At 45.0% G+C, this 144,179-nt stretch overlaps 1 protein-coding gene and 1 non-coding gene across 3 annotated transcripts; both read left to right on the top strand.

Moving 5' to 3' along the window:
- The first annotated feature begins 37,847 nt into the window (after window positions 1-37,847).
- Window positions 37,848-118,279, top strand: Mfhas1 (malignant fibrous histiocytoma amplified sequence 1). 2 transcript variants are annotated; one of them, XR_005976281.1, is made up of 4 exons: window positions 37,848-40,839; window positions 103,015-103,141; window positions 110,320-110,429; window positions 115,637-118,279. XR_005976281.1 is itself a non-coding variant. In XM_041673598.1 (3 exons), the coding sequence occupies exons 1-3, from the start codon at window positions 37,854-37,856 to the stop codon at window positions 115,668-115,670; spliced, it is 3,147 nt and encodes a 1,048-aa protein (XP_041529532.1). In that variant the 5' UTR covers window positions 37,848-37,853; the 3' UTR covers window positions 115,671-118,279. The 2 variants fall into 2 exon arrangements, 1 of the variants encoding a protein (XP_041529532.1); XM_041673598.1 differs by lacking the exon at window positions 110,320-110,429.
- An 11,727-nt stretch (window positions 118,280-130,006) lies between these two features.
- On the top strand, window positions 130,007-130,188 carry LOC121462465. Its single transcript, XR_005976325.1, has one exon. It is a non-coding gene; the product is annotated as a U2 spliceosomal RNA (small nuclear RNA).
- Window positions 130,189-144,179: the final 13,991 nt, after the last annotated feature.

Raw genomic sequence — 144,179 nt, 5'->3', positions numbered from 1 at the left:
GTCAGGTCTTTATTGTCTCGTTAAACTTCCTCACTTGATCCCCAAATTTCTAATCCCCCGTTGAAGCATGGGACTAGGACATATGAGTGCGCTGATCCAGAAACATAATCCCCAAACAAGGATGAGGCACTTAGGCCTAATTTAACCTTTTTTTCTTACCTTATGATATTACTTAACGTAATTGGCTACTAGACCTTTTAGTAAGTCATTAGGAAGAGTTAAGCTATTAGCTAGGATCAGAGTAGACACAAAGGTGATTAGACTCAATCCTTAAATGGAGAGACATTTTCAGTGAAGAAACAATGTGTTATTTTAGTGAATAAAGCAAGTGGGGAAAAGCACCCAATCAGAACTGCCACTTTAGCCCTTAACAAAACAAACCCCACCCTCTTTCAGAGTGACGGCCTTGAAAGAATGTGAGAGCCAAACCGAATGAATAGGACAGCCGAGAGGCCACCGTACAATTATGAGGTGGGGTTTAGAAAGGGATCAGGTATTGTGTTCTTCTAAACAGCAACCGAAGACCCAACCTAAGCATGTCCAAACAATAGAAAGGCCTTTGAGGAGAGTCAGAGCGAAGGATCAAGGCAAGAAAGTGAATTAGTCAGGCAACCGCAGACTTTGAGTGATAATACAGTAGAAACTGACTTCTTCATGCAACCGATGAGTTCATCTTCCTGCTTAAATAATGGTCCTGGGAAGATAACTTTCCCGTGGGTTCCTTCCGTGTGGCCCTATCTGGTTTGCTCCTTGGAATCTCCACCATTCAGCAAGCAGATACAGAAACAAACCGGAAGGCCCCTCAGGGGACAGACTTGTGTGGCCAGGCAACACTTTGGCTTCTGTCCTGTTGACTAGATCTCAGACTGCAGGAGTTGCTTTCTCTTGGGTGTAAGAAAATAGGTGGCAGATGTGAAAAAGAAGAAGTTTCTTGTTTTGATAGGATCGCACTTTCAGACTGGGTCCAGTTCCTTATGATTAGGATGGCATAGGAGCTGGAGCAGGGGCCAGCCAATCAGATCGAGTCTGCCGTCAGGAAGCAAAGAGAGGAGAATGTTGGTGCCCATTTGGTTTTCTCATCAAGTCCGTGAGATGGTGTTGCCATGTTCAGAGTGGGTCTCCTCAGTTAAATCTCTCTACAACACTCTCAGGCATGCCCTAAAGCATGTCTCACTGATGCCCTGTTGTTTATTAATCCAATCAATTGAAATCCCCTCCCTTACCTTAAACACAAACACATCACTTTAAACTGCACTGTTCTACCTCTGACTTCTAGGTCATGACCATCTTATAATGCAAAATGCATCCATTCGAATTTCAACAGTCCCCGAAATCTTATATTCTCAACACTATTCGATAGTTAGAGTTCAGGTTGGGTGTAGTGGTGCATGCCTCTAACGGCAACACTCAGGAGGCAGAAGCAGGCAGGTCTCTGTGAGTTCAAGGCCAACCTGGTCTGCACAGGGGGTTTCAAGACAGCCAGAGTTACATAGTAAGACCCTGTCTCAAATGAAAAAAAAAATGTTAGCGTTCAAAGTCTCTTTTGAGACTCAGAACAAACTATTACCTATAAGCTACCATAACACAAAGGAAAAAGCACACATTTCTAAGCTTCGGTGGCATAGAAGAAACAATCCCATTTCAAAAGGAAGGAGTGGGGAACTGGTGGGGAATGCCTGGACCAAAACAAGACTAAAACACAGCAGGGGAAACGTCAAACCTTCCTGCTCAGTATGCAGCATGCTGGCATCAGCTGTGCTCCAGGGGGCTTGGGTAGTCCCACTCTTCAAGTTCTGCTACTTGCGACACACATCGCTGTCTCTTGGGTCACCTCCTCTTAGTGCCGACAGCTTTCCTCTGCAAATAACTGAGAGTTCTGCTTAGGTCCAGGATCCCGGAGCCTCCACGGCAACTCAGGCATCGCCTTCACAGCCTTTTACAATGGCATCTAGATGAGGATAGGGGTTCTCAAGAAAAACAAAACTGATAGAATGAACCTCTATCTATCTATCCATCCATCCGTCTATTGCCTATCTATATGAGAGTGGCTTACAGGCTGTGGTCTGGCTAGTTCAGCAATGCTGCCTCTTGGTGGAGAGTCTAAGAATCCAGTAGTTGTTCAGTTCATGAGGCTGGATGTCTCGGCTGGTTCTTCAGTATATTTAGAATCCCGAAGAAGCAGGCTCTAACCCCAGTGAAGGAATGCCTCCGTAGCAGACTTGATGAACTTGCCAATAAGAGTGAGGGCAAGCAGGTAAAAAGCTAACTCTTCTTCCTTCCATGTCCTCTTACTTAGGCTGGTACCAAAGATGTGGCCAGATTTAAGATGGGGCTCCCCATCTCGAATGAGCCAATCAAGAAAAGTTCCTCACAGGTATGCCGTGCTGCTAGGGGTTTAGTTTGCCCCCTCCTTCTATCATAGTTTTCATGGCCTCCGTGCTCATGGTAGGTGAACCTGGGAAACCCTTCTCTAATTCATTGTACTTTAGCAGCATTCTTCGTTCAGCTTTTCTGTTCTTAAATGAGCTTGTACTTTTATAAATTAGAGCCTTCATTGCATGGAGCTTTTCTCCTGGAGTACATATCCAATTGTTCTATTGTTCTCTCTTTCTCTGTCTTTCTCTCGATCTGACTACAAACGGTAGGCAGTAACCACACTACAACCTGGAGAGTATATTGTTTGGAACTTTCCTCTGTCAAACAAATTAGTTCACTACTTTGGAATTCAGCTACACCTGAGGTTTCAGGACTCGAACCCAATGCAGTGAGATTGTTTGCCAGGCTGTAGCATAAGTGTCCTTTCATTCAGATCCCAGTTAAGTCTTTGATCCTCCTTGGAACTTCCTGAGCATATCTTTGCAGTATTAAGGTCTTCTATAGTCTCACCCATAACGAGCCATTAAGTTCTTCTCATCGTATCCCAAGTCAAGCCTACGGTTTCCAGCTCTCCCCCACTCTTCTTGCAAACCACCCCCAAAGGTCCAAGCACACTCCAGGGTCACATTTGTCACACTGCCTCTCTTTGGGACAAACTTCTGGTACCTTTCTCATTACTGAGATAAATACCCAAAAGAAAGAATTTAAAGGACAGGTTTGCTTGGTTTTGTTGGGCCGGGGGTAGAGGAGTTTGGTTTGAATGAAGAGCGTCATAATTTGAGCATCCAGTCGTTAGCATAATTGTCAGAGCATGAAGCGGGCAGTCACATTGTATTTACAGCCAGGAAACAGAGAGAGATGAATGCTGACGTCTATCAGGCATCATTTTTCCTCTTCAGTCCAAGAGGCCACCCCATGGGATGGTGCCATCTACATTCAGGGTGAGTAGCTCAGTGGTATATTGCTTATATAATATGCATGAGACCCTGGGCTCAGTGTTCAGTACTACACATAAAAATTATACACATATGTGTACATAGATTCCTTGATTTTTGTGAAATGTTTATTCAATTAATATCCTTTGTTTTTGAAGATTGCAAAAACTTAATGTACTCCAGATCCTCAGATTGCTATTATCAATCACACTTCATGTTTGCAACTGGGCTCCCATTAGCCCGGGGAAAGAATGTTCAAGAAACTTGCCATGTGAAATTGAAATTGTGAAATCTAGACCATGTTCCCAACCCACCATCTTGTGTTCTGGCCAAACCTGTTTAGTGATGTTTTCTACCCTTTGCTAACAGCCTGGCTGGGTGATGATAGCAGAGAGGAAGCAGGGAGGGGGTGGTGGGTGGGGGAGGTGGGGGGGGGAGGGCTGGAGATAAACAGAAGAGGGGGCATCCAGGAGTGGGAATAGAATGGTGTGCTTTGTTCTCTCCTCCTACCACCTCAGGCCATCTTAACCCTGTTAAATCTGGAAACACAAAGCTCATGACAATGCAGCAATTCAATAGGCATTTGTTTTTTTAGGCTTAGCATGTTCTGGTTGCTGTGCAAAGCATACTCCACCCAACCAGAGTGTTGAGCCGTGGAAGCCATTGAAGTATCATTTAGTAATCAAAGCCATTGAAGTATCATTTAGTAATCAATATATAACGAATATTGGAACAACTATTGATTAGCTTTAAAATGAGAATCCTATCTCACACACACACACACACACACACCACACACCTGAGAAAGAGTTCACAGGACAGTGTGCATGTACACAGCATAGCATAATATGACCCCTAGCTTTGACTACCTGTGTGTGGTGTGTATGTGTATGGTATGTGTAAATAGGTGTGAAAGTCAGTGTTTGATATCAAGAGTCTTCCTTAATTAGTTACTTAATTAATTACTTTTAATTAGTTCGTTGAGAGTTATACAATGTGTTTTTCTTCACTTTTTTTTTTTTTGAGACAGTGTCTCTCACTGGTTGTACATCTTGAGAACTCAGCTTGACTGGCTAGTTAGCAGGCTCCAGGGACCTCCTGTCTCACCCTCCCTAATGACAGAATTAGTCCTGGAATTACAGACACGTGGATGCCTGCCCAGCTTTTGAGTGCCAGTGATCAAATTCAAGTTCCCTATGCTTGTGTGGCAAGCACTCTACCAAGTGAGCCATCTCTCAAGCCCCGTTTGATTATTTATAAGCCACAAATAACAATAAAAAATAGATACACAGATGCACAAAGGAGTTAGCAAGGGTTAGAGCCCAGGAAATTCTAACTCACACAGGACTGTGCCAAAACTCTGAACTTAATTTTTTTTATATATAAAAAAGACTCCCAAACACTTTGGTAGAAAACCTGAAACATTCCCTATTAAATGCATGACTTGAATAATTTATTGGTATGGCATGTGATGAGCATATTTTTCTACCACACTCACAGAAGCCCTGTGTGGTGATCTTTTCCCACATCAACGATCCCTGCCAATCTTGGGTTTTCTATACCTTATCCCCTAGTGATGTTCTCTATATTCCATTAGTCTCCATGTTGTTTAACCTTTGTCTTCAACTTGATTAGATTGGGAAAGACCTTATCAGCCGGGCAGTTGTGGCACACACCTTTATTTCCAGCTCTCAGGAGGCAGAGGCAGGCGCATCTCTGAGTTTGTAACCAGCTTGGTCTACAAAGCAAGTTCCAAGACAGCCAGGACGATTACAAAGAAAAACCCTGTCTTGAAAAAAACAAAATCAAAAGACTATCCATGAGACGCCCTTTGGATAGGTCTATGAGGACATTTTCAGAGAGCATTAGCTGGAGGAAGACTGGCTCTGAATGCAGACAGCACCATTCCACAGACGGGATCTCAGACTTGAATAAAAAGCAGAAAGCTAGAGCCAGTGTTTTCCATTCTCTGGTTTCTTTTCTGCCCAGATGTGAGCAAGCAGCCTGTGCTCCTGTCTCCATGCCATCCATGTCTGGATGGACTCAATGCTCAAACCATTAGTCCAGAAATGTCTTTTCTCACTCCACTTGGTCCTGGTCAGATATTGGTTACAACCCTGAGAAAGATGCTAGTTTCTCTGCTGTCTCCACCCCTCTCTTTCTATTCATTTTCCAGTAAAAGGTTAGAGACCAAGATAGTACAGACACTTGTTTTTAGAGCAGAGTTTGTCTTTCTCCTTCTTCATCTCTTTCTCCTAGGCCTGTCTAGTTTCAGGTTCTTGGCCACTTAGCAGTTTCAGGTACAGGTTTGATCTCATGGAGTGGGCTTTAAATCCAATCAAAACATGGTTTGGTTATTCCCATAATTTTTGTGCCACTGTTGCTCTAGGATATCTTGAAGGTAGATTGCCACTGCAGGACACAGCATTTGTAGTTGAGTGATATTGAAGATTACTTTTCTCCTCTGGAAGAAAGTCTGTCCTCCAGTGCCAGGAATGTTAGCCAATGGGGGTAAAACTTCAACTGGACAACGTCAAGAGAGTGAGAGACTTTGATGCACTCAGTCCTCATCAAACCCCCTTCACGCAGGGCTCAGGGATCTATGTGACAGAGGAGGTAGAAAGATTGTATGAGCCGGAGGTGATGGATGACTTCAAGGGAACTGTCTTCCAGTATTAATGTACATGTGAATTCATAGAGACTGTGACAACATGAACAGGACAGGCACAAGTTCAAGCCAGATGGGTTCCCAGCACCAAGAGGGGGCTCTCCACTAGAGTGTCACTGGTATATCAGCCACCATCTAGGGCAAGCCCTATGACAAAGCATGATTGGTCAACACAAAATGAACTCTAATATTTTTTTCAGACTTTTCAATTTTGCTTTGTTTGGATTTTTTATCTTATTGATCTTTTTGCCTATTGGAGTTTCATTTTTGTTAGTTTTTTTCTTTTGATCATTGCTTGCTTATTTTTTTTTTTTTTTTTTTTTTTTTTGGATTTTTCGAGACAGGGTTTCTCCGTAGCTTTTGGTTCCTGTCCTGGAACTAGCTCTTGTAGACCAGGCTGGCCTCAAACTCACAGAGGTCCACCTGCCTCTGCCTCCCAAGTGCTGGGATTAAAGGCGTGCGCCACCACCGCCCGGCTGCTTATTTGTTTTTTGTCTTTTTTTTCTGTTTTGAAAGAGAGAGAGAGACAAAGAATATAAAATTTATTGGGTAAGGAGATTGTTGGCATCTGGGAAGATGAGGTCTGCCGAACGTTCAGTATTTGGCAGGGGTGGGGGATCAAGTGATATTTTTATAAAGATGTAGCACTATAAGAAACAGTCAGAGAGCCACCACTGCTTCCTATCTGAATTACGTCACTGTTCCGAGATCAGGAGAACTCGTGCCAGACTCACGTGCCTGTCTAACTGCAGAGCTGAATGATTGACAGCAGAACAAAGCACACAGCCCGTCCAAAGAGTTATTTCTATTCGTGCTGAAAAATAAGGAAAATTCATATTCCAGCTTCTAATACTTCCAAGATCTCTCAATGAAATGTTAGAGTAAAATCTATTAAATGGTGTGTGTTTTCTTTTTAAATCAGTTATACAGTGTTTAAAAAGGAACTGAATGTACTTCTAAAGATGCAGGGGGAAAAGAGATAAAATGAAACTAAGAGCAGAAGATTAGAAAAATGATGGGTGAAGATATGCAAATTATAGACGTGGAAGCAGACGTATGTTCTGGGTCACTCTGTCAGCATGCCCTATAGAGAAAGCAGAGCTCAGACTCCATTGACTCTGCTGCAAGCAGGCCTCCTGCCTCCCAAACACTGCTTCCTTCTACCATGGCAGTCCTCTCCATTCTAAAGGGTCAGCCAACTCTCAAGAATATCGGTCTGCTACTTCTGCACTATTCTCTGTTAGTTGCTGTGGTTTGGATGCTGAACGGCCCCGAAAGACCCAAGCATGAAAGGGTTGGCATGGTGGTACTCTTGGGAAGTGATGGCCGCTTTGAGAGGCAGGTAAACCTTGGTGACGAGCACTTGGAGGGGACTGTGGGACTCCAGAATCTTCCTCTCCCTTTTGCTCTCTGGCTATTAGAGGAGGATTTTATTCATGATAGGCCACCTTGCTACAGACCCAAAGCAAAAAAGTCTGATTACAGACTCGAACCTCCAAATCCATGGGGCCAAACTACACTTTTGTTTATAAGTTCCTTATCTTGTATATTTAGTTATAGCAATGAGAAGCTAGCACAGTTAATTTGCCAGGTAGAAGGTCACTGGATGGCTCAACCACGGCATTAATTCACTGAGTACTGATTTGTTTCATTCTTTCAAGTACGTATCACGAGACTCTGCGAAAGGAAGAGAGAAGACAAATGAACCCAGATCTTACAGAAACAGACGGCTGTTATTTTAGCAAGAGCAGGCAGATGATGAGTATATATGAGTATGAACTATAATTGTGGTAAGTGATACTAAGAAAATAAACACAGTGCACTGATAGGAAAGAATGATAGGTGGCGGTGCCCGCCTTTAATCCCAGCACTGGAGAGGTGGAGCAGCTGGGTCTCTGAATTCAAGGCCAGCGTGGTCCACAGAGCAAGTTCCAGGCAAGTTAGAGCGCAATGAAGTCCTGTCTTAGACAGAGACAGAGAGACAGACACAGAGAAAGGTGATATTTTGTTTATGTTAACAAATCAAGCTTGCCTGAGGATCAGAGTGCAGAGCTAAGATACTAGAAGCCAGCACACACTTTTAATCCCAGCACTTGGGAGACAGAGGCAGCTGGATCTCTCTGAGTTCAAGGCCACGCTGGGCTGCAGTAGATTAATTCAGTCTCAAGAGAAACAGACCCAGGCGGTGCTGGCTCACACCTTTAATCTCAGCACTTGGGAGGTGGAGGTGGGAAATGATACAGCCCGTGGAGAGAGGAATATAAAAGTCTGAGGAGACAGGAGCTCATGGCCGTCTGAGCTTGCAGTCTGAGGATTCAGGAGAGGTAAAAGGTCTCTCTAATGCCTGATTGCACTGCATCTCTGATATTTTAACTTTCACCCCCTAATATTGACTCCAGGTTTTTATTATTAAGGCCAATTAAAATTTGTGCTACAAGAGGGAATGACAATGAGGGAGAGGTTTACATCTAACGTGCTGGATTACAGTTAATAAAGAGCTATTTTTCACAGATGCAGCTTTATTTAAAAATGTCTTGCCTTGCTTGAATTACCCAGAACTATCATTCAGTCAGAAGAGCTGTAGCAAGGAGCAGCTCCAAAGCCTAGCCTGGAGCCGCCATTTCCCTCTATCAACGACACGCTCCAGCACCCTCTGTGTCCTACCTGTCTCTTTCTTCTCCCCACAGCAGTATTCAGTAAAATCTGGCTGCTCTTCCTACTGTCTTTATGAGCCGCCACAGTATACACATCAGTATTCTGACTGATGATGTCAACAGCCCCAACCTTGGAGAGAAGAGAGTCGAGAACCAAGTCTCTATGAATCCATGCTCCAAGGTCAGCCTTGCCCAGTAGGTGCAGGTGATGCTGATGTGCAGTTATGTTGGCAAATTTGAAATTGCTGGTGACCACAGAGCTGGGAATTGTACAGCAAATCGCCCAGGCAGGTGAGACAATGGTGGAATAGTCAGATTTGATGTGCAAATCAAAGATGTGAAAAGTGAAGAGTATTCTGCTCCCATTTTTAGTTCAGTTTTCTTGCTCTGGTGGCTTTGGCTGATGTCACCAACTAGGAGAAGTAGGATAAAGAAATACACAAGAGAAAAAAATTGGATTATTTTTCTAGAGGCATAATATTTATATGTACACACATATATACATGCAACAACATGTTCCAAAGACAGATAGATAGATAGATGATAGATAGATAGATAGATAGATAGATAGATAATACATTGAGTTCCCCGAATCATTGGAAAATCTATAAAAAGTTATGTGCCTGGGTCCTTTCTCTAGAAATTAAATGGTTTTTGATAGTCTCAAGCATGAATCTGGTTTTAAAGTCTCTAGGTGATTCCAATGGTTATAGAGATAGAAGATCATCAAAGCAACACTGTCAAACTTGGCCACATACCAAAATTACCCTGAGGGATTTGCCATGGTTCCACTGACTAGCTTCCATTTTATTTCACCCCTGACTTTGCCCCTTATGGAGTGGCCAGGCTGCCTCCCCAAACTCATTTAAAGCTCTGGGTTTTGTTATCTTTGAGTTTTATACTTTGGTTCCTCTTTCCCAAACATTAGCTGGGAACATTGTTAAAAATGCAGGTTCTGGGTGTATATCAGAGACTAGGGACGGGAGGGAGGGTGGAGAGTTGCACAACAGGCATCAAGTTTCCATTTCTGAATGGTAAAAAAGAATCCTGGAAAGGGGCTACATTATTACGTGAGCACACTGGATCTACTTATCTGTATACTAAAACATAGCTATTATGGATAGATTCTAGATTGTATGCATTTTATTATGATCTTTTCAAAGTGTAGATTCAGTAGGTCTGGGCATAGCCCAGGATTCTGCATTTCTTTTAAATAGCCAGGTGATTCTGATGCTGTTGTCCAGGGGACCACTTTGGAAGCCAGGATGGTCAAGAAGTGCATGAACATTCTCCATCACCATCTTCTGGAACCCTGATATTAAAAGGTGAGATTGGGTCCAGCCAGGAGTGAGTGAGTCCTCTAAATTCTCTGAGAGCAAACTTTTCTGTTTACTTTAATTCCAAAGGTGATGCAGGTAGATGGATCATTTACAGATGTGTACCACTGCTCCTGAAATTTCACTTCTTGTCCAAGGTTCAAAGTTTTTGTGTGCTCTGCAGCTCTGTCTACTAGGACTAGAAAAGATCTCTGTTGGAAGAGTGGGTGGGCTCCAGGATCTAATCAACCAGGGCTCATTTTGACAGACTATGGGTTCATGATTGGAGCAGCTGTGATACTATCTACCTCACTAGACCAGGATTCTACAGTCTACATATCTTACCATACACTTCCCAAGCCCCCTGTCCTGTGACCAAACCATCCCTCATCTTGCTCAGGTCAGAACAGCAGCCAGCCAATCCATGTTTATTCATGGTAAGTCTTTGGAGTCCCAGAGTAGCCCAAAGACACACTAGACTTTAGATCTTACATCTTGAAAATTTACTGTTATGTTTGCCCTTTTATGGGTGGAAAAACAGAAGTTTGGCAGAACTGAGTGACTTCCTGAAAGACAGAATAGAGCCTATTGATGACAGAGCCAGAATTTGAAAAACTAGCTTTGTCTGGGAAGGTTGTCCAGGATCTTCTCACTATGGAGACAATGTTCCAATGGGCTCAGAACCAGGGCCAGCAGTGGACCACTGCCCAGGAGCACAGATTAGCATTTAAATTGTGTCAATGATGCCTTCATTCAAAGCACGATTCTTCAGTGCCCACTGTCCCTAGTAAGTCATTCTGCAGAAGGAGTCACATAAAGAATAACTTGTACTAAGGTGTAAATGAGGCCTAGACTGTCTAAGAAGTAATAGGATTTGCTTAAGAGCAATTCGTTAACTTAAATGAGTTCATGGTTGCTAGAAAGTATAAGAGCGGACCAGCGAGATGACTCGGAGGGTAAGGGCTCTTGTCTCCAAACCTAATCATCTGAGGTCAATTTTCAGGTCCCATGTGGTGGAAGGAGAGAAACAAGAAGAGGAAATAGGATATGCTGTCCCCTGACTTCTACACACGTGAGCACCTCCTCCCTCATACAACATAAGTCAATTCAATTTAAAAACAATATGAGAAGAAAGGAAGTATGAGAAAAATTCACGGGCTTTGTTATGAGTGGGGACATTTCTTTTTCCTGAAGAATTTTTCTTTTAGATTCATTTAGACCCTTGGAAGGGAAAGGGATCTTAGACCACCTGGTCTCCTTTTCCTTGTTTCCAGATTATTGCTTCTCAACTTTGAGTCATGAGCCCTCCATGAGTCATAACAGTAGCAAAATGACAGTTATGAAGTGGCAACAAAAATAATTCTATGGTTGGGGGTCACCACAACATGGGGAACTGTATTAAGGAGATGTAACATTAAGAAGGTTGAGAACCACTGCTCTAGATGAATTTCCATCAAGCAACTTTAAGTACAAGCATGGTTGGATATAAGTTTCCACAAAGGCTTTATACATCCTTTTATCATTTACCTTCCTCACTTACCTTGTACTAAAGAGGAATTGGTGATGTGATTATTAGCACATACTAGTATCTATATCTATCTATTTATTCAGTGTATATCGAAACACTTATTTACTAAATTCTGACTGAATGCTGGAGTCCCAGAGTAGTGAATGAAGTGTGAATAAAGTTAGTGAGTAGGTGTGGTGGGAGGTTATTGCTTATTTGCTCCTTCTGAAATAGTTTTGTCTTTTCTGAAAGTGCTGATAGGGACACTCAGGGGTTAATTCAACTCATAGTCCTGTGCTGATAGTGACCCTCGGGGGGGTTAATTTAACTTGCATCCTGCTGTGTCCTCATCTCTTTCTCAGCATTAATTCACTGCACTGCCCTCTCCGCTTCCTCTCAGAACTTCCAAGGTTGCTGCCTCAGCATCCAGAGGAGGCTCCTCAGGCTTCCTGATAGCTTCCCTGGACCACGAGGTCAGGGTGGTCTGATTGCTGTTCTCCCACCCTGAAGAGGGTATGATGGGATTCACAGCCTGCTTTTTTTTTTTTTAACTGTTAATGTGTGAAGAATGGGGAATCTCCTTCCACCCAACCGCCAGCAACCACTCATCCTCACCATCCACACCGAGGTGTTATGATAGCATAACATAATGACTGGACTTGGAAGTTCTTTGCCCTGAGAGTTTTACTCAGAGGTAAATTCTCTCAGTCATGTATCCTCCAGTGCCTTACATGGAGGAGAAGGGCCTTTGTTCTCTATGGAGCCAGTATGAAATCTGGAGAAAGACTTTGGACTCCACTTAAGGCCAACATGAGTTAAGTAAATTGGGTTAGGTCTGGTCATTCAGCTGCTTTGTCGCAAAGTTGAACTGGTAAGTCAAATCTTAACTGGGCTTTTCTGTTGTCTGTACTTCCTGCCTTGAAAATGATCTTAATTTGTTTTATATATGCTGACTTGTTAACACCACCGCAATTAGAATTAGCTTCTTAATTCATCTGAATTATGGCCTATCATCATTAACTAGTTGTTTGGGTAAGCTAAGAAGACATTCATCATTTAAACAAGAATGTCTCAATTCTATTTAGAACAATTTATTGCACTTCCAGGAATTCATCTAGAGGAAGCATTTCAAAAGGGAAAAAAATGCTAGTCATGCAGAAATGTTTATAAATAGCTGTATTTAGAGAGCAGAAAGCAAGAATGAAGAACAATTTGGCAGTGATTAAACAGGTCTCAATTCAAATAGAATAATACACAATCACTCCAAAAATACACGAGGAGACATTCAAGAAGCAAGCAAGTGAATATTATGCTTCCTAATTGTATGCTATAGAGCCTGGGAATTGTTTTTATGTTACATTATCTCACTTGTTTTCACAACAGCCCTGCAAAATTAAAGCACCTTTCTCCACTTACTGTGTGTCTCGGGTCATTCATGCAATATTCATCACATTGACCACAGTGATTTGAACCACAGGCAAAGTAATCATGGTTGGAAATATAAGTTCCAAGATAGCTGTTCCATTAAAACAAGTGTTTGGCTCTATGTGTACATACATATGCCAGTGTGTGTGTTTTTTTTCTTGTCAAATTTCTTTAATCCCTGAGTATTTCCAAGATAAGTTATCTTAATCATAGAAGCTATGTCCTTTAACTAAATACTTATTAAGAATTAAATATCAGAATCTTGGGATTATCTATGGCATGGGTTCACTTTGAATTAAATATCAGAATGCTATGATCATCGACGACATGGGTTCACTTTGCTTTGTATAGGCTCACAGGCATCATATTAGGGTCTGCATTCCTCTGTGGAGAAGACTACTAGAGGCAGCCAAATAAGTGATTTTGTCATCTGCTCTCCCCACCATGTTGCCAGTCCCAGCAATGTCTCAGACCCAAAGGATCCCACCCTTACTCCTCTTAGGTAGCCATTAAAGAGTTCCTCTCTGAAAAGCAAGGCCATGAGTCTCTTCAGGTCAGAGTTTTAGGAGGATTTCAGGACAGTCTCCTGTAGTAGTCAGAGTGATCCAATAGGTAGGTGTAATTAGATTCTGAACCTGTCCTCAAAGTCATGTGACAAAGCAGCCATCCTCGATATTTTGTCGTTTCTTATTGTTCTATTTGAACCTCAATGTCTTTTCTAGAATAAAAGCATTCTGCTGTCGGAATGCTGTTTCCAATTTGAATATCTCTAATGCTGGGACCACTGGAGCATAAAGCAGGATCATGTGTCGCCTTGTCAACATAGATGTCTGTGCTCATGAATGCCGTGCCTCCCCTTTTGCAGCACAAGCAGCTTCTGCTCAGAGCTGATCTGAAAAGGAATGCCTCCTGGCTGCAACTACGAACAGAGAGGCTGACAGCTGGAAATAATATTCATATATGACTGGATGCCTGAAGATACAGTGTGTGTGTGTGTGCGCGCGTGCGTGCGTATGTCTTAGCCAGCCAAGTGTGATGGTGCACACTTATAATCCTAGCACTCAGAAAGCTGAGGCAGAAAGATTTTGAGTTTAGACCAAGCTACAAAACAAGGCCCTGTCTCACAAAATAAAAAACAATACACACGGCGGGGGGGGGGGAGGGGCAGGGAGAGTGGGGTCAGGGGGTGAGGGGGAGACTATCTCAGGACTTATAGATGGAGAAAACTTTCAAGAATCCCTGTTTAACATTGTTCCAAATCAGCTCTCTGTGCTCCAACCCTTTCTTGACTGAGCAAGCTTTATTGGAAAAATAAAAACCAAATAATAAAAAAAAAAACCTCCTTTTTTTTTTTCTTTGAGGAATTATGGCATTGGCTCCTCTGGACAACTCATGCCACTACACAAGAACTGGCCTTCCAGCAGCTCCTTTTGAGACTAAAGAGGAAGCAGGCCAAGGCTAAAAACACTGTTGTACAGCCTTCTGTGCTCTCCTGATTCAGCGTGGAGTTCCTCCTGCAGCCTCTCACTGCTGACATTTTCATGCGCTCACTCTGGAGAAAGCCTCAGTTAAGGATGGGAATCACCAATAAATACCCCAAATATCCCTTCTTCAAGTGGACCAACTCACTCTTCACCTCCTGACATTTCCCCAGCTGTCCATAAGGAAAACTTGCTTGGTAATCCCTAGCCCCCCTTCCTTGGTTTCTCTACTCTCTTTTGCTCTCAGTTGCTGTAGCCAAATAAACAGTTTGTTTCAACTCAACCTATCAGGGTGTAATTTTAAAGGGTGCTAAAAGGAAACACTGAGTTCCTCCCCTGAGAACGAGTCCTGAAAGTTCCTAAAGCAGGGCTACTGGCTGCACACAACCAGGAGGCAAAGTTGGTAGATGAAGCAGCTCAGTGAAACCTGAGGCCCGACCTGTAGGAACCATCACAACAGACAGCTCTAATGGGCATGGGAAAGTGGAAACAGACATCTGGTCTACCACACTACTAGCCTAGACTGCTGAAAGGCATTGCAACATGCCCACAGGATATTTGGGGCCTCAATGAATTTCTTGATTTTTCTATAATTTATACATTTGATTTTCAACCAGAAAAAAAATTAGACGTATATTTACATATATAAAATGTAGGAATTATGCTTTTAAATAAAATGGTTCTTTTTTCATGTAGTATATTTTGTTCAAAATTTCCCCCTCCTCAAACTCCGCCCTAGATCCTCCCCACCTCCTCACACCAACTCTACACCCTTTCTTTCTCTCTTTCTTTAAAAAACTAACAGAAACAATAAGAAAAAAATTAAGAAACACACACAACCCTCAACCCCACAGAAACACAGAAACCAAAATGTATAAACAAAAGATCATTGTGGTATTTTGAATGTAATTGGCCCCCATAATCTTAGAGGGAGTGGTATTATTAGGATGGGTAGCTTTGTTGGAGTGGGTAAGGCCTTGTTTGAGGAAATGTGTTAATGTGAAGGTGGGCTTTGAGGTTTCCTTTGCTCAAGATATTGCCCAGTGTCTCAGTCAACTTCCTGTTTCCTGCAAGCCAAGATGTAACCCCACACCACATCTGCCTGCCCCACCATGCTCCAGCCATGATGGCGAAAACGGTAAAAGAGCCACCCCAATTGTCTCCTCACAGCAACGAAAACCCTAACTAAGACAATCATTAAGATAAAAAAAAAAATTACCCAAACAAAACAAAGTGAGAGACCAGGTCTACAAAAATACCATTGAATTAGTTTTGTGTTTTACTGTGCCTGGGGCCTACCCTGAAGTATGGTTAATTTGCCTAGTGAGATTCTGTTGGAGAAAACGAATTTTTCTTTTGGAAGTAGCTATCAATTGGAGATATTCTGTTGAGGGGTAGGAGTCTATACCCACTTCATCCTTTCAGGGTTAGGACCCTGTCTATCTTGAACTTTTTTTTTTTTTTTTTTGATTTTCAAAACAGGGTTTCTCTGTGGCTTTCGAGCCTGTCCTGGAACTAGCTCTTGTAGACCAGACTGGCCTCGAACTCACAGAGATCCGCCAGCCTCTGCCTCCTGAGTGCTGGGATTAAATGCATGCACCACCACCGCTGGGTCCTAACTTGAACTCCTGCAAGCCCTGCGATTGCTGCTACAGTCTCTGTGTGTTCATATGTGCATCAGTCTTGACGTGTCGGTGTACTGTGTTGCATAGGTAGGTTGGAAAAGAATGTTATCCCAAGATGAATTTTAGGCTACCTGGCAGCAGGGAGGAATGGTTTCTATAAACTGAAACTCAAATAGCCTTGTAAAGGCAAATTTTTGATTGTTACACAAAAGTTGTTGTTTAGATACCAAAGCCTTGATCTAATCTGTATATTTTCTGAAGGAAATCATCATGCCCCACCACTTTAGGCGTTATTGTGTATTATGTATGCAGCACACAGTTCAAGATGTCCAGGTGTGCCACAATAGTCTTGTGACCAAGGTCAGGCAAAGATGGTAAAACGCCTTTAGAAAAACTCTAAAGATAACAAAACAGCCACTGTTTCCCACAATAATGTCTTCAAGTCTCAGTACTTCTAGAAACAACTATATCATTCTAATGTTTACCTTAGATTGCAGGCTCCCCAGTAAACGACACAGACACATATTATTAATTATGAATGCTTAGATGACAGCTTAGGCTTGTGATGTGGGATTCCCCTCTATATGGCACGAATACCATTGGTTAATAAAGAATCTGCTTTGGGCCTATTGCAGTGCAGAATAGGATAAGGTGGGAATTCCAAGAAGATGGAGGAGGAGAGAGCAGGTGGAGTCAATGAGAAGCCTTGTAGCCACTGCAGGACAGAGACCTGATGGAACATTACCCAGTAAGCCACAGCCACATGGTGATACACAGATGAATAGAAATGGGTTAATTTAAGATATGAGAGTTATCCAGAAATACGCCTAAGCTAATAAGCCAAGCAGTATTGTAATTAATACAGCTTCTGTGATTATTTCGGGTCTGGGTGGCTAGGAATAAACAAGCAGCCTTTGCCCACAGGCTTGCTACTAACTAGCTCTTACAATTTAAATTAACCCATATATATATTAATTTATGCATTGCCATGTGGCTCATGGTTTGTTACCTCATCTTCTACATGTTCTGCTTCTTCTACATCTGGCTGGCAGCTCCACCCTTCTTCTTCCCAGCATTCTCTCAGTCTGGTTCTCTCACCTAAACTCTTCCTGCCTAGCTATTGGCCAGTTAGCTCCTTATTAAACCAACGAGAACAACACATCTTCACAGTGTGCAAAAGAATTAGTCCATAGCACTAGAAACAATGATTCTATTATTTTTTTCCTCTACACGGTTGTGTCTGGAAGACACTGTCTCTTTGGAGTCATTGATTACCTCTGGCTCTTCTAATATTTTTGTCTCCTCGGCTGCATAAACCATTGAGGGAAGGGGTTTCATAAAGACATCCCATTTAGGACTGAATGTTCCAAAGTCTCCCACTGTCTGCAAATTGTTCAGCTGTGAGTCTGTTTTAGTTCCCATCTACTGCAAGAAGAAACTTCTCTAATGATGGCTGAGTGAGGCTCTGATCTAAGAGGCTTGCTTATGGCTCAATCTTATGAAGTATCTTCTCAACGGAGGCACCTTCCTCTCTCATGACCCTAGCTTGTGTAAAGGTGTGCTGCGTTTGTTTATGCTACATTTGTTTAATTACGTAAAGGTGTATTGCTATTTGATTTTCCCTGCCTAAGGATTGGTCTAATAAAAAGCTGAACAGCCAATAAAAAGCTAGGCAGTAGAGAAATAGGTGGGGATGGTAGGCAGAGAGAATAAATAGGAGGAGAAATCTAGGCTCCAGGGAAGAGAGAAGAGAGAATGAGGGAGATAAAGAGGGAGACTCTCAGGACCAACTAGCCGGCTAGGCATGGAGTAAGCAGGGAAGTAGGACATACAGAATGAAAGAAAGGAAAAGAAAGATAAAAAGTCCCAAGGCAAAAAATGTAGACGAAAAGAAACAGGTTAAGTTAACGTATAAGACCTAGCAAGAAACAAGCATGAGCTGAACATTCATAAATAAGAAGTCTCTGGGTCATGATTCGAGAGTTGGTTGGTGGCTCAAAAGAAAGCCTGCTACATGTTTTATAGAAACTGAGCTAAAATTATAAACAAGCACACTGTATTTTTCTCTTCCAAGTCTTTCAGTGCAGTGCATGCTGGGTGGAGAACACCGACTCTCCTTTCTTATCTCGCCTTCTCCATGGGTAACAGAATTACCCAGCGATACTTGGCTGTACCAGGGCTTTTCTTTTAGGCCACCAACAAGCTCCCAAATCCTGAGACAGAGATTTATTATTAGTTTTGAGTGCTTGCCTTAGTTTAGGAACATTTCCGACTATCTCTTTTAACTTATTGTTTTTCTTCTTCTATGTTTTGCCTATGGGATTTTTACCTTTTTTCTTTCTTTCTATCTTATTTTCACTGCTTCTCTATGTCTAGAGGGCAGGCATCTGCCTGAATTCTTGTCTTGTCCCTCATTCTCTCCTCTTTCTCTCATTCTTTTCTTCTCTCTTCTTCTCTTGAGCCTAGGTTTCTCCTCCTATTTATTCTCTGTCTGCCAGCCCCTTTCTCTGCCAGCTATGGGTCATTCCGTTCTTTATTAGACCAATCAGGTGCCTTAGGCAGGCAAGATGAAACAAACACAACACATTTCCATAATTAAACAAATGAAGCATAAACAAAAGAAACATCTTTACAGTTAAAAGTAATATTCTGCATCATAAACAAATGTAACGTATCTTTGCCTTGCTAAAATAATAATCTACAAGCCGGGCGGTGGTGGCGCACGCCTTTAATCCCAGCACTCGGGAGGCAGAGGCAGGCGGATCTCTGTGAGTTCGAGACCAGCCTGGTCTACAAGAGCTAGTTCCAGGACAGGCTCCAAAACCACAGAGAAACCCTGTCTCGAAAAACCAAAAAAAATAAAAATAAAAAATAAAAAAATAAAATAAAATAATAATCTACAATACCTCGCTTACACCATACAGAATCATGTTTTTGAGAAACTATGGAATAACTGCAGTTGATAAATCTGCCTTCCACCCATTAACAATAATTTTCACGTTGTTAGCATAAGTCCTAGAATTTACCACTTAAATAAACGGATAGTGGAGGGTGAGAGTCAGGTGTCTCATTGGGAATGAGGGAAAGAACCTAGCATGGTGGAGGTAGACATGGAAGAATGGGCCACATGTCTATGAATGTATGCTGGCTTAATATAAATGTGAAAAGCTACAGATAGAAATACTATTTGAGATGTGTATGTTTTTGTGAACACAGTGTTCCTTTTCCATTTTGCTCCAAGGCAAGGACACTCAGCATCATCATCCATAGTTAGCAACCAGACTTAACTTCTAGGACTCCCCTCAGGAAGGGACAGGGGATCCTAGGAGAAATGGCTGGTTCTAGAACTAGGGTAGCTAATATATGTGAAGAGGTTGGACGAAGCATCATATGGAAGGAGAGACAAAAGAAGGCTGCCCCTGCTTTCCAACTCTGGGGACATAAGAAAGTTTGTTAAAAAACCAAAAGAATTAAAAGACTGTAAACTGAAGAAGTGATGGATTACAATTCAATGTATTAAAAATAAACTTTGAGTCCATACTACTATAAGTAAATGACTAATAAATAAGTAGGAATTTTATATAATTTATATAAATGCCCTGCCTCAAGGAGGCATGCATAGCTCCTTGCAACTTAAGTATGGGCTATAAAGTGACTTCCCTCCCAATTGTGCAGAATAGAAATTGTGGGGACAGAAATTTGACAAGCACTCCCTCAGCCAAGTGACCAGAGGTCATTGAACAGTGACTGGTCCTGTGGATGCTAGGTAACATTGGTAAGATGTGAAAACAATGGCATCTTGCCTCTGGAGGCTTTCTTACAGGAATACCAAGTAAATGAAGTCTAACGAGAGAAACACTAGGCAAATCCCTCGGAGGGACTTTCTTTAAAATGCCTTAAAATGGTTAACTCCCTCAAAAAGAGACCAAGCCTAAAGCTAGACATGGTGGCAATGCCTGTAACTCTAACTCCTGATGATTGGGTCTGAAGGAGTATTGGTTCAACGCAGCCTGGGCTCCAATGTGATGTTCTTTATAAAGGACAAGAAAAGAAAAAGAAAGAAAGAAAGAAAGAAAGAAAGAAAGAAGTATCTGTCACAGTTGGAAGGATCCCAAGGAGACACGGTGACTATATGTGTCTGCAATGGTATTGCTGCATGCATTGTTGGGGACAAAGAAGCTTTAGAAAGAAAGGGTTTGCTTCCGTTCAGTTTGAGGTACAGCCAATCATAGTGGGAGAGTTACGTCAGCAGGAGTTACATCAGCTGGAGCATAGACAGCTCATCCATTTCCTGGCAGTCAGGAAGCAGAGAAAGATGAGTACTGGGCTCAGCTCACTCTCTCTTTTGTATGTAGTTCAAGACCTCACCCAGGGAGTGGTGCTGTATTTAGGGTTGGGTCTTCTCACCCTAGTTAACCCAGCCTAGAAACTCCCTCACACAGATGCCTAGAGATTTGTTTCCATGATGATTCTAAGTCTCATCAAATTGACAATCAAGATTACTCTCACCCCCGAAGGGATTCCAGAACAGATAAAATCCAGTAAGCACAATGAACTTTGCTAATCACTGTGCATGGTGATTGATGTAGTATCTCGTCATTCTGCTCACTATAGTGTAGGCACCATGCTGAGGTAAGATACTAACAATAGCAGAAATTGGATATGGGATATATGGAGACTTCTTATTGTACTTGTGATTTTCTGTAAAAGTAAAATAACTATAAATAAGCTTTGATTTTTATTTTTCATTATTATTAATTATTATTGATTATTGGTGGTAGTGGTAGTGTGTGTGTGCAGGGGGGTCACAGCACAGCTTTCAACAGTTGGTTTTTTTTCCTTTCAACATGGTAGCTGCGGCTTGAACTTGGACTATCAGGCCATGAAGGAAGCAAGCATTCCTACCCTAAGTCACTTCACTGCCCCACCTCAAACAAGCTTTAGTTTTTAAAGCTAGACTGTAGCAAGCTTTCTTGTTGGGCTATCTTTGGATTGCCAGCCCCCAAATATCAGCACAGAGACCTCTTATTAATTATGAGAGCTTGACTATTAGCTTAGGCTTATTCCACTAGTTCTTATAACTTAAATTAATCTGTTTTATTAATCTACATTCTGCCATGTGGCTTGGTTACCTGTCCTCAATATGGCATGTCTACTCTGTACAGTCCTGGGTCTACTGGCAAAATATGTAAGCCTAGATTCCTCCTCCTCTTCCTCTCTCTCTCTCCTCAGAAATACCATCTGTCCTCTCCTGCCTAGCTATTGGCCATTCAGCTTTATTATTATGCACTATTACACACAGTGTAAACAAGTATTCCACAACACTAAACGTGTGAACCATGTCTGGCACACTGAAAATATTCCCTCCATGAGTGACAATGACCTGAAGTTCTGTGTCTTTGGTGTAATTCCCCAGTTTCAGACAACAAAGGACTTTCACTACCCTGGGTGTCTACACAGTGGGCTAGCATTTTGGAAACCTTTTCAAATTCCCCTGTTGTGTGACTTTCACTCTTGAGAGAGAACATAGAATATGTTTGTAGTAAGAAAGCAAATGGAATTTTATACAACAGTCTCCACTCGGGAAAGTATATAGGTGAAGACATCAGAGAGTGGGATGGACAGAAGCACAAAGTTAAAGTGGAGACTCGCTTCCCAGATAACAATAATTCCTGGCTGACTGTTTAGTCACACGTCTTCTCTAATGGTGATTGCAAAAGCCAAACTGTCTTTATGGGCAACACCCAACCAGCCAGACTAAACAGGAGGAATTGAGGGGGTGCTTAAATGGGGGTGCTGAGTGATGACACCAGTCTGGTGGCTTCTGAGAACCTACATCAAATACAAGCCCACAGCCTGCAGCCAAGCAGGTGAAAGGCGCCCCAAAATGACTTAAGCAATCTAGTGGCAAGAAAGGAGGAAGATCCATAGCCAGAAAGACAGTGGGGACCGGAGAGTCCAAGAGGATCAATGGTTGAGTCATTGGGTATGGCGGTTTTTAGCCTTAACTCTTAGAGAAGTGGCTTCATATGCTTCCTCTTTCTTTAGTATTTGTTTGTGTATTTATGGTGTGTGTGTGTGTGTGTGTATGTGCATACACACATGTGGAAGTCACACGACAACTTGCGGGCCTTGGTTGTCTTCTGCCGTGGTGGTTTCATTTGTGGATTCTCTGAATTCCCTGGGGGCAAAGATACAGGCAAAGCCTGTGGTACGATGCTGTCCAAGAGCCAAAGAGATGTGCAAGCCCAGATCCCAGCACTGAAACTCAGCTCTTTGTAATATGTTGAACAGAAGCGCTGTGACAGTCACTGCTCTTTCTTCTTGTTTGTTTGTTTGTCTCTGGCAATGGGAGCCACACATTCTAAGCAAACACTGTGTTGCTGAGCCACGGCCTCAATCCACTTCTGTTTCTTTTGACCTCTTGGCCTTCTTGACTTCATTTTTATTTATTTTGCGTCAGTCTTCCTAAATTGCTCAGGCAACCAGCCTTGAACTGACTCTGTAGTCCAGCAGGGTTTGAGTCTGTGCTCCTCCTGCCTCAACCTCCCTAGCAGATGTTTTTATCAGCCTGTGACACCAACCTTGCCTTAAGATATACCACGTAAAAGTTGTTTATTTTAACTGCATGAATGTTCTGCCTTCCTGGGCATGCCTAGTGCCCTTGGAGGCTAGAGTGGGCATTGGAGCCCCTGGGGCTGGAATTACACATAGGTGTGAGCCATCACATGGGTGCTGAGAACCACTCCTCGGTCCCCTGGAATAGCATCCTGTGCTCCCACACACTGAACCCTCTCTCCAGCCCAGCATGGACCACTTTAAAACACAGTTGCAGGGCTAGGCTGTTTGGTTTTGTGGGTGTGGTATCTCTCTCTCTCTCTCTTGTACCTCGTGGCCGAGAATCCAGCAGGAGAGGGACAGTCTCTTGCTCATCAAGGCTGGCCAGGAAACAGGAGCCAACACACTGACTCAGTTGCTAGGCACAGACAGTGTCTGAGTATGCGCTCCCAGGCATCATTTCTCAATCAATCTTAGTCATCACCTAAAGCAGCTCCATGCTGTGTGCTCACACTAGCGAGTCCTTCCTGTCGTCCTCTCTTGAAAGCATCTTACAGGTACATGTCTGGCAGGTGGGCGTAAATAGGTATTTTGCATAATTGATATTAAGCAGGCAGGGGTAATCTGACCACTCAAAATGCATTACGGTCAGGTAACTTACTTACTGAGAGGCTTGCATCTTAGAAGTATGCTTTCTCTGACTCCTCCCGCATCTTTCCAGTCTACTCTTTGGTTTGTTTGAGACTAGGTTTGTCTATGTCTCCCTGACTGGCCTAGAACTTGCTGTGTAGACTAGGCTGTCCTTTGCCTCCTGAGTGCTAGGATGACAGACATTTGCCATCATGCCTACCTCTGGTCTACTTTAAAAAATAACGGACCAAGATCAGCATCAGAATATTATGCTGACAACACAAAATATAGTTATCTAATTCAGTGGTTCTCAACCTGTGGCTCACAATCCCTTTGAGGGTTGCATATAAAATAGCCTACATATCAGATTCACAGCAAAATTACAGTTATAAAACAGCAACAAAATGATTTTATCATTGGCGGAGTGAGCACAACACGAGGAACTGTACTAAAGGGTTGAATTTGAAGCATTGGGAAGGTCGACAACCACTAGTCCAATTATTTTTAAAATGTACTGTGTATGATGGGCGCCGGTGGCACACTCCTTTAATTCCAGTACTCAGGAGGCAGAGGCAGGCAGATTTCTTGGAGTTTGTAGCCATTCTGGTCTACAAAGTGAGTTCCAGGACAGCCAGAGCTGTTACAAAGAGAAACTCTGTCTCAAAAACCAAAACAAAACAAACAAAGAACCAAAAAGTATTAAATACAAAATTCAAATGTGATTAATTTCACACTATTGCAAAATTCCTTTCACTGACATATAAGTGGTCTATTTCAGTAATTTGGTTTTTTTTTTTTTTCTGGCTGCTGTGAGTGCAGATCCAGAAACCACTTTCACAGAAGGCCCTTGGAGTTGCAGAAGGAAACATAGCTTTTACGTCACCCTGGAGTCCAGCCAGCTGTACCCTCCTGACATTTTTACAAACCCCAAACATGGTATAGAATAAAATTCTCTAATCAGGTAAAAATGGCATTCAAAATGTGCAAGCGTGGAGCATCATGCAACGGTGATGTCAGATGGGATTTAAAGGTTGAGGAATTCCATGATCCTCGTCTCTTGGGTTTGTAAATGGAGAAGCCAATTAAAGCCCTGGATCTTTTCCCTCCAAATATGGTGTGTCATTCTGCTTTGTTTTTTCTGTCCATGTGTCCTCTGACGCGCACTGTTAGGCTTCAGGTTAAGAATCTGATGTCAGGAGATGTTCGCCAAAGGACACATGCTCACAGCTAGGTAGGATTGATGAACAGGAGACGAGAGCTGCACAGCATGCTTACCCACAATGCAGTGCACTCTCGCCACAGAAATGAGAATTATGAGAGGTAATCGGCACCATCTAACCCTCCTACCAAGTCTATGCATTTCAAGATATCGTCCTGGCCATGATAAGTACATGTAATTTTATGGTTAAGCTTTAAAAGAAAATCAATTGATTTTTAAACAGATGCAGATGTCATTTAACTCCTTCCTTTACCGCGGTTGGAACTGGGAGGCATGGCGTCTGGAGGATGGCGTGCTAGAGTAAGGTGGGGTGGAGAGTTCACCACAGGACAAAGTAATCGTTAATATCAGTTATGAAACTTCTCCTGTGTATTAGTGGGGTTATTTTTGTTGCCGTTTTTAAATTATTGGGGCCGACTCCAGGACCTCACACGTGTAAGACAAGAACTGTCCCATCTGCTCTCTGTTCCTTACCCTGGTTATGAAACTTCTTTTTTTTTATTTTTTTTTATTTTTTTATTTTTCGAGACAGGGTTTCTCCGTAGCTTTTGGTTCCTGTCCTGTAACTAGCTCTTGTAGACCAGGCTGGCCTCGAACTCACAGAGATCCGCCTGCCTCTGCCTCCCGAGTGCTGGGATTAAAGGCGTGCGCCACCACCGCCCGGCTTGAAACTTCTAACCAGATTTCACTTAACTTTGGTGGATTGATGAGAGAGGCCCCCTCCACCCAGATGTGCCCTGCCACTCCGCTTCAGACAGAGCCTCATATGCTCACATACAGGGTCCTTTGCTAACATGTGTCTAGTAACTTCGGCAAGCCTTTAAGCACTGTGTTCTGTTCAAACACCAGACACAGGTATGATGGAGTATGCTGTGGGCCCCTAGCCCCGAACCCAGGCCTCCCTACCTGCTGTGACACTGGACCACAATGCCTGCCCACTGCTCCAAGACACAGCTCAACAGAGCACCAAGGAGATGCTGGAGAGACCTGGAATCTCTTAAATAGCCTTGCTGAAGCAGACTTTTGGCCAAAGCGTCTGGCAGGATTAACATTAAGCAAAGGCAGTATTTGGAGGACTTCATCATCTGTTTCCTCTTTTTCTCCCCCCCCCCCCCCTTCCAGCTAAAGTTCTGGAAATGTTTTGTATTATAATCCTTAGCAACTGGATTCCTGACATTGTTGAAATGTATTTTACCCCCCCCCCCAATTTTATGAGTCCCAGCAATTAGCTTGGATAAACTGCACATGCTGGTGAAGGGCCATGTTAAGGCCAAGGAGGAAGGAAGCTTCGATTGATATTCCAGGAAGAGAGAGATTTCTCTGTGAACACATTTGCTCTCCAACAACTGCAAATACAGAAATGTATCATCACACGGAACAAGAGATTTTAGCAACTACCGAACACATATGTGTTACTGCACATATTTCTTAAAAATTAAAAAAAAATCGTATTTTATGTGCATGAGTGTTTAGCCTGCATGTATGTCTGTGCACCACATGCATGAAGTTCCTGCAGGAAGCTAGGAGAAGGCATCTGATATGCCCTAGAACTGGTGTGATACAGTTGTGAGCTGCCAACAGGGTGCTAAGAATTGAACCCAGGTGACCTGGAGAAGCAGTCACTGCCCTTAACCACTGAGCCATCTCTCCAGACTCATATGCGTTTCTTTTAGGACATAAATTATTCTGATGATGAAGACAGTGCCTAGTACAGAAATTATAAAGTACAGGAGGAAGGGAAGAAATAAAATTGACAGAATTCCAATAAGTAGAAATGAAAGTGGCATTTGATGCATGCATTTCCAGGCTTCTTTCTCTGACTACTCATATATAATATCATTGCCCATGTTCCCATTTTAGATAAAATATGGTCATGTGTTATATGGAAACTGCATCTTGATATTTTCAACACATGTTACAGGATAGATATTTTTAAAGTTATTGAATTTTCCTAGAAATCCTTTGTGTTTTTAATGTGATGCTGGGAACAAAACACAGGGCTTTATGCCTGCTAGGCTTGTGTTCTCTACTGGCGGATTCTACAGAGGAGCCCTCTGCAAAACAGCTCTATCACGGTTGTACGCTGATGTTTATTTCCCCCTTCCTCTGCTGTTAGCAGTTGGGGTGTCTTCATTTTTCTCCAACGAATGCTGTTGTGCATAGGTCCTTGGATACATCTCTCTTTTTAAGATTCTTTTCAGTTTTTGCCATCTATTACTAATATTTTCTATGTGGCTATGTTAACTTGTACTCCCATGTACAATATATGAATGTGCCCCCCTTGCCTATTCTCTTATGAACACATTGGGTGCTTGAAAATTGATGGCAATTTTAGTAGACTGAATATGGCTTCTGCTAGGGTTTGATATGTTCCCAATAGGATTCTGTGACAAGAGCTATCCTGTAATGAATTTGAGTTTCATTGTGGCCATAATAAGGCTTGATGGATCTTTAGGAGCTTGATCTCATGTGAGGTCACCATCATTATCATATATGTATCAGTGTTTTGTCTGTATATATGTTGGTGTACCATGTGTGCAGTGCCTGCTAGTGTTAGAAGAGCATGTCAGATCCCCTAAAACTGGAGCTGTCATGTGGTTTTTAGTGGCAACTCTAATGAAGATTTATAATGACAAAGAGCAAGCTGAGCAATAAAATACAAAATGGAAATTTTGAGAAGAAAAGAGCATCAGGTTGTGGAATAGAGCTATTTTCTGTGTTCAAGGAGACAAAGAGATTAAGAAATCAAATATAGGGAGTGGTGACCTCAGAGCAAGATCCCACCCAGCTAAGTTTCCAACATGTGGAAAGGTGATAAAGGGAAGTTTAGAGCCAGTTGTGGTGGGGCACACCAGAACTTTTAAGGCAGAGGCTGACAGATCTCTGAGTTTGAGGCCAGTTTGGTCTACAGAGCAGATTTTAGGACAGCCAAGCTTAGGCAGTGAAGGACAGAAAGCTGGTGAAGATGTGATTGAATAAGGGGCCATGTTCCAGCCCCAGTAAGCAGCAGAAGTTGGCAGCTTCGGCCACATGGTTCTGGCTTTAGGGTTAAGGATGGAAGAAATAGGTTATGGAATTTGCTTCCCTACCTAAATAAGGCTGCGGAGGCCAAACATGTGTCAAGGGTGTCCCTGAATGAAGACCTATTAGGCCATTACGTGAAGCTGTGAAGTTGAAGCCTAGATTGCCTTGGAGAACTCAACATGTTAAAGATGCCAGAGCTGGGATACCTGCCAAGGAGAGCTGCTAACAGGGAGTGGAACCAGTCCAAGAGAAAGACGTATGTTTCAGTCAACAGACTTGAACAAAGTTGGAACTCTGAAGAGCATTTTGACATCAGACATGGAACTGTAGAGTTTGGAGTTTGCCCAGTTTTCAGTCTTACTTTGGTTCAGTATTTCCTCGTTATGTTCCCCTCCCTGTGTTTTGGAATGGCAATGTATATACTGTGCTACTATATGTTGGAGGTATGTGGCTTGCTTTCTTCTTTTGATTTTTACAGGGGGATTGCAGTTAAAATATTACCGTGCATCTCAGAAGAATCTTTGGACTTTGAAACAAGTTTGAAACTGTAAACTATGGGGACTTCTGAAATCAGACTGAATAATTTTTTTCATTGATAAGTCTATAAGCCTTTGAGGGTCAGGGAGTGGAATGTGGTGGTTTGAAAAAAAAATGGCCGCCAAAGGGAGTGGCACCATTAGGAGGTGTGGCCTTGTTGGAGAAAGTATGTCATCGTGGGGGTGAACTTTGATGTCTCCTTTTGCTCACGCTTGCCTCAGTGTGACTGCCAGTTAACATCCTGTTGCCTGCAAGATGTAGCCCTCTCAGCTCCAGCACCATGTCTGCCTGCAAGCCACCATGCCCCTTGCCATGATGATAATGGACTGAACCTCTGAAAACTGTAAGCCATCCACCCTCGATTCAACGTTTTCTTTATAAGAGTTGCCACGGTCACAGTTCTATCAGCTCTGCTTCTCTAGAGAATCTTGACAAATACAAGTGTGTACTACCCTACAAGAGGCCAGAGTTACAGTCCCAGTACCCACTTCAGCTATGTCACAAGCCACCCGTAGCTTTTAGTAGGTGATCAGATGCTCTCTTCTAGCCTCTGCAGGTACCTTCAGCCATGTGTGCACTCACCAACACACACGCACGCACACACACACACGCATGCACTCACACAATTAAAATAAGTCTGCTTTTTCTTTTCTTTTTTTTTCCTTTTGGTTTTTCAAGACAGGGTTTCTCTGTGTAACAGTCCTGGCTGTCCTGGAACTCACTCTATAGGCCAGGCTGGCCTTGAATCTACTGAGATCCACCTGCCTCTGCCTCCCAAGTGCTGGGATTAAAGGCATGCGCCATCACCAGCCAGCTAAAATAAGTCTTAAAAATTAGAATAGCAAGGTTCAAAAAGGAGGGCTTACTATTACAAATGTGAGATCCATTTATAAGTTAGGTATGTTACTCTTTTTTGGGATATGTTTGGAAAAACTGTACCTGTTGAAGTAACATCTTAAAGCATCCATCTGACTCACTGTCAGCAAATCTCATACAATTTCAGACATGTCACTAAATCCGTAAGAGAGCTGTGTAGGGTTCTTGTGCCATGCACATACCACTCTCGGAGTAAGTGGAAGCTAAAGCCAGACTGGCTTCTCTGGCTGGAGAAGCAATGTGAGGTCCGCCGAGAGTCATGCTCACCATGGGGACAGAGGGGCGCCTGTATAAAGCCTGCTGTGAGAATTCCCCATCCCACTTTTAGCCCCTGGCACAAAGCAGGCTCAGCACTTCTCCTGCACTATTTCCATCCCCCCTCCTCCACATACTTCACCGAAAAGTGCCAAGTGAACGATAGCCAGCCTTGTTTGCCACAACTACTCCACGAGTGTTCTCCGTTCATTCTTTTATGGGCCAATTTGCCTTCCTTTTCTCACGAAGAGGATACCCGTGGCAGGCCTGGGACTGGAACTGGTGGGTAGCCAGTAAATGTGGTGGTGATGAGGAGATACCCTTACACAGCCCCAGAGAAAGTTCTGGAATTTCAGGTGACAATGTGATAAATCCTCTGGCCTCCAGGAAAATCAGCTAGCCCCTGCCAAATATCCTTAGCTGAAGGTACTGTCAACAGACGCCAAAAGTACATCGTTGTTTATTTTCTCCGTGGGGAGCCTCTGTGTTCCCTCTTGACCAGAAAACAAAAAGAAAGCCGATGTTCAGTCTAATGCTGCCCATTCCAAGATAAATTTGTTTTCTGTATACCCAGGGAAAGAACAAACAGTAGACATATTGGCGCAATTTGCCTTTGCCCTCTGGAGAAGCTGGCATCTCGAACGCATTGTTTATGCTCCCTGTTTACAGACAGGTGATGAGGCTCAGGCTACTTCCCCGGTGCCGATGGGAACTGGCTCGCATTTAAACCAGATGGCACGTCCAAGGCAGATTGATTACGTTTGGAGAGAAGAAAGGGTGAGATTTAAAACACACACACACACACACACACACACACACACACACACACACACACAAAGATGTCTGATCTTTGCTTTAATCTTGGCTTGATCAGTTAGTGCTTGAAAAATATCCTTAGCAAAATATGGAACAGGAACTGCCTTTTAATTGAGATGCATGTTCTACAGACACTCGTCTGTGTAAAACAAATCAAATAACAGCTAGCAGAGACCGCATATTCTTTTCTTCCCATAATGGTACCGAATGCCAAGCTCTGACCTGGGGCTTGGGGAAACTTTTGGTTTAAGGGATTTCTGCCTGCCCAGAGTGATGTTCTTCTAAGTTATCTGTAAGAGCCCAGTACAATGGCCCCTGGAACCAATGCTAGCTCTCCTCTGCCCCTAGTCTTACGACTCATTGACTTCAAACAGAGCAACAGCTCTCAGGGACTCAGATTGGTCACATCCATCTTCCCAAACCCTCAACCAAAGGGACCAGCTATGTGAGTGTTGCACTCCATCCTCCTTTGAGCCTTGATTCTTCCGTTTCATTCTTTGCTTTCATTTCTGGGGTAATATGAAGAGCTACTACTCAGAGAGGTTGTGAGAATTAGATAAAATATAGCGTGAAAAGCACATAGCACCATGCCTTGCAGACATTTAAATGTGTGTGTATGTGTATACAATTGCATTCACATACCCATATAGGGCAAGAATGGTAGAAAAACATTAATGGTTTGAGGACATTGAAATTCTTAATATACCTCAGCTCCTATAACTGGCAGTTACTCTGGGATGTTGCAGTTATTGGGGCTCGATGACGTGATTCAACCAACTTTGCCTTCATTTGTAGCTATGAAATGAGGACCACAGTGTTGGTGGAGACTGCTCGTTTGTTCCCGGATGCTCATACCCTAAACTATACTAATTACAACACTGTTTCTCCAGTAGTTCAGGCTTATTCCTGGCTAACTCTTACATCATAAATCAACTCATTTCTATTAATCAGTAATCACCATGAGGCTATGGCCTACTGGGAAGGTTCTATCTGGTGGCTGGTGTCTTTCTTCTCTGGCAGCCACATGGTGTCTCCTTGACTCTGCCCACTCTCTCTCTCTATTTTTTCCAGCCTGGCTATATTCTGTTAAGCCATTGGCTGAAGCAGCTTCTTTAATAGCCAATGGTATTTACAGCATACAGAGGGGAATTCCACACCACCACAGTGGACATTTCTACTCAAGCTGTCTGTCGTACCTTGAAGACTCCTGGCTTCACCAGGGACAGCGGGCCAGGGCCCCATGCTTCTCCTCTCTTGTGATTTTAGACATAGCCAGCATTTTGTAACACTGCTCCTTCCTATCTGGCTTAAGATAGCACAGATACAATCACCTCCATGATTTTGAATAGACCATCTCCTTTTAAATCTGGCTTTACAGAAATGGAGGCCATCCAAGGGAGAAGGAACAGGTAAAGGGCCATCATTCTAAAAGGTCCTACGCTTGCTCCAAAGAGACACAGTAGTCAACCTTTCAGACTCTGAGGGAGAGTTATGATATGGGAGATCCTTCTTTGTTGCTTTTATTGATTGATGAATAAAGCTGCTTCAGCCAATGACAGCAGAGTATATCCAGGCGGGAAATTTGAGCACACAGAGAGAAAGAAGACCGAGTCAGGAAGATGCCATGTAGCTACTGAAGAAGGACATCACAACCTCATGGTGATACACAAATGAATAGAAATGGGTTAATTTAAGTTGTAAGAGCTAGCTAGAAATACACCTAAGCCACCAGCCAAACAGTGTTGTAATTAATATAGTTCCTGTGTGATTGTTTGGGTCTGGGTGGCTGGGAAACAAACGTGCAACCTCTGTTTAAGGAGCTCAAGTTCACCTTCCTGTGAAGTGTAGTAACCCAGCCCTGATTGACATTAGCTCTTCTGGGTCCATTGATTACTGAATTTCCTTAAAGACCAGACAGGTCCTTCCTATACTCTAACATTAGTCAGAACCAGAGCTAGTCACAACCTCTGGCCACGAGGATTTTTACTTTGAAGCTCCAAAGCTGCCGGGTGAATGAAATCAGCACTATTTTGAGAGCCTAACGCCGCTGGATGAAGAGAAGGAGCTGAGTTTCTGGGACACAGTGTTTTCTGGAACTCTGAAAGCATAAAAGAAGAGCAAAAGGGACAAAAAAGCTCCCTTTAAAGAGCCAGTAGGTGAAGAAGCGGTACTCAGTTCCCAGGGCTGCCTGGTTCTGAGCCCAGACTGTCTCTCATTGTGGGAACCCCATAGCATTGTGTGAACTGGAACATTAGGTCACTGCAACAAAAAGGTGAATTGCTACTGACAAAATTAAAATTCCATGGCAGAGTATGCTTAATGGATCTTTAGAATCATGCCTCTTAATCCAGATAAAATAATGTAAACAGAAAAAGGTCAGGTGGCAAGTTCTCTCCTAAAAAAAACTGTCATTAAATCAGGGAATCCCGGTCAGTTGTACCTGTATTTTCAGTCCTTCGGTAGCATGTACCCCAATTGCAAACTTAATCCCTGGGAGGAAATAATTAATGCTGATAGGGTTCTTTTCTTCTTTCTTTTAAAGAAACCCAAACTGTAATACAACACCAAACACCCTACAGACCAAGGAAGAAGCCAGTGTCCAAAGGAAGTTTCCCATGTCAACAATGGGTCTTCGCAGGAAAGGACAGGGTGACGTGACCTTTGAGAGAAAGAGCAAGCCTGATGACATGCTGGAGATGGGGCTAGTGGAGAGGACCAAGTCGACAAGGATGGCAATGAGACTACAGTCTGGGTGTGAGTCCCACCAAGAGGGAAATCTGTCAAGACGGAGGAGAGTTAACTATGCTGAAGATGGACCAAAGCTCAAAGATGAGAACGCTCAACTGGAGTTTGTGAGTGGTCTTAGTTAGGGATAAAAAACATGCTACGTAAATGGAGACCTTTGCCTGGGATACCCAGGATGTTCCTGGCACCTTAGGCACATTTAGACAGCCTAGCTCAAGACATTGCCTTACACACACACACACACACACACACACACACTTACCAACATTGCCTTACACACACACACACACACACACACACACACTCCACCCTTGAGAAAACTGGATGCTCCAAACTCTAGGCCAAGGCTCCATGCACGGGATGTCATTGTACTCACAGGGCAGTTGCTCCAGGGCTAACAGTGTCAGAGGCAGAGAGACAGTTAAATAAAAAGGCCTATACTTGGAAGGTTTTAGACCATTCATGAATTGGATCCATGATGTCAAACATCCAAGGCAAGAGAACTTCTGAGTCTTCCTTTGTCAAGCAGACGTTTGCGTTAGGAAAAGGGAGCAAGAAGAGGTTTGCCATTGCAGGATGTGGAGGTAGCTCTATAGGTCCATATCCATGTGCTACTCCATGCTAGCAGATGTGGCTCCTTCTTGCCCTAACCTGGGCTCCATCCACCAGTGGGCACACATGGTGTGAGCACACAGCTGGTGATGCTCCATGTACACACATCCCCATAGGCCTCAGGGTGAGCTCATGGTGGATCTCTTTAGAAGGAGCACAAAGCACTGCCTCGTCTAATGTGTGCTAGTCAGCTTTCAGTTATTATCACTGATTGCTGCTATGATCAACTTACAAAAGGCGAAACTTTATTCTGGTTCATTCTAAGAACGGTGGGCACTGCTGGATTTTGTGCTCACTTCAGGACAGGACATCAGAGAGGGGAGCACGTGGCAGGAGGGTGCTTGCTTCATGGAACCTGGAGAGAGAGAGAGAGAGAGATTGAGAGGGATTTTCTTTGAGGGCACAGTCCTAAGGACCCAGCTTCCTCTAATAAGGTGTCATTTCAAAATGTTTCGGCCACCCCTCAATAGTGCCAGGCTAGAAACTAAACCGTTAGTATGGGGGCCTTTGGGGACATCCAAGACCCAAACTACAGCACCCCCATTTATGTTGGAGGCTGTCAACACCTGACATTTAAGTTCTTTCATACCTAAAATGTTCTAGAAGCTTGGCACATCAGAAAATTAACCACTCGGAATTGGAGCATGGACTCAGTAGACCAGGGTGGGTGTCCATGCAGAGGTTATATATAACAGAGTTCCCCCTCCCTTCATCCCTCAGTCCCTCTCTTTTCCTTTCCTCCCTCTCTGCTTTCCTTCTGTTATCTAAAATATTCTTTCTCTGGATTTACCATTTTAGTTTTCAGTAGACTGGCTTTCAAAGAATTCCATTCTCTTCTTTATTTGAAACACCTTTGTAGCCAAAATTGGCTTCACACTTTGAATCGTCTTGGCCCTTAGGCTTCTGGAGCGACAGGCTTGCACTACCGCACATAGCTTCAGGGAACTCAGGAACAGACTTCTCCCAAACTTCCTCAGTATTGACTTTGCTCCAGGAAGATACTTTGTCTCACATGCCTGACAGACACTCTGGGCTCCTACTCTCATAGTGGTGGGGCGGGGTTAGGGGCGGTGGGGGAGCCTTTTTAGCCAAGGGGATCTTGAAACACTTTGCAAGCAGAGAACAGTTCCTTGCAGGCAGACTCACTCAGCTCATTTATACCAGGCTTGGGAGGGGCACAAAGGCTGACTGGCTAGATCCCCACTCAGTTCCCTCTATGAGCTAAACAGATTATCTAATGACTAAGGGAGAAGAGTTTTCTGAAGATACTTCTATTGGAAGGGTACTATTTTTTTTTTTTTTTTTGGTTTTTCGAGACAGGGTTTCTCTGTGGTTTTTGGATCCTGTCCTGGAACTAGCTCTGTAGACCAGGCTGGTCTCGAACTCACAGAGATCCGCCTGCCTCTGCCTCCCGAGTGCTGGGATTAAAGGCGTGCGCCACCACCGCCCGGCTATTTTTTTTATTGAAAGAAAAAAAAACAGAAATTCCCACCTCCTCCTAGCCTCCCATTTCCCTCCCCCTCCTCCCCCCACTCCTCTCCTCCTCCCTCTCCAGTCCAAAGAGCAGTCAGGGTTCCCTGCCCTGTGGAAAGTCCAAGGTCCGTCCCCCCCCCTCCATCCAGGTCTAGGAAGGTGAACATCCATACTGGCTAGGCTCCCACAAAGCCAGAACATGAAGTAGGATCAAAACCTAGTGCCATTGTCTTTGGCTTCTCATCAGCCCTCATTGTCCTCCATGTTCAAAGAGTCCGGTTTTATCCCATGCTTTTTCAGTCACAGTCCAGCGGGCCTTGGTGAGCTCCCAATAGATCAGCCCCACTGTCTCAGTGGGTGGGTGCATGCCTCGTGGTCCTGACTTCCTTGCTCATGTTCTCCCTCCTTCTGCTCTTCATTGGGACCTTGGGAGCTCAGTCCGATGCTCCAGTGTGGGTCTCTGTCTCTATCTCCATCCATCGCCAGATGAAGGGTCTATGGTGATATGCAAGATATTCATCAGTATGGCTATAGGATAGGGTCATTTCAGGTTCCCTATCCTCAGCTGCCCAAGAAAAGTAAGAAGGGGAGAATGGGGGGAACTTGGGGAAACGGGATGATTGGGAGAAAGGAAGGTTGGATAGAGGAGCAGGGAATCACATAACTTAATTAAGGGAGCCATCTTAGGGTTGACAAGAGACTTGAACCTAGAGGGGCTCCCAGGTGCCCAGGGCGATGTCTCCAGTTAGCTCCTTGGGAAGGGTACTATTTTTTTTTTTATCACAGCTGTTTAGTAAGGGCTTTCTAGATGCAATCTAAAGCACTTTAGGACCAAGGTGGAGCTATTCAAGATGCAGTAGGGCACCGAGGTCTTGCCTGGGTTTCCTCCTCAGGCAGAACTTCAGCTTATTCCATTTGTTAAAAGTGGAAGATTCAGCTGACACTCAAGAACAGTGTAGGCCAGGGTATGCTCAACCACCCCACCCTTGGAGTCAGCAAACCTCCCAATATTTACTGACGGATTAGAGATTGCTTAATGTCTTCGAAGCCCTTCCTACCTCCGTGAAAAACCAAGGAGTCAGCCTCCATGATTTAGAACACACACACACACACACACACACACACCACCTCCAAGAGAATACTGGAGTCCTTGAGTGTTTAATTTCTCAGGAAGTCCTTCAGGGTGAATGCAAATAAATATGGACAGCTAAATTACTGATTTTGCCTGAGGTATCCAAGACTAACCCTGGGAGCGTTCTTACTACAGGATGCTCCCCGAGGACTTGTAGTCATCAGTGGGGTTTCTCTCTTTGAAGAAACAAATGCACTGAACATGGATGGCCCTTGAATGTCTACAAGTGTGCAGTAAAGCTAGAGTATGGTAAGCAGTGAATTTAATCAGTTTAATTTGAATCCCAGAGGGTGAGAACTATTTGATTACTTAAAAACTCCCTTGTATTTATTCGTCGAGAATTTTATACATGGATACAATGAGTATTAATCATAGCTAGTTTTCCCATTCAACTCCCTCTACCCGCCACCCCCCCCCCCCCCCATTTCCCTCCTAACTTCATGTTTTTCCTTTCTTCTCTCGCTCTTCCTCTCTTTGCGTTCTTGCTTTCTGGAATCTTTATTGACTCTAAATAGCTGCCCTTATTTCAAGGTGTGGGGCCAACTGCTAGAGCCTTAGTGGCTTATCAGTGTCTGCGTCCTCAGTGAAAGTGACTGTCCATTTCAACCAGCCATTAATCGCCAATGGTTCCTTAGATAAGCCAACTGTGAGCAGGGTTTCAAGGCTTCGATAAATTCGGAGGAGATTTTTTTTAGTATGGATATGCTATTAGACCAACTCCTTTCAATGGGAATAAACCCAAGCTGAACACAATCATTCTCTTGACTCTCCAGAGCAACAAGAATGTCGGATTTAAGATGTAGCATGTTTCATGAGGTTGTGACGCTAAATGGGATAGCCCCGATAAGACACTACAGAGGTGCTGGCTCAAACGAGGGGAGCTGGAAACTAGGCTTTAGTTGACTTAGTACACATGAGCCCCAATAACTACTTATCAAATGGATTAGAGGTTGTCTACTCTCACCTATCTGCCTTTGGTTTAACCACAGTCTCGTTCTAAGCTCCTTTGACACAGGGTCCTTGCATTCTGCCTGTTCCGCAATGGTGTGGATGAAGGGTGCAGGGAAGGGAAAGTGAGTAAGAATGAGTAAGGAAGCCGGCTAACTCCTACGCTTTAGGAATGAATAAGAAATCCTTAGAGACCCACAGCCAACAAAGAAACCGATGCAGTGGAACCCAACCCAGAGACCCCAGAGTCCCACACAGCCTTGAGGGTCGCGTACGGTGAGCCTCACAGAGGGACAAGGTCCACACCACTAACCCCATCAAGCCCGGCGCCCCCAAGCCTCTCAGTCTGCGCTCCCTTTGCAACTCCCGCCCCCGGGGCGGTGCCGGGAACCAGCAGCGCCTCCGTCGGTCACGTGGGGGCCGCTCCACCGGGCGGCGCTGTAGCTTTCCAATCGCGCCCTCCCAGCGCCGGGGACGCGGCGCTCGCGCTCCCGCCCGAGCCACGGGGAAACGGAGACAAGGAGACGCCGCTGCCCCCGGCGCGCCCCGGCCCTGCGCCCGCAGCATGCCGGCAGCGGAGCCGAGCGCTGCCCTCCTCCTGCTGCTAGCGGAGGCGACGCCGCCGGCCTCCGGACCGCCGCTGCGAGGGTAGCGGGGCTGGAGTCGGCTACCCAGACACAGCGAAGCGGCCGGAGCTGGAAGAGGAGCAGGCATCCTCCGCGGCGCGGCGGGCGGGCGGCGGCCCTGCTGTCCGGCGCGCCCATGGCCCGGGAGCACGGAGAATGCGAGCCGCGCTACGCGGCCGCAGCCCAGCTCCGAGCCGCTTGCCCGGAGCCCCCCAGAGCTGCCAGCGTCGCCGCCGCCCCCCAGCTGCGGGCACCCGATTGCTGGCTGCACTAGGACCCACGGCCGCCGGCCGCGCAGGGGTGGTGGCTCGGGAGCAGCGGGAGCGCGAGGGCCCGGGGGCCGGCTGGGGTGCAGCGCGGCATGCAGCTGCGGGCTCCGGTGCCGGCGTGAGGGTTGTCGGCGCGGGGCCCCGCCATGGCTGGCAAGGACAGTGGCAACCTGAAGACGGTGAGACTGTGGCGGGACGCCGCCCTGCGCGCCAGGAAGCTGCGGAGCAACCTGCGCCAGCTCACGCTCAGCTGCCCGGGGGCCGGAGGCGACGCACTCGACTCCCCAGACGCCCCCCAGCTGGTGCTGCCGGCCAACATCGGGGACATTGAGGTGCTGAACCTGGGGAACAACGGCCTGGAGGATGTGCCTGAAGGTCTGGGGTCAGCTCTGGGCAGCCTTCGCGTCTTGGTGTTGCGCAGGAACCGCTTTGCCCGGCTGCCCCCTGCGGTGGCGGAGCTAGGCCATCACCTTACGGAGCTGGACGTGAGCCACAACCGGCTGACAGTCCTGGGTGCCGAGGTGGTGAGCGCCCTAAGGGAGCTGCGCAAGCTCAACTTGAGCCACAACCAGCTGCCAGCTCTGCCTGCCCAGCTGGGTGCCCTCGCCAACCTGGAGGAGCTGGATGTCAGCTTCAACCGGCTAGCACATCTGCCAGATTCCTTCTCCTGCCTCAACCACCTGCGCACCCTCGACGTGGACCATAACCAACTCACCGCCTTTCCCAGGCAGCTGTTGCAGCTGACTGCCCTGGAGGAGCTGGACGTATCCAGTAACCGGCTGCGAGGCCTACCTGAGGATATCAGTGCTCTGCGTGCCCTCAAGATTCTCTGGCTTAGTGGGGCCGAGCTTGGCACCCTGCCCAGCGGCTTCTGCGAGCTGGCCAGTTTAGAAAGCCTCATGTTAGACAACAACGGGCTGCAGGCTCTGCCCCCCGAATTCAGCCGCCTGCAAAGACTCAAGATGCTCAACCTCTCTTCCAATCTCTTTGAGGACTTTCCTGCTGCGCTGCTGCCCCTGGCTGGTCTGGAGGAGCTCTATCTTAGTCGCAACCAGCTCACCTCAGTGCCATCCCTTATCGCCGGGCTGGGCCGGCTTCTCACCCTGTGGCTGGATAATAACCGCATCCGCTACTTGCCAGACTCCATTGTGGAGCTGACCGGCTTGGAGGAGCTGGTGCTTCAGGGCAACCAGATCGCTGTTCTGCCCGACAACTTTGGCCAGCTCTCCCGGGTAGGCTTGTGGAAAATCAAGGACAACCCATTGATTCAACCCCCTTACGAAGTCTGCATGAAGGGGATCCCTTACATCGCAGCCTACCAGAAGGAATTGGCTCATTCCCAGCCAGCTGTGCAGCCCCGCCTCAAGCTGCTCCTAATGGGCCATAAGGCTGCAGGGAAGACCCTGCTCCGCCACTGCCTCACCGAGGACAAAGTGGAGGGAGATCAAGGAGGAGGGGACAAGGAGAAGAGCTACCTACTCTTCCCTCCCCTTGGGAGCAAGGGCATCGAGGTGACCAGCTGGACTGCGGATGCTTCCCGGGGCCTGCGGTTCATTGTGTATGACTTAGCCGGTGATGAAAGCTATGAGGTGATACAGCCCTTCTTCCTCTCCCCAGGAGCCCTGTATGTGCTGGTGGTCAACTTGGCCACCTATGAACCTCGCTGCTTTCCTACTGCTGTGGGCACCTTCTTGCATCGGGTGGGGGCCCGGGTGCCTCACGCTGTGGTGTGCATTGTGGGCACCCACGCGGACCTGTGTGGGGAGCGGGAGCTTGAGGAAAAGTGTCTGGACATTCACCGCCAGATCGCTCTGCAGGAGAAGCACGATGCAGAGGGCCTAAGCCATCTAGCCAAGGTGGTGGACGAGGCCCTGGCTCGGGATTTCGAGCTGCGCTCTGCCAGCCCCCATGCAGCCTACTACGGTGTTTCAGACAAGAACCTTCGAAGGCGCAAGGCCCATTTTCAGTACCTGCTTAACCACCGGCTGCAGATCCTCTCCCCCGTGTTGCCTGTTAGCTGCAGGGACCCCCACCAATTGCAACGCCTTCGCGACAAGCTGCTCTCTGTCGCTGAGCACCGAGAGATCTTCCCCAACTTACACAGAGTCCTGCCTCGATCCTGGCAGGTGCTCGAGGAGCTGCACTTCCAGCCACCTCAGGCACAGCGACTGTGGCTAAGCTGGTGGGACTCGGCCCGCCTGGGTCTGCAAGCAGGTCTGACAGAGGACCGGCTGCAGAGTGCCCTTTCCTACCTGCACGAGAGCGGCAAGCTACTCTATTTCGAGGATAGTCCGGCCCTCAAGGAGCATGTCTTCCACAACCTCACCCGCCTCATAGACATCCTCAATGTCTTTTTCCAGAGGGATGCTTCTTTGCTGCTGCATAAACTGCTCCTAGGGACCAGTGGAGAGGGCGAGGGGGAGGGGGAGAGTTTCCCCACCATGGCAGTGCCCACCTCGGGTCAGGACCCACTCCGGGCCACCCAGCTTCATCATTATGTGGAAGGCTTTCTGCTGCATGGGCTCCTGCCAGCCCATGTCATCCGGTTGCTGCTTAAGCCTCATGTCCAGGCCCAGCAGGACTTGCAGCTCCTCCTGGAGCTGTTGGAGAAGATGGGACTATGTTACTGCCTCAATAAACCCAAAGGCAAGCCTTTGAACGGCTCCACAGCTTGGTACAAGTTCCCATGCTACGTGCAGAACGAGGTGCCCCACGCAGAGGCCTGGATCAATGGGACCAACCTAGCTGGGCAGTCTTTTGTGGCCGAACAGTTGCAGATCGAATATAGTTTCCCCTTTACCTTTCCACCTGGATTGTTTGCACGCTACAGTGTCCAGATCAACAGCCATGTGGTGCACAGGTCGGATGGGAAGTTTCAGATCTTTGCATATCGAGGGAAAGTCCCTGTGGTGGTGAGCTACAGACCCGCCAAGGGGGTCCTACAGCCGGACACCCTGTCCATTGCTAGCCACGCATCATTACCAAATATATGGACCGCATGGCAAGCCATCACCCCTCTGGTAGAGGAACTGAATGTCCTACTTCAGGAATGGCCTGGACTGCACTACACTGTGCACATCCTCTGTTCTAAGTGCCTTAAGAGAGGGTCCCCTAATCCACACGCTTTCCCAGGTAGGTGGAGGGGGTGTTGGGGTTCACTGGTGGTTCGCGTTACATTGCGGGTTTGGAGACATTTGTTTCTCGTGTGTGGGGGTGCTTCTGTTGCCTCCTAGGCTCTCCCAGGTGGATCCAGAGTGGTTATGACAATCGCCAAAGCAACATGAAACGCAACGGCAAGAGTCATTTTCTTCTAACAGGGAGACGCATACCGCCCAACTTAAAACATCTCCAAAGTCTCTTTTATTATTCTTTGAAAGTCAGCCACAGTTTGTAGCGGGAAATCCCAGGTGACTGGCACAGAAGCTGGGATGAGGGTGGCATTAGCCCTGTGCTGAGCCTGGGTTCTCACAGCCATTAGACACATGCTGTTGCAGGGAGGAGCCTGAGTCTGTGTCGGTGGTCATAGTCTTTTGTTTAAAGTCCCAATGTAACCTAGCAAGTCAGAGTGAGGGCATGCGTTTCTTGAGACATCCGAAGAATGTTCTGTAACCGTGGTGATTGATGGCTGTGTCGTCTAGATGGCTTGCCTCTAGAGAGTACAGACTTGACCAGCTCAGGACAGAGCGGGCTCACTCTGAGGGGGATTTCCTCCACTATTTCCTGGTGATATTTGAGTTTCATTGACATTGTCAGATATGTTCCTCTGGTGAATGGGACTTTCCAATGGTGGTTCATAAGTAATGAAAGGGAAAACGAGAAAACCCATGGGTCTCCTAGGGGGTGTTTCCCAAGTCATTTTTTTTTTTGTTTCTGTCTTTTGTCTTTTTCTTTTGTAAGCAGTTATAGGCAAGTGAGCAAATTTGAGGACTGCTTGTTTGAGATTTAAAAGAAAAAAAAAATCCTCATTTTTGAAAGTGCAGCTTTAAAGGTGCAGCAGCACTGAGCAGAGGGTATGGATTGTGTCCACCTGCTCCTCCCTCACATATGCATAGCCTCCTGGTCCTCATTCATCATCCTCTGCGCAGGAGCAGTCCAGTCCTCCATCCCTCCACCCACTGGAACGAATCCTCGTCTGGGTATTTATTCCTGTGGGTTTGGGCAAATCTGTCATGAATGACACATGCCCATCATGGTCGTGTTATCCAGGGTAGGTTCCTGGGCGACTGTCCTGGAAACTCCTGGTCTTTTTCTGCTTTGCCTGGGATCTTTCTTTTCCTGATTAATGTGGCTCAAGTCTTTAGCTAGGAACTGTTTCCTCATCGTTTGTAGTTCTGTGACAGCCGATTTGGTCGATAGTGTCCCAAGCATCCTTAGCACAGATCCTGTGACAATAGAACCACTCAGCCTTTCTCACCTTGGTCCCCACCCCTGGGGGTAGGCCGAGGGGTGACTGAATGCCACTCTGATCTTTGTCTTGGCAAGAGTGCCAACAAGAACGCGGCTGGCAATAGTATCAGGGAGGCACGGGACACCAATATTTCCGAAGGGAAAGCCTTTCCGTTGCCCTAGATCTAGGTTTAATTCTTCAGCTTGAAAAAAAGCCACCATATCGGGTTACCAGGCACGGGAGCCAGCCATTCTGTATGATTATCTGGCCTCTTGTCACAGGCCCCGACTCGGTGGATGCCTCGGCTGTATCGTATATTTGCCATTGTCTTTTATTCATGGAAGCCAAACACTTTTCATTTTCATGTTGCTGCGTTGCACAGAGTGGTTGGGCACACTACTCACAGCCTACTCCACTGAAGGAGCACTCTGGGACTAGTTCCTGCTCCACGCAGAGGCCGGGTGTGAATTAAACTGACGTCATGCACGACAAAGGGAAGGACATAGTTGAACACGGACCAATCTGGGCTGAGGAATTCTGTCAGTGAAACAGTGAGGCTAGCAGGATTTTTTTTTTTTTTACCCTCACTTCTGCTCTTAAATTTTCACCTTCATCTATTGCATAAAGGAGCTGGCAGTGAGATGGGAAAACAATAAGCAGGGGGCGGGGCTTGTGTCTCCATTTGCCTTTCAAATGAGGCACACCTCCTTGGCAATCCGGGTTATAACAATTTTTCAAGTTGAGAAAGGAAAAGAGAAAAATTGTAAGAACACACATCTATATTGAGAAACATGGCATTAGTTATTTTTTATAACACGTATGGAATATTTCTGACAGAAATGTTATTTTTTTTAAATTAGTTTTCGCTTGTATTTTTCCCCCCAAAAGTAGCAAAGAGACCAGAATATTGGGAAAATGGACAATATTGTTTTTCTTTACATTATGGCAGTAGCAGCAACAACAATAACAAAAGAACAGGAGTTTTTTCCTGTCATATTTTTTTCTGTGATTCCCAACATTAATTAGTAGTTGCCATAATTTTTAAAGATCTGGTAAGAACCAAAAATAATGAAATCTAGAATGTCACATGGGAGAAATGACAACATTTGATGTTCAGTTATTAAAGGACACGCCTATAGGCGATGGGAACATATTTTAGCTTAGGAGAAGCTTTGAATCTGCGTGTAGCTTTCTGTCTTTCTATAAAGTCTATTTATGTCTTTCATTTCCTTTTGGGGGACAGGAAATTGGTGACTTCATTTTACACTTAAAGTATCAAGTTTTCTTGTAAATTCACAATTTTACATACAATGGTTTAAAAACTGATTTTTTTTAAAGGTTTTTTTTGCTTTTGTCTATTCTGGGACATCAAGTGCCAATTCCTGTGTTGCTTGGGACCATTCAACAGAAGCAGTCCCAACAGAAAGCATTAGTACCTTTTAAAATGCTCTTAAATGCTCTTATACGGAAAACTTTCCTCGCCCTGCCCAGTTGCATTTTCTGATGAGAGCTACTTAGCTGGCTAGATGATGCGGGACTGGATTCCTCTGGCTTTAATTTTGGAGATCCTTAGCCAGCAACCATGAGTTTAAAATTTCTCACAGAGAAGATCAATCACACTGTCAAAGGGATGACAAGTGTGTTTCATTGAAGACAGTCAAGTCGACGTAGAGGTGTTTGTTTAAGTAAAGGTTTATGTACTTTATCTGTGGATGTTTAGTCTGCATGTATGTCTGCATAAAGGAGAGGAGTTACAGACAGTTGTTAGCTGCCATGTGGTGCTGGGAATTGAACCCCTGTACTCCAGTGCTTTTAACTGCCCTCCAGGGTTCTTCCAGAAATGAAAGACAGGTCTGTAAGATGCTTAAATGTCACAGTGGTTCAGCAGGTAAAGGCACTTGTCTAGCAATCTCAGGGACCTGAAACTGGCCTCCACGTATGTACTGAATCGTGTGCGCACACGTAAATGCAATAGTTTTCCAGAATATCACTGTGAGAATCTAATGCTTTCTCGGGGTGCCGACTCCTGCCTGTCCCACCACTCTCTTCCGTTTCTGCCCCGTAGTTGGTTCCATATTCTCGTTCCCAGAGTGCACTGCTCTTTCTATGGGGTGTTTGTTCATGTTTCATTCTCTTCGCTTGGCCGACCTGATGGACTGAGTGGCTAGAACTCTGGCCTGCAGCAGATTGATAGCATTGAACGCCCGCGGTGTGCTTTTAAGTTGGAAGAGTATGTCTTTGTCTAACTGATTTTGAATATAAGTTTTCACTTCTATTCAATTATTCACCCTCCAAGTTATGAAGTGTAATTTTTTTTTTTCTTTGAGACAGGGTTGCTCTGTAACTTTGAAGCCTGTCCTGGAACTAGCTCTTGTGGATCAGGCTGGCTTCTAACTTACAGAGATCCGCCTGCTTCTGCCTCCCGAGTGCTGGGATTAAAGGCGTGCGCCACCACTGCCCGACTTGAAGTGTAATTTTTAACAATAAGGAGAAAGCAATCCAGGAAACTTAATTGTGTGGTTTTCTTTAATTTTGGCTACATTCATTCACACAGAGCCTGTCCATATCTCACAAGTGTCCTTTGCTTCATTTTCTATACCTAGTGTAAACCTGTCTGACTGTGTGCCCATATGACAGTGTGTGTCCGTATGACAGTGTGTGCCCATGTGACTGTGTGTACCCGTATGACAGTGTGTGCCCATATGACAGTGTGTGCCTATCCTAAAGTGCCCATAGGATGTTGTCTGTCTGATAGTGTGTGCCCATCTGACAGTGTCTGTTTGTCTGGCTCCATGTACCTGTCTGACCACCTGAGCCTGTCTGATTGTTGTATGTACTCATCTGTGTGTGCCAGTCTAACAGATCTGTTTGTCTGACTGTGTGTGGGTCTGAGTGTATCTGCCTGTCTGATGGTACATGCCTGAGGATGGTGCACGCCTGTTGTCTGCCGCTTAGCGTAAGTTCTCCTGTCCCAGGAGCGGCTGTGTACACCATAATAAGCCTTTGATTAGATTGTTCACTTGCTTCCTCTATGTGGAGACCTGCCCCAGGCTTTGTGGTCTCCGGAAGCCTCTCAGGTGTCCCTCAATGACTGGGGCTTTAGAAGAAGAATCTCTTTGTTGCGATGTCAAGTTCCCAGGTTGTACCGGATGGCGAGTCTGCCCTGCCCTGTCCCACCCCCCCCACACACACACCCACTCAGCTGTCTCAGCTCTCCTGCTGGGTTTGGACTGCAGCGCTTGTCCCTGAATGGGCCCTTCATTGTGACTACTGGAGCGAAGCTAAGTTCTTGCCTTATTATATCTAACTCTTACAATGACTGGAATCTGAGCATGACCTAGTTGCTTGGATTGAATTAATCATTGTTTTGTAACTTCACGAAGGTTCTTCAATATCTTTTTAGTTTAACTTTATTAATAATTGATGCCCCTAGGTCTTTATTTTCCTAAACAGGCCTCTTTGAACTCAGTAGGACTTTGCTCCAAATAAAAAGAAAGACTGGAGAGGTTTTAGTAGGGCTCAAATTATTGTAAGATTTAGGTGTTTCAGTTCTAGGGTGGACTCTCAAGGCTACTTGAGAACTTCCCAGAGAGAGACTCTTTGTTTGTAACACAGTTTTCTTTCTAGTTTGTCGCACACTGCCTCCTGTTCTCCTTGCTCCCTTGAACCTGGCCTGGTTCAGCGCTTCCTTAAGTCACTTCATCTCATATCGAATACACTGATGGGGTACTCAGGGATGTTTGGGGGGCCTAAAGGAGGATCTAGAATAATAGTGCTCTCCCTGCGGTTGGGAAGAAGTGCCAGTGTTTGCCCATTATGGGGAGGGCCAATTCTGGAGTGGATGTTGCTGGAGGTTTTCCCCATCTTGCTCCTCAGCTCTCTTCCCTCCACTGCTGCGCCTTTCCCAGAGACCCAGCAGCCATCCTTAGCTTTCATTTGAGATGAAAAACCAGAGCAAGGGCTGGTCCAGTCTTTGTTCTCTCCTGTCACTTGTGGCTCCCATGCCCTCATACCTGGTCTCTGTGGCACAACACCAGGATGGTCTGTTTTGGGCAGGCGCCCTCAGCCAGGTCTCAGGTCTCTCCGACTCTGTCTTCCTGATGTAAAACCAGTTGCTTGGTGTCAGTTTGTCTTTCTCTGGGAGTTGATGGCCTTTCCCTCAGAGGACATGTATTCTCTAGTCTGTTCTGGCATTAATGAAACTGGCCTTCTTGTTCTCAGAATGATTGATAGGGACCTCAGATACCCGCAGAATGCATGCAACCAACTCATAGACCTAGAGACACCCACCCCCTTCTGAAGAATGGTACTGCGTCCCAGAGACTTTTCTCTTTTTTGCCTTCTGATGTTTTGTGTATTGGCAGTCATCTGGGCAGTACTGGAATGACGGAGCAGATGGGAGGGTCTCCACGGACCTGGTTTCTGAGAGCTCAAGATATGATGTTATCTCAATGATTCCAGCAAGTGGGGTTTGGGTTGTTCGTGGTGTTCTTTATCTGCAAGTGTATACGTTGAGGTTTTCCGCTTGATTTTTCTAGTGTGTTTGTGTGTTTTTAATCTTTGTGTATAAACTCTACACTTCCAGAAATGGGTGCATGGATAAGGAGTAGATGATTAGGATACCCAGTTCAGTAGGATGTGGGAGCCAGCCGCCGAAAGCCACATTTATTCTCCTTTAATCACTGGTTACCCCAAATAAAGCAGATGGTCTCACAGGTTTTCCTCCTCCGATCGACTCATACCTTCCCCTTAACCTTGACTTCTATCAGGAGGAAGGGATGGATGCTGAGGAACACGAAGGCTTGACTGGTGGGGTGGAATGGCTACAGGAAGGCAGTGTTCTTCAGCTGCTTTACCCCGACCCAGGTGATGCTGCCCCGAATTCAGCCTCCTGACTGGAGACCAGGGAAGCCCCTGGAGGAGTGACTGGCTGCGGTCTAGACAACACCCTGCGCACTGCATTCTTGGCAGCCACATCCATAACAATTCCCAGATACCCTTGCCAACAGGGCTGACTTATTTGTAGAGAATAAGAAGGAAAATTTTGGAGTTATTTTTGTTTTGGGCAGTAAGTGCTCAAAAACATGTCTTACTTATTTTTTTTTATTTTTAATTTTTTTTTCTTCAGTGTAATATCCTAGATAGAAATACTGGGTTTTGTTATTTTTCCACAAAAGGTAGAGAATACAAATACTGCAGTGGGGTGCAGTGTTCAGGGTGGTCAGAGCAGCCAGGCAGCTTTGTTGGATGCTAAGAGTCTGGAGACTCTCCTTGCTTGCTTCTGAAAAGTTCCTGCTGCTCCAAACCTTAGCCTTGGGCACCCAAGCTATTCCAGCTGTCTCTTTTTCTCATACAATTTGTACAGAGGCACTTGGTAGCAGAGCATGTTTTGGGGTGGGGTGGTTTCGTGAGTCACATGCTTGGTGTGGCTGCCTTTGCTGTTATTTCCTTTGTGTGCCTTCTCCCTTCTGTCCTCCTTCTCTCCCTCCTCCTCTCTCTCCTTCTCCTCCTCTCTCCTCCTCCTGTCTCTCCTCCTCCACTCCCTCTTTCTCCCTTCCCTCCTCCTCCCCTCCCTTCTCCTCCTCTCCCTCCTCTCCTTCCTTCTCTCCCTCCTCCTTTCCTTCCTCCTCTCTCTCCTTCTCTCCTTCCTCCTCTCCCTCCTCCTCTTCCTCCTCCTCTCCTTCCTCCTCCTCTCCCTCCTCCCCCATCTCCTCTTCCTCCTACCCTCTTTTCCCCATCTCCTCTCTTCCCTTTCTTCCTTCTCCTCTTCCTCCTTTCCCCCTCCTTTTTCCTCCCCTCCTCTTCTCTCCTCTTTCTCCCTCCCCACTTCCCTTTTCTTCCTCTCTTCTCCCTCCTCCTCACCTTTTTTCTTCCTCTCAAGGTTAAATTTATCAAATGTAAGATCAACCATTTTAAATTTGAATAATCCCCTGGTATTTCCTACCTTCACAGAGCTTTGGAAGCATGACCTCTGAGCCAAGTGCTTGCGTAGACAAGGAGCACTGAGGCAGGACTTGGTATCCTTCCTGGGATGAAATGTCTGGGAATTCTTCCGCCTGGCTCCAGGTGATACCTCTTTGCAGGGCATGGCTTAGAGTAAGGGTTTGGGTGTTTCCCGCGGTTCCCCATTGACTGGACATCTCTCACATGACCATGTTGGGAGCCTCTTTTTAGGATTGGTGAAGCTGTCTAGTCCCTTGGGTCTGTCTGTGGTAGGTAGTCTTTACTGTGTATGTGTGTGTGTTTGGTAATTTTTAAGCGATAGATACCCGGAGTGCTTGGTCCTTAGGTCATAGGTAGATAAGCAGGTAAGGGCTAGGAATATCTCAATATTAGGATATTACATACAAGACAAGTCATTAGCTTGATTTGGCCATCGATCACTTTTGAATGCCTGCTGTATACAGACATTTGAGCTGAACCGGGAGTTTTAGGAGAATAAAATACGATGCATGACCGTGGCCATAGAGAGCTGGGGTGGGATCTTAACATGATGGTTGAGCCTTTGGCGATAGAATCTGACCATACAGAGAAGAAATCATTGTGTGCTTGTGAGATGGCTTTTTGGTTTTTTTAGGAAAAAAATCCGTTCATTTAGAATGAAGCCAACTCCCAGTTTGAATTTCCCTGGGGGAGAAGAGTGGACAGAGAGGAATGCCCACATCTCTCATTTTAATTGACTTGGATTTTAAATCATTTGTTGTGGTAACTCTGAGGCAGAGCCTGAGAGGATGCTGAAACCAGCGTCATCACCGAGTCTTTCTAAAACTTTCCAGAGCGATTTTCTTGGTTATCTTTTAGCTCCTGGTTTGGAAGGGTCAAGGCCATCGGTCATTTCCGAGGGCCTAAGACCATGAATGCTGACTCTGAAGACAGCACACATTAAAGTGGGTGTGGTCGCATCCCTGACTGCTGCTTACAGGTTTCTTTGTTGAGGGAGGCTTTGGTGAGCTGTCTTCCTGTTATTAACCTATTAAATGTTGAGGGAATCAAAGAGTTAAACATCTCAGATCCTCCCTGCTCCCAAGGTGAGTCATGTGCCGATGACATGGTGTTGGAACCACGTGCTGATGAGGTGGCTCAGTGGGTAGCATGTGGACCTGGCTTAGGGTCGCTGGGACCCATGTAAAAAGCTGCTTGTCTTGGCATGCAGCTGCAATCCCAGCATGCAGAGGTAGAGACAAGAGGGTCCCTGGGATTTGATTGCCTGCTGGTCTTGCTGAATTGACCTCTGGCCTCCACATACACATAAATACACTCTCTCTCTCTCTCTCTCTCTCTAAAAGTTTTTTAAAGGTAACGGGGAGTGACAGTGTCAAACCAGAAGGATACTTTGAGTTCTCAGCTGGGTTGTTGTTGTTTTAATGGTCTCAGCTTCCGTGCCATGCAGGTGATCTATTGTGTGTGTCATTGTGACTGTATAAAGGGGATGGCTGGGGGACACTATGAGACTGAGTGTGTGCTGACTTTACAGCCTGCTCAGAGACTTCAACTAGCCGAGCTCACTCAGATCCCTGGAAACCTTATGAGATAGGGACCATTGTTGCCCTCCTTTTCCACTGGAGATGAGTTTGAGTAGGGGGTGAATTCCTGGTAAGAGCATTTTGGCTTTGCACCAGCCTTCTGTTTACCCCTCAGAGAGGTTTAGTTCCTTAGCAGGCGGCTTGTAGTGAATGTCTTTCATATCGCTAATAGCTGGGCCTGCAGGTAGTGCGGGTCAGCAGAGGTCATGGTCAGGGGTGTGAGCCACAGGAAAAGCATGCCATTGTGGTGCCTGCAAGACTGCTCTGCAACTGAGTGTTAAAGAGAGTTTCCAGGTGACCATGGGAGGAAGATAGTGGGTCTCAGTATGTGAAGAGCACTGATAGGGTAAGTGGGTATGGCATGGAGTGTGTGCCCTACGTGTTTGGTGTTGAGTTATGATGAGAAGGGAACTTTATTTAAATGACATTTCTGGACCCATCAGCTTTGGGAGCGACCCATGCTGGCCCTTGAATGAGAGCTTTAAAGCACTGTCCAGCATAGCCTTTGCCATGGGCAGAGAGAGCTCTGCTGTGTCCTGGAAGAATTTGCATCTGGGACCCTAGGAAGATAGGTAGCCTCAGATGACCTTTATGGGACGCTATCTAAGTGTGACACTGGCCACTTTCTCCAGGTCAGAGTACAGGGAAGAAAGAGCCTTTGATTTTTCTCACAGTGGATAACTGCATGCCTTGGTAATCCATAGGACAGTATGTGAGAACATTGATTTTCCTCGCTGTAAATCTTACCATAGCAGTCCCTGAGAAAGGTAAATTTGGATCTAACACATCTTCGCTCACTTTATATGTTGCTTATGAAAATACTACTTTAATTAACCTTGCTTCCCAAAGCCCTTTTTGATGCCTACTGTTCACTTGGATATAACTGATTTCAGGAAGACAGGCTTTCTTGCATTGATCTCTCTGTCATTGTTTGAGTTTGTCCTTACCTCTGAGTTCATCCAAATGAACTGTATTGCTCTTTGACTGAAGTGTGTGGAAGCGCAAGATGTTTAAAAATATTCTTTGTATTTTTTTTTCTGCTTTGACTTGGAACAAAGAATGTATGTTGCTTTTTTAAAATTGAAGCATTCTGAGCTGTTAAGATGGCTTAGTGGTGGAGGCGCTTGCCATGCAAGCCAGATGACCTGAGTTCAATCCCTGGAACCCAATCGAAGGCGAAAGGAGAGAGTAAACCCCACAAGGTCATCCTCTGATCTTTCTATTTGTGCTTTTGCACCTTATATATGCTATACATGTACTATACACACTATACATACTATATACATCTACTATACATGTGTGCATGCACAAACATGCGTAACATGCATGCCATAATAATAAAATTTTATTAATTTAAAAGGGAAAGTTTTTTTAAGAGAATAAAATTAAAGCATGCTAATACAGTGGTTGGAGGTGGAAGGCTGGACTCTCTTCTATTTCTGCACCTATCAGAGTTGTGACTTTGGGAGTCACGGTAGTTTTTGTCCTGTGGACTGGTCCCAAGGGGGTGAGATAATGCATGTATGTTGCTCAGAGAGCTGTCTCACACATGACCAGGACATCAGGGATTTCAACTACTACTACTACTGCCATTTCTCCAGAAGATCCCGAACTTTCAGATGTGCCTTTGAAAATTGGATAAGCCTGTGGGTAAAATCCTTCTTTTTTCATAGTGCGGTCTTTTACAAGCTGACTTGCCCCATACTGTAACATATAAATCTGGAGGGTGAAGGGAAAAGATATCACTCATAACTGAAAGGTACCACCATCACTCCACTAGTTTCTCCCAGGCCTTCCTTTAAGCTTAGGTTCTTAAAATATGTACTTAGCTCATACATATTATACAATTGTGCATAAATGATTCAAGTGGGATCTCACCAAGGCCAGCTGGCCTAGGTCTGAAAAAGCATGGGATAAATCCGGACTAGCTGAACATAGCGGACAATGAGGAATACTGAGAATTCAAGAACAATTGCAGTGGGTTTTTGATCCTACTGCACGTACTGGCTTTGTGGGAGCCTAGGCAGTTTGAATGCTCACCTTACGAGACCTGGATAGAGATGGGCAGTCCTTGGGCTTCCCACAGGTCAGGGAACCCTGATTGCTCTTCGAGCAGATGAGGGGGGGGGACTAGATCGGGGGAGGGGGAGGGAAATGGGAAGCGGTTGTGGGGACGAGGCAGAAATCCTTAATAAATAAATAAATTAAAAAAAAAACAGGAAACAAAACTAATGTCTATTATATTTCCAGGGATTTCTGCTTGCGCAATAATTGTGAGCTCTTACATAATAGCGAGCAAGGCGATTTTAGCTGTTTATTTCGTCGTGTTGCCTTGGCTCAGCCATTTGGACTCCTGCGTTTTGTTGTTATAATTCTGTGTAGACCTCTTCCCTCTTTTTATTCCTTTTCTGATTTCATTTGTTTGTTGAGATTTGATTTTTTTTTTTTTTGCCTAGGATGGTCTCAAATTTGTAGCAACCCCCCTGCCTCAGCCTTCTGAGGATTACAGCCATGAGGTACCACACCTTGTTTGGTGTATTTCTTTCTGAAACTTGTTTTTGTTTTCATTTTTTGGGTTTTTTTTTTCTATTTGGGCCATGAACTTTTATTATCATTCATTGGCTTTACAGATAAAAGAACCTAACAGAAGGGTGTGAAAACTGAATCTGTGGTTGTGGTTGTCCCTGTATTTACACACAGGGTCAACACTGTCCCCACATAGGGGGCAGCAGCTACCAGATGCCCTTTGCAGACAGCCCTGGGCACACTTGGAGCTGCAGCATTCCTGCAGGAGGGCACCTGGTCTTTGCAGCTGCAGAAGCTGGAGCAGGACCAGGAACTGCCAGTGGTGTGTGCTAGAGCAGCTGGGGTCTATTTGCAGTGAGAGCAAATCAAGGTCCAACGGAACCAGCAAAAATCGGCCATGCTTTTGGAAGGTATGCTACGAGAGATTTGCATTGGGATGGCCTTTTCCAGAGGAGGATCATTGAGTGGTTGGCAGGGAATTTCATGGTCTCAGAACACGTTTACACTGCTTTCCTGCTACCTGCCAGAGCCCTTCGCCGGGCTTCCTCTCAACTGTCCATCACCTTCATGATGCACTGAGATTTAATGGAAAGCAGCTCCTCAAGATGACTTAGTTCTGATTAGTGAGGATGTTCCCTCACTAATTATGGTGCTACTTTTCTGAGTTTTCAGATAATATCTTTTGGCATCATCTTACTGCCTTTCAGCTTTAAAGAAATTATCACACACCGTGTTTTATCAGTTTAGATGAACTCTTCATGTAGTTTGGCTGTCATTAAGTTTTCTTTTCTTTTTGCCTTTTTAATTATCTAAAGTTTTTTGTTTTAACTTTACATCCCCCCCCGCCCCTCCACAATTCACTTCTTAGAGAACTTAAAAAAAAAATCCATAACATCATAGCGGAGAGAGAACAGAAGAAATCATACAATGGTTCAAACAATAAGAAAGTAATAGCTGCTTATAGAAAGTAAAGTCAATGGTAGAAGCCCCACCCCATCATCAGCCTCTCTTCTTTTCTTATCTGTAGATATTCTTTCAGGATAACCTGACAGAGGTTATGCATTCTCGCTTTGCACCTTGCATTTAGTCATAATGTACATTTTAGGGGCTGGAGAAAAAAAAATATGTACCACTCTCCCAGAAGCCCGGAGTTCAACTCCTAGTACCCACATTAAATGGCTTACAATCATGTATAACTCCAACTCTGGGTGGGTCTGACATCTCTGGTTCTTGGGGCACCTGAGCTCAAGTACACATACCAACATGCATACTCTGTTAAACTATGTATTTTGGCAATGCTTGCCATCATGGCAGTGTGAAAACAGGCACACACGGATACACATTGCATATGTCTACGACACATTGCATATTCTGGCCCCTTCTGTCTGTGCTGTGCAGACAGCGCATAATGACAGACCTATGATCTCTTCCGAGCTGTTTTCTAGGTTTTTAAGCTAGGAAGTTTTCTCCCTTTCAGAGGTTTAACAATGAGCTTCTTTTAAAAAAAGCTTTCGAGTTTATCAGACACCTTTTGTGCTCAGGACACTCTGGAGATGCACTTAGAATGGTGGGGCGGGAAAGAGGCTTGGGAATGAGGAGAGCTCAGCATTGAGATTTCAAAGGAGGTGACGTTTCTAGCTGGCTTTGTGTGGCATGCTGGGATGCTGTTGCTTTGAGCGTAATTATGCTTTTCACAGCTTAATTCACCAGTTATTGTGTGATGTGGTATTTAGACGTAGATGTAATTACAGATCCCAAATGTTTATAAATAAGAAGATCACCGATTACAATAGGACTGTGGCAGTAGGCATAATGCTTGGCCCGTGTAAGAAATCAATGGAAAGTAATTGGTCATGAACCATGTCCCACTAACTCAAAACACTGCCCCTGCCTTGCTGCTGGGGGCAGGGTGGTGAGTCTGTCCCCTGCCTGGCCTCTGGAGTGCCACACCATCGCATCATCTAGACCCATGCTCGGTATAATGTCTATAGAACCAGCACTGGGTGTCAGGTTCTCATAGCAAGTGGGGGAATACATTTTAAGAGGTTACCCACATGGTTTGCTTTTTTTTCTGTGCATAATGAAGAAGGAATGGGTCTAACCTAGAGCAACTCAGGCCCTGGCCAAACAGGACAGAATTAAACTCCTACGTTTCAAAGATCCTTGCTGGCGCAGTTCGCTGGAAGCCAGCAATTTCAGAGTTGGCTTCTTCCAGCATGGGTTTCACCATATGTTCTTTAAAAATCCTCCTCCTCACCCCGAGAGCCCAAAATCAAGGCAGACAGTGTGGAGGGGAAGAGTGGCTCACATTTTCTGTGAACATTTACTAAAAAAAATATATATATATTCACTGGGACTGGCAAAGCTGAGGTGACTTTGATTCAAATATTGCTCATGAATTGCACACGAAGTACTAAAAAAGAAAAGTGAATTTTCCAATAGACTTTGCCGTCAAAACTGGCTCCCCTGTCTGCTCAGAGCTGGGCTGTTTGGTGCCCGGGGGTACAGGAACAAAAAAAGACCTTTAAAGCCCTCCGTAGCAATTCATCTGTCCCTGTCCCTGACACGGCTGGTCCCCAGATGGCTCCGGAGTGGCACAGCCCTGGTTCTCTCCCTCTCTTGGGCGAAGCAGGTGTTCTTTTCAATTTATTTCTTATCTTAAGCCCCTGCATTTTTACAGATATAAGCAAGCCGCCCTCTGCTTCTCCCAAGGTACGATGTTTCATCCTTTCCCCTTGGTGGAAGGAAACCAGTGTACTGGTTTGCTAGTTGGTCATTTCAGAACCGTGGCAGGGGGCTGTGGCTCTGCTTCAGCATATCCAGTTTAGCACTGCTAGCCACTCGCCTCCCCGGCCCCTGCTTGAACTCTGTGGATACAGCTGAGCCTTGTCTCTCGAACATACTACATAATTCACACTTAGCCAAAAAAAAACGAGGGTTGATTGTATCTTGTTGATTACCAGAGTTGTCCAAATTCTCTTGCCTAGTCAAAAAACAAAGCAAAAGAAAATGAAAACAAAGGAAAAAACAAGCAACCCTCAAAGCAAAAACAGAAGCAAACAAAAACAAAAATAAAACAAACAAACAAACAAACAAAAAAAACCAGCATCAGCAGCAACAGCAGCATAAAATCCCAGACAAAACAGTTTCCAGGACTGGAAAAATTGTTGCACCTGCAGCCTCAGGTGTTCTGTAGGCAGGAAGCTGTGGGGTCGGGGGACTCAAATCACCCATCTTTTACCGCCCATAAACCTCCTGATTTACAGGGCCCTTTGTGATGCAAGACATGCTTACTCATGGGGGAATCTCCATTGAGATCATAGCGCACCGGAAACCAGAGAGGAAGGATGGAGAGTTAGAATGGTGTCCATTGTTCTTTGTCAGAGAAGAATCCCATCCATTGACCGTGGACAAATATTTGCCTTTGAAGAATCTGGTGGCGTGTCGGTGGCTTTGTTCATAGCCCTGCACAAACACATGCTCTCTCACCTCTGAGGGTGCTGAGGCGTGAGCTCTGTGGATTTCATGCTTGGAGCCAGGCTGCATGCTATCCATGCTATGAATTGATTTCTGCCTCTTCCCCGCCTGGGGCTCGCCCCTCCTCCGACCCAGCTCATTTCTGCAAAGGCCCTGACTTGTCTCAAGGAGTCCACACGGCTTCCTATCCAAGTTGACACTGAACAGGTGTCTCTCTTGCTGCAGAGATTAGAATTGCCATACAGCTTTTTCCGCTTTCAGCTAAATCAGTAGCAGAGAAAGAGCCCTTGCTTCTGTTTTGTTTACATGAAGTTCAAGGCCGTGGGCTGATACCTCTAGGAAGCTCCTTTGCATTGGAAAGCCTCAGCTTCATCCGAAAACAGGAAAGAAAATTCTCTCAGTCCCTGAGCATTTGTCCCTATGTCACCATCTCCTTAGAGGCTGTGAGGACTAAGTAAATGAATAAGCATCCAGTCCCTAATACAGTTTCTGCGACATGGTGAACTCTCGATAAATGCAGACTGTGGTTGCCATGATCTTTGTTCACAGAGGCCTGAGGAACCACTGATGCCTGAGAGGGCTAAACACTTTGGGCATTCTGTGCGGCGGAAGTGAGGCTGTCCCCCAGAGCCTACCATCTCTGCTATTTCTGAGTAGTTCTTTAGGGAAAAAAAAAAATTAGCTTCCACCTGTGAGAAGTGAGGATTCCTTTCATGGAAAGGGAGCTGACCTATGAGCCATTCATATGATTGTTTCCAACAGAGAGACTGGTCTATGGATGTGAGTGAGGGCTCCCCAATGACTAGGCCCAGGGTAGGTCATGGGGCATCGGAGGAGAGTAAAGATGGAGAGGAGGAAGAAGAGCGGGCAGTAAACAGCCACCGGGCTCTGCAGTCAATTCCAAGGGCAGAGCCTTCTGAGACATGGGAGCCAGGTGCGTGGGGCAGGAAAAGGCCTCCAGAAGACGCATGCCCATAGATGTTCATTGAGTCCAGTGGGGAGGACAAAGGTGGTGGACACTCTAGGAGCACAAGTATTCTCTGATCAACACTCATTGAATGCAAATGTGGTATGTGTGTGTTTTGTTTGTGTGGCTACAAGAGAACTCTAGAGTGTTGAATCCTGTGTTTCCCCCCTGTGAGGCAGAGGGGCAGTATTGAACAGGCAGCTGGAACACCTGGGCTTGCGTGACATAGGCACGATCATGGCAGAGGATGGAAGATACCTTAGAGTGGCGTGAGAATGAAGTCCAGCGGCCACTTGAACTCATTCAGATGTAATGAATGAAAAGGCCCCAGAGCATCATTGGGGACCAAGGAGCCAGAGTCTGGGATGCTATGGAGGCATCTCCATATGGAGGTTCTTCCTCTGGTCCTGGCTCCCTCCCTAGGCGTCACTCTCCTTAACTGTCCTGTTCATGACCAGACCCTTTGATTTGAGTGGATGGTTCAGGATGCTCTTTAAGCGCCAGGAGACGAAAATTGGAGCATTTATTATAAAGACAGAAAAAGCAGAAGTGATTTGATGACATTGGTCTCAACAGGACTGCTGGCCTGATTGGTTTATTTAGGGTTATTAGCCTCCCCGTCTCTGATGGATAACACATAAACTCCAGGAGATTTATGATCTTATGTTTGTAAGCTGCTCCATTTCTCAAAATTGGCAGGGTCCTCTGGAAATAAGAGACTTTATAAATAGCATCTGGTAACTTTTCTCCGATTTAAAATATGGAAAGGCTAAATGATGTCGATGGCGGCTCTCTTAGCATCATGAATTATGTATGCTGCAAACCGTGGCATTCTCTATGGCGGCCCATAACCAATCTTCTTTTGTTCTAGTTCATTTTCAGCGGTGGTGCCTATGAAAGGGGAGGTCAGATTAAATGCGTTGAAGGGGTCTATTTGGGGTAGGACCATCAGGTTTGCTGTCTAAGCCGCTGCGTTGTTTTTGTTTGTGTTTTGTTTTTTCCATCATCAGATTTGGAGCGGCTGGGAGGAGGGAACCATGTGCTGCTCACAGCTGTGGGTTGGGCTAATGATGGAGTTCCCGAGCTGGCATACTCCTCGGTTCATGGCCCCTTAGAAGCTGCTCCCCCCCCCCCCTCCTCTGTGTCCTGACCAAACTCTTTACACTGCATTGCAAAATCATGCTGGTTTATAACCATTTTCTCACCTAGGAAGTGAAACAAATCGGAGCAAATGATTAGGAATGTGTCCGTGGTCTTTTCTCACGGTGAATTTTCTCTAGTCGCTGGATGAGATTAGACAGGATTTCCAAATGTAAAATGCATGACCAGTGTGCCTCTCTCTGCTTTATTCTTTCTTTGCCTCACGAAGGGATCTGAGTGAGTCACAGAAGGCGGTGTGGAGGTTCCCTACATGAAAGTGGCCATGGCTGTAAGTTGAAGCCACTTGTGACGATGCTTACCTCTTCCGGAAGGGGAAGCTGCCACCCAGCTGCCTGATGCAGGTGTCCTTTGTAATTAATTGGAAAGAGCCCCACCTGTGCATCCCATCTTGGGTGTGTTGCTGTCATATCATCTGTATAATGGTCTAAATCAAAGATCCAAGTTGTTGAAAGTGGCCTTTAATTGAGGAGAGCCCACAACCTGTGAGCCGCTTCTGTTTAGAAGCGTAGGTCTGTCTAGCAAGGATGTCTCCAAGGCATTTGTCAAAGAGATGCTGTCATCATTCAACACTAGTTTAAAAGTTCTGGTGCTCCTTCTAAAGGGTTCGTTTGGGGTGTTTGGTTCCTACTGGATATAAAAAATCTTGGGAAGAATAATTAAGTTAGCTTATTGATTAATGATGCAGCATTCTGCTCCTATAATATAGGAAATGGGATCAGATGCAGGGTTTTCATGGGCAGATGGTGGCTCTCACGATATTGATTCTTTCAGGACTGCACTCATTCAGCTAGAGTTTTCGGTGGCCTTCCACCCACAGGCCATTAGCAGGTCCATCTTTGGAACCTTCCCTCAAGGACTTGGGCTCAGGCTGATCAAGGCTATAGCACAATGCAAGAGGTCAGTAGACCAAATGCCGAGAGATTTCAGAGGAACAGGAATCCTTCCAATTGAGGGGGCCTGAGAAACCATTGTTCTGTTGGTTACTGGTGGAAGAGGCATATGGGAATAAATGCTCTTTTTTCTTCTACACAAACCATCAGGTCCCCGGGTTTTTAACTTGTCATAAACACTGTTCAGTCACTACTACTTTTGAATCACCATGAGCTCATCCTAACCTTTGTATTACCTTTGATACCCTGGGATTAAATTAATAATAAAGGAGTAGATTACTGAAAATGGTTTTCTAAGGGAGCCGTGTAAGGAGGTGAGTGTATGGGTCCTTTTATTTTTACAACCTGTCAGGAATGCCTATCGTCGCTATCCTAGCGTTTGCTCAAAAGCGCTCTTTTTTGAGTGTGAGATTGTATTCTTAACTTCTGCTATAAAAATGTAGCGGGATGTGGAGATGGAAAAGCATTTAGTTGGTCTCTGTGTACTAATTATGCGATTTTAATGCTGTGGGTTTTGGTTAGTTGTGCTCTCTTTTGGACCAGTCTTGAAGGACTCAATTCATTTGCTCTGTCCTCTCATTTTCTTCAACCCAAAGACATACTTTTTCTCCATCTGCATTACATTAGGAGAAGAGGACACAGCTGAGCTATACACTGAAACCAGACCATACCAGTTCACCTCTTCTTCTGTGTTACCTTTTACATTTGTGTTATTTACAAATGATGACGTTATGCCTTACAAATTGTCTTGTCTATCTGTCTCTATAGATGTCTATCTGGCCCAATCCTCTATACAAACTATCTTGTACATCTGTAGATATATATCCCCGTCCTCTATACAAACTGTCTTGTATCTCTAAAGACATAGACAACTACAGTTTCTTGATCCCTGAATTCATATCATAACTATTTTCAAACTGCCCCAGGTAATTGTTTATTAGGAGAAATCATAAGTCGAGAGAGATCCAAGTAGTGCTAGAACATCCCCCCGCTTACCCCGATGTTATGGTGGGCGAGGCACTCACTTCTGTGTGAAGCCATAGGAGCCAGAGGAAAAGGGGTTCAGCGGCCATCTGGTATCAAAGACCACCCTCCCCTGGTTTAGGACTACTTCATGCTAGGTAGCCATCCCTCACACTTTCAACCCCCACTTCAGTGTTCTAAAACAACAGTCACCATTAGAAAGGGACAGGCACAGGACCTGCGGTAGGACTGACACCCAGGAGACTGTGACCATGGGCCGGTGGTAAAGGACATTGAACCTCATAGATTCCCTGGGTCCCCTTTTCTATATTCATATTGCTTGGAGAAAAAGAACAATAACTTTACTTTAGCTACAAATAAACCTTCCCCAAATTGCCCTGTTAGACCTCAAGGAGCCAGAATTTAGGTTTCTTTATCATCACCGTCTTTTTCAGGTTGGCTGGCTGGGTGATTTTTCCCACAGCTCTTCTGTGCAGACAGCCAACTGGCAGCCTGGATAAGGCAGGGGACCTCTGTTCTGAGGTAGGAATAAACCCTGCCCTAGTTTTTTCGCTCTTCCTGAGTCAAATAATAGAACTCCAATTGTTTTATATAAGAAGCAGCCTGCTGATGTTTTGGCCTATGAAAATTAAAATTTCCCTAGATACTTAATATCAGATTTGGGAACACAAAGTAGCCAGACTAAATGGCCAGGCAGTCTAAGAGTAGCAGCTTAATTTTCCGAATAATTGCTAGATATTTCTGGGACACCTCAGGCAGTTGAGGGCTTGACAGGAACCTGATGCAGTAGTATACCTGTAGTCATTTTCTAAAACTAAGGGTTTTCAGAGAGAACTAATGTCTAGTGTCATCAGTGTGACTCTTCTTAGGGTTTTCCTGGGTGGCATCTCAGGGGAGTCCCATTCCATCTGAGTCAGGATGGCTCCAGCCCTCTTCTTTTCTATCCCCTGAACCCATGGCTACCTATCCATTTTTGTCATAGTCCAGCATTCCCAACCTCCATCTTTTAAGTTTATTATCTTAAACTGAGTGGTTCTATATTTTCTTAACCTCTCATTTTGAGGACAACCCTATCTTTTTATAATTTGATTTTTTTTTTTGCTTAGATGGAATCCTACTTGATTTGTTTAGAAACTGGATATCCTTTTGAATATCTCAATGTGAGTCCTACATAAAATCATAAGAGATCTCAGGCAATCTTTTAGTTTTGAGAATATGTCAGTGCTATAACTATATACGGCACCATCTCTTCTCAGCCTGTCCATCTGTCTGTCATCTGTCCTTTCTTCCCCCTCTCTCTAAAGTCTTGTGTTAGTTACCTTTCTAGCTGCTGGGACAAAATACCTGACAGAAACAACTTAAGGGGAGAAGCATGAACCTGTCAGTCACCTTGGGTCAGCACACACACAGCGCCAGGAAGGAATGCCTGCCCCTAGTGAGCTACTTCCTTTAGCTAGGTACCAACTTCCTCTCCCCTGAACCCCAGCCAAGGACCATGCATTGGAAAACAGGAACCTATGGGAGACAGTTTATATTCAAATTTTGGCCAGCATGTAGGTGAGCTTGTACTAGTGACTATCAAGTGATCCAAGCCCAAGGACCTCAGTCCTGAGATGCAGCTGTTGCACGATAAGTTTCAAAACTGTCCTGTAGGTAGCTAAACACTGACATAAAATATTTGAGTATTTTAGGACAAAGAACGTTTTAGAAGTTACTGTGGTGGTTTGAATGAGAATTGCTCTCATAGGTTCATATATTTGAATACTTGGTCTCTAGAGAGTGGAACTGTTTGAAAGGATTAGAAGGATTAGGAGGTGTGGCCTTATTGGAGTAGGTGTGACCTTGTTAGAGGAAGTTTGTTACTGGGGGGTAGGCTTTGAGGTTTCAAAAGTCCACATCAGGCTCAGTTTCCTTCCTCCCCCATTTCTCTCTCTCTCTCTCTCTCTCTCTCTCTCTCCATATATATATATATATATATATATATATATATATGGAGATATATATGGAGATATATATGGAGATATATATGGAGATATATATATATATATATATATATATATATATATATATATATATCTGTGGATGAGGATGTAGAACTCTCAGCTTCTTCTCCAGCACCATGTCTGCCTGAGCGCTGCCCTGCTCTTCATCATGGTGACAATGGACTAAATCTCTGAAACTGTAAGCAAGCCCCCAATTAAATACTTTCTTTTACAAGAATTGTCTTGGTCATGACATCTCTTCACAGCAATAGAACAGTGACTAAGACAGTGGCCAATGAAGAGTTGAAGTCAGGGAGAAGGATATCTTACTGCTTGGTGAGCTGAGAAGTGGGCCACTGTATTGGGCCATGAGCTGTTTCGGTTGGTTTTGAGTTGGAAAGACTTTGATTATTCATTTCATTGCCTACAGGCATAGGTGGCTCAGGTGAGGTCTAGACTCTGAACTACTCCAACATGGTCTAGCTTAAGGATCAGCATATTGGGGCAGTGATTCTCTAAGGCAGGTCAGAAATAAATACATGTTTCTCTTATGTCCAAAACAGAGATTAGAACCTTTCAGTGATATCGTATAGAAAAATTCCAAAACTAGAAACTAAGTATTGAGGGGGGTCATGATGGTAGCAAGAAGGGAAAAGTTGTGGCAGCCATATGAGTCATGGTGAGTGGGATAAGAAAAAAGAAATTTGTGCTAAAAATATAGGTGATGTCAGCTGGATAGGAATTCTTTGTGCCTCATGTAAGCAAGAGATTGGTGTGTGTAGAAAGAGCCTCTGGGAACATAAAAAGAATAAGAGATGATAGAGATGGAAGCCATATTGAATACACCTTCACTGAGAGTGAACTGGCACCTAGAAACCAGTCTATAGTCAGCAAGTGATTTAAAAACAAGAGCTCTAAGTTGGAGACCTCACTACCTGTTTCTACTACTTACTTGAAGCTATAGTTACCAAGACAGTATGATACTAAATATAGACAGATAGGCCTGAAATATGTAGCCCGTTGATTTTGGATAAAGTTATGAGTATTGTATGAGAATGGGCATTTTCAATCAATGAGGCTAAAGCAGACAACTGTATTCATAAAAAAAATAAATCTTGTCCCATAGCAAATATATAGTATTAATTTCAAATGGATTACAAATTTAAAATATCCAAAATTATGAACCTTCCTAAGAATATATATGAGAAACATTTGTGTACAGGCAAAAACTTATTATTGTGATTTTTTTTTTTTTTTTTTTTACAAAACAGACCTCAGTTTTTAACAATTGTTGGGGTTCACAGCAAAATGTATTTAAAGGTACAGCGATTTTGTTTATGCTCAAATGTCCTCGAACATGCAGCCTTCAGGGTGAACATGCTACTATAACAGACCTCTATTAAAAAGGTCACTGTCACCTTGATTTCATAGTTCATGCTAGGCATCCCTCTAGGTGTGTTTCCTATATATAGTGGAAAAACGTACAGTGCCATGGATCTACCCTGTTTACAGGATGGTTTTCCTGCCCTAGAAGTCCTGTGTACTCGGTCCATCCTTCCTGCCTAACAGCAACGCTAGTTTTTAAATGTTGAGGCTATCTAAGAAAAAATGTGGTTATCAAAATTAAAAACTTTTGACTCTTAAACAAAATGTTAAGAAAATGAACAGGCAAGATACAAACTAAAGGGAGTATGCTTGCAAAACACTTACCTGGTAGAGAAAAAGAAAGGAAGAAAGGAAGGAAGAAGAGAGAGAGAGAGAGAAAGAGAGAACTACCACCCTTAAAAATTAGCCAAATGGATTTGAAGAGTCTCGGCCCTAACCCTGATGTGGTGTTGGGAAGTGGTTGTGTAAGACGATGCCATTAGGGAAATGTAAACCTAGGAGGTGCCACTCCATACCCTTGCCCTGGCTGAGATGATTATGAAATGTCAGGAAGGTGTATAAAGGGGACTTCTACCTCATGATGTTCGGAATGGAAAATAGTGTAGACACCCTTTGAAAATCTGTTAGTGTCCCACAAAGTTATTCAACACAAACTGCATTCACCACGTAGCCCAGGAATTCATTCCTTATTGTTTCCTCAAGGGAAATAAAAGCCTATGTTTAAAGACGACTTACATAGATACTCCTACAAGAATTGTTAGTTTGTTGTTGTTGCTTAATAATCATACACCAGAAATGGCATCCTTGTTGAATGGTGAGAAACTGTGGCCGTGTAGCTGTGAAAAGCTGAGAAAGAGCTCGGATGCATCTCAGACCCATAATCCTCCATGGCAGAAGCACACACGGAAAAGCACATTCCGTGTGCTTTCTCTCATGTGGAAAGTTAGACGATGCAAAGCTGTCGTAATGACGGAAGGCACTACAGGGACCGATGACATAGGGAGGTGTCACAATTTAAAACACGGCAGAGACGGCATCACGTGACTGGGCTCACATGGAGGGTTTTTTTGTGGGGGGAGGGAATGGGAAAGTTGAAGGGGAGGGGGGAGACTGGCCTCTGGAGACAGAAGCCACAGAATTGAGGAAAGAGAGGCAGAGAGACAGAGAGGAGCAGGCAGGGCCCACTTCTTAAAGCTAGCGAAGCACATGCGCACAGACACCAAGTAGCCAGGCCCCTGAGCAGGCCAGAGTACTGCCTGAGTACTGGCAAGCGCATCCTGCCAGGAGACAGTCCAGCATAATGCCTGAATGCTAACATCCCTCCCTTTTTGTTTACTATAAGGTGAGTAGTTAAAGGGAAGAATAAGTGGAGCAGGGATGAGGGTGCAGGGGTACAGGGAACTTTGGGGGTACATGGATGTACTACATATCATGATTGTGTTAGAAATTGCAAGACGAAATGGGTTTATCAAAACTCCTCAAATTCAACAGCTAAAAATTATTGAATTTTATTACATATACATTATAACTTAATTTAAAAGTTAATTTAAAAGTTATGGTCTGGTTAACATAATTTCCTTAGGTACTCTGACGTGCCCCCACCCCCAACATTCACTTGACCTATGTCTCTGGCTATATGTAAAGATTCCTATGTAAAGATTTTCCATGGGCTGGAGAGATGGCTCAGAGGTTAAGAGCATTGCCTGCTCTTCCAAAGGACCTGAGTTCAATTCCCAGCAACCACATGGTGGCTCGCAACCATCTGTAATGAGGTCTGGTGCCCTCTTCTGGCCTGCGGTCATACACACAGACAGAATATTGTATACATAATAAATAAATAAATAAATATTTAAAAAAAAAAAAAAGATTTTCCAAATGGAATATTGTTATGAGAGCCACACTGATGTCTGAGATTGTGTGACTGTGTTCTCCTAGGTTGAAGCAAATGGAACCACTGACACCCATTACTCTTCCAAATTTTTTTTCGACTTTTATTTATGATTATTGTGTCCTGGGGACACACATACTGCAGAGGCCCTGTGGAGGTCAGACATTCCTCTCCTTTTGCCCTCACTGATCTCAGATGGTCAGCCATGCAGGGCAAAGCCTCATTGCCTCCTGAGCTACCTCACTGGTCCCAGACTGCTGACCAAGTATACAGCCAATTTGACCCACAAAAGCAGAAAGTCCAGGATTTTTGTTTGCTATTTAATGCATTACAATGACTTGGCAAGATGATCACACCTCATGACTGTAGTGATTGTTAAATTTTAGGGTACTTTTAATTGTGTGTGTGTGTGTTTGCACACGCGTGTGTGTGTACAAGTGTCTGCATGTACTACAGAGACAAAGGGGAGGGTGTTAAATCCCCTGGAGCTAGAGTTATATGTGGTTGTAAGCTGCTTAATGTGAGTCCTGGGGACCAAACTCAGGTCCTTTTTTAGCCCAATTTAGTGGAATGTATGTGTGTGTATGTATGTATGTATGTGTATTTAAAAGACATTCTTAATGCCTTAGGGTTTTTTGTTTCAATTTATGTATTTTATTTTGCTTCATTACATTTTAATTGACTTCAATATATTTACAAGATGCACATGCATGCGCATGCACACACAGGTATCTTTCAGGGCATTCTACTTGGAATCCACTTGATTGGCATAAAGATGAATTAGATGTTGTCCCACTCCCAAACTTAGATATGATTAAGTTAAAAGACATGTGTAGAGTTTTGTCATTATTAATAAGCTATTACGAAATATAGTTTTCTAGTCATGGCGTGTTTGTTATCCTTACGAGAATTGTTTGGGCTTCAGACTGAAGCAATTAGCAGTTCTGGATTTGCATGCATACGTCTGCACAAACATGTATGCACATGAGCCTGAAGAAATGGAAGGAAGATTGATGATTCAGTTTGCATGAAAATTAAAACAGTCTGCCAAGAGCAAGCTTTGCTCTAAGCTTTCCAGAGAAGTCTGTGTAGCTTGTCATTACTTAGAGGGTGACCTCACCCTGGCTCCTCCTTAGTTACTGATTGAACACATTGAGAATTAGATGGTTTGGGATGATTTCACGGTATTTCATTTGGAGGGAAAATGACCTTGGGAAATTGGCTATCACTTCATTCTAAAACCTTATTTGCCATGGTGAGGGCACAGATCACCCTCAACTTCACACGAAGAGCCCCGGAAATGATGGGAAGTACACTCTAGGGAGTTCAGCTTGATGCCATGTTTTCATAGATTGCTGATAGGGATCCATGCAGCAAAATGGAAATGCATGAAATGTACCCTTTGCCTCCCCAACGGTGGTGTTTGCTCTTCTCTTTTTTTAATAACCATGTATAGGACTGAGGACGCAGGTGGTGATTATTATCTGTGTACGTCACAGCAGAGCCCAGCAGTCAGGTGATGCTGTCCACACATGGTACTCAGCAGCCTGTTGTCTTTGAATATGGGCCACAGAAGAGAGTGTGCCCAAGAAAGATGCTGTGCCAATGAGATTGGTTTCCATGCTTGCTCTGGCTGCTTCAAGGATTCCTGGGTCTGCCTGTGGGTTCCCTCTGACAGTGCCTTGTACTCTGGGAGGGAGCAGCTGTACCTAAATTAGTTATTTCGAGAGGCATTTTCTTTCAGAGGGGGCCACTTTGAGGCAGACTTTGGTGCTAGTTAAATGTGGCTTCTGATCCTATAATCTTGACCTAAGGCAGTGGATCTCAACCTTCCTAGTGTTGTGCCCCTTTAATACAGTTCCTCATGTTATTGTAGTGACCACAACCATAAAGTTATTTTTTTCTTGCTACTTCTTAACTGTAATTTTATTACTGTTAGGAATTTTCATGTAAATATCTGTGTTTTCCAATGGTCTTAGGCAACCCATGTGAAAGGGTTGAAAGGATTGTTTGAACCTCCCCAAGAGGTCATGACCTACAGATTGAGACCTGCTGAGGCATATAATATTGGGGAAATTATTTAATCTCTTTGAGTTGTTGCTTTTTTATTTGAAAATAGGGATAGACTGGTTAGAATGTGTAATGGGTTTCACCACTTGTACCACAAAAAGAAACAAAATTAAGTAAGGGTTAGTGGTATACCTCAGAGGTACTGTGAAGCCCTCCGTTTGATCCTAGCACTGCCCAACCCAAACCAAAACAATTGTCAGTTAAAACCAGAATATTATTTAAAGCTTATCACTTCATTAAATTGACTTTTTGGTATATAGTTATGAATTTTAACTCATGTTTATATTCCTATAACCATTACCACATTTGGAGTACAGAATGATCTTTTATATTAAAGAAATCTCTCCCTGTTGTCCCTCTGCCATCCTATGACCTGTCTGTCTTACACTTACTCAACAAGAGGCTTAAGGTACAGATTATTCTTAGTTTATAGTACATATTACACAAAACATTTCTTAGTAAATTAAAACACATATATTATAAATAAAAATATGTAAAATATACAAATATATCTGAATATATATTTCTATATCTGACAGGAGGGAGATGGCACTATGTACATTTGGTTTTCTTTCCTCTCCTTTGCCCAGAGAAACTGGCACAATCCTATACCTCCTTGAAGAAGGTGAAGCTGCAGGAAGTCTGGCTCTATTCTCCCCCTTTATATAGTTATATAGTTTTTTTCTCATAAAATCACAGAGAGTCATGAAATTCAGCAAAACTATTTTGGGACTGGGACTTGGTAGCTCAGTGACAGTGCTTGCCTAGCATACACAAGGCTCTGGGTTCCTGGGTTCAACATCCAGATTTGTGGGAAAATACAACAAGTGTAACAACAAAAACACACACTCTTTAGTGCCATACTTATCTTCAGCCCCAAGGAATGTTGGAAAACATGCAAAATATTACAGAATTGTAAAATTTGTGTGCAGTTTTGTTTTGCCTTTTGAGGCAAAAACTATTTTTGATATAGTTGCATCCTTTTCTGTTGGGTAGACCTAGTTTGTGACTGTAGACTCTGGTAAAGTCAGTCTGTCACGGTTGTCCCTGTTAGCGTTCATAATTGGATGTGCTATTTAATTAATTAGATTTTCTTATATTTAATAGCATTTTAAACATTAAATCTAGATGCTCTTTCACTTAATAGAATGATGAAAGGTTATATAAAAAGTATATAATTATTAATTTTGTATATTTAGATTTTAATAATGCAAGGACTCCCAAGCTCATTTTCTTGGTTTTAAAAAGCCAGAATCTATTTCATGGTGCTTATAGTAAAGGGTTAAATAAAATCATTTATGTGAAAATGCGTTAAGACAATGTTTGTCATACAGCATTTAAAACATTTCCTTCCTTCCATTTCCAGTTTCTTTCTTTTCTTTTCTTTTTATTTTATGTGTGCAATATTTTGTCTGCCCATATGTCTGTCCACCTCTTGTATGTCTGGTACCCACAGAGACACGAAGAGGGCAGATGCTCCTGCATCTGGAGTGATGGACAGCTGTCCATGTGAGTGCTGGGGATTGAACCTGGATCCTCTGGGAGAGCAACCAGTTCTCCTAACTGCTGAGCCATCTCTCTAGCCACCCTTCCTGGTGACTTCACTGCCTGCCCCCACTTTCCATCCTCCCATCCCTCAGTTGTGTTCAAACACTGGATGGCTGTCACTTCGAAATAGACCACAGGCGCCAGATTTGCGGATCCCTCATACCCTTTTGCTCTTGAGTTGGAGCATTTTCTTGTGTGTTTCTTGGGTAGCCAGGTTACCCAGGTCTTCCTCACAGTGACTTCTGGGAAAGGAGTACTGGTGGGTGGGGATAGCCTTGTGTGTCTCTGTCAGCTAGTAGGGGCGGGTCAGCAGGTGGAGTTTGCACTTAAGTAAAACTTTAAGCTGTAGCTACTTGAAACATGAATTTCTAAAAGCTGCTTTCTGTTAAACAAGCAGTTAAGAGGCAGTCAGATATCAAGTGAATTTAGAAAGTCCAAGACTAATCTTGAACTTACTTTTAATTAAAATGTTCATTTCACTTAGTAGTTGTCTGTACCTATTTAACAAAATTTTATACACATACTAATGTTTTATATTTGTATATATATACACACACACTCTGTACACACACACACACACACACACACACACACAAACACACACATTTACCCATACATATTAATGTGATTGAAGGGGCTGAGTAAGAGAAAGTCCCTAGACCCAGGAAATTGGCTTTGTTTCAAAGTAGAAAAGGTGACATATGATTGCCTGGAGGATACCGCATTTTGGACTCAGATACTTAAGTTACTCTAATGCCTAGCCTGTGTTGGTAAGCTGTGAACACCCTTGACTATCTATCGTACACTAAGGGAAGAGGGCCACCTCTGGAATTTATTTGTTGATCTCTTATGAAATTTCTATTTAAACTTTACTCCTTGGAAATGGTGAAAAAAATTCCCTTTGCATTCTTTAAAATGGGCTGAATTTGTTTGGGGCCCTTTTTTGTTCATTTTAGAATTTGTTATTGCTATTTAAGATGTTCTCTTTTTTATTGCTTTCAAACAAAATTATAAAAAGGTTCTCATACACTTGCACACATAGTGAGTTTTTTTTTTAAATAAAATATCTGGTTTGGGGTGAATTATAGTGCTGGGTCCCTGAAAAATGAGAACTCAAATATACTTTCCTTTATCTATTAGAGTATCGGAATAGCTGGAGGGATGGGGTATAAACAGAACTATGTGGTTGCAATGAAACGACTGTTTGTTGGTGGGGACCCTGACTCCTAGAGTCGAGTATCTGTGCACACCATTCATTGACAACAACTGTTGGGACATTTGCAGTGATGCTATATATGGGGAACTGAGTCAGTACTCACATGTCCCCATCAAGATCTTGTAAGTAAAATAGCATGAAACTAATTACTCAATTACCAGACTCGAAGTGCTGGTACATCTTTGAGCCTTGCCTGTTGCTCATACCTGTCATCCCGCTGTAACTGCTCTCTTGGAAACTCCAGCAGGAAGTGGGTACACCACCTCTCACTTCTGGCTTCTTTTCTTCCCTGGCATCTTATGAGAAAACACAGGTTATAGAGAGTGAGCTCCAGATGAGGTGGTGTGATGCAGCTCTTCGGGAGGCCCAGGGTGCCTTCCAGGTCAGCTATTTCTGTGCCAGGCTGTGCGCATCACACCTGCCCTGACATCATGATAAGGACTAATGCGAGCTTGGCGTAGGTCACGGCAACACTACTCTTCCTTGACCTCACCCGAACAGTCCCCTCTGGTGCCTTGCCCATCTCTCATAGCCACTGGAGTAAAAATAGCTGAAGAGGTTTCATCTGTGGGGCCCAAATCTCCCTGCGTGCAAAAGTGTGTGGGAAATCCTTCACTTTCAGCAGCATAAGTGGTGACGACTAGCTTCTAGAATGTCTTTGAGTCAGGTGACCATCCAGGCTGTCAATACTAGCTTTCAAAATAGAAAATGATTCATTTTGCGTGTGTGTGTGTGTGTGTGTGTGTGTGTGTGTGTGTGTGTAGTGGGTTTGTTTTTGTTGTTGTTCCTTTAGATTTTTTAAAAAATTTTAACTGTTTGTATGGATGTGTGTCTGTGTGGGTTATGTGAACATGAGTGCAGTTGCCATGGAGACTAGGAGAGGACATCAGAACCCCCAAGGTACTGAACATGGATGTGGGGAACTGAACTCATTTCCTCTGCAAGAGTCGTTAGGATATACCTTCAACTACTGAACCGTCTGTCCCGCCCCATCCTTAAGTTTTTCAGTATGTTTAATGACAATGTGCTCTAGGTCCCTTCACATGACCTTGGCAGTAACATCCTTCTGACATGGATACAGGCAAAGGGCCTCATTCATAGATATTTTCAGTTACTTGGGTTTTAAGGATTGTACATGAAGTAGGTGTGGAATTAGTAATTACCTGTTTTTTTTTACTAATTGAAGGTACTAATTGAAGGCATGTCTCTTGCTTGCCTATACTATTAAATTTGAATTTCTAATAAATGATCATTTTTTTTAGTATTAAAGTTGTCATGAAATACTCAGATTTGATTGGTCGCCCTACATTATTATTTGCTATACTACACACTTCTATCTAATGTACATTACTTAGAAACTAATTTTTAAATTTAAAACAAGGCATGAATTTATAACATATCCCAACTAAGGCATATCAAGATGTTTGGAGATTTAGGCTGTCCTGTGGAAGGCAGGGTGGGCGCTGCAGATAGCATCATAGCCATACTAAGCAAGCCCTGAAGTGAGGATGGACTTTGACCTACAGCAACTATGTGACCCTGACACAGGATGTGTATCAAGGGCCTGAGTTTTTGGTGCTTCTAGCTTTCTCTTTTCAGGCACTTGCAGTACCAGAGATTTGTTGTTTTATAATGAGAAGACATCTCTGGCAACAGTGCTGATTACCTAACAAGGCAGGTGTGTGGGATTCTGGAATTGTGATTAGAGTCAGGTTCTCCCCTCAACCCCCTTCTGCCTCTGTTGCTGCAACCGAGGTTCTCAAGATAATGTCATATATATGCACACACACATATATATATATATACACACACATATATATGCATATATACACACACAAACACACATATATACGTACATTTATACTATATATATATATATATACACACACACATGATTTTTCAAGACAGACTTTCTCTGTGTAGCCTGCCTCTGTAGACCAGGCTGGCCTTGAACTCAAGAGATCTTCCTCTGCCTCCCGAGTACTTGGATTAAAAGCTTGTGCCACCCCTGCCTGCCTGACAGTGTCCTCTGTTATTCCTTAATTTCTGATCAAGGCAGAGCAAGAGGGTATCATCAATTGAGCTAGAGGGATATAGCCTCGAAACACACTATAGCAACATGGGTGTTTTAAGCCTCACGTTCTCTCTGGCTCTGTTGCACGAGCATGTGTGTGGGTGTCAGGGGAGATGTGTGGATGTGTGTGTTGGTGCACATAAGCTCTGTGTAGCTCAGCTAGCCTGAGTGGATGATGGTAGCCTCATTTTTATAATAGGAAAGAGGGCAAGTGGGGACAGCAGGGACAGAGCTGACGTAACAATGAGGCAGTCACTGCTGCTGCTGATAGTCAGGACCTCAGTCCCCTGCATGTGTATTCCGCCTCCCATGCACCTCCCCTCCCCTTCCCAACCAGAGGAAGACTTGGAAATGTGCTGGGTATAAATGTTTTTATAGCACTATAAACAGTCCTGACCTTCCCCATGTCGGAGAATCAAATCATTCTCCTGGCACATAAAATTGACTCGTTAGGGCTAAAACACAATGACAACCTTGTTTTAGAAAACATATCAAGACAGCTCTGTTGTCACCCACAAAAGAGCTTCACGTGAAGGTGTACCCTGTTGGCTGTTCCCTAGTAAGGAATATAGAAGCAAAACATCTGTTCTCTGAGCTTCAGAACTCAAATCAGTGGTCATTAAAAGCATCAGTGGCCTCAGAACTTGGAATCTTGGCTTTGGTGGGTGGGACAGAGGCTAGAGAACCCATGTGCACAGACATGAATGTTGCCATTGACTTTAAAGCCCCCACCCTGAACTTTCCAAACTGGGCTGTGTGTTGCTGTTTTAAGGGACCATTCAGTTCTTATTAATGATCTGTTTGCGGATAATGAACTTCATGCTGAAGCTGCACTCTGTCAGAGAAGATACTACATCATCAAGTACGGGGATGGGGGATGGCAGACACGACGGCTCTGCATACGCCAGGAGAAGTCTTGTTTTATGGAAGGTTTGAAGCATTCTGTTTCTCCCATCTATCTATAATAGCACGAATGTTATGGTGAGGTGAACTTGCAGTGTTTGTTTAAACACATTCTCTCGCTAAAGTGTTGGTGAATGGAAGAAGAAAATTAAGGCAAGAGGATGTTGTTAGTGAATGGAGATTTGCTTCGAGTTGTTTTGCAGGGGAGCATGTGAGCCTTTAACTTCCTGTTCTCCAATTGTTTGCCAGCTCCTGAAAATACTGCTTTGCAGTACAATATGGTCTGATAAATTTGCCTAGACAGCCAAATAGGTTTTCATGTTTAAGTAGCAACTCTACATTTGGATTTGGAGAGGCGTTTAATTGTACCTAAATCTCATTTTTTTGTTTGTTCAGTTGGCTGGGTTTTTTTTTGTTCTTGTTGTTTTGTTTTGTTTTGAGACAGGAGACTTACTTTGTAGTCTTGAAATTCACAAGATAGCCCAAACTTGCTTCTACCCCCTGGCAATTCTCCTGCCTCAACCTCCTGAATGCTGGGATTACAAGAGTAAGTCATCATGGTCTCTTTTTCTTAAGTATTACTGTTACATATAGATGCATATATAAATATAAATTGAGTATACACACACACACACACACACACACATAATATGCCAAGTCTCTTTAGTATTTTTTGAATGTATATGTTTTTAAGGATGACCACTTGGAACTGGATAACAAATTAGGAGCTGATTCCTGAGGACAGTTAATCCTTCTTGTCTCAGGTTGTTAATTGCCTATGTTTAGGGTAGGATCCCATGAGATTTCCCTCTTCAGAGTTAGCATGTTTAGTTGTATTGTCCTTGCTCAAGTCTTGTTTAGGCAGCCACATTACTGATCTTTAATGGGTGTTAGCATCCCTGTCATTTCTAGGGGACATAAACTCAAAGCATACTTCCTGGGCTTTGATGTTTCTTCTACCTTGAGACCAGATCTCACTATGTAGCCCCGGAATTCTGGAACCTACTACATAGACTTGGCTAGCCTAGAACTCACAGAGAACCAGGAACTAAAGCCATGCTTGTCTTTCAGTAACTGTTAAATTAACCTTTACCAACCAATAGAGCTAATAGTTTATAAATGCTAACCAGTTTCCGAGCCTGCATCTTTCACTACAGCTAAGTGTTTACATTTTGACTTTTAGCTTTGGTTGCTTTAAATCTAAACAAGACAAAAATGGTTCAAGGAAAAATGTCTTCCTGGGAGAGGGGTGCTATCAGGTGTCAGTGTTGCTCACCATGACATTTCAGAGTGGGGAGGCTTACGTTGCTCATTTCCTTTATTTTTCTGCAAGGTTTCAACCATCCTGAGAAAAGGCCGGCAGCCTCTCTGAAGAACTAGTTACTCTCTGTCTCAGAGGATTTCAAGGAAAAGTACATTTTCTCAAAATGGAATTTTCCCTGGGTCACACCAGGCCACGAGGGCTTTTGAGCTCTGAGGTCTCCCAAGACTTGGTTGCCCTTGCTAGAAAGTAAAGCTATCTCCCCTTATCTGTCTGTTGTTTCGGCAAAAGGCTTCACTTGACACAGAAGCATAGCTTCCTTTGGGTACAGTGAAGTCGCCGCCTGGGCTGCTCATTCCTAGATTGCAGTCGGTGCCAGACTTGAGCCGAATAACAAGGAGACTGCGAAGAAGAAGTAAATGAGGCCAGGCAAAGACCTTTATGAGATAACCCTACCTCCTCCTTCCTTACAGGCACGAAAACACATGCACACACACGCACACCTGCACGTCTGTGCTGGCAAAGGAATGGGAGTCAATGAACTGTGGACCCACAAGGTTAATCACTGTAAAAAGCTCCGTGCCTTCCCCATGCTGTTGGGAGGAAGGGTGAATTCGCCACTTAGTAATTAAGAGGAAATAAGTATCACAGTGGTTGGAGTTGGAAGTAAATCTCTCTCCCACCTTCAGTCTGGGGGGTGCGGAGAGCACGCTGATGATCTGATTCAGCGGTCTTCTAAGCCAATATTACAGGAAGCTGCTTGGCCCTGCTTGGGGAGAGCCCTGTTCTGGACAGTCCTCCCTTTGTGCTGCTCAGCAGCCTCCTGCCTGCTGGTGCCTTCCCAATGGGCACGCTCTGCTTTTGTTTGCTTTGAAAAGGAAAGGACTCCTGTGAAGACCAAAAGTTGGGTCCTTTCTCTGTCGAATAACTGAGTGATTGTTTAAATATGACCTACTCTTTGGCGCGTCAGGAAGCTACCCTTCACCTTGTGCGGCATTCTAATAGTCCCGCTCAGGTTAAATGGTGACGTGATGTTGATGTCCCCATGAGTCCCTTTCGCTGTCAGACAGTGGCCCCTGTATTAATGGTTTTTCCTTTTACTGGATTGGGGGACCTTTTTTTTTCTTTAAATCTTCTTTATTTTGAAGCCTAATTGGCTTGCACATTGTAGAAAAGAAAGGAGTCACTCCTTCAAAACGGCTAACGTGGGTCAGCTGCGTGTGAATTAAGGTCGCTCTCCTTTCTCTGAAGACCCGTGGGGTCGCTCTTACGGTAAATGTTGTAGACATTTCTGTAGGGCACACGTGGCAGTCTCTGATCCTTTGGTGCCATGGCACTTGTGGACTGAGCAGCAGCAGCAGAGTGGATGAGAAGCCATCTTATAGATTGATTTTTGAAGACAAAGTTAATGAACCAGTTGCTATATTGGTTCTGGGTCAGGCAAGAAATTAAGAAAATGAAAGGACAAACCCTAAAGAAAGAGTTGAAGGTTTGGGGCCTGAGCAAGCAGGATGATGAAATTGCCTTTATTTATCAGCCTGTGTTCTAGGGAGGAGCAGGCCAAGAGCAGAACATCCAAAATTAAGTGTGACACCTGCTTGGTTTTCCATGTAGGAGCTATGAAAAGCTGCTCTTTTCTAAGTCATCTTACTCTGTTTCCATGGAGATAAGCATGCTTCTGTTTGTAGTTCCCGGGGTGGCACTAAGCTTAAGATATGGAATTTTTAAGTCAAGGAAAGAAAAACTCAGAGATGAGACCAGAAGAGGCAGTGAGGAGAATGTTTTCCCAGAGCCTGACACAGGCCTGGAAGGCACCTTCGAGAACCTGTGCGTGCCTGCGTGAGCTCACTCCTACACAGGCTCACGGATGGGGCAACGACTGAGCATGCTCCCTGGTATAGAGGTGGCTAACCCGAGCACTGTGTGCTAGTATCGATGGTCACTAAACAGGAGTCTGGATTTTGTTCTTCTTAATAGATCAATCAGCCATCATTTTATCAATATTGATTATTCACTGGAGGGCTCGTTTGAAAGCTTTCTAATTCTGTTTTACATTCTGGGAATTAAATCCAGAATCACATGCATGGTAAGTACACAAGTCTATGATTGGTCTGAAATGCTAGCCTTTAAGCTTTAATTTTTTGTGGAACTATTTCTGACAGTGTGTTTATGATGAGCGAGTATGAGTATGGCCCAGGTCTATGTGAAACATGCCTGTGAAGGTGTAGGTGTGTGTGTGTGTGTGTGTGTGTGTGTGTGTGTCTCTGTATGTGCATGTGTGTGTGCAAGTGTGTATGTCTCTCTATGTGTCTGTGTGTGTGTGTATTGTGTAGGAGCACACAAGTGGGAAAGCAGGGAACAAGGTTGGGTCTTCTATTCTGTCACTACCTGTTTTATTCTCAAATGACAGAATCTCTTACTGAAACTGGAATCAGGCTGCCAGCCAGCCAGCTCCAGCAATCCTCTTATCTTTGACCCGCACAGGACTGGGGCAACAGGCAGGTGTGTAGCCATGCCAAGCTTGTTATGTGGGTGTTAGGGATTCAAACTCAGGTCCTCGTGGCTTGTACAGCCAACACTTCTACCCACTGAGACATCTCCCTAGTTCCTGGTTTTGTTGTTGTTTGTTTTTGTTTTGTTAAGTAAAAAAAAAAAAACCCTTTTTATTCTTTGTGGCTTTCACATTATACATCTGCATCTCATTCATCTCCCTGTCTCTTTGTATCCACCCTCCTCCCTTACCACCTCCCCATGGAAATAAAATAAAATAAAATTTAAGAGAGAAGAGAAAAGAAAGAAAAACAGGAAGGAAAGTCTCATTGTGGAAGCTATACTGTGACACGGTGAGTCACACAGTCCATATATCTTTACCTGTAAGTGTTCATTGCAGAGTCCATGGTCTGGTTTGAGGCCTCTGTTCTCTGCTCTACCATCAATACTGAGCCCTCACTGGGACTCCTCTTGGACATCCTGCTGTTGCCTTGTGTTATGGAGGTCCTACAGCTTTGGTTCTGCAGGACCAGCCCCTTCGTATGCTCCAACAAATCTTAGAGGGGGTGGATTTTGGGGTAGACCAACTCACAGCCCTGGTTCTGGGCCTGGGTGGTTCCAGGGTTGGTCAGTCTGCCAGCTCTCCCCAGTCCTTACCAGCAAGGTGAGCTCTCCAGCGTTGCCCCGGCTAGTTTGTCCTATGCAGCAAGGAGCAAGGGGCAGGGCTCGCTCTTCTGCTTCTACACCCTCAGGACTGGCTCTTCCACACCTGCACCATCAGGGCCAGCTCTACCATGCTGCCCAGTTAAGGTGCAGGGCCTGCTCTCCTGAGTGCTGCATCTGGTAAGGGGCATGGACAGCTCTCCAACCTGCTGCAGGAGGCAAGGTGTGTGTGGCGGGGGCTGGGGGTGGGCATCTGTCTCTCGCTCAGGCTACTGTATAGCAGATGAGGGGCAGAGCCAGAGACCCTACTCTCATGTCTTCAGGGCTGGCTCACCTGTGCCCCTGTCAACATTACCAGCTCTTCTGTGCTGCCCAGGTGAGGTGTCATGTGCAGGGCTCATTCTCCCGAGTGCTGCAGCTGGCAAGGGGTGGGGTCAGCTCTTCCCCACTTCCCGCAGGGGTTTAGGGGTGAGGAGGGGAGGTCGTCTTTCTCTAACCCACACCACCACGTGGCAGATGAGCTGGCAGAAGACCAGCTCCCCCACTCTCGTGCCCACAGGGCCAGCTCTGTTGTGCTGCCCAGGTGAGGTGTAGGCCACCCTGTGTAGCCCTAGCTGTCCTGGAACTCTCTCTCTATATATAGACTGGCCTCAAACTCAGAGTTCTGCCTGCCTCTGCCTCCCGAGAATGCTGGGATTAAAGGCGTGAGCCCCCACCCTCCCCCTTAAAGTACTTTTTAAGAACTCTACTTGGTCTTTTTCTTTTCAGTTGACAGCAGGCCAGTCACACCCTTAAGGGGAATGAACATCTTTGTATTCAAGTATACCTTGGTCCATTTTATCTGGTCTTTTAGGTTCTCTCTTGATGTAATTAAAATGAATTCTTCTCTTTCTTCCTGATATATTTTCTTGCTCTTGTTAACGTTTTCATCTCAAAATTGCTTTGTTGTGCATATCATATTTAAGTCACCCTTTAAAATATGCCAATAACCTAAATGCCTGGCGTTAGCACCTAAACTTGCTTCTTGGCCAATGGCTGTTGAGCAGCAGCCTTAGTGCCAGGTGCAGTGGAAGGGGTTCAGGCAGCCTCAGTGATGAATAGAGAGGAGTGGTCCTGTACCTCAGGAGTGGAGAATCCGGGACTTCAAGGATGGAAGGATCCAGTGTAAGGCATGAAGTGTAGTATGAACATCTAGTGTTGTATGAACATCTAGTGTAGTATGAACATCTAGTGTAGTATGAACTTGAGGGCAGGCGATAGAGAGTCGGAGCATAGAGGGGGTGGGCAGTGTGGAAAAGACCAGAGAAGGTGGCACCCAAAGCGTACGTCTGTGTTTTTACAAACACCTCAGCTTTGGATGTAGTCCTGCCTCCTCAGACACACACACACACACACATACACACACGTAGACTGTCTTGTTCCAGATCTCAGATAAGATGTGAACACAAAGTCGGGCTAATTTTAAACAATGATGGGAGTGGCGTCTGTGCCAGTGCATATTTTATTTGCATTTTTGTAAAGGAAACCACTGAAGTGTGAACAGAAGTGTATTTTGAAGAAGAGCGCATTGTTTCCTATAACGACATTGAAACTGTCTGCTGAAACATCTGTGAGGTTTTTTTTTTCTTTTTTTAAAATTTTCCTTCTGATTTTAAGAGAAATAGTGATAATGGAGCAGTGGCTATTTGACTTAGGGTCAGACAGTTTGGGGCAAGATTCCGGGGCTTCTCCTGGCTGGTTTCTTCCATCTCTTTGGATGCCAATACAGAGACTGAGGTCCCCTGTCAGCATTCCCAGAGAAGTCTATAAAAGGACAGATGCTGCAGGGGTAGCAGCTCTGTGTCCCTGTCATTCAGCATGAGTGACACCCGTGCAGTTGGCACCCCAGAGAAGAGCAGACTACAGACTACTTCAATTAAGTAGACCCTATCACTGCCTAGGAAATGGCGGAAATAGCTTTCTGCTCTTTGCCTTTTACCTCTTTAGGCAGGCAGTTCTGCTTCAGAGATTATGAAAACGGATAGTTCCTGACTTCTTTTTCCCTGACCGTAGTGTGACAGTTAGATTTAGTAGATCTCATTTAAGGCCGGGAATGTCTGCATGAGGGAGCTGATGCTTCAGGAGCGGGCACAGGGGGAACGGTGATAGATGAGCAGCCTCTGCCCTGCCCCGTCCCCTGCCTCCATCCTGCTGGAACCCTAGACTCATTCACACCCTGTGCAGTTCTCTCTCTGGAGTGGGAACCTCTCTCCTCTGCTTTCTTCTCTCGTTCTTTGATGCACATCAAACCGCCGCTTTCTTGTTTGTTCTTTCATTAGTCAAAGCTGCTAAGTTCTCAGAGGTACAAGTGAGGAAGTGGAGAGATGATGGGGAAGGTGGGCATGTGTACCTGCATGCCCCAGAGCCCTGGGTGAGAAGGACAGTCAGCCGTGCAGTGCCCTCACATGGCTTAGGGATGGGTTATGTGGTTAAGTGGTTACTGAGCTTGGTGAGTGCTTCTCCATGTTTACTGTGCTAGGAGAGGGAGGGAAGCTGGGCAGATGGTTCAGTGGATGAGAGTGCTTGCAGCACACACATGAGGACCTGAGTTTGTATCATGTTAAAGAAAATATATAAAAACAGCTAGGTGTGGTTGCATGTACCTGTGACCCCAGCTTGTGGAGGCTGGAGCCGCAAGTATTGCTGGAGTTTGCTAGCCGCCAGCCTAGCTCCACGTTCAGTGAGAGACCTGTCACAAAGGGATGACCCAGGGAGAGGCAGAGCAGGGCACTTGGCATCCTTCTTTGGTCTCTGCATGTATGCAGGCATGTATACCTGCACTTCAGTGTGCATGTGTGCACTACCCATATACACTAAAAACACACATGTACACACACAAAAAAATTGCAAAAAAAATATATTCTCAAAACTTTTACCCTGCTCACCTAGTGCCCTCAGGTGGGGGTCCCCAATCAAGGGGTCAGGACCAGGGCTGCCATCCAAGGTCTGTGTTTCTGAGCAGCTCCAGGTGAAACAGCTTCTCTGCCTGTGGTGTAAGTATTTAGCGGGATTTATGTCTGCCTCCAAATCACTTTGAAGCTATGATTCACTGTTCACAGAGGAAGTGATAGTATCTAAAATTAGGTTCTGCAATTGTAGCCACTCCAGCAGCCAGGGTGGGGTGTGCTTCCCCTTTGGGGGCTTCCCTTGAAGACCTGCACCAGGCAGTCCTGTGGCTCAGGCCGGGTCATCGCAGAGGAAGAACCTCTTTATACTCTGCTCCACGTTTTTGCTCTAGAGGCAGACCCTAGTTATTTTTAGCCTTATGCCTTGCTGAGACTGGGGCGAGGTTTATTTCTAGTACTGGTACAGAACACACATCCTTTTTAAAAAATGCATAAAACCTCACATGGAGTTGCCAAAATAGGATGGCATATTTTATAAAAATATGAAGTAGCAGAGGGAGTGGCTTGCTCTGAGTAAGTGCGGTGAGGCTGGCTTTTGTCTTGTTCGGTACGGTAGGGAATCCAGGGTGCTGTGGCATGAATGGGATTTCGGGGGGGGCTGTGAAATGAGATCTGCTTCCCAGGACATTTCAGGTACTGCCAGTTCCCAAGGCCTCTTCTGCTTGGTGTGCTTGCTTCAGGACAGAGTGGAGCATTTGTCTTTGATGAAGTTCATTCCTACATATGAGAAAAAGCAGTAAGTGTAGCCCCGCATTAGTTACTGCTTTCCCTTGTCGGTGTGCTGTTGGGGCTGGAGTCCAGATACAAATGTGTGCTAAGCATGTGCTCTGCCACTGTCCAGATACACACACATGCTAAGCATGTGCTCTGCCACTGTCCATGTACACATGCAAGCCCGATGGTCCATGAGCTATCTGCTCCCGTGTTGTTAGAGCAGTAATAAATGCATGGAACCACGTGTATGCACAAAGCCCCACACTGTGGAGCACTGAAAAAAGCACCATTCTCTGCCATTCCCTGCATGCTGCATGGGACGGACTCACAATGTTGTATGAAAAAGCCGACTCATGCTTTATAGCATGCATGTTAAAAAAACAGAATTTAGAAGCTGGTATGTCAGTGTAGAAGATAATAGCTATGAAAAGAAAAAGTACTGTCAATATCATATTGGCATGAAAATGTCCTTGTGTAACCTGGTACTATGTGCAATGAAAAAATAGAACAGAACAATTAAAAAAGAAAGAAAGCCTAAAAGAGGTCTATTTTCCTTGTGAGTAGGATGTCCACATCTGCAGTGCAGCGTTGGTACGGGATCTCCTTTGAACAGAGTTAGCATGGAGCAGTGGTTCTCAGCCTTCCTAATGCTGCAACCCTTTAATACAGTTCCTCGTGTTGTGGTGATCCCCAAGCATAAAATTACTTTGTCGCTACTTTATAACTATAATTTTGCTACTGTTGTGAATCATAACATAAATATCTGTGTTTTCCAATGGTCTTAGGCTACCCCTGTGAAAGGGTCGTTCAACCCCAGGGGCTCACGACCCATAGAGTCTCTTCTATATTGTCCCTGACTTGCCTGCTGTTTTTTCTCTTCTGCAGCATGGATTTTGTGGGTCTAGCCCTCCTGGCTACAAGGTGGTTACACTCTAACAGACCTCACATCTGTGCTTCCACGAAAGACAGGGGCATAAGGGGGAAAAATTAGTGAGGTGGGCATGTCTCGTAGCCTAGAAAAGTATTGAGAAACCCCCAACCTCCTTGTACCGATAAAGCATTGGCTAGAATTACCCCCATGGCTTCCCAGACCTGTAAGGGGCTCTATGAAAGTAAAGGTTTTCATTAGGTGTGTGTTCTGTCTTCACACACAACCCAAGGGTTCAGCAAGGGTGGAAGAGGATAAGAGGGGTTGCTAGGCAGGCAGGAGAGGTGCGGGATGCAAACAGCCTCACGGCTGGGCTGTGTCCACTGACGCTGTCTCTGGAATGTACCTGAGAAACGGATCAGCCGTTACCTCTGCAGAATGGCCGCCAGTCAAGAGGAAGACAGACAATTATTTTTCACTTTATATTGTTCTTTTCCACTGAGATTGTTCTTTTAGACAATGAGTATGTTAACTTTAAAGGAAGGAAGTTGATATCAGTCCATGGCCAGAATCCGTGGGGGGCAGCTGGTATTCCAAGCTGGGTCATGGATGGTGTGTTTTAGCTTCAGCTGTCCAATCAGAGGTTGCCTTAATTGCCGCTGTGGTTCCCTCTATACTAGATCTGCCTCCAGCTAAGTGCACAATCCCAGGGAATGTCCGCAACCCAAACAGTTCCTTACTGTGTGCTGGGTTCCTTTGTGGCCCCTCCAGATGCCCGTGTTGAAGATATGGCCCCAGTTTTGAAGACTGTGGTTGGTTTTCAGTGGGGGAGATCTTTGAGGAAGTAATGAAGGCTAGGATCTCCCTTCATCCAGCAAGGCCGCTCTCCCCATAAAGCCGGAGATGGGCTATGCTATACACAGAGGACGCCTCCCCTGCCTCCTAGACACAGAGAAAGACAGACAAGATGCTGTTTCCCAACTAGCCAGAGAGGCTTGCAGAATTCAGCTCTGCCAAGCATCCGTCTCAGTGAGACACTGAACATCCCAAGCATTCATTCCAATGAGACACTGAACATCCGTTAAGTCCTGCAGCCTGTGGACTGCCCCAACAGCCCGGCACGGAAACTCAGGCTTTCGCCCTTCCTGCATTAGTGAGGGTGGTTGGTTCTTCATGCTCTTTTCTGCTTTGTGTTCTGTTGTTTGGGAAAATGGGGATGGGCATGAGAATAGGACATGGCCCAGCAGGGGTTGACCACTGCTGTACCACTGACCATCTCTAATCTCTAATCCAGGAGGGTAGCGCTATGTTTTGCTGGTTCTCTGGGACAGCATGGATGCGCACTAACCCTGGCTGCCACCTCTGCCCCCTTCCCTGGTGTACACAGGGAGTCTAGCCTATGTAACACTGACTTGTGGGTGAGGAGCAGGAAAGCAAGCAAGCTTTCTCCAGGGCCTTGAAGCCAAGTCCTGGTTTTCTGATTCCTCTAACCTGCCTACCTGTGGTCTGATGCTGAGTACTGGCTCCCTGGTTCCTCTAGCCTACCCACCTGTGGTCTGATCCATCCATTTTCCTAGCTTCAGAAAGCACAGGTCCTCTCCTGGGTCCTTGTCTGGCTTCTGGATGCTATGTCTGTTCTGATCAGAGATGCTGCTTCTGTTAGAGATGGTCCGTATCTCTGCAGTGGGTGAGCTACCTGGATCTTAACTAGACTTTGGTGTGTGTTAGGCAGGTAATCAGCTACTGAGCTGTCCCCCAGAGTCATCATAGAACACATACTGTCAGGAGGCACCTTGTGCTTTCCCCTACCTGTTCTCCTTCCCTCAAACCCAAAGGTTTTCCACGTGCTACCAAGTACTCTACCGCCAAGCTATATTCCCAGGTCTTTTCTGTCTCTGGGTATATGACAGAGTTACACAGTATAGTCTCGGACTCGCTATGTGTCCCATGTTCGTCTCAAACTTGTGGTCCTCCTGCTTTAGCCCCCAAAGTAGCTGTGAGTACATGGGTATGCTGATGAAGCAGAAAGGTGTTTGTGTGTGCATGCATGTGTATGGTGTGTGTGCGCGTGTGAGTGTGGCGTGCATGCGTCAATGTGTGTGTGTGTTGCAAAGTACTAAAGCCCTTCAAACCCTGATTCCAGCACTCTGGTTTGAGCTGGTGCCCAGTTAGGGCCAGAAGACCCTGCCATTGCCTGCAGTATTCTAAATTAAAGGAGACTCATAAGGGGCATGGGCCTTGTAGGGGCATCCTGTGTACTGCGGGTAGTCAACCAGGATCACGTGCCTGGTGAGGATAACTAAAGATGCTGGACAGGATTGCATGCCCAGCAAGAAAAACTAAAGGGACAAAGTGTGGAATTTGAGCAGCTAGCTTCGTCAAGGAGGTAGCCTTCTTCTTCAGCTTGCCTGCTGTTTCCTGACTTCCCCCAAGGAAGTGGGGCTGGAGTGAGGATGGGGGCATCCTGGCTAGTCAGGAGTCAGAACAGAACAGAACTTCTGTGTTGTAATAGGAGTGGCAGGGCTGTGTCCCGCCACCCAGCCACCCGCACGGCTAGCTTTATACCCGAAATAATTACACGGAAACTGCATTCTTTTAAACACTGCTTGACCCATTCGTTCCAGCCTCTTATTGGCTAGCTCTTACATATCAATCTAACCCATTTCTAATATCCCTGTAACACCACGAGGTGTCTTACCAGGGAAGATCTTAACCTGCGTCTGTGTCCAGTAGAAGAATCATGGCGACTCCTTGACTCAGCTTCTTTTTCCCAGCCTTCGGTTCTGTTTACTCCACCCACCTAAGGGTTGGCCTATCAAATGGGCCTAGGCAGTTTCTTTATTAATTAACCAACGAAAGCAACAGATTAGAAAGAAATCACTCCCACGTCACTTCTGTAAATGTTTAGGTCTGGCTCAGAGGTATGGAGCGGTGAGCTCCTGTTCTGCTCAGTGGGGAATGGAAGGAAGGTCCTTATACAGAAGAGCTTATACCCGTGATCCCAACACTGAGGAGGTCGAGGCAGTGTGGGAGCAAACAAACAAACACAGTAATTTCATTCAAGTGAAAACTTAAATGTCACCTTTTCCTGGAGGGAATAGGTATGACTTGCTGTTGTTTGTGTCCCTCTGGGGACCTTGACTGTGATGGAGAGCAATGACCTGCCTTCTGTGTGAGCACTCAGCGTACACGATAAGCACCATGGGGTTGAGCTCATATGCTAAGGTGGTAGACTTCTCAGCTGTTCCTTTTCTTTTTCTTTTTCACCTGGCCATAGCCACTGTGGGTCTGCTTGAAATGTCACAGGTCGCCCTACTTGGGAAGCTGAAAGGCAAAGGGTGCTGGTGGAGACCGTGAATGGCAGGGGGGTGACTCAGGGGAGCCAAGGATACGTTTGTGTGCTCAGTTTCAGAGGTTGCTCTACTTCAGGTGAGTTTGCCAGGATTTGAACTTGAGACACCTAGAAAATCAAGTAGTAAATGTATATGCATGGTATTTTAAGCCATCACTGACTACTAAAGTTGAATGGCCCTCGAGATAAATCAGTTCAGTCTCTTCCTTTAGAGCTAACACTGAGGCCCCAGGGTGCATGGTTTGCCAGAGAGGAGTTAGTTGCAAACCAGTACCAGAGCCCAGTGCTGAAACCCAACTTCTGTCCTTTCTTTGGCTCGAATGCCTACCAGGCTTACTCACCAGGGTTCCCTGGGTAGAAAAGAAAAAAAGTTCAGCCTAAAGCCAAGGTTTCAAGAGTTTTTTTTGTAATAATTTATTAGAGCCAATAATAATTTGCAAATAATAACAGCTGTCAAGAAAGGCACACTCTCCATAAAAGCTGCCTTTAACTAGTGTGGTCTAGTCAGAGCAGATGGGCTAGCCTGAGGTGGGTAACCAGGGTTCTGGTGAGGGGAGGGCGATCTCCAGAGTCTAGGGACAGGAAAACACACAGCTTTTCGTGGGGGCTGTCCCATGTCCCATGCTTCTGTCCAGCTCCTCTCCCCTGTGTACTTCATCCCAGGTCCAGCATCTGTCTCCAGTGCCCTCAGGTTGTGGGCACAGCCTGGCTCGGTCTCCCTTCCTCCATCTCTGGCCTCTCACTGTGTTGGAGATCCTGTCCCCAGCTTACTTCTCTGGCTTCATCTGGGCCACTTGTCCCATTTTAAGATTGGCCACTGTTCCCATCTTGGTCCTCAGCCCCCGCCTTGGTTCAATGACTCCCACTCTGGTCCACTGTTTCTGGCTGAGCCCAGTGTGTCCTTATCTCAGCCCTGACACACACACACACACACACACACACACACACACACACACACTCCATCTGAGCAGTGGCCCTTCTCTATTTCAGTCTCCTGTCCCCTACCCACAGATGAGTGCACGGTCTCCATCTAAGTCACCAGACTTGCTGTGTCCTCTGCCCCTGTGCCATGCTTCTGAGTCTCCTGCTGCGAGCATGGCCGAATTGCAGCACCATCTCTGTCGCTCCCCAAGGAAGTGTTCTCTTTCTGCCTTCTCCCCAGACAGCTCTCTGTAGCCATACTGGATAGGAACACCTCCTCCTGCCTCTTCATTTCGGTCACCCCACCCACCCCCAGATTAATTCTGCCTCTCACTCCAGTTTCTTGCTCTGCTGCAGCTTTTCTCCCATCCTGCCTGTGGCTGCCACTGTGGTCTGTTAGAGTTCCACAGCCAGGGTTACTGGGAACCCCTATTAGACACTTGCCTGTGCTAATCCTATCCTGTCCTTGCAACAGCCCCATGAGCCCTGCGGTGGAGATGCAGAACTCAGGGTAGAGCCGTGAAACTCATTGCCAGGGACTCACTGAAAGAACATGGTAGATCTGGGAGCCGCTCTCTGCTGATAGTAGTGCCCTGTCTGTTGATGCAAGGGTTATCTGAGGCTCGTCAGCTCCTATTCCAGCAGTTACCCTTATCTGTAGGCCACTTGTCCCATTTCAGCTGTCCTTCCAAGACCTCCGGTGCCCCTAATACTTCTCTGAGGGTGCCACTTGGCAGTGTGACTACAAGAAGCCTGAGAAGCCGGAGTTCATCTGTGCTGCCTATGCTTGGGTGCCTGCTTTGCATCCATATTCTTGTGCCTTGGGCTCCCTGTAGAGTCGGCGCAGGCCTCTTGAAAGGAACTGTGGCCTTTCAACAGTCAATATGATAACAGGACTCGCTGCTAACGACTAATGGTCAGTAACACAGCGGGGATTCCCTGATGGAGGGGTAATTCCTATCCCAGGAAGAACAGAAAGACAGTGGCTTTTTTTTTTTTAAATGATATTCAAACAGTGCACAGTATAAAACTTAGCAACTGCTTCTTTGTGGAATTTCCCATTTGACATTTTGGACTGCAAGTAAAAGGAAGGGAAATGGGAAGGGCCTGAAGCCAAGTGCGACAATACTGTGAGAACCGAGTGTCTTTGGCATCTAGGTGATTTCTAAGAAATTTGGGTCGGGAAATTGCCTCCCGCTCACTAATGGACTTCTTGGGCTTAGGTGTGGGGAGGGGCTTCTATGCTGAAGTTCAGTACCCCATAGACACATCTGAGGAAGTTTTAAACCATTGCTGCTGTCTAGTGAGGTTTTTAAAAGCTGTGTCCCTCTCATTAAACAAATAAATGTGGGGCTCTGACATAATTGAACAGTGGGTGACTCATTTGTATTCCCCAAAGCCCTAGTCTCCAGAGAGACTTAAAACTGCCCTGAAGCCCGAAATTCTGTCTGGGAGGTGAGCATTTCTACGCCAGCCTTCTTGCCTAGATATACTTGTATTCTGCGAATCTGCCCCGCTGAAAACTAAGAACCAAAAAATGCAGGGTGGAAATAGGCTTAGCGCAAGCACCCTTCCATTTCCCCTACCCCTCCTTATTAAGATTCTGGGATCTGCTGCCAGGAGGCCTGAGAGGCATCTGTAAGCTTCCACAGAGGCCGCTAATCCCCTCCACCCCCACCCCAAGATCATTCTGTATCCATCTGGCATCTGCTTCTGCACACCCAAGGGATGGGCAGGGAGTGGCTGCTGGGCCTGCAGACCCCTGGCAGGTGGAGAGTGTGTCCCTGTTACAGTGGCCAGCTACTGTCCCTGCTCTGATGCCCTGACTGACTCTGCCAGCTTCGAGAGGTAGGAGGGGGAAGGGAAGGACAATGAAACTGAAAGCTTCTGAGTTTTTCTTTAACACTAGTGCTATCTTGTCTTAATCAAATGTGTGGTTTGGGTTGGCAAAGTCATCCAGAGTCATTTGGGCTGTTCAATTCCATGCTACAAACAGCTCTGCATCTTTTGCCTGGAATCACATCCATGCTTGGCCAGAACCATCATTTACGAGTCCAGCCAGAGGCTAAGGGATGACCAAGGGACCACAGATGTAGTCCTATCCTAAGAGAAGGGGCAGAACCCAAGGAGAGCCTGTGGCGAACCATAGGGTTGTCCTGACGACATGAGGATTCAGCTCCATGGAGATGGGAGGCTGATGTTTAGGAAATGGGGAGACTCATGTATGTCCAGTTGTTTGTGTGAATGGCTGGGGTGTGCATTGAGATTAGGTGATGGAGGCTCTCAATCACAAGTATACTTCTCTGATGGCAGTGTGTGTCAAGGAAACGAACAACAGTTGCAGCTATACCCCTGGTAAGAATTTATGAGGAAAAGAAGAAATCAACGAAATGCTCCAGTATTAGAGAGTTCACCCTGTTATCCTGGGACAGGCATGATGTAGCAGCCCGGTTTATGATGCCGGAACACAAGGGAGAGCTATTTGTGCCACAGTCAACCAGGAAGCCAAGCATAAGGCAGGAACCGGGCCAGGTGTAAGTTTCAAAGGTCCACTCCTCGATGACCTACTTCTGCAGCCAGGCTTACCTACTAAAGGTTCCTCAACCTCCCTTGGAGCCTCTTGCTAGAGAACAAACATTGAAAATGTGAGGGGTCGGGGGACATATCAGAATCCAACCATAACACTGTTCTAGGGAGGACCCAGAAGTCTATGAAACTCATTCAGTTGTTGATTTAAACAAATTTCTTTCTTGTTTGTTTGGTGATTTTGAGACAGGGGTCTCACTGTGTAGTTTTGCTGTCCTGGAACTCATTCTGTAGACTAAGCTGGCCTTGAACTCACAGAGGTCTGCCTACCTCTCCTCTTGGGATTAAAGGCGTGTGATACGATGCCCAGCGAGATTATTTTGTTTTATTTTTAGCAGTACAAAGCTATAAAAAGTACAAAAGGCCTGATGAGAAAATGAACACCATTACTGCATCTCTCCATGCCTCTCATCATTCCTCCTCCTGGAACTGACTGGCTCTGGGCATGAGTATATGGGTACACACGTGCATACACACACACACACACACACACACACACACACACACACAAGTGCGCACTTACACACACGTGTGTGCTCATTTGCACGGGGGAGGGGGAGGATAGAGTGTCAAATGGTGGCATAGTATAAACAGTGTCTTGTATCCTATTTGGAAGTTTCAGGGAGAACTCTCCAGTCCTTTCCCAGTTGGCTGCCTGATGTTGCCTATGACAAATGGTTTTATCTAACCAGCCTTCTGCTCTTGATCCAGCTATGGGTCCTCAGTTGTTGGCTCAGAACTCAGTCCTTCAGTGAACCCTCTGGACTTTGCCTCCAACTTTTGTGGGTAGACCCCCCCCCCCAAGCCAATATTCTGAAGTAGAATTGCCGAAGGCCTTCTATGGAGGAAGTACACATATGCTTCCCTCCGGAACGTAGGAAAGAGGGAGACCATCAGAGAATGGGGCTGCTTTTGAGGTAGAACGGGATCGATTGGTAGACACAGAGATTTTTAGAGAAGTTAAGTGGGAACCTTGAATGAAGTCCTTGCAATGATGACTGTGTTTCCAGAAGTTACCTTTACTGAAATTTGGGTTTTTACATTTTAGTTGAACAAGAATGGAAGGAAGGAAGGAAGGAAGGAAGGAAGGAAGGAAACATTTATCAAGCCACTGTTCTGTGCCTGGTCTAGGATTAGGTCGGCGCGAATTGTCATCATTTAAAATTCCTTTAGTATTCCTATAAGATATATATTAGATATTTCTATAAACAGTTAACCGTTAAGAAAAGTGAGGTTCTGGGAACTCAGTCAGCTTTTCAACAGACAGACAGACAAACACACACACACACAGACAGAGAGACCAAATGAGAAATTTCTGTACATTTTGCATTATGAAAAAAATCTGAAGATTCATTGAGCATTGAAGTAGGTGTAAGATCAATTTCCACTAAAGTTGTCACGTGACTCTCTGTGGCTTGGTATCTCAGAAGTCCCTCTTAGTAGGTTTGTGCGGTATGCAGAAGAGGCTTGCTGTTAGATGATATGAAATACTTTTAGCCATAAAGGGGCTACATTCTTAAAAATTCTTCTCCAACTGTCTGTAAAGCAGAGTATATAGTCCTGAGACAGCCTTGGCTCTGGCTGGGCTTCCAGACTAGTCCACAAAGTCCACAGTATTCTGAAAGATGCTGGTGGCCATAATTCCTTCATTCCCTCAGTCCCCAGCAGAATGCAGGGCTGGGAGTGGAGACATGCAGGCTAGAACTGCAGCCAGGGTAAACAGGACAGATGCACTCTCCTGTCTGTGCACAGGAGCTTGTGGGTGCCAAAGCTGGGACTTAAGGTACCAGGCAGTCGATGCCCTACTTCAGTGGCATTACTAGAGGTCCGAGAGAAGGGAGTGGGACTGAGAGAACAGGACCAGCTGCTATTTTGATGATCAAGTGTGTATGGGTGAAGGCCTGTGCGTTACCATCCCAAGCAGCCTCGTTAGAGTATTTGGTAGCATTAGACGAATACAGCCAAGCTCTCCTTACAGAGCTTAGATGGAATTTGGTACAGTTTTTCAGCTTAAGAAACCAAGTGCTTTTGTTTTATTATTATTGTTGCTTTCGAGCTAAGAAAAATCTCCCCATAGACCATAGAAAGTATTATGGCAAATATTCATTTTTTTCAGTTCAGTTTCTTAAAAATTAGAGCCGATGGAGGAGAAAACAGTGCCCATTTGAACTAATTCTGCACATCTGCCACTAACGCCTCGTGGGGCTTTGATCTGAACGGAGCTACTGTCCTCCCACACACCACCAGCCCGGTCTCCTGGATGTTTGGTAGAATAGTGTTGGGTCAGCTTCAGTTGTGGTTCATGTTCAAGTTCTACTACCTGATAAAAAGCAGGGTGTCAAGCAGAAAGGAGAGGAGGGAGCAGTCAGCCTTCCTGTGTCCAGCTGATTCGAGCTGTTTACCCTCAACACCAGCGCTTCCATGTTTGCCTTTAGCAGCAGTCATATGCCCATATTGCTGCTTCCCCTCTATAACTTAGAGCCATTAGCTAGCTTTGGGCTTACAGTATTTAACAGCCATTGGCAAATGGTGGTGTCCTTCAGTTGTTAGACGCTAGGTTGTTAATATTAGATCCACTTCGGTGACTGTACAGTTCTGACTTGGTCCAGCCGGGCATCCTTTTATAACCATCATGGTGGCTCCTAAGTGCCATAGCCATAAATAGATTCCAGCAGAAGCGGCATTGCTGCCTTCTCACAAATGCAGTTTAGGAGACGCCCCAGCTCCACAGTGTGGAACGTGTCGAGAAGAACGGACACAATGCGTTCTTCCTGCTGTCAAGCAGTTTGCTGGTCTTGAAGACGGATGGCTGCCTTATTCTGAATATGGGTGTCCTCCCAAGTCTCTATGTCTGGATCTCGGAACCACTGCTATGATATTGAAAAGCAGAGTCATTCAGAAATGGTTAAGTCACATACAGCTCCACCCTCATGGTTGGAATGAGATTGCTTATTAAAAAGCTTGAGCAAGCTACACCACCCTTCCACCACCACCCCTCCCCACCCTCCGCACCCCTACCCTCCCCACCCCCACCGCCGCCCCTTCAGTCATGGGAGGATAGAGAGCTTTCACCTGATGGGGTCCTGGCCGAGAGGTGGCCTCTCAGGACGGCATCCTAATCTCTCTGACGGCCTCCATACCTCTCTCCAGACCTGGGTGCTTTCATGGCAGTCTTTTAGTTTGATCCCTGTGGGTTTGGGCTTCAGTTTGGATGCCCACTGCCTCTGTTTGCTGCTTGAGACACACCTGAGAAATAAAGAGCCATGGATACACACCTACATTGCCAGCACTCACGAGACCAAAGCAGGAGAATCACTAGTTCGAGGCCAGCCTGGGCTCCATGGTGAACCACCTAGAAAGAGAACTCTTGTTTGGAGTTGCAGCTCTCAGCTGTCGAGGCTAAGGAGCCTAAGGAGCGTGGGGATATGTCCCTTCTCAGCCTGTTCACACGTGTGGGTGGCATTCCTGTACAACGTTGTGAAGCAGAGCTGGGTCAAGGCTCCATCTGGCCTCTAAGCACTGTGTCTCACTCCAGGCCTGTGGTTTTTCTGTCTTCCAACCTCTTAAGAAACACCCCCACCCTTTCTCTCCCAGCCCCAGTTTTCATTTCTCTTCTTTCAGTTTCTCTCTGGGGGGAGAGGGGAATGAAGCTGCAGAAATCCTTCTGCTTCCTTGTTAGGAGACAGAGACGTGAATGCACATTTCTGGAGAGCTCCCAGTCCTCCCCCCACCTTCATGTTGCAAAACCAGAGGATGCTGATAAGGCCTACAGACCAGCGGTTCAGATTGCAAGCCATAAAACCTCCTTTTACTTTCCTCTGGAAACTGACGCTGGAGAGGGAACCTTCCAGTGTGGACTCCTCTGTGCTGGCTGCATCAAAGTCTCAGAGCTTGGAACCTTTGCCCAGAAGTAGGGGACAGGCCATGCAAATGAAGAGTCACCTTCGAAAGCTCTTCAGCCCAGCTGAGCAGGCTTTTTATGATCTTGTTGAGTGTGAGGTGGAGAGGGCTGGGGAGGGGGAGGGAGTAGGATCTGTTCCCCCTTCCTCCTCCCCAGCCCCTCAGCACACTTTGATCTGCACTGTTTGTCTAATCCTCAGCCAAGTGCGCTGGAACTTTAGCCAGAGCAGGAAAAGGAGAAATAGTTTTCCTTTCTTGGGTGGGTTTGTATTTATATAAACCCTTAGTCCTGAAAACGAGCCAAGTGGTAGGCACATGCTCAGAGGGAAGGTGCATGGGATCCAGTGGGATGGTGGGGAAGGCAAGGGTTCTCTCTCTGCTCCTCTGCCCCAGGGCGAACCGGGGTCAGACTGTGTCTGGTGCTTTCAGGGGCCAAGAAGGAGGACAGCGTGGTGTGTCCTCTGCATGTTCTAAGGACGCCTAGGGGCAGGGCTTCTGCAGACAGCAGAGGAGGAGCTAGCAACTTGGTCAGTCAGCTTTGATACATTGCTACTGTGTGTGCATGCTTCCTGCTGTGGATAGTTAAATACATACATGAATGAGCAGCCCCCTCTACACCGTGGAAAGCATGTTGGAGAAGCCTTAGGTGGCCTCCGATGTCAGTCCCCTGTTGATTTACTCGCCTGAGTTTTGTTTTGTTTTGTTGTTTTGTTTTGAACAGCTCTTCTCTTTCTCAGGTAGAGGGGGTTTGTCGCTTATGTTTGCTCTTGATTGTTTAAGATTTCTTCTTTTATCCCTTCCACTCAGCTTCATAGTTCCCTGGCTCTGCTTTCTCTAGGACATAAGGTGACTTACTTTTAGCCCCTCTGGAGCAGTGGTTCTCAACCGTCCTAATGCTGCGACCCTTTAATACAGTTCCTCATGTTGTAATGATTTCTCAACCATAAAATTATTCTCATTGCTGCTTCATAACTGTGAATTTGCTGCTGTTATGAATCATTGTAAATATCTGATATGTAGGATATCTAATATGTGACCCCTGTGAAAAGGTATTTCCACCCCCCCCCCCAAAGGGTCATGGTCCACAGAGAATCACTACTTTATAGAATTCTCTTGTGGAATCTAAAGCAAAGGTCTTGTTCCTTACCAACCTTCATTATTTGTATAGTGTCTGAGCTTGTCTGGGACTGGGGGAGATGCTGAGGATAGTTGTTAAAAGAATTTGGACAGAAAATGACCTTTTACTTTCTGGCTGGTTTCTCTTTTGAACCCAAAGCAAAGCCCTTCCACTTGGGTGACACAGCTTCCCAAAGCCTCCCTGGAGTCCTTTCTTTCTCTGGCTCATTCATAAGCTTGGAATGAGCCATGTCAAAATGTCTCCTGAGATGTTCATTCTGGCCCCAGCAATATTGTTTTGTAAGTGTCAGAGCCCCACACGTCCAAGTGGAATCTTCCTGAAGTCCCCACCTGGGTCTTATCTCTAGGAAGCCTGAGGATGCTCAGATGTGGCGCTTCACTCTAGGCACAAGTGCCAGAGGAAAGGGAAGTTCATGTCGACAGCACAGGGAAGCCTAAGCCATGAGGACTGGGAAGGAAAGATCACAAATGGCAAAGGGGGCTGGCTTTATGAAAAGGGCTAAGTTTGTGCTGTGAGAGGGGGCTAACCTCAGGTGGAGTTTGGAAAGACACTGCTGGTACCTTTGCCCCTCAGTTCTCCTGGGTGAGCGTCTTGCTGCATGTTTTAGGGAATGGCTCTGTGATCCAAGGCCAGAGCTCCCCCATTTTGATCCTTCAGAATATTGCACAGAACATTAATATTAGAATATTTACCCCAAATCCTCATAATTATATGTATAGTATTATTAGTACCTCTCTAAAGGGTTATAAGTTAAGGCTGGCAGAATTAGGAGTGGTCTTAGATTAGATCTTTAACTTCACCTGCTATGTTTTATTATCGTCAGAGATAGAAAACAGATTTGTAGCCAGGCATCATGGCTTACGCCAACACTAGCACTTGAAAGGCTGAGCTAAGAGGACCACTGTGAATCTAGGCCGGGTTTGGCTACTTAGGGCTTTTCCTTCAGCCTGGGTGATGGTGTAAGGCTGTGCCTCAAAAGAATCTTTTTTCTTTTTTCTTTAATTATGAAAGAAAGGTTTTCTTTTTCCTTCCTTTCTCCCTCCCTTTCTCCCCTTTCTCCCTTCTTTCTTTCTTTCTTTCTTTCTTTCTTTATTTATTTCCTTCTTTTTTTTTAAATAGAGTCATTTCTATAGCCCAGGTGGTTTGGAGAACACCTAGCACCAAACAGTCAGTAGTTGATATCCCTGCCACCGAGCTAGGGAGGGGCTTTGACTCCTGATACGCTATCACAGTACGGTGATGCAGAAAATGTCATGTAGACAGTGGCACAGCCAGTCACAAATCCACCTGACCACAAGGTTACCACTACTGTTCTGTTTTCACTCAGGAACATGGAGTTAGGGTCACATGTGTGCCTTGTGTGTGAGGGTAGAGTACATTCTCTCACACCTGAATGAAGCGTTCCTTGAGCCCAGACTAGCCCTGCCTACAGATCTGCATTCTGCCTCCTGCCAACTCTTTTCCTGTTTGCCTTGGCTTCCTTCACACTGTCGTCCCAGATAAAAGTCTGTAAAGAGACCCCTTTGCAGTGGAAGTCACCCCTTGTTAGTCTAGAAGAGTCCGGGGTGATGACCCCCCAGGGACTCCCATGGACCAAATGAAATTCTTCTTTGATTGATGTACCTGAGATATTTAGTGTCCCTTTCTCCTTTCTCTCAAAAGGGAGACAGCCTTGTGTAATTAGCAGGCACATGTTAGGGAACACGGAGCTTGTTTGCCTGGATAGTACACCTGCCACCGAGGGCCTCTGAAAGGTGGAGATTGTCACTTGTACCCGAGGACATTGCACAACAAGACTGACGGGGTGGGGATGCTGTGTGAGTCACCCAAGAGTCATGATTATGGTCGCTGATCCTCCTGTAACTGTCACCTGTCAGCACTTTGGAGCACGTTTGGAAGCAGTTGGAAGTATGTTGCTTCCTGATGATCAGACCATAAACACTCACTGGAGATAAAACCACTCAGAGCATAAACACTCACTGAAGATAGGACCATTCAGAATCAAAGCAGACACGAGCGGCGAACAAACAGAGGTAACAACTTCTTCCCCCTTGTAAAGTCGACTAGAGCTTAGGGATTCATGATGAAATCAAGTCATCATTTTAGAAGAGGATGATTTTGTTTTGTTGTTGCTGCTGTTGTGTGTTGATTGGCATTTGCATCTATCTCTATCTACCTGTCTGTCTGTCTATCATCTGTCTGTCTGTCTGTCTGTCTATCTATCTATCAAAGACAACTTACCTGTGATTTTATCGGCACCAGTGGTCAATTCCAGCCTGCTAGTTGGTTAACTGAACGTGGACTGTTCTGACCAGTTGATGCAGGGGCCAACATTCACAGTCCGGGGACCTGAATTTCATACTGTCCAGTGAGGTCAGCATCTCAGCCTCCTCGAGGGCCACCGTCACTGCCAAGTTTCTTCCCCCTGAGTATTCCTCTTCAGTCTTTAATGTTCTCTTGTGATCCTCGCCTTGGCTGTTAAGACCTGTGTGCAGATGATGTTTGTTTCTACTGAGCTGGACTCTGTGGAGTCTGTCTCCTATTTTTTCATTCCTTCACTCAATCTCTTCTTTTATGGTCTGGGTGTTTGTTTTCTCCCTGGATCTCATCTGTGTGAATTTTATAAGTTCTTTGTTATGCATGATATTTATACCTGGCATCTTTAGCCTAGATCCGGTTATTTGTCCTGAACAAACACTTTGACTTGCAACACAATGGCTTACATTGTTGGTATGATAACTTTTTAGTGTTTTTACATAATATGCCCAATTGTGGAGTGCTCTGATGGGGTGGGGGTGGGGCTCATTTCAATGATCAGCTGTTGATTTTTTTTCTTAATGTCCTAGTAGGACGTGGTGTTCTGTTCTTTAACTGAGGGAAACACAGTTAAGAGTCGCCTGTCATTCTCCTGGCACAAATCTTGAGCCTGAGTAATGAGGCAGTTCTCCACAGCCTTGAGGCACACAGGAGGCTGCATAGTGGCCTCAGTAGACACCAGGATGTGCTCAGGAGGCTTCTCTTCCACATCCTCGCTGATGACCACAAGTGCGCACTTCCCCCAAAAGGAAAGACCATCACTTAAAGCCAAGTGTCAAAGAAGTGAACGATTAAGACCATCTAGTCCCCAAGGACCTATTTACTCTGAATTCATGTTAGACAAAGCTTCAATGTTTACATGGAAATGCCATCCTCATAACCTTTATGCTCTATAAAGTGTCCCTTGTTGTCATGTCTTACAGTAGCATTTCCCTTTTGTAGGATATTTGAGGGTGTGAACACACTTCTTCATATTATAAATAGAGCAATCCTATTGTTTTTGTCAGAAATAAAGGCAGGCTGTATTTATTTGTTTGTCAAGTGTGTGTAGTATATGCATGTGGGGTGCCTGTGTGTGTGTGAAGATACCTACAGATATCAAAAAGGATGTGTCAGGTCCCCTGGATCTGGAGTTACAGAGTGTGTGTGTATGTGCGCATGTGTGTGTGCGTGCGTGCATGTGTGTGTGTGTGTGTGTGTGTGTGTGTGTGTGTGTGTAGATACCTACAGATATCAAAAGGGATGCGTCAGATCTCCTGGATCTGGAGTTCCAGCCTTGTAGAGCTGCCTGGGTGGGTGCTGGGACACAGAATCTGGTCCTCTGACAGAGCAGGAAGATTTCTTAGCAAACAGCTGGGTCATCTCTGCAGCCCCATAAGGAAGTTTCAGAAATGCAATTATACCCGACTCATGTGATTTCTCCTTAATTTGTTGCTATAGTGTCCTCCGTCAACTTACCTTTGTCATAGTGCCTGCCCTCTCTGGGAATTATTGTTTTCGCTTACTTCGCTGTGGATGGCAGACGCATAATAAAATCAAATGTTTTCATTTGAGTTTTTTTAGTTTCTGGCGAGGCAAAGTTTTGCATGTGATAACTGAAGGTCTATTGGATTGTCTCACCGCTGGCCATCTGGTGCTGACCGTGTGCGTATGTGAATTCTTTATAGATTTGGAAGACTAAGCTTCTGTAGAATCCTGTCTCAAACTTATCAGATGCCAGATATAGTGTTTGGTGGTTTCCATGTGTTATCTAATTTAATTATCACATTATCCCTGTCACGGGACATTCTGATATGGTGTTTAAGAGTTGAATTCGGCAGTTCTTGGTTCAAATTCCACTAATTCCTCTTGTGATCATTGGTGAACATTATATACCCTGTAAGCCTTCCCTTGTATTATGTTTTTATTTTGTGACTGGCTGACTAGCTGTCCCCACCCCCATGTATATGGATGTATGTGTAAGTATGTATATGTGGATTATGTATATATGTCTGTATGAGTTTGTGTTTGTATGTGTATCTCTCAGCGTGTAGAGGTCAGAGGAAGACTTGGAGTCTCTAGGTTCTAGTGTTTGAACTCAGGACATTAGCTTGGCAAGTGCCTTTGCTGTCTGAGCCATCTTGTCAGCCTAGTTCTTCTTTCTATGTATTGAGAATAACTTTCCCTATCTTACATGGTTGTGAGGACTGAGATAAGACATATACACGACATCCAGCACCTAGCACACGCTCATTTAATGTCCATTGATCCAGTGGGCATTGTTGTTGTTTTTCTTCCCTGGGTTAGATCAGGTTTGTTTTCAGTTCAATATTTATGACAACATTGTAGTATCAAAATTACAGTTATGAAGTAGCAACGAAAATTATCTTATGGTTTGGGAGTCACTGCAACATGTCTTAAAGGGTCACAGCATTAGGATGATTGAGAACCACTGCCCTGAGTGGGTACCATGGAAAAGAGCAGTAGGCTCTTTTTGAAGTAGAGCTTTGCTCAGGCTTATAATTTTGGAATTAAACCCAAGGCCGGGCAGCTCGTGAGCTTGCACAAGGACAGCACATCATGGCAGAGCAAGCACTCACATCTCTAGCCAGGGAGCAGGGAGAAAGGAGAAGATTCAGGGTCCACGGTTCCACTGGCATGCGTCCATTGACCCAAGGGCCAACTCAAGACCTCAGCTTGAAGTCTGCAGCAGCTGACCAGCAGACCTGCCACCCAGGGATCACGTTTCGACCTCCGAGGAGCCCCTAGCCTGTAGCCTGGGGCCTTTTGACTTCTTTTCCTCCACAGTCTGCTAGTATCTCTTGTGAACTCTCTTGCCACCCAGGAGCAGGACTGAGTGCTTCGTGATTCACGATGAAATGAAAACTCAGGGTTAGAAATTGGGGGTCAACCTGAAGATCCGAAAAGTAAAACAGCCAGTCACTGGCTCTTACCTGGACCTCAGTCTGAAATGGCGATCCTGCCTCCCTGAATCTCAGGAGGAGACTGCATCTGAGACCTGTCTTCCCTGTCTTATATTCCTCTCTAGGGCTGGGATTAAGGGTGTGCACCACCGTCATTAAAAGCGTGCACCACCTGATTTTTATGGCAACTAGTGTGGCTACTGGGATTAAAGATGCATGTCATTGTGGCTACTGAGAGTAAAGGTTTGTATCATTGTGGCTGCTGGGTTTAAAGGTGTGTGTTACCATAGTCTGGTCTGTAAGGCTAACCAGTGGGACTGTTTTACTCTCAGATCTTCAGGCAAGCTTTATTTATTAAAATACAGTTGAAATGCCACTACAGATTTGTGCCTCTATCTTCCTTTGGGTGCCAGGCTTCTGCTCTCACAAGCCTGCCTTGAGGCGGGGACCCCTATCTTCTGCAGTCCTTACACCCATCAGGTGGCTGCTCCACCAAATGGCACACATCTTTTTTTTTTAGTTTTTCGAGACAGGGTTTCTCTGTAGCTTTGGAGCCTGGAACTAGCTCTTGTAGACCAGGCTGGCCTCGAACTCACAGAGATCCGCCTGTCTCTGCCTCCCGAGTGCTGGGATTAAAGGCGTGTGCCACCACCGCCCAGCCAAATGGTGCACATCTTAAGCTCTAGCTTGTGTTCAAGCTAAGGACATTTAGATCCGTTGTTTTCCTCAATAACGTATGTATTTCTGACCATTCTTCGAATTTCTGCTAAGGCAAGTTTTCTTAGAATAGATCACTCCTCAGAATACTGGCACTGTACAATAGATTATTGCTGGTATGGGTGTACTTGAAATGATGATCTATTTGCGTGTTCATATGTTATCTTTTTTCATCAAGCCGATTTTTCACACGTACCGTCTTCCACGTGTATCCATCCACTATCCTTTACTATGACGGAACACCTGAGGCAAGCTACCTGTATAGAGAAATGCGTTTCTTTAGTTCATGGTTTTGGAGGCAGAAAGTTCAAACCCCATGACACTGGTTCTGGCAAGGGCCCTCTTTGGTCGCCTTGTCTCACGGCAGATGACCACAGCAGAAGCCTGTGTGGAAAGACAGATCGCACCAAACATTAGGAGCCAGGGGATGGGGAAAGGAGTCCTTCCATTTTCTAAGCACATGGTGGTGATTAACCTAAGATTTTCCTCTTGTCTCCATCTCCTCTCAGAATCTTAACATGTAGGGCAAACCTTCGACACATGGCCCTTGAGGGATAAACCACACCCACAACACGACCAGACGTGGCCTAAACCAAACCATCTACCTGACTCTGTCAAGAGGGCAGAGAGGCTGCTGGTTTTTTAGAAGTTGGTAACCAAGGCTTAAAAATCCGCAGTTTATATCCAGTTCTGTCTTGCAAAAAAAAAAAAAAAAAAAAACTGGCCTCGTGCTCACCAAAGACTACAGCATCTTCAACAATAAAACAGCTGTGTGTGGCTGGTGCCAGGGATCCGTGCAGGGGATAGGGCTTGGCACCTGCAGTTGCTATCTGGGTATGCAGGCAGTCCAGAGCAGATGGAGCTGGGGCCCGTGCGGCATGGCAATCAATCAGCGGAGGATTCCCAAGGGGAAAATGGAGAATCCCGAGCTGTACTCGGGCTCCTGGGTGATCTTAGGATTCTAATTAAAAATACCAAAGAGGAGCCAGGAGAGGGATGGCCAGGACCAGCTGAAAGCGCTGTGTGCTGGAGGCCCTGGTGGTTCTGTGAGTCACTGTAGGCTGCCTGGATTGCCCAGATGCACAGCTCTTAGCAACTCTGTTAGAACTCAGACATCTGGCTTAGCCACGGATGCTAGACTGGATGGCTTCCAGGTGTCAACGAGCTCTGACTTGCTCTTACTCCATCCCTTGTATTGCTTTGACACCACTTACTGTTGCCATTTGTAGCTGGCATCTTTGTTTCTAATCGTTCCCTGGCTGATGTCGGAGGACACACGGTTCTGACACATCGGTGTCCCCAAAACCAGCTGATGATACTAGATTGACATTTGCATTACTTCTTATATGTGCGGGGATTTGGTGAATGGACTAGTGGCCGTTCTTAGTGTGCAAAGCCACAGAAAAATGGTCCATTTGGGGAATATAACACAAGCCATAATCATTCCAGAGGAGAGAACTGTTAATTCCAAGTTCCAGTCCCACAATTTTGAGTCAAAATTCAAGAAGGCTTTAATAAATACTGGCCAGGTGGATGGGCTCTAGCTAGGTCCACCTCTGGGTTCCCGTAAAATAGCCATGAGTCACATTTTGCAGAAGCTTCAAAACTTATAATTTATTGCATTTCCCATCCGGTCCAATCAGGGGCAAGCATACATCCTGACGTATTTCCTGACTATGTACCTCCTGCTTATGACAAATCAGAGGCAAGCATACATACATCCTGATTTATTTCCTGCTCACTTACTTCCTACCCACATGTGATCCAGCGCATCCAGTACAGATGGTTCAAACAAACAGAGGACAAACAGAAACGTATTCTTAACTGTCTCAAGTGCAAACAGAACCCTTAGCCTTCAAGGTATATTTTTCCTGCTTTGGTCTCACAAGAACTTCAACTGGGGAAAATGCCCCTAACCAGATTGGCCTTTGGGTAAACCTGTGGTACCTTTTCTTGACTGATGATAAATGTGGAGGGCCCAGCTCACTGTGGGCAGGCCTACCTCTGGCCTGGAGGCCCTGAGCTGAACAAGCCAATAAGCAGCATTTCTCCATGGTCTCTGCTTCATCTCCTGCCTCCAGGTTTCTTCCCTGTTTAAGTTCCTACCCTGACTTCCCAGTAGCAATGGACGGTTACCTGAAACTTGTAAGCTGTACTTAGCCCCTTTCTCCGGACTTCTTTATGGTCATGGGTTTTATCACAACGAAGGAAGCCCTAAGTGAGGTGGCAGCTTCTTCATTTGTAAAATGCAGATGAGCCCTCAGTGGGATGTGGTAAAGACTTACATGATGTTCATAGACTCCAGGGTTCTGATTCCATACGGGATGTGCTCCATCATTGTGAGCTCAGCTGAAATGTGTGTGTTTGAGTGTGTGTGTGTGGCTGCGCATGCCATGTGGATATATGAAGACGAGGACAACTGTGTGGAGTCAGTTCTTTCCTTCTACTTCCCATGTGGGTTCTGAGGATTGAATTCAGGTCATCAGACTTTTGCTGCAGGTAGATAACGCACTGAGCCACCTTGCTGATTTAACTACAGGATTTGAAGCAAAAGTGCTTTCTGTCCTTGTATATCAGCATATACCCTGGAGTCTCTAGAACTTCAAATGGTCATCCAAACTGATGAATCTCAGTAGGATCTTTCCCCAATTTGGCATGCCTCTTGTGTCCTTGGTTTGAGTTACTTGCTTCTAGGCTTAAGCAGGGCCATCAGGCAAAAATAAGGACTATCAGGAGCTAGACACTGTTGACTGAGTATTCTAAGCAGAGAAGCCTGGAAGACTGGACCTGAGGATTGGGGGAGGAAGGACAAGGTACCCGGATGAGGGATCTGCCAGGGGGAAGCTCAGAAGTGGAAGTTGCTGCTCCTCCTGAAAAGCTAATGATTTCGTGGCAGAAAGATGACATACAGGTGTGCCCAGTGTCTGATTTCTCGTAGGTATTGAGTTAATCCATTAAGTTAATCACATGTTTCTACTAGGCAGGCCCTGTTAGTCATGTGATAATACCGTGTGCTTTCGACTCAGCACTCAGGAAATCCTCTTGTCCGGGAGGTGGGACTGTGGTTCTGCTGTTTCCCGTGTTAACACCTTGAGCCTGCCGCCTGCCCAGATCATTTACACAGAACTTCGCTGCGAGCCTGCTAGCACTGCCGAAACCCCATATGCCCAAATCTCAGTTACGAGCCCCTCCCTGGCAGCCCTGCCTGGCTGGCATGAAGATCTCAGGAGTCAGTCGGAAAAGAAAGGTGATCGTGGCAGGTGCTTCCTTCGTCTGGAGGTCACACCTTCTCCTGACTGCCTTCGTCACGTATAAGAGCGCTCTCCATGGTGATGTGCTGAGCATCTGGGCAGCTGGCACTGGAACCCTGCAGTCGAGCCATGCTGGCTACATGCTGGTTCTCTGTCTCCCTGTCTATAGACCATTTACTTCCTCACTACTGGCTTTCTGCCACCCTTCCCCACCTTGAAAGGGCTGTGTTTCTCTGTGTAAACGAGTTCCATTCTTTTTTGTTTCCTGATGATTTTTTTCTCTCTCTCTCTTCTTTGCAGGGGAGTTGCTGAGCCAGCCCAGGCCAGAAGGGGTGGCAGAGATCATCTGTCCCAAGAATGGCAGTGAGCGAGTGAATGTGGCCTTGGTTTACCCACCTACACCGACTGTGATCAGCCCCTGTTCCAAGTGAGTCCCCGAGTCCCACCAGCCCCTGCTCCTTGTTGCAGATTCTGGCTCTGTAGTTGCGATAGCCCAAAGCCAAATTCAACCATGAGTGCATAAACCTTGAAAAATCCAGAGGGCAGGCGCATCTCAAGTGGCAAAATAGAAACTTATTTTTCCTGCCTTTGTGTGATATTTTACTTTGCTGATGAGGTCAACATTTTTTTAAAAAAGCTTCTCAGATGTATAATTCATAAACCACAGAGTTTACTCATTTAAAATGTACATATAGTTCATTGGCTTGTAGTCTATTTTCTGGTATGTACAACCAAAAAAATATATGCCCCCCCCCCAATAGCATTAATGCAGAGCTTTGTTGAGAAGCTGTTAGGGTCCACGTGAGCCTCATTCTTGTCCCAAGTGAGCGCTCTTAACTGTCATTGCAGAATTAAATGGCTTTCACTTCAAAGAATGGCAAGGGGCCATTAAATCAGAAAAGCCTGCAGAAAATCTATAATGATCTGATTTTTGCAGGGGTCTCTCATTCTTTAATCAGTCCCAGAAAAGCAAAGACTGTGGACTGGCGACAACCTTTTCCCCAAATGGACTGATGGGGAATGCACGTGTGCAGATAAATATTCACACAGGATATATGCTACACAGTCTACAGAAGACACATCCTGTTGGCTCGAGGCTTTTACTTGTATGTTTCTGTCATACTAGAAAGCAAAGGGGCTGCTCCTAAACCGAGGTGAAACGACTCGAACTTGGTAAATCAGCAACCACAGACCTTCCTGGATTGAAGCTCGCTGTCTTGGTGACAGCGCCAGTCACTGATTGGCCCGGTGGCCACAGTCGGGCAGCATCCTGGTTTGCTGGTCATAGAGTGTGCCTGCCCTCTCTACACATGCACACAATGGACAAGGTTTTATAAGGCGTTCGGAAGTTTGCCCTTGAGGACCGTGACCTCTCTATCATCTATCCAGTCAATGTAGGTAGAAGGACAAAACCAGGCTTTCTTCACCAGGAACCTGCTGTCTGGTCATATGCCAGAGCTCTGTGGTTAGGGGTGTCACCCAGGCAGGGCAGGTTTCCTCCTGTCGTGTGCTTCCTGTACAGCCAGGTCTCTGTGATGTTGTAATACATCAGCAGTAGAAGGCAAAGCCCCCATTTCCTCCAAACTGGACAGCCCACTAGGCAAAGCCTTTACAATAGAGCTGTGCTGGAAACTACCCCAAGCACCTAAGGGAATTTCCTCTCTAATACTAGTTTCAGGGTGCTCTTTTAACTAGAATGCACCTGGCATCATCCATCCCTGATGGGGTTTTGAGGTACTTCTCAGGGACCACAGTGGAATCACACAGGGAGCCCTATTAACTTGCATCTCCCCTGCCCTAAACATATCACAACCCAGGCATTCGCCAGCCTTGCAGTTTCTTTGGGTCTGTGTCTTCTGCTCCTTGCCTTTCAGATCCACCAGGGCAGGGATAAAGGGGTATGATAGAAGCAGCAGGGTTTAGGACACAATATATTTCGTATTGATGTAAATGTGCCTGAGCCACCAGAGACACTAATCTCTTGTTTTCACGTGGATCCTTGCTATTTAATAGACAAGATAGATACAGCAGTTGAATATCGGCTTGTGCCAGACTCCCTGGTGGCACAGAGCCGGAGTTATCAGGCCAGTCCCATGGGCGGCTTTGTAATCTACCACAGAAAGACCCCGTTACCAACCTGGGAACAAAACCATGCTATCAGCCTCTCCTTAACAGTTTATTGAATCTAAATGAACAACCAGCTTTAGATTTGGACATCACCGGAATGCCTATGGTTCAGACCTCTCTAGTTGCTGGAGAGAAACACTCCTGGGGTCTGAAAACCTGTTGATGTAGCAAATATTAGCTGGCTTGCTGGTATAATTCTCAGCTCCAGGTGAAGGGCTATTCCCTAACTATGAAAGTTTTGCATCTTTGGCAAGACTAATTTTTTTTAGTACAGAGACCAGGATAAATGCTCATTCTCATGACTCTGGATAAGAGCCTGTGCCTATGGGATGAAGTTTGAAGCATCCACACACCCCAGCCGTGAGCACAAAACAAGAGCGAATATGCAGGCTAGGCCACGCCCACCGGAATGTCGGAAGCATGATAACTGGCAGTGTGTCCTAAACCACAGATAGCAATCAGAGGGGCAGCCACTGAGTCATGTGGTTTTGACCTAAGCCTGAGGCTTGGTGTCCCAGCACGACCATCAACCCAAGACTGAGCCCTGCCCTTGCAGCTCCAGGCAGTGAAGTAGCTCACACAATAAGTGATCCCTTCCTCTATAGCAGCCCATAAAATATAGGCAGATGGGCAAGACCGGACTGTCCTCAGCAGGCACATGCATCAGAATGTCCAGAGACAGTAGTCAGGTGTGCCTCTCTGAAGAGACACTGGAGTCACTGGGTCGGTTCTAAAGTATGTTTGTTGGACTTTGTCTCCTTGGTTCTCTGCCCCTCTAAGGATGGCCTTTCAGCCAAGAGACCTTTGCTTTCCCCATTGAACCTTTGTACAGTCAACCCCAAAGAAGAACCTGGTATATGCAACAGTGTTGTCAGCCACTCTTGGCTGAGGTGATATTCTCTTCCTGTCAATAAAGGATAAAGAGTCCTGGAAAGTATGTTCCTTGATATGTTGGGACAACAGGTGCTAACCAGAACAATCCCGGATACCAGAATAAACCCCTGCTCTCTGTCCTTGACTTTGGTCTTTTAATGCTTTGAAGGAAGTCTCTCCAAGCCTTTATTTGTCCAATTTCCTTGCTCCTAGGGTATCAGAGACTTGGGATTTAATGGCCTTCAGCCATATGTGAAATTGTGATAGAGTAGAGTTTACAAACAGAAAAGAATCAATGGTGGCTATTTAGTGCCGCCTTATGAATCCCATCTTATCTGTTTCTTAGGAAACTTTCCAGGTGTAAACTTTTAAAAACAACAACAAAGCCGGGTGTGTGTGTAGAGAGGACTCTGCAGTGCCGTTGCGTTAAGAGTGCTAACTGCTCTTGGAGAGGAGCCAAGATTGATTCCCAGCACCCACATGGCATGGCTTATGCCAGCACGTAACTCCAGCTCCCAGGTCTCCTCTAGCCTCTGCACCCGCACCCACGTACCCACACTCAGACACACACACACACACACACACACACACACACACAACAATTAAAAAAACAACAAAAATTTCCAGGCATTTTCTCCTATGAAAGAGAGGTGGAAAGTAAGGAGTAAATAGTAGGTTTGGGGGTTGAGGACTCAGAGTAGGTCTTCGCTTGAGGGCTCATTCTCCACGAGGCTTACCGCTGTGACTTGTTTTGGTAGTGGGTGATTGAGACCTCTCCCAGCATTCCATTGAGAAGAGGTTTCAGGAATGGAGGAGATGCTATTGCTCCCCGTGCCCTTCTTGCTCTGGGGGAGAAATAGGTACCTGGAGACGTCTTGTGCACTTTGCTAGTCTGCTCAAATGTGAATTATTTCCACACTTTGGAAGTATGCTGGTGAAGGATCCCTTTACAGTCATGGAGTCATGATTGTGGTCACATGGGATGGCCAGGAATCTGATAGCAGAAGTGCTCAAAGACACAAACAAACAATAACCGTCCTCGACATGAAGTGTGTCAGACAGTTCGAAAGCCCTGTTGATGTCTAACTTACACTGGTGTGTTTTAAGTGGTGTGACTGCTCCCCTCATCACCGCTGTCTTATTTTAAAGCATCCCCGTCACCCTAAGAATGGCATGCTAACTGCCATAACTTGTGTCTGATCTAATGTGGCACCTTGTTTGTGCAGCCAGCATCTTTAGTATCATTTTCCAGAATGGTGTTGGTGGCTGATGTGTTGGTGTTAAGCAAATTCTTAAATCTGCAATAAGTTCTCACAATCCCTTTGTGACTGGCACATCTCAGTCCTAACAGAATGCAGTAATTGACTAGCACCATGTATCTCTCCCAGCCTCTTGTTTCCTGGGTGATGAAGGAGAGGTTGAGTGGCTTGGACAGAGGTGAGGAACTTCCTTCAGAACTTCCTAGTTGTAGCCTCTTGACAGTTCAACACCCAAGCATGCTATCCCATGGGTGTGAGGAATTGGTGACCACTTGGGGATTGTAACAAAGCCCCACCTCTCTTAGACACCAGAATCAGAAGGTACTCAAGTCCTCGTATAACGTGGCACAAGCTGGGCTGTGGTGCTTGCCTATAATCCTGACACTCGGGAGGATGTTGAGTTCTAGACCAGCCTGAGCTACATGGTAAGACCCTGTCTTTGAAAAAAAAAATACCTTATTAATTAAATAAAATGACGTAAAACTTGTATGTACTTTCTGCATACCCTCCTGTATACTTTATATCACCCCTAGATGACGTTGATACACTAGAAGTGCTGTAATTGTTCCATCAGATAATGCAGAGACTAATGGCAATGGAAAGTGTATGGCTCCATGCACCAGTGTTTACAGTCTGCCATTTGTTTCATCTGAGGATGCAGTCTCAAGATGGCCTGGCAGGAGGAGGCTGAGTGGACTTGCGGTGGGAACAGTAGAGAGAAAATAGAAGGTTGATTGCTTCATACTCTGAAAGCTATTTACTTTGGACGATTTCATATGGACATATATTTTAATGATCCACCACTCCTTCCCCTAGTTGCTCAGATCCATTCACCAGTTCCTCCCAACCTCATGTCCTCGTGTTTGTTGTTTGTTTGAAATAATCCACTAAGTCCACTCTGTGCTGCCCATGTAATCGTAGGTTGGGAGGCCATCTGCTAGGATTACAGCCTCACAGAAAACCGACTCTCCCCCAAAAGCCATCAGCTGTCAGTACCTTCTCACCTTAACGGGTGGAGGATTGAGAATTTATTCGGAATTACCCTACACAGGGGATAATGTTCTTCCTAGAAGCCATAGGATGCCAAAGAAAAAGCCCAGTGCCAGATGAAGGATACCTCCATGGAGTTGTTGGCTGAAGTGTCATGGTGATACCCCAGAAGAATGCAGGCTATTGCCATTGTCTCTTGGTTACTCACCTGAACTTGACATTATGACCCTACTGCTGAAAATACCATGTCCTTTGATCACAGGATGTGGAAAACTCAAGTTGGTACTATTCAGGAAGCTTCTTCCTGCTGATTGGCTTTCATCAACTATCTTACCCACCAATAAACTCTGTGAGCTACTGTGAACGGCCAGCACAGCAGAGTAGGCTCATGGATGCCCTAGAGGCATGACTGTTTAGTGGGTAACCAACTCTTTTCTGATTAGATTTAAAGCCCACTCCACAGGAAGAAACACATGCCTGCTACTATAAATCTAGCCAAGAACCTAAGGGTAAGCCTACTACTACTGTTTTGTAAAGGGACCTAGTAGCACGCTGCACTCTAAATTCTTACTTCTATACCTGTAGATTGGTATGGCTCTCAGACCTCATCGGAGAAGTATCTCGGTGTGGTAGATGGCAGCTAGTGCCGAAACTCACATCTGGTCAAGATGCAGAGAATAAATGTCTTCTGAGTGATCTGATACAAATGGGACTTCTATGTCAAATTCCTGCCCGCCATGCTTAGGGACTGTTGTAGGAAGGGGTCCCAATGATTGTAAGAGCCAGAGATTGGGGTAACCAGAACAAAACAAGGTGTTCCAGAGAGAGAGTTTTGAAATGCATATCTCAGCTCTGCCCTCTTTTGTCACCTTCTGGACAAGAAAGACTCCTATACTCTGTGATCTCCCAACTTCTGCAGTCACCTGCACAAGCTGGTCAACATTCCAGAATCTGTTGCACTTTTGTTTGTGAATTTTTGCAGTCTCTTTTCTGATTGAAACCCTTAATGTAGCCTGCGGGTGTGTGAGCTTCTGGGCAAACTGTAGATACCCAGCCAGTCTTCGTTTTCAGGTGTCCTGCGCCTGAATATTCTTCTTGTTTTCTTTCCGAGGAAATTCTGACCAGTGTCCTCCTCCACTAACCAAACTAACTGTGTGTACTCTGTTATAAACAAACCCTAATTTTCCTGTGAAAACCAGAAAGAATTTAACAGGCTAGCCAAAAAAAAACCAACAAAACCCAAACCATTTACCTCCCAGTATACTGGCATACCACACATGTTCTTTTGTGTGGTTCCTTCAGTGGGCTGATCCTGGAACATGCAGGATGTATGAATGTCTGTTTTTTATTTCTTAATAGTTGACCTTTCTCTTGTGGTGGTATCGTGTCTGTGTGCTCCATCACCTGGGAAGAGGTGGAAGTTCATAGAAAATAAAGAAGTTAGTTCTAAGGGGCTGGAGAGATGGCTCAGTGGTAAAGAGCACTGACTGCTCTTGTAGAGGTCCTGAGTTCAATTCCCAGCAACCACATGTTGGCTCACAACCATCTGTAATGAGATCTGGTGCCCTCTTCTGGCCTGCAGGCATACATGCCGGCAAAACTGTATGCATAATAAATAAATCTTTATTTAAAAAAAGAAAGTTCTGACTTAGGCAGATGGTGTGTTAATGGAATTAACAAGAATGTTCTTTGTGGCTTAAAAGTGTTTAGCTAAGCATTTGCACTTTCCAGAGTGGATTAACAATAGAGGGCAGAGCTGAGGTATGCATTGCAAACTTCAGTTGTTCTGACAAACCTTGCTGATTGCCTGTGTACAGTAGAGTTCACATCTCAGCGAGAGTCCAGTAGATGCCAGTTTCTTGCTATTCTAAATATTCTGAAAAGCAGTGATTGCTTCATTACAGGAAATTCTGCAGTGACATTGTTATGACATAAGGATATTTAAGAGCCACTGAAATACCCTTTTATATATACAATCGGGCGAAGACTGTGGCCTTTAGCTCATCAAATAATTAGGCAAGAATTTTAAAGTCTCCCTCGTTTAGTTAATATGGATCTGCAAACATTTTAAGGAGAAATGGAATGATCTGAATTTGGCTTTATCACAATGGACCATATTCATTGACCACAGAATTTTAAACAGAAAGTGGGGGTGGGGGGTTCTGGTATTTACAGTTACGTGTGGAGGTTGCCTGTCTGGAGGCTCTCTGATGATTTGATTTATTTATTTTGTCCTTGGCAAGGAGGGACAAGCTCATGGCCTGGCTGCCTTTCCTGGCTGGGAGGAACTGTATTTCTTGAATTCTGTAGTCTCCCGTCAGCCACATTGATCCTGGAATTCTCCCTCTCTGCTTAGGTATCTCCACACTTTGTTGGACAATTAAGTGGAAAGGATAGTGCTTCTTTCCCTCTGCCACCATTTTTACTGTACCCAATCTGTGGCTTTAGGAGCACCAAGTTTTAAGGGTAAGTCTCTGGGAATCACAGAGTCTCTGGAATGGGTACGGCCATAAGAACCTGGAGCACGTAGGGAGGAAATGGGGTGGTTGGGGTTGAAGGAGCATCCGTAGGGCAGAGAGTCCAAGACACTCGTGTATAGCCTCACTCATGCTTGGGACAGAGAAGTAGCAAAATGCTTCAGTCTTGCTTGACTTCAAATATTATGATGAGTCAGGAATCTTAGATCTATGTTGGGGAAAAATGTGTGTGTGTGTGTGTGTGTGTGTGTGTGTGTGTGTAATTTCCTTATTGTACAGTCTACAGTAACACCAGGAAGAGAGCAAGTTGGTTAACACCTCATGTAACTTTGTAAAAACAATATTTATTTTTCTCAAGTTTGAGCTTTGGGGTTCCACTGCACTATCTTGAATCTCCATTCCTCCCTCTGTCTCTCTCTCCTCCTCCCTTTCTCCTTCCCTCCCTTTCTCTCCCTCCCTCATTTCTCTCATTCCTCTCTCTCTTTCTTTCTCTCTCTCTCCCTTTCCTTCCTTCTTTCCTTCCTCCCTCCCTTCCTTCCTTTCTGTTAACTTTAGGCAGTCTTGCTGTATATATAGTCCAGATTAGTCTATAATTTGCCTTCTCCTGCCTATGCCTCCTGAGTGCTTGGATTACCCACATGGACCACCCAGCCTGGCTACTGAGTCTTTGCTGTTTTTTAAGTACTGCGATGTTAGACATCTGTAAAATGTAGATTGCGTAGGTACTTATTTCATGAGGGTGTCTCGTGAGACAGGCAATTTTAAACACAGCATTTGATATAATTATAGAGAGCAAATATATGCTCAATAAATACACCTCCTGTTGTATATGTAGTATATACTGGATGACTTAGACAGTAAAAACAATAAACCAAATGTTTCTATAATGTGGGTATTATGGTAAAAATTTATTATTACCATATTATATATTACACTTATTAATTAAAAGGTCTGCCTGGAAAAGGTTAATGTGTATGCTGGTGAGGTAAGTGAGAATATTGGCTTCCCTTCCCCATTGCCAAGGGAGAACAAATGAAGATTTGTTTATAGGGTGTCTCCGGTGCCTACCCCTGATCTCATAAAATGGAGGTGCTGGTGTGTTGTGCTGTCTTTTCATATTGTAGTCACTAACACCCATAACACTGGTCCATTTAATGATCCTGTAAGGCATATAAAGCAGAGAATGCTGTGTCCCACCCAACAGTGCTTCCCCCCAACCCCAGTTACTGAGTGCATGGGCATTCCATGCGCCTCCAGGCCACCCAAGGCTTCAGTGCTATTTTCACAGTGCCGGATGCTCTCATTTCTGTGTCTATTTTAAGATGCAGTGTGTTCGCATTCTGAAGGATAATAAGGCCACGGACCAGCAGAGAAGGGGGCAAGCCACACAGGGAAGCATGGGCTTGCTCGTGGGACAGACATAGGAGGAACTATAGGCAACGGCCTTGATTTCCCAGGCAAGGTGGGCATGTAAGTATAGGTTTGGCTGGTGTGGATACAGAGGCTGTTGCTAGTGTCTGTTGTCAGGCCCTGGAATGATGAGGGCAGGACAGTGAACCAGACGGGGAAAGCCAATAACAGAAGTGGGTGGGCTCTGAATTGTGACCTGGCTAGTTTAGGCGTGGAAGACAACCCTAGAAGGCAAGTTCATTATGGTCTCTAGGAAATAGATTCCTCCAGGGGGGAACCAGTTCCACCAAGATCAAGGCCCTGTACACATATCTCGAAACACAGAAAATAAAGACACAATAATTCATACTATAGCTTCACTTTCAACCTAGAAAACCAAAGATTTCAAACCATCATTTCTTTTTGCATCCAGAGTTGGGACAGGTGCTCCAGTCTAGGAGTCTAGTTCTAAGCCCCAGTAGAGCCTTCTCGACTTTTCACTTCATGGACCAGCATCCTCTCTGGCAGCCCCTTGAGTGACCTGTGGGCTTCATGGGGAACCGAATCCACTCCCTTCTTCTCCCAGAATGCTCCATCTCTTCATTTCTGTCCCTGGTGATGGTAGAGTTTTGTACCTGTCTATTCATGCTAGGACCTATATAATCTGTCACCTGTGACCATATCAGTGTGTCTTGACATGTGTGAGTCTTTTTGTTAGCTCTGTGATTTCCTCTTACTCCATATCCGCCAAGATTCCTGTCAATGAGACTCAACCTATCAAATCTTCATGTCCTTCAAACTGGTACTTTTTAAAAAGATTTATTTCTTTTCTTTTATGCATGTGTGTGTTTTGCCTACATGTATGTCTATATACCACATGTGTGTCTGGTTCCCTTGAGGGCCAGAAGGTCTTGGATTCCCTAGAACTGGAGTTACAGACAGCTGTGAGCCGCCATGTAGGTGACAGTTAATTGAACCAGGGTGTTCTGTCTGGAAGAGCAGCTGGAGCTCTTATCCACTGAGACATCTCTTTTCAGGTCCCTCTCCAATGTTTATCTTTTAATGTCAGTGCCTACCACATATCTCCCTTTTTAAAAGTCTGAAGTAACTCCCGGTGATTTTAGGCTCAAGTTCAAAGTGCCAGGCATGGCTCACAAGGCTCTTCACTGTCGATCTCTTTGCTTACTTAAGAGGTAGCACCTTACTTGAGGGGCAGTTGATCATGGTGGACCCTGGCTAGCTCTCAGCCCTCAGCTAGCTGTCACCTTGCTACCTTACCAATGAGAGTCCATTGCCCGTGAGCCAAGGGTGTGTATCTTCTTTCCAGGGAGGCCATTCTCAACATTTCTAACTCTTAATCAAGTATTTTGTCCTGCACACTTCCTTGATGTTTTTATGCTATTTAATACTATACTATCATAGGAAGGAGCTCACAGTATCTTAACTACTTTTTTTTCCTGTAGCCGTTCTCCCATCTTATTCTTTATTTGTGTAGCTCTGTTGAGTGTTTGCACCCTAGTGGGCATTGTGGCAAGTGTAGGGGAAATAACCTGCCCCTCAGAATCACAGAGTCGGAATCAAAGAAGTAGCCAGACAAAGGCATGCCAGTGCCAGATTGAAAGAGAAATCTATCTGATGGAAGGTTCTAAACAGCAGGAACCATAGCAGAAAAAAACAAAACAGGTAAAGGTCCAGAAAGTGACATTTGGGGTGGACCTTGAAGGACTGAGGTGGCTCATTGAGATGAGAAAGCAGTAACGTAGAGAAGGTTGGGAATTTGATGGATGAAAAGTGTGATTGCTGTGTCCTGGGTTCTTTTCCCGTTACCATGATACAATACCCTGACCAAAGCATCTTAAGGGAGAAATGGTTTATTGTGACTCACGGTTCAAGAGACAGTTCATCATGAAGGGGAAGTGAATGCAGCAGGATCTTAAAGCTGACAGTCAACAGCATCCACAGTCAAGAAACAGAAAGCTTGGCCAGGCAGGGGTGGCTCATGCCTTTAATCCCCTCATCCCATCACTTGGGAGGCAGAAGCAGGAGCATCTGAGTTTGAGGCCAGCCAGGTCTATTAGAGTGAGTTCCAGGACAACCATAGCTACACAGATAAACCCTGTCTCAAAAAAAAAAGAAAAAGAAAAAAGAAAAAGAAAAGAAAGAAGGGAAGGGAGAGAGGGAGGGACAGAGGGAGGAAGGAAGGAAGGAAGGAAGGAAGGAAAAGAAAGAAAGGCAGCAAGGCAGCGAGAGCTACTCAGTTCTCTGCTTACCTTGACCAGAATCCAGCCAGGGAATGGTCCCACCCACAGTGGGCGGGTCTTCTCACCCCCCGCCCCCGCCCCCGCCCCCTCCAGTCACTGTAAGCAAGATAATCACCTCCAGGCCCTTCTCTCTGGTGATTCTAGATTCTGCCAAGTTGACATTAACACAGTTAACCATCAGAATGTGGGAAATACCGCTCATGCTAACGGTGGAATGTTCCCTGGAGCAGCCTCGGTTAGGTGATCTTGTGTTTCTCAGACTTCCACGTGGCTCTGGGGAGCAGAGGGCAGACACAACTGTCTGCATTTCTGGAAGTTCATTGTGTTCACCGAGGAAAAATAATTACTACCCCGTGAACCGAGAGCTGGTAGCCACACCACTCCCTTAACTGCCTGAGTGAGACGTGGGTTTTTACATGGCCATCCTCTTCCAGTTAGATGTATCATATTCTTACTGGAATTTGAGACAGTTTCAGAACCTTCCCTGCCAGGAGTTTATTATATTACTAGGTTTTTGTACACTTTCTTATGACTGAGAGCCAAAGAAACATGAAACTCTTCAGGGCCCCAGAGTGCCAACCTCTCTTGTATCCATCAAGCACACATTGGAATCTTGCTTGTCCTATAACAAAGCTTAGCTATACCATTACCCTTGGGCATCTCACCCAGGACCTGGTGGGATTGGTAAAATATTGAGAAACTGAGCCACGCTATACTACAAGGAAAAGTACATTCCTGGTAGGTGAGTAATAAGCAGAGGCTTCTGGTTTTGGTGCTTTTGATATGAAGATTGATTAAGCTTATTCTTGTTTGGCTGCAAGGGCACATTAGACAGATAGCAAGTTACTAGCCTCTGAAATAAAGCAGCATTGAGAGAGATGGAGGCCCGGAGCAGACCAGAGCCCCTTTGCTTCCATTGTCTTTGTATGCCATTAAGTGTCATTAAAACACTTGGAAAATCCATGGCACAGCACTGTAGAAAGCGAGAATAAAAGCTGCAGCTCTCTGACCCCACTCCCCCCCCCCCCCGTTTCAATCAAATGCCACTGTTCAGTTGGCTGAGAATGCAGCAGAGTTTTCATCCCAGGCTCAACCACCCCAGATTTCTACTGACACCCTTGCTTGTAACACTCTAAATAAAAGCGTGCTTAATGGTGGTAGACAGCTATGCTCAGGTTGAGGCATGCATTTCTGAGCCTGGAGGGATTGTTTATGCTTCCGTGTGTGTTTACTGAGAGGCTGTGCTTGTTCATTAGGAAGCTAGTTCATCTCTGATGTTCCACTCAGGTAAGTGGTCGTAGCCATTAACGTCCATCCCCCTTTATGGCTGACAAAAACCACACTTAGCATCACGGACAACATTCGACTCATCTAACTGCTACAGGGATTGCTTGCTTGGTGGGTCATCAGGACATCTTCGTGATCACAGAGAGTTCTAGAAGCAGAGCTGGGAACCTGTACAGACTCGTTTAAGTTGTCTCTCTCTTTCCTTATAATCGAGACCGCTGTTCTCTCTCTTGTCTCTTTGCCTTCTCATCCCATCTAGGAAGAACGTTGGTGAAAAGCACAGAAACCAGTGACATTCGTGGCTGTGGAATTTCCATGGAGCAAGCAGAGCATGGGAACTGACTGGGACATCTCTTGCCCCTGGCGAGCCCGCCGAGCTCCCAAGCGCCTTTGGGACCCAGGGTGAATCCATGCACTGGGTGCTTGCAGAGGACCCTTGGAGGGGCTGGAGGGGGCTGGGAAGATGGGGGCGAACATGGAGCAAATGTTTCACAACCTGAACCTCAGAACTGTGACCCTCCAAGGACAGCGCTACTTGAAGGAAAGAAAAACAAAATGTTGAATGGCTTCTCAGGGATTTTGTTTTCCGTGCACACATAAGCCATAGCTCCAGTCCTGGTGGCAGTATTTCAAGCACTCAGATTTCAGTTCTGTTCAATGTGAAGGAGGGATCGACTGACGTTCATTGTTGTTCCGTCACTAGTGTAAAATATGTATATGTTAATCTTTATTTTTATAATATGCAAATGCATTTAAATTTATACAGTTTGGACGCCTCTAGCATTAGTTAACACTGGGTGCAATATTCTGCATGAGAACTGTGCCAAGATGGGGCTGATGTCTTCTTTTAGTGTTAGACTTTTTGTTCTCTCATCAATCACCCTTTAGCCAGAACGGGAAAGCTACCCTCTTCCGGTTAGTTCATGGATGGATTCAGTGTTGCTTCCTAGAGCTCTCTAGTGATCCCCAGGCACATCCAGCCCACGGAGACAGAGTCCCCTCCCATCTTTTCATCATGCGCCAATACCTGTTCGTCAGTGGGCGTGGTGGTAAAGATCCCTACACATCCCCACTGCTGGGGCAGAGGGAGGCATTCCTAGGGGCCAAATGAGGTGGAGGCTCCATGAAAATCTGATTCTTGGAACAATTTGAGATAATCTGAGGTCAGTTCTCAATCTCTCAACTATTCTACTGTTCTGCACCCTTCCCCGCCCCCACCTTCCCACCCTCTCACCCCCACCGGAACAGTGTGCATGATTTAGCCGAGCCTTGTGTGAGTCCACCTCTGCCCGTGGACCTCCCGGTAGGAGCAGGCTTCCACAGAACTCCGTCTCTCATTGGCTGTTTATTCATTCGGAGTCTCGTGGAGGACATCCGCTGCCAAGATCTAGTAAAGCCCTTGTTTTGAAGTCTCTGGGAGGTAAACACTTAAAAACAAACCCCACGAATCACTCTCTCGTGTGCTCCTACTTGGGGCCAAACAGCATATGCTACAGTAGTGATACCACATTCTCTGAATAACGGAAAGGTTTCTGTTTACATCTACGGCCTCCGTGTGTTGACAGGAAGCATGTAAAACCAACTTCCCGGCGAGAAAAGCAAGTCAGCTGGGTGTACTCTCTCCCTTGTTTATAAAGTTTCGCCTCTTGGAATGCCACAGCACATGCAGTCACCACGAATCTTTAAGGGAAGTGCAAGCAGGCGGCTACACTGTGAGAGATTACCAGCCGGTTTGTATAGAATCTGTCCCGGTGACTTCCCCGCCCCCGGAGCCTGTTCCACAAAGGCAATTGCTTGGAAATCAGAATTGAATGGGAATCCTCTTTTTGTGTTTTGAATATTTGACTTTGACAAGTCTAGTTTAAGATTTCCTTTTCCTTTTTGAACACAGTCGCAGGACGAATCAGAATTTGGTTGATTTTTTTTTTGTCACAGTTCTCGTGTGTGTGTGTGTGTGTGTGTGTGTGTGTGTGTGTAAACCGAAGGGTTATCATTCTGTTGCTTTACGGACCACAGAATTATTTGGGCGATAGATTCGGTTGTTTTTGTTTTTTTAATTGGCACCAGTCAGTTCTGACACCATCAAATCAAGAAACTTTGACCAGTCTTATAATGCCACGTATGACTTTGGGTTTACTCCCCAGAGGGCCACGTTAAATAAAACTAAGGTTCCTTGGGGGAGCCCACCCTGCAATTGGTTGTTGTTTTCATAAACACAGATGCCCATGCTCTGAATATCTGCTACTTCTTTCGACAAATGATGTTTTGTGTTGTCATCTGAACCCTTGAGAAGCGGTGTAGATGAGGGAACCTTGGTTGTCACGTGTGTGTGGCCGGGGTGGACATGATCAGAGGGTCATGTGCCTGAAAAAGCTCCAGCAAAGCCCGAGAACTAGCCTCAGTGTGTGGGGGGAGGGTTGGAGAAACAGAAACCACTCCACTAAGAGGAATTCCAGGAAATTCTGTTTCCTCTTTTCAACACCTGGGAAGACTCAGCGGCCAGCAGCTGAGGGGCCTTTCACTAAGCACAAGAGGCATGGTTCTACCTGAGGAGCCCCTTGCCTGTCAAATACTCTCCAAGTTTGTTATGGTTTCTATTCCTACAACTATAGTGGTAGCAAAACCACTTCCCGGGATTGTAAAAGTGCTGCCAGAATAAATGTTTTCCCCCTTCTAAGGAAAAAAACAAACAAACAAACAAACAAAAAACCAGACAGTGCTCATATTTGACATGTGCACTGGACTCTTGAATGAATAAAGAGGAAGGGCTTGATGTGATCCCAATGGAGTGTGCTTTTTCATGCTGAAGTCTGTGGATCGTGGTTGTGGTTTCCCTGTTCATTGTCCTGACAGGGCAGAAATTAAAAAAAAAAAATCAATAAAAATACAATGAAATGTTAAAGCCATGGCAGCTCCAGAGTTTATTTCTGGGTTGGGTTGGGTTGGTGTTTCAGTTTTATTGGTTAAAGAGAATAACAGCTTTCTATTGTGAGCTCCAATTTGGGCGATGGGGAGCGGGGCTAGCTGTTTTTGTCTATTTGGGGCTTGGATTCCCAGAGGCAAAAAACTGAAAGAGCCACTATTTTAAATTTGTTGTGTTCCGTTTATTGATTTGGGAATGTGTGTGGGCATGTGTTTGCCACAGCATACATGTGGAAGTCAACAGGAAACTGGAGGGTCGGCTTACTCCGTCAACCATCTAGGTCACGGAGATCAAACTCAGGTGGGCAGCCTTGGTGCCAGGTGCCTTTGCCCACTGAGCCTTCCCTCTGGCCCAAGAGTCCCTTAAAACTCTGCCTCTGGAACATTGGTTCTGTCTTTTGGGACTGGCGCCTGCTTCCAGGACCTTGTACCCACCAGGCAAGTGCTCTGCCCCTCAACCACATCCCAAACCCAGCACCATCTGTCCGTTAAGTCAGATTCTTTTATGTCACGAACCATTATGCTTCCAAACATATTGACGTGAGATTGGTTCGAAAGTTCCCATCCCCCAATCTTCCTTTTTAAGGCTCATCACAGGAGGCATAGCTTGTAAATACTGTCTAGGATCACCCTGAAAGGTTGGAATTACAGGCCCCTTAGGGCCTGTCCAGAAGCAGCATCCCCGTTTGCCTGTTTGTTTTAAAGTAGATAAAAGATAACGGAAAGAAAAATGCATGAAAACTAGACAAGTCCCAAGCTGTGTGCACAGACGCAGGGCACAGGACCAGCTCAGACCAGAATGCTGGAAAAAAAAGTTCTGAGATTTTTCTAAAAACCTCCGAAAAGGAAGGTGAGGCTATTGGGTGCCCTGGTTTAAATATTACCTCTCTAGTGAAATGTTTGAAAGCACCTGCGGTGGAAACAAGAGGCCCGCTTCTGGTAGAATGGCTCGCCCTTACAGCTGAGCCCAGGTAAGTTCTGACAGCCATCCCTACCGCTGCCTGCCTGCTTCTGCCCGCGAGAGCAGAATTTGAACATATGTCAACACTTGCGCCTGGATTTTATCAAGACACTTTGAGTTCTTTAAGCTTGCTCAGCAAGTCACACAGCAAAGAAGGTGTCGGTGGTAACAATGAGAAATGCATTAGTCCTCGCAGCTGACGGTCCCTCCAGGGACTGTTTCCTCATCTCAGCCAGAGCTTTCTGGAGTAGGCACCAACTTCACACAACTCCAAATCCATACTACCTGTAACATGCAAGGAGACAATGTCTGCTGAATCCCAGTGCCAAGGGTCCCTGTGCCCATTCCTGCTGATGTCACCTAGTGTTATCACCCAGTGTGGTAGGGCTGAGGGAATCTATTGTGCTGTGTGGGAAGGGGCTGTGTGTGTGTGTGGCTGAAGTGGAAGTGGGGGTAAAAGGGGCCTTTAGAAAGCAAATGAAATTATCTGGGTTAGCATGAGAAACTTCACCTGCTAATAGAACCTCATTTAACCACGTGTAAACTCTTTCGGGAAGGAAATAGCATTTGTTTGTATATACAAACATTCGTTTTTAGTGAAATGAAGATCATTCTAAACACTGAGCCCGAAAAGCCTGGAGTTGGCAGAGAACACCCCAAAACCAAGTTCTCGGCGCAAACATTTATTTAACCCAGAGGAACAAAGGGCAAGGAATAAGGGACAAAGACTGGAGACAGAGGAAGAGAAAGAAGGGAAAAGGAACAGGAGTGGGGGGAGAAAGGGCTATTTGCCCTCAGGGACAAAGGACTGCCTCTGGGAAGAGAGGAAACAGGTGGTCCATAGCCAACTGTTTATAAAGGGGGAAAAGGAAGCCTCGTGTTAGGACGAGGTGTTTAATTTTGAGTAGACTTCAGTACTTTGATAGCTGGACCTTGGTCATCAGCCTCAGGAGGAGGAAGTGGCCAAATAAGGGAAAACACCTTGCTGACAACTTTAGAAACATAACCTAGTGGTTTTTGGCAAAGCAGAGGGAATGGGGGTGAAGGCCATGTCTATCAGAGCCATGTTTGCCATGCTCAGGCTGCTCCACCCTTCAGAACCCTTCTTTTCCAAACTGGTCCTTGGAACATCTGATTTCCTCATTGCTAACACATGCTTCATCATGGGCTCCAAGATCCAGACACTTTAAAACATGTTGTGTAAAGTAAATGAGTCTTTGCTGCGGGATTCTGAGAACCTTCTAGATACTAATACAAAGCATAATAGTATACATTATAGACCAGAGTGTGCTTTTGGGTATGGGAGGAAGCCTTCTAAAATGGTGTGTGGACATGACCCGTACCAGCCAACGATATCTAGGGGAATGAAATTACTAGAATGAATGTCAGTTAGGGGGTTTATTAGATTAATTTACACAGCAGGATCTAGGCAGTCCAAATGTCTGTCTGCACACTAGAATAACAGAAAACCAGGCTGCTGGCTAGCCTGCAGAGTTTGATGTGCTCACAGTCCCACTCTGGCGCTGAAGGCTGGATTCCTGGAGAATTGCTGGTCTCTGCTTCACATTCAGAAGGATAAACACACCAGGCTGAAGCCAAGGCAGGCAAGTAAGTGGCACAGCATTCTTTTGTTTATTTATTTGTTCTTTGTGTCTTTCATATCATGCATCTCCATCCCATTTATTTCGCCATCCCTTTGGATCCACCCTCTGCCCTTGCATCCTTCCCCCAAAAATAAAATCAAGTAAAACGTAAGAGAAAAAAGGGAAAAGAAAGAGAAGGAAAACAGCTTGTCATGAAAGCTGTGGTGTGTCACCGTGAGTCACACAGTAAACCCTTTTATTCATCTCTCTTTACATGCAAGAGTTCATGCAAAGAATCATTGCTCTGGTTCGAGGCCTCTGGTTTCTGCTACACTCTTGATGCTAGGCCCTCAATGGACCTCCTCTTGGTTATCCTGCTGTTGCCCTATGTTGCGGAGATCCTGCAGCTTTGGAGCTGCAGGACCGGTCCCTTCACAGCGACACAGATCTTTGTTGGAACCTCTTGACATCAGTGCTGCCAAAGGAAGGTAACCACTGTGGGAGGGGGTGTGCATTCTCTCAATTAATTTCTCATCAAAATGGCCTCATAGACCCAACCAGAGGTGTGTTTCTGTTGATTCTGAATCTGATTAAGTGGACAAAACGAACCATCCCATATCCCCAAGACCAGTGTGTCTAAAGTGTGGCAGACTTTAATCTGAATGGGTTGGGATGAAGTCACTTCTCTCTCTCATATGTGTGTGTGTGAAAGAGATGGGACAGCTAGGAAGTTGGCCTCCAAGATGCCGCTCAGTCCTGCCTCTGCCATCTATTATGATGTGCCCCAGTTTCCTTGTATAAAAAGCAAAAGGAACTGTCTATGCCACATAGTTATTGAGATTATGCAATGAGATGCTATATGTAAAGTACTTACTACAGTAAATGCTTGTTAAGGATGTTCACGCTTATTCCCTCTCACACAGAGTTTGCTATCGCTGCATAGGAAATAGGCCCCTAGTGCAGCACCCCTCACAGTACCTAACTAGAATTTTTGGCAAGATTTGTTTCCTTTATAATGGCTAATTAGCTATTTGCGCCAATGATAAAAGAGTTTTGTTTCAAAATAGTACATTCAAAGATATACTCTATGTTGGTGCCAAGGGTAGAACTTAGGTCCTCATACATGCTAAACAAGTGTTCTACCACGGGACTGTACCTGGAAACACTTTAGTATAAACCAGAAAGCAAAGGTTATGTGAATGAGTGCAGGTAATACACAGGAATTGGGAAAATACTTGGACCGATTTCCAAAGCTATGTAACTGTTGTGTGCTCGTGTGGATAATACAAGAACAGAGTGGGGGAACCACTGGGCTAAGAAATTTGTCCTGGGTTAGCCCAGCTCACAGAAAGTTCAAGCAGTTTGTCTCCTTGTGTCTAAAAGACTCCAAAAGCTTTTAGAGATATTTCTTGTAGCTTAAAATTTCCAACATAGCCGGGCTGTGGTGGTGCACACCTTTAATCCCAGCACTTGGGAGGCAGAGGCAGGCAGATCTCTGTGAGTTCGAGGCCAGCCTGATCTACAAGAGCTAGTTCCAGGACAGGCTCCAAAACTACAGAGAAACCCTGTCTCAGAAAAAAAGATTTCCAAGAAAAAAAATTCACTAGAAGAACATTCCAGAAGTACATTGTAAAATTCCTTTCCTAAATTAAAGTTTTAAGGTGTGTTTAGTATCTTGACATCCTGTTTTTGTATAGTCAAGGATACCACCACTCTGAAAATGGGAGACGTTTGTTTGATTTGTGGAAGCTAACATTTCTTAAGGAAGATGCCCTACGTATGTCCCATGTCTCTGAGAGTTTTGCTGAAGTAAGAAACTGAACTCACACAATAGACTCATTAGGAAAAAAAAACTTACTAATTGATTTTGTGAGATGGAACAGCACAAATTGCTTGGCTTTATTTTATGCTCAGTGGTTGAGAAATCACAGGATGAAATTACGCTGCATGCAGGCCTCCGTGCATGCCTGGATGCAGATTCCCGCGTGTTCCCGGACTGTGTGGTGCCCTAGGAATTGACAATGCATTGGCTTGTGCCTCTCCCACCGGCAGCTGAGCTGGACTTCCCAGATGGCAGAGGACATTCTTGCCAGCACATTAGGGTGATGAGGAAAACCTGTTTTCAAAGACAAACAGCGAAAACAGCCACTTGGAATCTTCAAAAAATTTTCCCAAGGACATGGGGCATCTGGAGAAACATTTGTTCCGGAAAATGTCGGTTAGGTCTCCTTCCTGGCCCCCTGGTTTACATCCGTGGATTCAGCAGTGAAGCCTGTAAGAGAAATCGAGGAGAGTGAATTTGCATAAGCTCATTTCTCATCATTCCCCACTAAACAATGCAGTGTAGCCGCTGTTTATACCGCGCGTACATATAGCATCAGGTATGAGTAATCTAGAGGCGATTTCAAGCCTGTGGGAGGAGGCGGGCAGGTTAATACGTAACTACTGAGCTGTTTTACCCAAGGCCTGTCCAAGTGAGCGTGCTTAAGCAATCATGGATTTGATATACAAGGGGAACTCTGAAATTCTTCTCCAGGATACTGAAGGATCTATGAACTAAATATTGATAAGAATGATCAGTGTTGCCGTGCGGTGGTGGCGCACGCCTTTAATCCCAGCACTTGGGAGGCAGAGGCAGGCGGATCTCTGTGAGTTCGAGGCCAGCCTGGTCTACAAGAGCTAGTTCCAGGACAGGAACCAAAAAGCTACAGAGAAACCCTGTCTCAAAAATAAAAAAATAAAAAAAAAGAAGAATGATCAGTGTTGACAGCATTTGAGAATACTGTCACCTCCGTTACCATGCTTGTCCCTTAACTCCAAGCTCCCGAACCACATGCTCCCACCCCATTTATCACGGGATTCTGGAAGGTTGGGAAATTGACTTGTGACTTTGTCTCTCATTTCTCCTACTTTGGGCCAAGAATGAAAAATCTTCTACAATGTCCCATTGCTTTTGTTTGTTTTGTTCCCATCACTCTGAGAGAAGGAAAAGGACCCGGTTTGGGGATAAGAACTGGTAACAAATAGATTAATTTAATGGTTTTTAATTTTTCTCCAAGGAAAAGACCTGGACAGGTAGCTTCATTAATATCTATCAGACATTAAAAGAACTATGTGCTGACTTGTTTATGGCAACTTGACACAGCTAGAATTGTCTAAAAGGAACCTCCGTTGTGAAAATGCCTCCATTAGCTCGGGCTGTAACGCATTTTTTTAATTAGTGATTGATGGGGGAGGGTCCAGTCCATTGTGAGTGGTGCTATTTCTGGGAGGGTAGCCCTGGGTTCTGTAAGAAAGCAGGTTGAGCAAGCCATGAGGAGCATGCCAGGAAGCAACACTTCCCATGGCCTTCCCCTGGCCTCTGCATCAGCTTCTGTCTCCAGGTTCCTGCCCCATCTGAGTTCTTGTCCTGACTTCCCTCAGTGGTGAACAGTGTTGCGGAAGTGTAAGCCAAATAAACCCTTTCCTTCCCAAGTTGCTTTGGTCATGGTGTTTTTGTCTTTAAACTAAAGCAAATTATTATAACCCTTAATTTCTTCCAAACTGCTATGTTGGAAAACAACAACAACAAAACAAACAACAAAGACTCCACAAACTATTTCTCATTACACAAAGATCAGCACAGATTTCCACGGCCTCCAAGTGTGCAGGATCGTTCTTCCCATCCAGAAGCTGCAGTCACTTCTGCGGAGTATCTACCAGCTCTCAGCCCATTCGGTTCACTTCCACCACTTTCAACCTGGCCATCACCAGACCCCATAGATTAGGACTCATTTTCCAAAACTGGCACCACCTCAGATGCCATCACCAGCCCCGGGTAGTTTTTCTTGTGCTTCTCACCATAAGTTCTAAGTTAGGGTTCCAAGTGCTGGTGCCTCCGAGAGCCAACTTCTCTACTAATGGACCGCCAAACTGTCCCTTCCTTTATTTTCAGCCAAAATTGTATGGCATGAGCTGAGCATGCCCAGTGGCATTCCTGTCCACCATTTTAACCTTACATTTTTTTCATGCAATCTATTTTTAGCCTATTCTTTCGCTTCCCCCAGCTTTTCCAAGATCAACCCTCCACTCCCTATCCACCCACTCCATGCTCTTTCTCTCTCTTAAAATAAAAACAGAAACAAAAAACTATATATCTATAGATCCGCTTTTTGTGGACTAAGTCCTGAGCATGAGGTCTTCCTTCAAATGTGGTTGATAGACCAGTATCACCTTTCTCCACTTCCAACAGCCATCAATTATAAATATGTTTTTGGTTAGAGGGTGGGACTCTACCCACTTCCTCTTCTCTGTGCTGGACATTTTCCTGGCTTGAATCATGTAGGTTTTGTTCATGCCACCACAACCCCTGTGAGTTTCGTATGTGCATCCACCCTGTTGGGTCTGGAAGACACTGTTTCCTTGGAGTTTTCCATGGCCTGTAGCACTTATGATCTTTCCATCCCCTCTTCTACATAATTCTATGAGCCTTGCGAGGAAGATTGTGATAAAGACATCTCATTTAGGGGTGGGCTGAGCGCTTCCAAGTTTCTCACTCCCTGTACACCATCAGTTGGTGGTCTCTGTTTTAATTACTATCTACTGCATGCAAAAGCTTCTCCAATCAGAGTCGAGCACGGCACTGATCTATGGGTATAGCAATATGTCATTAGGAACATTTTATTGCTATGTTCATTTAGCAGAATAATGGGTTTTCGCCTAGGGTGCATGACCTATCTAGTCTCAGGTTCTTGGCCTCATTAACAGTGTTGGATATGGGTTCCATCCCATGGAACAAGCTTTAAATCCAAATTTAAATTGGTTACTCCCATAATGTTTGTGCCACTGTTTCACCAGTGGGTATATCTTATGGGTAAGTCACTTCTGTAGTTTGAAGTGGGTAAGATCAATGATAACTTTTCGTCTCTGTTAGCATGCATTTTCAAGCACTACGAATGCTAACCAGTAGAGACGAAGCCTCTAGTTGGGCACCAGCTCGATTTCTCCATGATGACATAAGTAACCAGTTATGGGGCCTCACCATCAGGTTTTAAAGGGTAACCAGGAGCATTGGAAATAGCTGTAATGTTTGGGAGTTTCTGTGGGCTCCCTTTAGCTAATGATTCAACAAGATGTAACCCGTTTCTGCTACTGGTGATTTCTATTTGATTGGATATAATGTCTAGTTGGTTATTCTCTCCCCTATTAATATGATAACTCCTTTTAAATTACTTTTATATATGCACATATTCTTAGGAATCCTTTACAGTAGTTGAAACATGTATTCTACGATCTTGAGCTAAGTGTGCCCATAAATATGCCTGTCTATCTTTCCTTCTTAAGTTAGACCTTAATTTAAACTGAAGAAAGACCTTAAAATAAACTGGGCATGCTCAGAAGGGTAACCCACAAGTAAATCACTTCTCCCTATGAATATGTATAGGTTATCTGATTAACTACCCCTCCCCCCATGCTTCCTTATTTCAAGGAAGAACATTGCTTTAGAAATGACTTTAATAGTTTCCTTATTGCAGCAAGTGACATAGCTTTTGTTAGTATTCAAGCATCTGGACGGCCTGACCTTGGGGTACACATCCTCAGCTTTAGCCACTAAGAGCACCTCCAGTGTGCATTCATTGTGTTCCCCTTTAAAAGGGCCCTGCCCACCTCCCATCCCTCCCTCTTTCTCTCTGTCTCCCTTTGTGTCTCTCTCCTTCCCTCCCCTCCCCTCCCCTCCCTTCCCCTCTTTTCTCTTCTCTTCAGCTACTCTTTTCCCCAGAGGCCTGTCTCCCCTCTCCCCTTCCCCCTTTTTCCCATTCACTTTCCCCCAATTAAAAAAAAAAAGCCTCCACCTGCGCTTTGTCCCATGGTGTCTTTTCTAGCCTACTGCTTTTTCTAAATTACAACATTGGTTCCCTGACTCGGCAAGGCTCTTTTGGTGCTTCCTCCTGCCCAAGGACAGTCTGAGGCACGCCCAGATCCTGGAATCCAGTCCTTGTACAATAGACTTGCTTCTTCTGGTCCCTTCTTGAGGGTCCCTCTATCCCAAATCGGCACCGTTAGTGAGCCCCTCCCTTTCCCCTACCTCTGGCTATTTCCTGAGTGAGTATTCAACTTGTCTCTCCAGCGTGGTGTTTTGCCTTTTGGCGTCATTAAGCCCTGGTGCCATGCAACCACGGTTCTTTCCGCTCAGAGCCCTTGGCCTCTGCCCTTTGAGAGGACGCACTAGGCACCCTGTGCCGATCTCATTCTCGGACCCTTGGGTTCGTCCGCCCCTGCCCCTTGACTGACAGATCACCGGGCAGCTTATGCATTTCTCATGATTCTCGATAAAAAGTCATTGGATCTTGTTCTGCCTCACTCATAAGAATAAGCCCACCAAAAGCTGCTGTCTGGCACTTTGTACCCTGATATTTTCTGGGACCTTTGCAACATTCTGCCAGTGATCCTGATCTCTGTCGCATGCGGCGTGCTTGCTCAGTGGCAGAGCTCACTGAAAGGTAATCATTTGGTTCCCGGACCGTACCCACCTGCTCCATTCTTAACAGAGCCGCTCTCTCCATTGGCAACGAATCTGCTTTCTGATTCACTTGAGGCTTTGCCTTCCATTCAATATTGTCAATTGGGTCTTTGGTGGGGCTACTCGCCTCTGACCATTTCCCTGGATGTGAGGCTTCCTTCTCAAGCACAGTCCTCTCCTCCCCTTCTGGCTTCTCTCAAAGTCCCGGTACCAGGTGACTGTGTCTCTCTAGGGCTCAGAGCCCTTGGCCTCTGCCCTTTGTGTGATGACCCGCTGGACAGCCTGTACCTGTCTCGAAACTGATCCTCGCTGACTTCTTGGGATGCTAGGAATTCCAGACCCTTGACCTTCTCTGCCTCACTCATGGGAACTGTGTCATCGTCTACACCTCCTTGCTCCCATTGGGATGTTTTTCTGGAGACCCACTGACCAGTCCTGATCAGCTATTGTTTCAGGACTGCCAGCTGTTGGCCACAGAGCTAGAGGTTCAAGACCATTAAACATGTCTGGGTAATGCTGTGGTGATAGCAAAGGATCAGGTGTTTTAAGCCCTAGGAAGTCGACTTGGGTCCACCTCGAACAGCATTTTGCCTGATCCAAGTTGCAACTAACAGTTCTACAGAGCCTGGACGGTGAAGTGAAAGAGCCAGATACTCCAGGATATGGCCAGCGCCCCAGCTTTCCCAGGTTCCCCAAAGAAGAACGATGCCTTCCCAAGTCAGCAGGAAGTAGTCTTGAGAACATGGCATCCTCATCCCTGCCTCACAGGCCACCCCTTTCCACCTCCTCACATTTTTATAATAAATAAAAAGTGCTCAAGTATCTGGACTGGCCTGACCTTGAAGTATGATCCTCAGCTGGAGCCTCTAAGAGCATCTCCTGTGCACATTCACTATGTTCCCCTTTCAAAGGGTCATGCCCACCTCCCATCCCTCTCTCGCTCTCCCCCTCTCCTATTGCTACTCTTTTCACCAGAGGCTGGTTTCCCCTCTCCCCTCTCTCTCCCTCATTCACTTTTCCCCCAATTAAAAAAAAAAAACCTCTACCTGAGCTCTGTCTCTTGGCATAGTTCTCCCTCGTACCACTTTTCCTAAATTACAACAGCTTTCTCTGCCTTTTATGCCTTAACCATACTTGTTTTGGCTTTATACTGATTGAGAATCTATCATACTCAGTTTTACTATCACTGTGAGTTCAGTTAATTTATTGATGCTTCCCATGTTTAGGAAAACACAGATTGATTTTCTTTTAAAAATGTTATTTATTTTTATTACTTTATTGTTTTTTAGTGTGTATATGTGCATGTGTGTTTATGCACATGTGTGTGGGTGTTCATGGTCAGAGGTGAAGGATCTTCCTTTTCTTAATTAATATTACTATTACTGTGATGAAACACCATGGCCAACTCAACTTGGGAAGGAAAGGATTTATTCAGCTTGTGTTTCTGCATCACAGTTCATCATCAAAGGAAGTCAGGACAAGAGGAGCATAAAAAGGACAGGAACCTGGAGGCAGGAGGTGATGCAGAGGCCATAGAGGGGAACCGTTTACTGGCTTGCTCCTCAGAGCTTTCTCAGCCTTCTTTCTCATAGAACCAATGACAGCAGCCCAAGGGTGACACAATCGGTTGGTCCCTCCTGTATCAATCACTGATAAAGAAAATGTCCTACAGGCTTGCTTACAGTTGGATGTTATGGAGGCATTTTCTCAACTGAGGTTCCCTCCTCTCTGATGACTCTAGCTTGTGTCAAGGTGATATAAAACTAGCCAGTATACCCCTGGAGCTGGAATTATAGGTAATTATGAGCTAAGCAACATGGTTTGGGGGAACTAAACTGGGTACCCTCCTAGAGCACTAGGTTCTTAACTACTGAGCTATCTCTCTAGCTCCAACAAGTAGTCTGTATTTGACCAAGCTGAGTTTATCACAGAATACACAGGCAGTTTACATTTGTATTAAAGAATACTACAAAGGATCAGGTGCAGCGACACAGGGGGAATGGGTACTGAACTTCCATGTGCTCTCTGAGAGTCTCAGCTTTCTAGAACCTTTATGTATTTACCTGTCTGGAAATCTGCTGAGCCCTGTTCTGTCTTTGGGGGGGTTCTATGAAGACTTCATTGCATGGGAATCATTGTATAAGCCAGAATCAATAGCTTGGATGAAGGGACCCAGAAAAGGCCTGTCTACTTCTGCATTCTTAACTTAAATAACTGAATCAAAGAAGAGAAACTGTTGCTTGCCCCAGTCTTGTACTGCCTAGATTGCCTAGCAGGATCCATTGGGAATGGGGACAGTTTTATAACCTCCTATTTGAATTTGTTTCTTACCAAGACACAAAGCTAGAGAGGTTGAGGTTGAGAGTTTTCATTGTAGGGAAGAGAAGTTCTCTGTCTGTCTGTCTCTCTCTCTCTCTGTCTATCTGTCTCTCTCACATACACATTTATATATGCAATATATGTATGTATGTCTATGTACCATATACCATAATATATTGGACATATATAACATCACATTTCCACAGCTCCCTAACTCAAAATCCCTAAAGAATTTGGGTGTGACTAGAAAACTGAATTCAACAACATGTACAAGTAGTCTGTATTTGACCAAGCTAAGTTTATCACAGAATACACACAGGCAGTTTACATTTGAAATTAGTTCCTATCACATCTCAGCCCCTTGGCAAAGATCAAGTGTAATATCCGTTGTTACTGGTTTAAGATCAGGGACATGCCCAGTCTCAGCACAACATATTAAACAGCTTTGGGAAACAGAACAGTGAAATTTCTCAGTTCATTCCACACATTCATCTGGTTCTCCCGAGCCCCCCTGGAATGACACAGCCTCTTAGAAGACTAGAAATCAGCGTATGTATCAGTAGATGTCTTAGTTAGGGTTTCTGTTGCTGTGAAGAGACACCATGACCACGACAAGTCTTATAAAAAAAACATTTAATTGGGGGCAATCTTACAGTTCAGAGGTTCAATGTATTATCATTATAGTTAGGGGCATGCAGGCAGGCATGGTGCTGGATAAGGAGCTGAAGTTCTATATCTTGAATTGCACACAGCAGAAGCAGTCTATGTCCACGCTGGTTGTAGCTTGAACATAGGAGAACTCAAAGCCTACCCACACAGTGACACACATTCTCCTATAAAGCCACACCTCCTAATAAACTCACTATGGGGACCATTTTGGCAGGACAGAAACTCCCCTCTACAAAGAGGCAGGTAGATCTCTCATTTTCTTTTAAACCACCACAGTGGGATAAAACAAAAAACATGATTATCACCGCAAATTTAAAAACCAGTTAATATCCATTTGTGATGTAAAAGCAAATGAACATTGACAAATGAGTGCAAGAAACTCGAAAGGGAAGGGAGCCCCCCCTCAGTTTGATACACCCATGCATGTGCACGTGTACACACACACATACAAACAAGCACACTCATACACACACACACACATACAAACAAGCACACTCATACACACACACACACACACACACACACACACACACACACACGTATTAAAGGTTTGTTCTTCCACACCCTGACACTTGGAAGTGGCTGCTTGAGAGGTGATTAAGTCACTAGAGAAGAAGGGACTAAGCCATAGTGATGCTATGGCCGGATGGGATACTAAGAGATACTTCCTTCCTTTGAGTTGACTTTATCAAGTATTTTGTCATAGCTCTGGGACACTAGCATACCAAATAGCCTGAAACAAGAGCGTGGGACAATAACAAATATTATTCCAACAAATAATATGGAACCATAACATGCCAGAAGAGGTACGGTGAGATGGTTAACCTGGAGTTCAAACTAGCTGAACTTCCCCCTACAATCTCAGCTACCGCCAGCATGTGGGCAAACTAGTTATTTGGGGGCTTTGTCACGTGACCAACCAGTAATTAAACAGAGAGGAAGAAAACATAATAAAATCCTCCAGGTGCAAAACTATTTACACAGCTCTGCTGAGACAAGCTACTGTGATGGCATTGCCGAGGGGGGAGGGTGCTGGGGTCAGGAAACAGCAGTTCTCTTCCTACCTATTTTGCCGAGGGTTGCTTTACGTCTCATTGGAAAGAAACCTTGCTTTGGTGTCAGCCCTCCTTTCGTAAGGAGCTAGGGAAATGAACCAAATCTTCAATGAGTTTTCTAACCTCCCGAGAGATGAATATGCAAAGAAACAGCCTTGACATTTAGAATGCCCTGGAAATTTCCACTAAGGATGTGCAGGTGTCAGCAGTATAAAGCAAAATGAAAGGTTTTCTGCGTGTCCAAGGCCCCCTTTCAGCCTGCTCTGCTAAGTCTCCGGGGCCCCGTAAAGCCCCTTGGACATGGACTAGAGAGACAGATAATGTGTAACTAGAAAGAACGCTGAGCTTGGCAATCAGAGGACCTGGTTAAAGAGAGCCTCTCAGGCTCCTGGGATCCTGGGTGCATCTCTGGACCTCCTCGGGCTTTTGCTTGCTTGTGTGTTCTCTGCGATTGTCTTTTCACAGGCTTAACTTGAGTCCACGCCAGTTCATTAGGCTGCTGTCCCAAATCTATGACATTACTGGAACTGACCCATCAACATGAAGGTCACTTTCTAATTATGCTGACTCACATCCATGTCCTGGCCTGGCTCTCTTCATGACTCACCCTGCATCTGTCGCGTGGTGGCCTGGGGCCACCACAATGTTTTCTTTCGTCCATGCAGTATTCAGGGCACAGCGTCTAAGATGGCAGCCTCCTTCTCCTCACAGTCTGCCAGACAGCTAATGGACCAGTCCCTGTGATCTGCAAGGATTTTAGCAAAGTATTATTACTTATTTATTTTGATTTTTTGAGACAAGGTTTTTCTGTGTAGCCCTGGCTGTCCTGGAACTCAGAGATCCACCTGCCCCTGCCTCCTGAGTGCTGGGATTAAAGGCGTGCACTACCATGCCCGGCTTTTGAGTATTATTTTTAACCTCAAGCAAAAAGAAGTAAATGTTTAAGTTCTTAGAAATGTTTGATATATTTTCTGTTAAGACACGATGGCTTGTGAGAATGTAGACATTTTACACAGTCAAAGGAAAACCAGAAATCCCACCTCACCCCAAATGCTCATGGCTTGGGAATCCTCTGCAATGCTGTCCTCAGAAACCATAGTGTGGAAAAGCAAAGGCTATCACGAGAGGGGATTCTGAACCCAAACTTCCTGAATGGATTTCCAAGCATATTGGTAGTCTGTTATCAGAACTGTAAAATAAACACACTGAGAAAGAATAGCAATTGACTATGCTCTTGACACCTTATGCGATCCTCTGGACATTCCCACACGGTCCCTTTGAGTTTTTTTCTCTTTTGACTCAGTCTGAGGCCAGGACAGCACGTGTTGTAGCACTCTGGGATGCAGGCAGGAAGAATAGCTGTCAAAGGTGGCCCACGTGTCTAGCTCTCTCATTAGGTCATCCTACTCACAGAACCTATCCCAGGAGAGTAGGGAGAGAGTCGAGCCTGTGTATAAAGATAGTTCCCCCAATAATGTAAAGTATGATGGAGAAATAATTCCATATCATTTAAGCATGTGATGGGAAAGGTCACTAAAACGATGCTTTTCTGGTACACGTTCCAGTGCCACACAAGCATTTTCTGCTGTGGACCCAAGTGGAAATGAGGCCGGAAGCTTCCTATGTGATATTCTTGACCATCTGAAGACCAAAACATAGGCGAGATGAAGCAAGGCAGAATGCTCCCGGGGATGATTGGAGATCAGTACAATCAGGGAGCGCAGGCTTTACCTTCTGCTTCTTCATGCTTCATCAGTTTCCCAGCTCACTCACTGAGAGCTTTCTCTAAAAACAAAACACCAAAACCAAAACACCGGTCCAGTCCCTTGGGTGAACCAACTGCTGTCTCCTGCTCGTCATCACCACTTCTTCCCACAGCTGCAGTGAGGAGTGGGCCAGAGTCACAGATTCGCCTCGCCGCTGTCTGTGAATGTCACAGCCTGGGCAGACAGGTTTAGAGGAAAGTCCCAAAGCGAGCGTGCAGGAGCCTTCTGTGTCTATTTTCAAATGACTGTTTTGAGAACACAGGAAGAGACACAGCAAGAGGGTTGGCCATGCAGGAGTCGGGTGCAGCCCTGAGCATGGCTTAGGGTCGAGGGGAGCTGATGGACTGCCTGTGGCTGTGTGTCGGGGGAAAGGGCAGGTGATGATGTCACAGTTTTTCTTATGCTGTGAGAACTCCAGACTCTCAGCACTCCTAAGTTTATTCACCTTAAATTGGAGAGCAGGTGTTGAGGCTTGAACTTTACAGTCATGCCCGGTGTGTGGAAGTTTCTGGAAGTTTGGCTTATGGAGTAACTGAGTATGCTCTGTAAGTTTCACAATAAGAAAAAAATTAACAAACAAAAACTATCCAGGAGGGTGGGCCTAAGTACATATAGATCAGGAAGCTACAGGGAACAGAATCTAGAGGGAACTCCCCAAGGGTACTTACATTACATCACAATGAAATTATTGGTAAGGTTATTTTCTTATGGTATCTTTCTGTATTTTCTGATTTTTCAAAACTGCATGTATTAAAGACTTTGGTGATAGTGGAAATATATATATATATATATATAATTTGCATTTTCTAATTGCTTTGCAAAAAACTAATTCCAATTTCTGCCATAAAAGGCATACAGTTGTCTTTTATTTGAATATAAATAACATATCTTCATATGTTATTTATAGACACACATATTTGAATATATGTGAATCTACAAAGATTCTAAAGCGCAGTTCATGCCTCTGCTGGCTCTCCTTTCATTTCTGGGGGAGGAAGGGAATTTTGTTAGTGCTTCTTTGGCTCTGGCTCATCAGGGACCCACATACCTCAGGTCTGCTGCTGCTGCAATTGTTTATAGAGCATTTGTTTAAAACTTAGAAGTGCACATGCCTTCCCTCACGTTCCTCATTCACTCCATTAACAGACATCGAGTGCTAAGCTGTAAGAGTATTGGTAAATGCATGTGTGTTTGTCCTGAACAAACTTTCTTGCTGAGATCAAAGACGAATGAACCCACAGCTTCAGCAGTTCTTAAAATTTTAGTACACATCAGAAATTGCCTGCAGTGCTTCCTAAGTCGTGGTTGCTAGGCTCCGCGATAAGCGTTCAAAAGAGAGGTGTACAGTGCACTGTGGGCACACAGTCATGTGTCTGCATCAGATAGTGTCAGGGCTGAACGCTACAGAAGCAGAGATGACGGGCAGGATAGGAGCTTTGAGGCAGAATTTAAAACCTGTCCGTGCAGTCTTTGAAGGTTCACTTACTAGTAGCTCTGGGCCACAGCACCACTTCTTTCCCAATCCAGCAACAGTGATGCTCTCTGAGATAGAATTTTCCCCATTCTGTTTTCTACTCCATCCCCTCCCCTCAAATTCTCCCGGCTTCAAAGCAATCAGGAGGGCTCCACCTTCCAAAACGGGCAGGTCCCGCTCGAGGTCTGTGTTAGTTAACTTCCTGCTTCTTTAACAAAGATGGATCCCACTCGGTGGGATCCAAGAAGGACAGATGTTGGTTTTGGATCACAGTTTGGAGTTTTCCGTGTGTGACCATTTGGCTTGGCTGCTTTGGTATGAGGTGGACCAGACAGTAGCAGCACACGGTGGAGCTAAACCATTCAACTTAAGACCAGAGGCGAAGGCAGTCACATCGTTCAAGAGCCTTCAACAGGCACCACCTCTGGCAAGTTCCATCCCAGCATTTCTCTGGGGAAGTAACACATGGAGTTTTGCCCAACGACAGCTAACAACAGCAGGACTCGGTGCAGTTATAACACCATTAGCTTCACAGAATGTGACCTCACTGCTGCTGAGTCAGACCTCTGGAATGCAATGCTTTTAAGAAAAGAGGCCTCACTAAAAATATCAGCATAGCTAGTTTCTGTAGAGACCCCTCGAATGCTGCATGCATGGGAAGGGGAGGGAAGAAAAGAACCCAGAGCTACAAAGTCTACTGACCTTCGCCAAGGTACAGCGACCCATTAGTGACTCTGTTTAAGGTGCATTCATCTAACGATCATAAGTAAGAAAGAGTGCCTGTTACTTAAAATAGTAAGGCACTTATGAGATGCTTTCTATTTTTGTTTATTTATTTATTCATGTTTTGAGATGATTTTATATGAGTGCTCCTAAAGTGATGGCAGTTTCCCTAAGGTGAGTCTAGCTGGATGTAGCCAGACAGAAAGTGCATGTTTCATGACCTGCATCCATGAACCTTCTCTTTTGCTACTGAATAACAAAAGGACAGATCATTTTGTGGCAGGACATGTATTCACTCTGCAATTTCATTTTTACATAACTGTGCAGTTTCATTTTGTTTTGGTGGTGCTGAGGATCAACTCCAGGACCTAGCATATGATAAATGGATATTCTGCCTCTGGGCTACACCATAGCCTGCAGACTCTGTTTTATTTGTTGTTAGGGGTTATAAATACAATAGTTAATAAATCCATAATAATGAGGGTCTATAAGTCATAATCTCCTCTTCAAAAAATATGGTGACCCCCAACCACAAAGTTATTTTCCTTGCCACTTCATAACTGTAATGTTGCTACTGCTACGAATCATAATGTAAATATTTTGGGAGACAGAGGTTTGCCGAAAGGATCATGATCTATAGGTTGAGAACTAATGTCTAATCAAACAGGCAAGTTCTAGGTACAGTGAGAGATTCCCATTCCTCAAGGAGTTGGTGACCTCTGGCTTCCGTTCACATACATGTACATGTATATGCACACACACACACACACACACACACACACACACACACACACACAGGAGGGTGCATGCACAGAAAGTGATACAACAGACTAAAGATGCTGCCACTGACCATTTCTGGGAACATGAGCTTTGAAGTAAAGAGAGTCACAGATGTAACTCGCAGACTAAAATCAGAATCCGCAAGTGGCGATATTGATAGAAACAAATGAAGAAGCATTGTTGGTGAGGAGTGGCTTGCCAGCTAGTAACTGAGGATGGTGGGACTAGAAATTCTCTTCTGCATCACCACCATTATAACCAGGCGAGCAGGGCTGGGGCTGGCAACCACAGCAGGTGAACTTTTGAAGCATAAAAGGCCCCTGTGTCTAGTCCGTCCCTGCTGCGGTGTTTAACTACCAAGGGTGAAGTTGCCATTTTTAGAGGAGAACAGACGCCACCTTGAAGGATTAAATTTACATCACCAGATGCGCCCATGTTCTTCAACAGGAGGCCCTAACAGAAAGCATGACATCACTCCCGTGATATTCTCACACGGAAACGTAGCAAGCCGATCACGAGGAAAACTCAAAATGCTCAACTCTGGTACCAAGTGTTTGATCGGAACTCTTTAAAACGTCAAGCCCAGAATGAAGCATACTAGTTGACTATCTGTTAGGACCAGAATCTGCGAGTGTGTGGAGATGCATGTAGATGAATAGACAGGTACCATATGTGTGACAGGTTACGTTAAGTATGTCCTATAGGGCAATGATACAATAGCATTAATATTGTTTCTGATTTTTGAGAAACTGAGCGTAGCTGAGGATAAGTTGGGTCTTGTTTTCAGGAAGGAAGAGGAATTGAGTATGCAATTTATAGGCAATTGGATCAGAGGAAGTGTGTGTGTGTGCGTTTGTGTGTGTGTGTGCGTGTGTGTGTGCATGAGAGGGGGTGGGGGCAATATAAATGAAATACATTACTGATATTTCAAGTCCATGTGAGTAGCATTATAATTAATCATCAAAACAATTTTTGCAACTTTCCTGTATCTTTGAAATCATTTCAAAGTAAATGGTAGCCATAGTGAGAAGAGGAGAAAAAGACTTTCAAACAAAGATGCCTGGATACAAGTTAGCAAAGATGTTCATCGTGTTTACATCTAAACTGGGCTGCATGCGACATAAAAACTTCATTCGAAGTCAGACTTCCTTACGCTTTTATGTTTTATACCCACTCAGCCATACACATGAGTTTCGCTCTGCCTGTGTCCCTGCCCTGCCTCTCTGCTGTCATCGTAACGCCATGCACAGATATACCCTGCTGGACTCCAGCAGCTGCGGTGGAGCTAAAATAGTTCCCGACGAGATAGTGACAGTAAGGCAGCTGTAGCCTCAAGTGACTTGGAATGTCACATGGCTTGTTCCCAGGTGCCGAGGACACCATGTGACAGGAGGAATTCTAAAAATGGCTGCGTCTGCACTTTGGTATAGAAGCCCCAAAGCTCCAGGCCAGAGTGTGGACTTGTGTGTCTGCAAAAGTTGTCATTGGAATTAAAAAAATAAATTAAACTTGGTAGTTATTACAGATTGATAGAATACACCCCTCTTAATGTTTGGGTACTTTGGGATACAATTCTTTTTCCTCTAATCTGGTTTGCTTGTATGTATGTACGCACAAATGCAAATGCGTGTGCGTTTCAACTTATTTATTTATTGTTTTGTTTTTGAGAGCGAGAGGCAGAATCAGCATATGGAGGCCCAAGCTGTCCTTGAACTTGTGGCTCTGCGTCAGCCTTCCAGAACACTGAGTTCAAAGGTGTGTGCAACCACGCTAGCTTTGGTTATAGTTTTAAAAATAAATTCTCAAAGGGCACTTTTCCAATGTTGGCCCGAGATAGCAAACAGTCAGCCAACATGGCTCTGACCTGATGGGGTAACGGCGAGCAATGGGTCCTCTTTGGGTGGCAGGGGCAGTGAGAGCGCTGTAGTCTGAGCTGGAAGGCTGGGATGAGGAGACGGGTCTGGTGGTCTCTGACACAGCTCATTCCCAGCAATGTCTGCCACTTGGAACTGATATTAGAGCGTCACTGGTGTTTCTTTCGGTCTCAGACAGAAGAGTACTTATGACAGGATTCCAGAAGGCGGTTATTTCCACCCCACCCCAGGTTCACGGGTAGCCCAGGTTGGCCTCGAACTCACTGGCAGCCGAGGATGCCCTTGAGCTCCTGATCCGCTGACGCTAGCCTCTGAAAGCGGAGATTATCAACCTGTACTGCCACGTCTGGTCTATGCTGCTCTGCCGCTCAAACTCAGGGTCCCACACTTGCCAGGAAAGCTCTCTACCCTGCCAGCTGAGCTACATTCCTATCCTGCTTCCTAACTTTCTCCAAAGCTTCTAGACAATGCTTTTCCGATATATCAGCAGGCATTTTGGATTTTTCATCAATCAAAACCCGCAACGAATGTGTATCAGGCTTTTCATGTGCCAAAGGTGTTTTCTGTGTCACTTTTGTGGTTGTTTGGAAGAAAACAGTCCCCCAAAGGGAGTGGCACTATTAGGAGGCGTGGCCTTGGTGGAGGAAGTGTGTCACTATGGAAGCGACTTTTGAGGTCTCTTTTGCTTAAGCTTCCTGCAGTGTGACAGTCAGTAGCCATGTCTGCCTCTACACCGCCATGTTCCCCATTATGAGGATAATGGACTGAACCTCTGAAACTGTAAACCAGCCACCCCAAGTAGATGCTTTCTTTATAGCGGTCATGGTGTCTCATAAAAGCCCTAAGACAACTGTGTTTTTGAAGAGTCCCATGAGTGAATATGCTATGTCTTTTTACTTTTAACTTTCTTCCTGTTACCTTCTTGACTTTATTCCCAGAGGCTGGCAGCATTCTATGCTGGGACATATTCTTGATCCCTCACTGGTCAAGTCAGACTTTGAGGGTCTATGAACCTAATTTTTGAGCCACTTCCATGACTCGGGCACTTTGAGGCCTGCTTCTACATTAAATAACGTGCATTTGGAAACAGCCCAACAGACTTCCTGCTCTTTACAGACCACTTTAGGAAATCGAATAAAAGCCTTTGAAACAAAACCTTGGGGATTCCAAGTCTTCTCCCCAAATAGCGAAAAGGAAATGTCTGACAGTGAAAATTTATTATTTTTGTCATTACAAAACAGTGAATGTGATACTATGTTTAGTCTTTATTTACCTGCAGAGAATGAAGGTCAACCATGGTGAGAAATTAAATGTAAAAATCTAACAAGATTATAAATGGATTTACAGGCTTTAGACTGATTCAGATGTGTCGTATGTATGCATCACCACGACTTCAATGTTAACAGTGATAAAAACTCCACGGTCCTCTGGCAGTAAGTATAGCTGGCAGTTACAGCCGGTTCAGGCAACTTCAAAGCATCAAATCACTAAGTCTCTGGAGTAAGCACATGAACTAGGTTCTAGCACATCCATTTGGCAGTGAAGGGATGGGTGTGAAGGACCAGGGCCCCACGGTGTGTGTCTGATGAACAGCAGGACTCACAGCCAGACCCTGAGCGCTGACTCCAGAGTCCAGACCTCTAGTGATGTGTTTGGCTATGTTTGAGCTATTATCAACAAACTCCGCGGTCCCCCACTGTAACTCATTGGGTGGTCTCCCTCTCATCTCAGACAACCAGCCTCAAAGGAGTGGATTTGTAACATACTGTAAAGTTTCTTCCCATGCACAAATTCAAGTTCCCCAACTGAGATGAGACACACGCCAGTACCTCTCCTAGCACGCTATTTTTTTTCCACACAAGCCCAATAAATGGCACAGCTTCAAGTGCATGGGAAATAAAATAAGAGCCAGGAAATGACAAGCCCTTTAATTTAAATATAATTTGATTAATTATACATTATGTAAATGTGATCGCTATAATTTAATATTAATTAAAACGTTAAATTTCTGGAAATTCACCAATTTGATCTCAAGATACCACTCTATCAGGTAATTCATTTTTCTGGAAGTTTTTTTTTTAATGTAAAATTAAATCAAGGGTGAAACAGACGCTTTGTATTACAGTCTCTACGGCGTCTAACACTTACCGAGCCTTCCCATAAGCAAATTTCCAGGGTCACAAAACTGCTAACCTAAGGGAAAGTGAGGCCTGACTTCCACTACCCAGAGGTTTGCTTTCTGCTCTGCCACCTGGTGGTTGTTATTGGTAACTGTTCCATCTCGCTGAAGCTCCCCCACTCAAGCTTGGGGTTCTTGTTGAGCCGTGGGGTCCTTCTTTGCATTCTATCAGTTTCAGCTACTAATTAGGACTCTTTCAATTCATCATCCCATATCCTAAGATCTTTAAAAGAAATTCCCACACTTGGGGGAAGAAGGAACTTGAGCGCCACGTGAGCAGTTTTTTCAACAATAGTCTCCAGCATTGTAGCAAAGCTCACTTTGCTTCTGTTTAAGAGGTTTACAGGCACCTCGCGAGTCAAGATTCTGAACTCTTCACCTTGAGATTCTCTAGTTCCGGGACCGAATAGAACCGTAACCCCAGCTTCTATCCATCAATCCTACACTTCCGTCTAGACTTATTTTTAAGACAATGAAAACGCACATCTACACTATCAGTTGGAAAAGATTAGGGCGACAATGTTGCTTCTGCTGATCCATATCACAGATCCCTTCTTTAATGCGTTTAAAAGCAATCCTCTATCAGAGGCTGGCTGCCAATCATTTTCCCGTCTGCATTCTTGTGTCTGCTACTTGGTACCCTTTAGTACCACAGACACCTGCCTATCTCAGCGGTGACCTGGTTTCTTGGCTGGGTGGTGTAGCCAGAAGATGAAGGCGGAATCAGGGACCTGCACTGGAAAGGCTTGGTGGGGTACACGGAGAGGGTAGGGAACACTTCTAAAGCTCTGTCGATTGAGCTATCCTGGCTCAGAAGGGAACACCTTTGGAAGCATCTGATGAAACAGGATTCTGTGAGTGCTGCTGGTCTGAGCAACTGGTTCTAAGCAGAAGGGTTGGCAGGGCTTTGCGAAGGCCATTAGCTGACCTCCAAGGCATGTGGAAAATTTGGTTAGAAGGAAGCAGTAACGAAGACCGAGAAAAAAAATGACGTCATGGAGGATTTTTGCAGAACCTGGAGAGCACATGGCTGTGAGGTCCGGAAGCAGCTATAAAGAGAAATGACACCAGAAACCAGCATGGGGCCAGATCTTAGATACCATTACCTTGACAAGAAGTGTGGACTTCATGTATTTAGAAATAAAAGAACAGCCTTTTAAGCCAAGGAGGCAGAAGGCCAGATCCGTGTGAAGTTGTCCATCCAGCTTTGCGAGGTATCTGTGCCAAACCTGGGTAGCTTTCTGTGATGTATGCCAAACTATTAGGTTTCTCACACAATGGTAACAAGGACATGGACATTTTAAACAAGAGCTACAGCTCCAGAAGTCACTTCTGCAACGCTCTGTCGTTCGTTAAAAGGCAGGGAAAATTAACCCCAAATAAGGAAATAAAAGTCATTAGAAGAAAATGTCATCCCCAAAAGCCCAATGAGGAAGAGTAAGAGGGAAAAGGAGAGGAGGAAGAAGAGGAGAAAGGCTAGGGGAAGGATGGGGGAGGGGAACTTTGAGGAGGCCAGAATAAGATCTGAGGCGTGAGTAGGGTCTAAGGACAGCCCAGGTGACACATGTCTTCCTTGGATGAGGTCAGCAGGAACAGGAAATTGAGATCTGTGGGAAGATAATTGATGAGGTTCATTGATGTCCTGTGGGAAGCCAGAGAATTCAAAATGATCCAGAGAGCTTTGCTACACTTGACCTCAGCCGAAATGCCCAGAAGCCAGCAGAGAGCATTCCCCAGAAGTGATTTAGTGAAACATCACGAAAGGCTCAAATGTTCGAGTCACTGACTCAATATGTCCACTCCCGGACAGGCTTGACTGCGCAATCCCAGATAAGCCTCATTTGTGTGCAGTGTGTGCACTTCAGTATTGTTCAGTGGAAAATGAACTAGGAACGAGATGCTTTGCTTATACCTGAAAGAATTAATAAATAAATTATCACGCTTGCCAAGAATGTTTAATGGCACAGCTAACCACTTTTTATGGCTGTAATTATGTTAAATTCAAAGCAGAGATGCAACGATTCACAGCGTATTATTCCAGTTTTATACAAAAATCTCCAGACGCATACATAGAAATTAAGGCAATACGTATAAATTACTAACTGTAGCTCGTTCCAAAGGGTGAAGGTATATGTTTATTATCCCTTAGACCTTATCAAGCACTCCAGTGATCTTATATAATTAATCTATATTGTTCTAATAAAAAGAAATGAATGCAGTAAAAGATAAAGAAGGAAATGACAGCACTTCGGCTTAAGTTATAGAAAACTGGCTAAAACTTTACATTTAAATACAGTTTATTATAAAATTGTAAATGAAAACATTTTTATCATGAAGTAAAATGTCAGGATTAATAAAAATGAGATTATACTTCTTTTAATTACAAGGTCTAGCATAATAGTTCTGATTCAATTATCAATTCTATTAAATTTCTGAGAGAGCATGATGGGATACCAGGATCAGCTCCATCGAAACAGTTTTAATAACACTATGTAATGGAGGCTCACAGCAGACTTACGGACATATTCAGTGTTTTAGAGTCTGAGCAACATTGCTTAGCCAGGTCTTTGATTGGAGAGCCTTATAAAGTTCATATCAATATGAACTATGTCATTTTAATGAAGTTATATAATCATGCCGCACATGACTCTCTTTGTTATGGTACTGCTTATAGCATCTTTAGGATATTAAACGAGAGCCGAGTGAAAATGTCCGTGGCCAGAGGATACGACTAAGTGTGCCTCACATAGTGAGACGCCCCAAACTAGACCCAGAAATAGAACCTGTATTTCCAAGAAGAGCACTGATGTCTTAAGCCATCGTGTGCTTCAGAGACGTGTGTGTGTGTGTGTTGCTCGTTGTAGGAACGGTTTCCTAGCTTTTCTCCATAGTGGTTCCAGGTCAGCTGGGACGGGGCAGAGTCTAGAAGCCTGTGTAATAAAATGTGAAGTGAGCCGCGTTGTTCCACTTGTGCGTGTGGCCCAGGAGACACTGGTTTAGGGAGACAGATTGTCGCCTGGTGCCATCAGCATCTTGCTAAACAATGTCAAGAGTGTTTCCTCATCAACTCATCCTATTGGGAAGCGCCAACAGTCCTGGGGTTCCAAACAGGTAGTTTCCAAGCTGGGGTGTATCCCTTAGGTTGAACAGAGGGTTCACAAGGGCTACTTGTCACCTCTTTCTCAAGACCTTCATTTATTGAGCCTGGACTCCCTAGTGTGCTATTTCTGATACCTTGACACCCTCCACAGAAGGGGCTGCTGTTTTCCACAAATCCTTTGTCCCCCTTTATTCCTCTCCCACCCAGCCTATTTGTTGTCCTTCCAGCCAGCAAGCAAAACTTGATATTTGATATTGTTGTCCAGCTGCACTCTGATGCTTTGGAGAAAATGTTTTCTCATAAGTCAGGTTTAAAATTTAAAAAAAAGGAAGTACCAATGTGGTGGCTGAAAATAACTTTTTATTATAATTGTATTTTAAAAAAAATTTTAAATTTAAATATATTCACATTCTTCCTCACCCCCAAATCCTTCCAGATCATCTCCTCATCCCCACCCACCCAACTTTAAATTATTAAAAAAAACCCCAAAACCTAGAAAACAAAATACAGTAAAATACAATAACATCCAAAAAGAAACAAAACAAAAAAATCCAAATAAAAGTGTGTGCATACACACCACACACACACACACACACACACACACACACACACACACACCTATGGAGTCCATTATTTATTATCCAGCTGCTCCTGGACATGAAACTGTCCCTGGAGTGTTGATATACCCTTTGTCATTTCATTGGAGAAAACTGTTTTTTCTTTTCCCAGTTAGAAACAACGGTTCAGTTGTTACCTTTTACCTTAGTGGCTAGGTTTTCATTCATTCATTAAAATAAAATAACAAAATTTAACAAGCTAAAACAAAAACTATCAAACTGAATTTAGACAGGACAAACCAGTGGAAGGAAAAGAGCCCACGAGAAGGCACCAGAATCAG

Source organism: Microtus oregoni, unplaced genomic scaffold (assembly GCF_018167655.1).
Source record: "Microtus oregoni isolate MIOR12 unplaced genomic scaffold, Mior012 000024F_ref0000369, whole genome shotgun sequence".
NCBI classification, from domain to species: Eukaryota; Metazoa; Chordata; class Mammalia; order Rodentia; family Cricetidae; genus Microtus; species Microtus oregoni.
This window is presented reverse-complemented; position numbering and strand designations above follow the sequence as displayed.

Excerpts from the sequence above, each read along its gene's own strand:
- Mfhas1 (XM_041673598.1), top strand. The coding sequence starts at position 37,854 with ATGGCTGGCAAGGACAGTGGCAACCTGAAGACGGTGAGACTGTGGCGG. Across the intron at positions 40,840-103,014 it reads TAATCCACACGCTTTCCCAG|GGGAGTTGCTGAGCCAGCCC; the intron begins GTAGGTGGAGGG and ends TCTTCTTTGCAG. Across the intron at positions 103,142-115,636 it reads GTGATCAGCCCCTGTTCCAA|GAAGAACGTTGGTGAAAAGC; the intron begins GTGAGTCCCCGA and ends CATCCCATCTAG.